Source organism: Melanotaenia boesemani, chromosome 8 (genome assembly GCF_017639745.1).
Source record: "Melanotaenia boesemani isolate fMelBoe1 chromosome 8, fMelBoe1.pri, whole genome shotgun sequence".
Taxonomy (NCBI): domain Eukaryota; kingdom Metazoa; phylum Chordata; class Actinopteri; order Atheriniformes; family Melanotaeniidae; genus Melanotaenia; species Melanotaenia boesemani.
The window spans coordinates 33,031,700-33,175,878 of NC_055689.1; the positions used below are offsets into that span (position 1 = coordinate 33,031,700).

At 39.8% G+C, this 144,179-nt stretch overlaps 1 protein-coding gene across 1 annotated transcript; it reads right to left on the reverse strand.

Moving 5' to 3' along the window:
- Positions 1-575: 575 nt before the first annotated feature.
- tmeff1a (transmembrane protein with EGF-like and two follistatin-like domains 1a) lies at positions 576-104,629 on the reverse strand. Its single transcript, XM_041993709.1, has 10 exons — positions 104,022-104,629; positions 50,519-50,628; positions 40,390-40,519; positions 31,979-32,008; positions 20,213-20,309; positions 19,154-19,302; positions 9,172-9,231; positions 4,786-4,909; positions 4,156-4,317; positions 576-2,559 (listed from the first exon to the last, which is right to left on the reverse strand). Exons 1-10 carry the CDS (start codon positions 104,161-104,163, stop codon positions 2,475-2,477), a joined length of 1,089 nt encoding a protein of 362 aa, XP_041849643.1. The 5' UTR covers positions 104,164-104,629; the 3' UTR covers positions 576-2,474.
- Positions 104,630-144,179: the final 39,550 nt, after the last annotated feature.

Below are 144,179 nucleotides of genomic sequence, written 5' to 3' on the forward strand. Positions count from 1 at the left end.
GTCAGCTTTGTTTTCTTGTAGAGGTGATAGGATATAGGAGCCATTTTTATGTTTAAATGATTCATCGGTCAGAGATAAGTGGCTGAAAAAAAGACTAAAACACATTCCTCTGTCTCAAAACTTGTGTACAAAGCTGTATATAAATATTAATGCAAACATCCACACTGCTGAGAAACTCACGGCCCACAATGGATTTTGATGTAGGTTGTACAAAATAACAAAAGTGACCATTTATGATTCATGAAATCCTTGTAACAGAGTTACTGCTTCTTCTCTTGGGAACAAATTTAGCTCATATTTTAGTAACATCAGTAAAATGATATCCTGACAACAAGCTTTAAACTTCAGCGTCTCCATCACGGCTAAACGGCTGTTTGTATGGACATCCACATGATGGGACATCATATAATTTGTAATGTAATTTGTTGGACATTTAATTTACTGTAAATGATTTAATGAGCATATAATCTCAACAGCAACAAGACAAATTATTAAAAGTCAGTTTGTGGTTTTATTAAACTATCTCACGACCCCCCATGTGAGTCCCGAAGAAATGACGAGGACCTCCTGACTTTGTTGAGCTTTGTTTATTGTCTGAACAACATGGAAAAGAAAACAGTGAGTGAAACAGCTTATCAACAACAGGACCGTAATTCTGAACACAGTACAAACATGAAATACAGACGGAGCACGAAACGAGCATCCAGCTTGCTCTCCTGGCACATGCACAGACCCCTCGCTGGCTGTGCGCACAGTCCACGTGATCTTCGGCAGGGCCACGTTTGGCTAGATGACAACATTTACGTCATGTGGACCCACACAGATGCTGAAAGGGGCTTTCACATAGGACGCTCGGCTTCCAGAGCCCTTTTATGTTTATGTGCTGCTTAACTTGAGAATAAATCTGCACTGAAGTTAAAATACTTCAAACTTAGGCAGAAACTAGCAGACATTGTACAGCGTGATGGCTGCATGAGACTCTCTCCATCAGGATGAATCCCTACTCAACCTGCAGGAGATCTGGAAGAGCTCGCTGTATGTGTTGCTTCAGTTAGACCTGAAGTTTTTATCATGGAGGGTCATTTACTAAAGAAAGGAAATGACTGTGTTCCTCTTTCTAACACACACTCACATCCACTCAGTCCAGCATGCCTCACCTCATGTGAAAGCCTCTTCATGGACAGACTTCAACACATTAATACGCTATAAGACTTTAATGACAGTGAATCAGCTGCACGCTACTTCTAACTTTAAGACATGTATCAAATCACATGTTCATACCAGAGGGACATGGAGTCTCTCTGTACGGTTAAGTGTGTTTTACGTGTTGTTCACAGGATTACGAATGTGTAGTTCGAGGGATCCCATGTGCTTGGAATGTGCCGGAGAGGAGAAACCCTGAAAGTAAAATCAGAAAAAGACTAAATGTTTTTTCTCACATTCAAAGAAAAGCTTCAACTACAGCCATCTCAGCAACGCAGACTTCCAAACAACTTCCAGTTTTCTCATGAAATTAAGAAGAATTGACGTCCATTTGCAGTTGGACTAAAGTCCTTCCTCTACAATCTTCAGATTTACCAACGGAGATGCAAAAACATTCCAGCCTCTAAGCCGTTAACAACATGTACAAATGTTTTTTTGTGGTTCCTCGAGCGGTTGATAGGCATCCGAATTTAGTCTGAAATTTGTCCAACGTTTTATTTTCCCACCGCTACAAAATGAGGATGGAGGACGTGTCGAGGCCAACAGCGTTTCCTTTTAAAAAGTTTAAACTACACCACAGTACACAGTTTTCACAAGTCATGCTAATATACAGGAACTAGAATTTGGGATAAAAGTTAACGTAAAAATATTATGTAAAAACTACTTTCAAAAAAAGAATGTTCAGTATCATAACAATAAATTATTAGCATGTTTTAACACAGTGAAACCTTGACATGGAGCTTTATACCAAAGAATTAATGTAAACTATCACACTGGCTGGTTCCCTCTCACCTCCTACAGAAAAAGACAAAAACATTAAAAACAAACTGCATTTGGTGATCAGCTGCACATTATTAGTAAAAGAGCAAAGCAGAGAGGGACAAAAGAAGGAAAAAAAATCCAATAAATAACATTCCAGAGGGGCAGACATTACTCTGTTAGCAAGTTTACAGAAAAGACTGTAAAGCATTCAACAAAAGCTTTAATAAAGCAGGCAGACATCACGTTGAGTCGCGTTCATTCAGCTCCTTGTTCCCGATTTGCATTAAAAAAAAACAAAAAATCACAATTGCTAAAAATGTTCCATCCAGAACCAAAAGGAGGGAAATAAGGCCCCTTAAATAAATATTTTCTAATTCCTCTTTTAGTGGTTTCCCAGGAGAGAGAGAGAGAGAAAAAAAAAAAAAAAAAAAATACTACACCTACTGTTAAAAATCGTTATTCCCACGCTGTAAGAAAAAACTTATCAAAAACAACCAGCAAGAAACAGGCTATACCATCCTGGAATTAGTGTCCGAGGAAAAGTGTCCCAGGTTTTGTTTTTGTCGACGACCTCTGTTGTTTTTTGGACATTTCCTGAAGAAAATAGAAAAAGTTATATTAAAATGAAAGGAAACAAGACTGAAAATAAAAAGGTCAATTTGATGTTTTTTTTTTTTTTTTTACATTTTAAATGTATTTAAAAATAAATATTAGAGAACATAATTATTTAATGGATTTAGCTATTTTTAAAGGAATCAATAAATAATACAATTTATTTAATACAAATGTTTAATTGAGAAAAAAAATTAGAAATCTGAATATTTTAATAAAGTACGTTTGACATGTCTCAAAACAAAAAAGCTAACAGATTAATTCAAATAATATGTAATTATCAGCCAGATATCTGTAATACTGTAACTCATAAATTATACAATGAATCATGTTTCTTCGAATGAAACCACTCCATTCTTTTCGGGCCACACTGGAAAAAATCTGAATCTGAAATAGAAAAATCCCTTAAAGGTCCAGTTTGTAAGAATTACTGACATCTAGTGGTAAAGATGGGTACAGCAGATTGTCCCAGACATAAAGATGTTTTCATCTGTGAGTGGATCCAGTGGCCTTAGGTGCGAAAATGACTGTTCTACAACTACTTCAACATGGTGTACACATGTACCCTTATCTTCTATGGTGCTTTAAAGCAGTGTTTCTCAATCCTGGTCCTCGGGGACCACTGCCTTACATATTTTAGAGGTGTCCATCTTTAACACACCTGACTCAAATGAATGGCTAGTTAGCAGGCTTGCAAAGACCTTAACAAGCAGTTCAATTAATCTGAATAAGTTGTACTGGAGTTGGAAAGAACTAAAACATGCAGGACAGTGGTCCCTCAGGACCAGGATTGAGAAACACTGCTTTAAAGGTACTATTTATCCCAAACGGTGCTCTAGCACCTATCAAACAAAGCCGGTGCTGCAGCCTTAAAGCGTCACACACAGTTGTTTGACCATTTAGAGACGTTGTTGTAGAAATAGTGACAAAGATGGCATGTATGTGGACTTAAATGTTTCCTTCTAAGAGAATAAACCCATTAGAACTATTAGTAAAGTCATTAGATACTAATAGAAACACAGTTTTTAACCTATTAAAATTTTCTTGTGATTGCCTTTGATTTAAATACAAGCTGCACCTTTAAGTGAATAGTTGGAACTAATTATATTTCAGTGTAAATAATAAATTAGTAATCAAATATGTTCTTGTCATGAAAGTCAACACAAAAATCTGAAAACATTTTTATAACTGAAAAGGAATTTGTCTTTTTTTTTGTAAATTAAGAGGAATATTTTATGACTTTAAATATTTAGCTGTTTTGATTGTGGACTTTTGGTTTTGCTTCATTAAGGTTTTTAACAACTTTTTCTTGGTTTTTCTGTCTTTATGGTAGTTTTGCTTCTTGTGTAATTTCAGTCAGTAGTTGCTTTATTTATTCATTGTTTTACTCCATTCTTTCTTTCTTTTAGTTTAATTTTAGTTAAATAAACAAATTTTTTTTTCTTCTCTTGCCTGTCTTTTTCGACATTTGTGTTCTGTTTAAAACCAACTACTGACCACAACTGTCAAATTGTCTTTGCTTATTCGTAAAGGGTTTAAAAGTTAAAATGTGACCTTTTTTTAACAAACATTGCCCACCTTGTGATGCACATCACCACGGCAACAATGATGGCAATCTGGACGGCACCAATGATGGCGGCGATGAGGACGTAGTGCAGCTTCTGTCCACTGGGAACCACGTAGAGGATGTTGAAGTCCTGAGGCTCATCACACTGAGGACCTTTGTAGCCTGCGTCGCACCTGGTTGACATACATCTTATGTCAACACAAAGTCCACACAGGTACCAAACCCTAACTCCAAGGATGCCATATTTGTTCAAAGCAGAACTTGGTAACCTTGAGAGGAGGCTGGATGTAAAGGGCTGGATCCCACCTTTGTGGGATGCTATTAATTATCACCCTTTCAGGTCATTAAAGACCAAAAACGTCCTCCTCCAAATACAACTATAAAAACATTAAAGAATAATAATATTTCCTCGTATTGTTCCTCAAATATTTTAAACAACTTTAGTCCAAATATGTAATTATTTGAATTATATTAACTCTTTCAATGCCATGACATGATGCTACTGCTGTGAAATAAAATATAAAAGTAATTTTCCAACAAAAATGGAGCTCTAGTTATTTATTTATTTATTTTTAAATCAGTCTAAAATGTACGAAAAATTAGTAAAAACATTAAAAACAGTAGTTCAGGTGGTCACAAACCTGCAGGTGGCCATGTTGTATTTGATCTCACACTTTCCATGCACACAGAAGCCGGCGTAGCTGTCGGCACAGGGGATCGGCATCCCAGCGTAGAATCCATCTCCATGATCCAGACCTTTGGTTTCTGAAAGGGTTCATGGACAGAATCAGTAAATAAGACATGAGGATGATCATCACCGCCACAGAGATAAATAGAAATAAATAGTTAAATGTTTTTGGTTTTGGAAAAAGCACCTGAAATACTCAGATACTGTACATGTGATTCATAAATCTAAGACCGTGTTTATCTTCTACTGCACTGACTCATTTATTTAATCTCCATTTTAATCTTTATCTTTTATACTCTGGTTGTATGCTGCTTTTTACAAATAATAATCATAATGTTAGTGAATGTATGGAAGGTAAAATCCTCAATGCTCAATTCTCTTAACTACATACACATAGGAATCTGAAATGTGGACAACTGGATCTTATAAACCAATAACAAGATTTGTTGTATTACAATTATTGTTCAGAGGAGAAAAAATAAAAGCGAAATGCCATCATCCTTATTGAGTTGCAGAACTATATGAGTGGGAAAATAAAAATTATTCTTTAGGCTGACAGAGCTCTTACTTTTCCCTCTTCAATTCACCAAAACATTAAAGTAAGAGCCTACAAAGTAAAATGTACTGCTCATTAAACTGACTGATATGTACTAAATCCACATGAACAAAGGTAAAAAGGTTCTTAATAAGCCCCTTGCACAAAGGTTCAAAATGCTGCTCTTTTGCATATAAATTTAAAGGATTTTCAAGCTTAAAAATCTGTACTGAGTCCTGTTCAATCAACCTCTTAAACATGTCAATTATTACAAAGAACTGAAGAGCTCAAACTCTCGGTTTACTTCAGGGTATTTTCAGTTCAGAGATTTTCTAACCTGTTTAAAATTTAAATCTGAGCAAAACTTTATAACCAAAAGTCCTCAACTTTTCCGTGGGATGATTTTCATTAAATTTCCTCATCAAGCTTGTTCAGTCTTGTTTTTGCCATATAAAAGATTTCATGACTCAACTAGCTCGTGGTTTAAAATGGGAGGATTTTCTCTGAGTCTTAACATGCCTGTGGGGAAAAAACTCAATTATAGCATGGTGATACTTACTGCTAGTTTGTGGGATGATTTCAAATTTGTTGTAATTGCTTTTTAAGTTCCTCAGATTGTATTTAATTAATATTCTGCCCCTGTAAGCCACAGCTACATTTATTTTCAAACGACTTGAAATGAACTTGTTGCATACATTTATAATCAACTTACTAACAGAAACCTGCATTAACGGTTGTAGTTGGGATGTTGCCCTCTTCATAGCTGAACTGAAACAGCATATAAGTCATCAGTGATCTGTGGGCGGCAACTGACTCTTATTTATTCATCACACGCCTCCTTTTTTGTCTGTTAACATTTTAGTATAAGGATGTTACAAGATTTAGTTTTTTTATATATATATGTTTTACAACACTTACAAAATATCAAGATAATATTGTTAACCGAGATAATTTGGTCACTATAATCGAGATATCAAATTTTCCATATCGTTACATCCCTACTCCGGAGTATCGATATGGCCATCCATAATACACAGTACCACTCTGGGAACTCAAAATGTTCAGTCATAATTCCCTGCAGTCATGAGTGGTGTTCCCCAGGGCTCAGTCTTGGGGCCCCGACTCTTTACAACTCCTCTACTTCTCCTTTGCTCTATTTTTAGGAAATACAGTATTTACTTTCATTGCCATGCAGGTGATATTAGGTTCTACCTTTCAATAAAACCCGCAATTATGATCTTAATTGGTTGGCGTATTTCTGATTTATGTACTATTGTTTGTGCCCATTTCCTAACCCAGCAGTACGGTCATCCTCATTTATGCTCTTGTCATGTCATGCTTTAATCATTGTAACTGCCTCCCATTTGGTTTACCTCACAAGTCAATGCATAAACTCCCATTAGTTGATGGGTTGACTTGCTGCCTGAATCATTATTAGACATTCAGCTACTGAACACATCACCCCTATCCTCAAACAACTCAAGTGGCTTCCTGATCAATATTGAATTGATCTCAAAATTCTTCTTCTTACTTTCAAAGCTCTCCACAGTCTTGCTCTACCATATGTTTCTTAACTTTTCCATCCTGAACTCTCACATTCTCTTCTTCTTTAGAGCTCTCCACTCCATCTAATATTTCCACAATGGGGTTAAAAGCTCTCTTCCACTATCCAGACATACCTTTGAGTCTTTTAAACCTCTTTAGATTGGCCAGTGCCACATAAATTCATGGTTTCTTTTATCTAATCCAGGGGATCTCAAACTTTTTCTGTCATGTACCACCTCAGAAAAAAGTGGGCTCTCCAAGTACCAAGCGTTGCTTCTGTGAACAGTCCTGTGATATGTGGATTAATAGACATTAGCTTTAGTCTCAGATTTGACACGGCATTCATCCCTCTGTTTCATTTTTGTGATAGCAAGAGAAGATTAGTCTTTCGCACTGAGATATGTCACCATAAACAGGAGAATAAAGCAGCATTAGTAAATTTGTTGATATCTGAAATTTAGTCAGTGTACAGTTAGAGGAAGCCTGAATAACACCAGTGGTCATATATTTACCACAGCTTGAGAGCTATAGATCAAATTCATATATTATGTTGCTTTTTTTTTTTCAATGAATTGTTTGTTTTATTGTAAAGTGTCCTTGACTATTTTAAAAGACTCCTGCAAGTAATGCATTATATTATTATTGTTCTCGTTGTTAGCTGAGGTCACACTTTTTCATGCAAAAACACGGGAATATCTGAAGAGTGCACTGAAATTTATGCCTGTACCATTTCTAAACTTGACCGATCAAAAGTAAACTTCTCCAGGTGAATTACAGCAAAAAGCAAGCTTTGGAAATAGTTTTGTTCATAGCAAATGGTTGACACAGGTACCTGTTTATCCCTACTTATTGATGAATGCCACTATTGTCACCTGAATGAACCAGAGAGAATCACAATGCTGGTGTGGGCCAGCATTTCTAAGCTCAAAGTAAAAGAACTGTCTGAGCTGCAGATGAATTTCTTCCCCAGAGATGTTTTAGTCATGATATCAATTTACAGAGTGCTGCAGATAATAACCCCTCTGGATTCTGTTTCATCTCCTCTCTGATCTCCAAACTCGACATTTACATCATGCAGCAGGACGGATAACTCTGCAAAATGCCCCACTCTGCTCCACTAATCTGTGTTTACTTAGAAGAAATGACAAAATCACACTGTGATCAGGCTTTAAAACTGTCTTCTCACTTTATTTTAGTATCAGCAGAGATTTACTGGTTTGTATGTGTGTGTGTGTGTGTGTGTGTGTGTGTGTGTGTGTGTGTGTGTGTGTGTGTGTGTGTGTGTGTGTGTGTGTGTGTGTGTAAAGGGGGGGGAGTTAACTTTGACAATTTACTGCCCCCTGCGAGGACATTGATGTGTATTAAAGAGGTATTTTATTAAGTTTTATTCTAGATTTATGGCTCCTCGGCAGATTAAGACTCAGTTTAACAGTCTGCTGAAAGGACAGGGAAAGTTTTACCATCAGCTGTACTGAAGGCATAGAAGTGGATTTACATTTTATCTCATCAAGAATAAACACGTAATCCCAGAAGCTATTAACATGTGGATGATCAGCTATGTAAGAATCAGACTAAGGAAAATGGAAAATCTTTATTATTTAATTTTAAGGAAATCTTCAGGAGAATTAAAGATGTTTTGTGCAACTAATTTTATTATGTCAAAATTTTAATTCTGCCATTCTGAGGTCAACTTTTTTTCTTTTTTACCCCTTAAACAGGATCAAAGGTGTCAGTTACTGAAAATGGTACATGCACAAATGCATATACCATCCCAAGAACTGGAAAAAGTGGGAGAATCTCCATTATCACACACATCTTACTGCCAGATTTTAAGGTTTAACTTGTGAGGTTCTCCTGTGTTAGTATTCAGCTGATCTGCTGCTCTGCACAAGAAAGCTAAAGAAAATTAAAGCAACAACTTCTGTGTATGCAAAATTTGATCTTTGTGTTTTTGTGTTTTTTTTGTTTTAGTCCTGGCTTGTCATCTGTAATTGTGTCTTGATACGACTTAAATCAGTGACTGCAGCTGAAATGGTCCTTTGGGTATTAAAGGCTAATTCTGATTCATTCACCTGTATTTTCCAATAATGTGTCACTGGTAGCCCTCAAAGCCAAATGTTCAGTGTGTGTCCAGATGGATGTAGTAAAGTAGTAGTAGTAATTGCAGCCAGTTTATCACAATTTATGTCTATCTGTGTTTTTGCAACAATAAGCAGAAGTGTGTTGGTAAAAGAAACAGAAACATTGAGATAATCTTACCTAAAATGTTGACTTTAAAAGGGCTGCTGTCGTCTTTCTTGCCCACCCGTTCTTTATCAGCTGTGAAGGAAAAACAGGGATGGAGTCAGTTTTTAATAAATATTAATATCTTTTGTTTTTTTTCCAACCTGGCAAAAAATACTTAACAGATTTTAGCTTTAACATTCAGGTGTGAGATGAATTCTATTAGATGCTGCTGTCATCTGACCGCTCGACTTCATGTCTGCTGTTTTATATTGTGTTTGTTTTTAACTCCATTTTGACTCAAAGTGTGTGACTTTGAGTGTGTGCTTTTTTTATTTTTTATCCTTTAGGACAGACTAAAAGAAGAGAGGATGTTGGGGTATGTTTACCAGCAGTCTGAGTCTGACTCTGCTCATCAGAGTAAAAGCGGCGAAGGGTCAATCTGAGCCTCTTTGTGTATGTGTGTGTGTGAGTGTGAGTGTGTGTGCATGTCAAGCAGTGATGGTTGCCGACAAAAGACAAACAAAGAAGGACCAGGCTTCTGTTTGGTGTGTTCTGTTTGGGTTATTTTTCTGTTGACAGGCATCATGTTTTCATGGTGTCTGCAGGAGGAGGTGCTAGAAATGGTAAATAGCACACACACATATTTGAAACACTGTTTTTGAGAGTATATCTAAATAATCCAGAGTCTGGCTCAGGTGGGTCTATCTTTGAGTGGATTTTATCCGTTCTGAAACAAAAATAACCCAAAATCAGTCCTAAAGCTCATTCACCCCTCAATCAGCCATCAGTGTCCTGACTTTGCACAAACAGTCTAGAAAGATTCACTTGGTCCTCACACAGGTAGATAAACAAGAATATCCACACACACAGACAGCCTCACAGTAAAATACACAAAAAACAAACACACTCATCCATTTTTAATGCTCCATCATTCCCGAAGAAATATTGACAGAGCTCTCGCTCTCATTCTCTGCCTCCTTTTGCCCTCCACCTTCACTCCTCCATCCTCACCTCCCTCTGCCTGCTTTCCATTTTCTCTCATTTCTTCTTTCTGTCTTTGTAACCCAAGAATGCAGAGATGACATGACCATGTTTTGGTTTACACTCATTCTGAAATAGACCTGTTTGGCTGTGCTTTTGTCACAAAAATATGCATCAAGCTCGTTTTTATTACTTGGTTTGGAGCGAATAAATAGATGTGTCGGAGGATTTTTGGCCTGTTTTTAATTCTTCTTATCAGTTCTTGAGTGCATACATACATAAAAAGCTATGTAAGGTCCGTAATTCTTTCCATGAGAGGTGCTTATATTGCTACAGCTTGCATGATTGCGAAGTGCATCAACTTAAAAAGCTAACAAATTACACGTGTTCCTATTAGGTGGTTTTCCACCAACCATTTCAGGAATCTTTAGTATCTGGAATTTATTTATCATGTTTAACTAGGTTTGTGTTTTCCCCGCACCACAACGTTCCGGGAAATTTAGTCTATGGCTGATCAAACTGTTGGTTCAGCGGTCAGACCCCCTTCAGTTGTTGTGGTCCTTTGGTTTTTTGTGTCAGTTTCGTTTACTTTTTTTTTTTTTGCTGTCTTTGGTATGTATACGCTCAGAAAAGCCTAACCTCGTTATTCATCACCTTCTCATAGCGCCATATTTGACTCAAAACACAGAGTTAAGTTTGTAAAAGTAAAATAAACATGTATGAAGCCGCACACTGGCTTAAACATACACTGAAAAGAATTGTAGACTTATGCATGTTCCACCTATCAGAATCCTTCAGGACAGCCCCACCTCTGAAGAATTCCAGGGAAACTGAAAATTCCTCCTCTCTACTATGTGCTTTTGTCACGGAAAGTTTGGAGGTTAGGAGAATTTTTTCTATGCAGGAAATGACAGTAAAAAGTTTTTTTTTTTATCCTGGGTAAATAAAAGAATCTCTGCAGTGGAATTAGGCTAATGTTAGAAAATGTCTAAACATTTTGAATTATATTTGTAAATATAAAACCTACAGGGACAACTGGACAAAGTATGTTAAAGGTGCATTCACATGTAGTTTGTTAGACTCGGTATGATTGGGGACTTGGTTCTGTTGGGGGTTTCAACCCAGATAGCAGACATTTATCTGGGCCTAATCCAGGCTACTTTTAACTCTTATGGCTTAGTTACGACATGGAAAAGTGTAGTGTGGGACAGATGTAAGTTAACAGCCTAGACGTTAGTTATGTGTCTGTGGGCCAGAAGAAAAGCTGAGATGAACAAATGAATGTGAGCTTTCGGTAGAGGAGTTGTTTGTTTGTGTTCATGCTGTTAGGTGGACACGGGGAGCCATAATTTGTGTTTACATATGTTTTTGGACTATGTGTATCTGGTTTTTAAAAAGTTTGTTATCTTAACTGTTTTTGGTGGTCATAGAAATGGTTTTACTGAGCTGTTAGCTGAGATTCTGGACTTTCTGTAGATACCACACATTTATGGTTACGTTTACAGACCTGACGTTACGCTAGTAAAACAGAATGTTAACCCCTTCACTCCCGGTAGAGGAGGGAGCGGGCGCAAGAGGTTAAGCTAAACAGTCAAGCTAAAGGCGGATTTATGGTCGCGCGGTGTCTGCGTAACCGCCGTAGGTGCTCCGTAGGTCCGCAGAGGCTCGCCGCGCACCTCTTCCAGACCTGACTTGCACCCCTGCTACGCAGACGGTTACGAAGAGGTACCCCCTTGTGATTGGTCAGTTTGGGATCACGTGTTGTCAGATATCTGGATCTTCTCATTGAATTTGTGTGGTAAACACCGTTTTTAAAAACAATAACCAATGGATCAAGTTGATGAGACGCTGATCGAATTATTTCTTCGTTTTCTTCCACAAGCTAATAGACACTGAACCATACTGGACGCCATTGTTGTTTTAAAACAGAAAATACCTATTGAACTGAAATGAACCATCAAAAGAACTCTGACCTGGTGAGTTTACCAGCCGATACCACCCTTGCTGCCACCTTCAGGTTAGGAGAAGAAACGGCAACACAACACCAAAACAACGCAAACCCCCTACGCTTGAGTGCGAGAGCAAACTCACCAGCGTCAGCTACGCCGCAATCAACCACACGCAGACACTGCAGGAGCATAAATCTGCCTTAAGAATGCAAAGTTAAGAATTTATAGGCAGGAAATCTGGATAATGAAGCAGTGAAGGTGCATGGATGGAAGTTATTGTGCATATTGTGAATATTTCTCTCTCCTCACCATCTAGAAGCTGTGAGATTTTAATCCTATTTTCTGTCTGTTCACCTGATGCTGATATTCATCACATATTGTTCCTTCTGTGTTTAGAAGGAAGCAGCTTCACAGCTTTAAATTCATCCTGCTGAGATTTTCCTTTATAGTTGGTAAATTTTATGTCATAAATATTTGATTTTATTTTTATTAAGAAATAATTTAACTTTGGAAAAATCTAAAATTTTACTTTTAGGCCATATCGCCCAGCCCTAAAACAGCCCATGGAGTTGTCAAGTTACACGTGATTTATTTTGGGTATCAGGAATCAGAAAAACTAGGTCTCATGAAGAGGTTAAATGACCATTAAAAAATGTGAAAATCATTTCCCATCCCTAAGTCCTTTCTATAGTGAGCTGTCCTAATACTGAGTTACATTTTCTGATGAATTAATGCTTATGCATGGAGGAGTTTTCAGCATAGACCTCTTAGTCTGGAGACAAAGCAGACATTTCAACTTATGTCTAATTGGAGGATAAAAGTTTTACCCCAGATTTAGTCTGGATACCACAGCAAAACAATGACTGTATGTATTTACTCTAATCTCAGTTCAAATCCTTTGAATTTGGCATCTTGAGTTTTGTGAGCCACAGCGTTGGACCTATGCCCTGAAATGACAGCAGATCAGGAGAGGGGGCAGGTGCTCTTCACCTCAGGGCGCGAGGCACCCACATACTCCCCCCTCCCGCCATCAACTGCCACCTCCCTGAGCCAATCAGAAGCTTGGTCACGGGCCACCTTCAAGTCATAACCACTGACAAGAAATCCATAAACCCTGGTGGGTTACGATGTCCTGCCAGCCCCCACAGAGAGTATGTCTCCAGCAAGACGACACATTGTGATTCAAGGTGAGTCTATCACCATATATCAGATCTGTGGAGAGACTCTGAGCTTTATGGAGGCTGGAGGAGCTCTGGGTGTTGGCTCAGACTTTGAACAACATCAGACAACATACTGTGACTGCAAATCAGGTTTACAATCCACCTCTTGCCTGCTCAGAGAGGAGAAATCATTCAGTGATGGATCAAAAGAGCTGTGATTCATCCTTAGTAAAATTTGCTCTGCATATCTGCAGCATGAAAAAAAATGTTTAAGACTGAAAAAGCATCAAATATAGAAGTAGGAGCGCCAAAAGCCTGATAGAGAGGTTATTCTTGTTTATGGTGAGGTTAATGGAAAAAAATGCCTAGAGTCTGTTTTTGCTCTGATTCAACAGACCATACTTCCTTCTGTTAAGTTCACAGTTTTCCAAACTGAAAATGTGACATTCTGAAGGATCTAATCCGTTTGTCCTGTCAGGGTTCACAGAGAGAATATGAATGCAGTGATAGTTCTGTAGGAATACTTTGATGAGTCGTCATCATTAATCCTGAATCTAACCTTTCTATCAGACACAGGACACATACAGTGATGTCTAAGAGAAAATACATCATCCTTTATTCTAAGGTTTTAAAGTCAGGACATAAAAGTTTAGGTCTTAAGATGAGGTAAATACAATGTCAGCTGAACAACACCGCATGATGTAACTGATGTAGCGGTTCTCTGGATGATGTTATCAGTTTCTCTCTTCGTTGTGGAGGAATCTTATTCCACTCTTCATCGAAGCTTCAGCTCATTGAGGTTTGCAGCATTGGTTTCTGCAGCTCTCTGAAGGTCCAACCGCAGCATCTGAACCAGATTGAGTCTGGACTGTGACATTTTCAGCCAAGCTTTAACTGTCAGACAGATGGACGCACATCTGACTCTAGAATACTTTGGTATCTAGAGGAATTCATGGTCCACTCAATGACTGCAAGGTGTCCAGGTCCTGTAGCTGCAGAACAAGCCCAGATCATCAGCCCTCCTCCTGTGAGGAGCAGAAGTTAGAAAAAGCAACACAGAACGTCTGGGGACACCACATGTGGGTGGTGCTGTTTCAGAGGTATACCCACCCACCCGGGGGCTTTCTCAGTTGCTGTCCCTACTCTCTGGAACTCACTTCCCAAAGACATCCATGATTGCTCTGACCTCATAGTGTTAAAAAAGAGAAAAACTCACCAACACATATCTTTTCAGAGCTGTCTTTAATGATTTTAGTGATCTAAGATGGTTTTCTGTGAGGAGGTACCCTATGAACTTAGAACATTTTTCATTTTGTTAATTGTTTTTTAATGTATTATTTTTTATTCTGGTTTTCCTGCTGTAAAATGTCTTTGAGTGTCCTGAAAAGCACTAAATAAATAAAATGTTTATTATTATTATTATTTTTATATAACCCTTCCCAGATTGATGGACAGCAGCAGTTGCTCCACCTGCTTGGCTTTGTTTTTATTTAATCAATAATGATTAGTTTAATTCCTTATTGTCATGACTGAGTACTTGTAAGGTTAACATTGCATCCATATGATAATGTTACATTAAAGTACCTTCTCATAAATTATGGCTGATGTCTTTTTATATTATATATTTATTTTTTGTTGTCTCATATAAAAGAAGTTGTTATGGCAGATTTGTTGTTAATTCCCAACAGTTAACATGACATCAGTATCAGTTTGGAGCTGTAAGCAGCTTTTTCTAATAATCTGTTTAACATTTAGCTGCTGATGCTCCAGATATTTACTTCAGTAAATGGCAGAGACCAATTAAAGACAAAGACAAAAAAAAATAAAGAAATAAAATGAAGCAAACGTGGACATTTGTTAGGAGGATTTAGAGCTCTAAATAAGTGATTGTGATGCTCTGAATCTAATAGATATGGAAACTGAAGCTTGTTAACTATCACATCTCAATAACGTCAACTCCTTCCAGCTGTAAGTGGCTTAATGTTTACATGTTTAAAGGAAAGGTTGCAAATCTTTGTTAGAGGTAACATTACGTCAAAGTTACAGCAAACAAGATAAAACCCAACAGACTTCAGCCTTACAGAACACTCCATGCATGTACCAGGACGTTAACAAGGTTTGGATTCATTTCTTCCCCTGCATGCTTGGTTTGCCTTGTAATTGAAAACTTTGGTGATTAGTGACATTAATTTGTCTGACATGGTTTCAGTTACATGGCTGATTTATTAATCGGTCACAGAGTTGCAGTCGGCAGCGTTCAGCAGCAGCAAAACAATCAGTTCTACGTTTTGCTGCATCAGCAAGTTAATGTGAAATAATGACCTGTGTCTCCAGGAGGTGAGACGACACCAACACAAGATTTAAACAGCAGCACAGAGGATTTAAGGAGAGGGTTAAAAGTCAAATTAAACTTCAGAGAGGAAAATAGACTGAAGGGAAATGAAGTGGAAAGAGTAAGAAAGGCTTAGCAGAAAAAAGTTGGAAGAGAAGAAAAGAAAAACAGAAGAATTAAGGTGGCTAAAATTAAACCAATGAATATAAAATACAGTCAAATATTTCCTGATAAAAAGCCAGAAAGTCAGATTTTTTTCCATTTACAGGTCAGGTTACTGTTGAAGATCGAGCCATGTTATGGGATTTTCCAGTTTGGGATCAACTGAATGCGATGAGTGGACGGATTTATTGCTGGAGCACAAACTGTGGCCGATAGCTGCTCTCAGGCAAGGTCAGAGGTTAAAGCAGAAATCAAACTTTTAACAAACAGTTCCATAAAAGTCTCTCTAGGCTACAGCAGGGTTATCCAGTTTGTTTCCTTCATGGATGCTGCCCAGCTTCATCTGTAATGTTTATTATTGTATAATTAGCACATAATGTGCAAAATAACTCCAGATAAGAAAAGATTAAAGCGGAAGAAGTCAGCTGCAGTGATGCCACATCTAGGAAACTTCCTTCTAAAACTGGACCACTAAAGTACTTTTATCACCGATACTTGATAAAACTTTAAAAAAGACATATAAGAGTAGTTGTGAGGAGAACATCAGGTCTAAGGGACTGAGCTTCATTTAGTATGATGTTTAAATGATGTAAACATCATACTATATACTAAAAACTATCTGTTATCTTCGAGGTGGTGATATTGCCAAAAAATGATATCACAAGACCAAATTTAGCTTATCATGTCAGGTCAACTTAAAAAATCCCCATAAGTGAAAAAAACAACCATTTTTCTTCCAGTTTTTATTGATCAATGTTACGGCCCTGCTTGTCATAGACAGCTGTGGCCGTTTGTGTGTGATTAGGGGCGGCAGAGCGCTGCCCGGAGTGGCTAAGGCCAGCGCCTTTGTCCCCACCCCTGTGTGACTGGCACCCCTCTGGACCAGTCAGGCTGCAGCCTACGGGGAAGCTCCATCTGAAAAGGCTGCAGCCGAGGCAGGTCTGGAGGGGGAGAAGCCAGAATGGCTCCGGCCGCTCTCCCCCTCATGTTGTGCACCGGGTGTGTGTGTGTCGCGACCACCTCCTTTACCACAATGGGTGCTTTAAGTGTTGTGTTAAGTTTACTTTGTGGTGATTGTTTTAGTGCTGGGCTAGGTTAGTGTTTTATTGTGTTGTGAGGACGGTCACTTTAGTTTATGGGCCTGCTGCTTTTGTTTGGTTATAGTTTCCTCACCGAGTTGCGGTCGTGTCTTTGTGTGCACTCGGTGAGTGTTTGGTATAGGTTTTGGTTTGTTTCTTTCTGCAGGTCCGCTAACCCCAGCTCATCTTTATTTTGTTTTACAGGCTGTCCATCACTTTTCACTTGAATTGTAAATAAATGTGCTTTCATTTTAATTTACCACCTGTCCACGCCGTATTCTTTGTTACGCCCTTCCATACACCTGAGTCGGGTCGTAACAATCAAAACAAAGCAGAAAACTGAAATATGAGATCAAGTTTTTTTCCATACACATTCACAGTGTAAAAAAAACAAAAACAAAAACAAACAAACCAACAACAACAACAACAACAACAACAACAACAACAAAAAAAAAAAAAAAAATACAAAAAAACCCCAAAACTGTCAAACTATTAATAACTCATCTGGTCAGAATCTGGTCCACTTGGTCCAATAACATTTGAACATACCTTATAAGACATATCTAAATCACCATAAAGGATGCAACTGGTATTCTAATTAAACATGTGCTATGAGAGCTTGTAGCATAGACTTGCTGTATAAACGTGTAAACTTGCTAGTTTGGCTGATTACTCTACACCAGTGTTCATTAGTTCATTGCTCTTCCCTCATCTCAGCACTGCTTCCAGTCTAGCTTTCCAGCTGTTTATTATTTGTGTCCTTGCTTTTTGTAACCTGTTCCTAGCTTTTGCTTTTTTACCAGGCCTGTCTTGGCCAATCTTGAGGTTGTTTGGCCCCTTCGCCTGCAACCTGTTTTGTTTGTTTGTTTGTTTGTTTTTTTTTGGTTATGTTTTGGTATCCTATGTTCATTAACAAGGTTGAAAAACATAGTTGAAAAAGTCCAAGAATTGGATTATTTTAACTTGAAGGTGCAATATTTCATTAAATGTCTGCAAGCAAACTGTAGTCTGATATTTATTATTAAAGGAATACAAATTCCATTCTGGTGCCTGGCATATTTATCTAGTATTTCCTGCATTTCTACCCTCACTTTTACCCAGCTCCATATCACATTTCATTCATTTGACATTCTTGGAGCAAACTCCCAGTTCCACCTGATGCCAAGCTTAAATTAAAATATATCTAATCTCTGGAAACGTGACCAAGCACTGAATCAGGATCCTGCTGATTCACTGCTGCACCTGCACACACTGACACCTACAGACTTCTCCCTTTTCTGTGGTTGCTTACTGAGGCATGAAAACTCTCTGCAGGGGGTCAGAATCAACAGTTTTTATCACTTAAACCTGAGCTAATGAATCATGGCTTAATAGGCAGCTTTTAAGTACCACAGCAGATCACTCAGAAGTGCATCAGAAGTGCATTTTCCCACGCTGCCGAGCAGTGGGATGCTGAGAAACCGCACTATACAACTTTTTCTTCTGGGACGCCACGTGACGTTGCAGCAGAGGTTTACTTTATGCACTGCATCACAAGACAGCACGTGGATATAAACACAACGTGCACCATGGCTGATTCAGCGAAAGAACACAAGAGGACGTTACTGAAGGAAGAGAGGAAAAGAAATAGAGAAAGAGATAATACAAGAGTCAAGATATGAACGTCATTTACTGGCTGGAGAGAGATCACAGTACAGGTAGGATGCAAGATGAAAGCTGAATAAGCCGTCGATGGGGGGCTGAAGTTCTGTAGTGCTTTAAAATGAAAATAAAAATTAAAAAGATATGATTATAAATCTGAAGGAATAAAGGAGTGTGGATATCTACTTGTTCTTCCAGGGGAGCATAATATACATTGACCAGGGGGTATAAGGGAGAAATCCTTCTGCAGTATAAGTCAGGTTAGCTAATAATGACCCTAGCCTTCTGGACTGCTCTCTTTTCCCAGAGCTCAGGTCTAATAATCTTAGAGCAGACCTTAACAAGTTATTTTTCTCCTTAACGAAAGCACTGATTAAAGTTTAATTAAATGATAGCAGACATCAAAGGTACTGAGTAAATTAATCTTAATTTGCTTTCTTAATCCATCCATCCATTTTCGGGTCAACTAAGTAAAAATAATTTAACTATATCTGAAATTGTGTTTTTCTACTGCTAGGTAACAGTGAGCGTATTTAGTCGATTTTAATAAATTGTTCCTTTAACCCCATTTACAAGTTGATATTTAGCATATCTTAAACATATTAAACTGTTATTATTAACAATTTAATATGTTTAAGCTGCCTAGCAGTAGGAAATAAAGACTACATGAATAAAACAGTCTGAGCCGTGTAACATTTGATTAGGGCTTACCGAGGCACCTGCCCAGGTGTTTGACGTCGATTTGCTCCTGCTTCATGCACGATGCCTCTCGGACCAGACAGGGGTTGTTGTAGGAGTTTCCATCAGTGCCGCACACCGGGTTTTCATTGTGACCACTGCAGTCGATGTTACATATGCACCTGAGGGGAAAACTCAAAGGTCAGGACAGTTTGTCTCAGAAAATGAAATGTTGTGTCTGCTGCCTGAAGCCTGAACACATTTCTGACACACAGCGCCCATCAGAGCTAAATCATTAGCTAAAGTACATCTAGAGAAATTACAGCTCATTAATCTTCCCCAGACTGTGTTTGCGGATAGAAAAAGCTTATTTTAATCTACCCTGCAGCACACGATTCATTTTTAACATTTATTCTCCAACTTATTTTACTCCGTTACGTTTAACTGAGTTTTATTCATACAACCCAACATCAACAGCTGCCCCAAAACGGTCAAACACATAAAGAAACACAAGGTCAATAACTTTTTTTCAACAAGTATTAATGGTGTCATTGGCTAATTACACCCTTGATCAGAATGTTGAAATGATCACCATCATTAAATATGAATCAGCTTTCACAGATTAGACTCTTGGACTGATACGCCTGCTGGGTGGAGAAGGTCCAGGACCGCTTGTCTCAGATTCTTTATCAAATTTTAATGAGTTAATATATCACCAACCAACTGTGCCTTTACAATTATTTTTACATATCTGAAGGAAGTCTCAGTGGTTAAAATACTAAATATAAAAATGAAGCTATTTTGCAGGAACATTGGATCCTAAGCTGATACTGAAGAGAATCTTTTTACTTCACCCTGTAACACCAGTGTTTGAAACTAATTCGATACCTCACCTCACCAGAAGCTATGGCCCCTGAACACTCGTTTTGGGCTCATTCCTGCTTCACATTAAACTCTTGCAGGAAAATTTGTTATTTTTTATCTGTCTGTAATTACTAATTTCTGCACACTCAACCCTCTGACCTTTTCTCTCAGCTTTAATGCAACTAGAATTTGAATTAAATAAATTGATTTAACCAATCCAGCACTCACCAGACATCCTCTGAGTCTTCATCACACTCTGCTCCATATTTACATGTGCTGCACTTGGTGAACTTCTTCCCGACTTCAGAGCCTGAACCTTCATCATCTGTCAAATGAACAAGAAGGAAACAGAAGCCTCTTTTAGTGTCAATTGGTTTCTTCACAGCTCTGCTCATTAGTAAGTGGTTACTGATAACTCCTGGCTGAAGCTGCAGCTAGTTTCAGGCTTAGCTCCGTTCACTTTACCCAGCAGTGGTGAAGCAGACACAGCTGGAACTAGAAGAGCGGTGTGGTGTTTATTGCTAAAGCTTGTAACAAAACATTCGCCGCTAAATAGGCAGTGAGTAAGCACCATTTACTGCCTGGGTGACCTGGTGGCAAGCTGTGTGGGCAGAGTTATCACTCTATTTAAAACCATGCGATCAGCCGAGGAATTAGCAGGATGACCCACTCAGATCCAATGGCTTGTTTGGTGAGAACGCCCCGTTTGACCACATAGGTAGAACAAAACAATCAGTGTCCATCTGCAGTTAAACATATAAAATGTCCCAACTTGATAAATAATGTTGATATTTAACTTTTAATTGTTCAATAGATAACTTTACATTGATATGATTCTTCAAACAATTTCTGCTGATTTTGTGATTTTTTCAGCTACACTCGGCAGCAAATTGTGTTTCAATCCAATTAATTTTCCTTATATGTTAAGAGACTTCCAATGGAAACTGTTACACTTTGCAGACTACAACCTGAAAGAAACGCGAACAAAATCATGGCTTTATTATTAACTTTATGTTATTTTTATGATGAATTTCGACCCTGAAATATGCATGCTGTTTTGTTGTAATAAAGCCTCTTTCCACCGGCAAACTCGTCCTTCGCCGCTCATCATCACTTCTCCCTGGATCATCGCTCAGCTGAGGGTAAAGGATATTCCCCATTCCCTGTGCATCTCTGCTCCTATCTGGACTATTCTTACTCTAACTAAACATCCCTAATTATATATAGATATAGACGCTCAACCTTTTTGATCTCAGTCAGCATGCAGACAGAATGTTTTCAGGACAACCTCAGTTTTATGAGGCTAAAATGATTTAAAATGAATAGATACAGCAGCATAAAGGCCAAACAGAAGAAGATAACAGAATTTAACGCACAGATCAACAGTGACTAAGCCTTTTCTCATCTGCACATCATTCTCTGGGCTTTCAGGAGCAAAAATATTGGCATTGAAACAAACACACAACAGAAATTATTTACATATTTACACCTTTTCCTCATTTCCTGTTATTCCTGCTTCTCTTTATCTCACTAAACCAACTCCAGCTCAGCTACTTTTTGGCCCCACCGTGCATCAGAAACGTCTTCTTGGCTGTATTCCAGCCATAGAGGGACGTAGTTTTTCTTCTTTCCAGACACACATAGAGCTTTCTGCTCACTTGTTGATCTGCCTGATTGGACATTAACACCAATTTAGGCTCTCTAACTGGTCTAGTCTAATCTGGCCTTAATAGTCTAGTCCTGTGTAGTGGAGTAGTGTGCTTTAGCCTGGTCTGGTCTGTTCTAGTCTAGTCTTGTATATTCTAATCTGGCCTAGCCAGTTTTTGTCTTTCAACTAAAATCAAACTAACATCTCCAGATGACTCAGGGACAGTTTGGACGTTAGGAGATGCTGTGACATGTCATATGATAGAGTTCATCTGATTGTTATAAATAATTTATTTTAAATAAAACCTTTATTTATTTATTTATTTATTTTGTTCTGGTATTTAAAACATTAGAATCCAAATATGTTCTTTTTTTATATGACTATAAACTGTAATGAAAGTGTTTTAAAAAGACAGGCAGTAAATATGAAGGCTTTAGATGTGTGATGTGTTTTGACAATGAAACTGCACTTAAACCATCAAACATTCTGAACTTTCTTAATAATATCAGAATGAAGATGAGGGCTTAAACTAAAAACTGTGGCAGTCTTCACCTGTGATACTGTCAAACATGTGAAGAAAGCTCTTTCACATTTGTTTCTGTAGGCTGGGAAACTAATTTTCAGATCTTCATCCTTGAACGACATAATCAGCTTTTATCATTACTGTTTCCAGAACAGCGACTTGATTTCATTTCCAAAACAACCTCCAGCTCACATCCATTTTTGTTCTGCTGAGCAGCATTATGCCGTTAACATCAACAGTGGCCTTTCTACCATCAACATGCGACACGGCTCATGCACTTTTCTATCAGACACAGCTGAGTGTGTGACGAGACTCCTGAAGCTTATCGGCCAAATGGAAACAGAGACGACACATTATCATCTTATGATATTATTATTATCATTACAGGGGATGCGTTTAATACCATCTCGCATGATGACGTCCATTCTCCAGCAGAGTTCAGAGCAGATGAGCCGCTAAGAGCCACAACATCAAATATCAAAGAGCCGCAGGGATTATTCAAGGCTTCCTTTCATCAGAGGAGCCATTTTCATGATTCATCAAGTGCAATTTGTCGTAAAATAGAGGAAAAGCTCATCCCCTCAGGGGAATGGAAATGAATCCACATGAAATGCAACGACCACCTGAAAGTTGCCTGAAGCCATTAAAACTTCAAATCAACCTCAAAATCCAGGTTTGTTTTCTTGAAATTTCTTGAAGTAAAATCTGATGGAAAGTTCAAAGTTAAGTGGAGGTGGAGGTATGAAGTCCTGTAATTCACCTAACAGCTCATACTAGCAAAAATCTCTTAGACATTTTATCTTCTCTAAAATCATTTGAATCATTAAATATTTAACCCCATAAAAACTAAACAAAAGTGGGATTGTTGTGAAACGATTAACAATGTTCATTACATAACCATAAATATTGGTCAAAGGGATTTTGGCACAGATAAAGGCCTAAAATAAAAATATTTAGCACTCGGGGAGAGGTTACGTTCTTGTAGTAAGAGGCTACATCCCAAAGCCTGGGACTGATCTGATCAATGATAAGCCTGTACTGATAACTGAGTGGTCAGCAGTGGGAAATAAGAAGGGCACTACTTCTTTTACCTTGGCCGTAATTCCTGTATCGAATGCAGTTACTCACAGGATCATCTCTTGTCTCAGATGTGTGGAAAGGCTAACAATTAGCTTCTCTAGTCTGATGATACACTGGATTAGAGACTTCCTCTGGTGTTAGCATTGGAGAGGCTAACATCAAGCTTATTTAGGCTGGTGAACAGCTGGATTAAATACTTCCTCTGCTGTCTATTTGCAAGGAGATGCGGGTGTTGGCATTAAAGAGGCTAACAACTAGCTTCTATAGGCTAGTGATCTACTGGATTCTACTTTTAACATATATTAGCAAGATAACTCTGACATTAGCATCAAGCAGGCTAATGAAAAGCATCTCTAGTGTGGTGACCCACTGGATTAGATACTTCCTGTTCTGTCTACTAGCAAGAGGACGCTGGTGTTACTACTGGAGAGGCTAAAAACTTACTTTGCTAGGCTAGTTACCTTTGGGATTAGATTCTTTTAGTGTCTATAAAGTAATAGTGACATTAGCTTTGAAGAAGCTAATGTCACTATGACAAGCTCCTCTAGCATGATGATACAGTAGATTGGATACTTCCTGTAATATCTACTAGCAAAGCAGTGCTGGTGTTAGCATTAAAAAGGCTAACAACTGGCTTCTCTAGGATGGTGATTTACTGGATTATACTTCTTCTGGTGTTCATCAACAAGGAGATGCTGACATTAGCATTGGAGAAAATAAGGACTAGCATGCCTAAATTGGTGACCCACTGGATTAGACACTACCTTGGCTGGCTATAAGTTTGGATAGGCTGGTCATTAGTTTAGACTGGGCAGGGTTGCCATGGTTGACAGCCTCTCAATGTAAAGGTACAGGGTTAGGGTTGTACAGTTATGATACGATATTTTACAACCACATACATGGTTTTCACTTACTGTAAACTTGATTAACTATTAAGTACACGTGGACCAAATTTTTTTTGTGCACCACCAACATTTGATTAAAAAAACACAAGTGGTTGTGAAATATAAAACTTAAAGGTACCTTAAACTCTACATCATGAAAAACAGAGCCTGGTTTTACCCTGTAGGGAGCCATTTTTGCTAAATTTGTATTTTTCCTAAAAATAAACTAAAAAAATACAAATTTTATCAACAGTATAGGTGGTTTTAATCACAGTGCTGTGTTGTTTACTGCTCAAAACACATATTTTTGGGTATTTTATACTTTGAAAGTTTTATATTCAGTGTGTAATTGTTTTTTAAAAGCACAAAGCATCGAATCAAACTAATGACACTGTGTTGGCTGAATGATTATGAGTGCCTGAAGATCTGTTGGAGTCAGTAATCTAGTGGCTGTCAGTAGTATAACATTTTAAATCTTGGTACACATAAAGATTAACAGGCTGTTGTCCTGATTTTGCCCCTTCTTGACCAAGGACGGCAAACGCCTGATTATCTTAAGTCTTATAAGATTTTCCTATAAAATTATCATTTGGTCATTACATTAACATCAGGAACATTAGGAGCCTGAAAAAATTAACCAAGACAACAGCAACAAGATGTATCACAAAAACAACTAACCACAAAAAAAAAAGAAAAAAGAAAAACGCAAACAAAAATAGCTTGTGTATTAATCCACTGGACAGCTCAGTGACTGTGTCAGCATACAGAGTATGAGGAATGAGGAGAGATCAGAGATGAGTGAGATAGTGTGACCACACCTCTATGGAGGCTAGAGGCAGACTGGTGTGGCCTAGAGACCTGGGTGCTCAGCCACAATCCCAGAGCACAAACCCGAGCCACCTCACCACGAAGACAACCCCGGACCTACCCCGAGGGCAGCAGAGAAAGGCCCCAGCCAGAGCCCCCCGCTGTCATGGGGCACTGGTTCTGGCGGGCCAAGCTTGGCAGCCGTCTACCCTGCCAGGCACCGGCCATCCGGGGTCGACCAGAGCAAAGGGCTCTGAGCCCCAAGAGCACAGAGGCAGCCTTCCCCTCAAGTCATAGGTCCCGCACCATGTCCAGGAGGACTAGGCCCCCCCAGACAGCCACCATGGGCCAGAACCCACCTCAGTGTTTCAGCCGCACACCCTGGGAACTAGGTCATAATCTACCACCATCCCATCCTGAGTTGTGACTCTGTGGATGTGATGTGAAATGGAACATAGCCAATCAGAGAGTGAGCTGACTGGGGAGCATGGAAGGATATAAAGTCCATGTTCATGCTGTCTCTACTCAGTTATGTTTTCAATTCTGGATTTTTCTGTTAACAATAGTCCCAACACCACCATTATTCCCTCATCTTGTACATCCTCTTCCATGCTGGGTGTTGTGTTTTCAAACTGTTGCCACGCCAGATTTCGGGCTTGGAGGACAAGATTATAGATTGGTTGCTGGACAGCATCGCTATGTGTGTGTTGTTCTGTGCCGAGATTATTGGACCACACCACACACAGTACGATCAAAACTGCTAAATGCCGGATTTTTTGTCTTCATGTGTTGGGTCTTGAACAGATAAAAAAAAATCTCTTCAGACTTAGAAAATCCTTATGAGTGTACCAGGCTTTAGGGATTTCTGCACTAACATCCATTTTTATTTCAATGTGCAGCTGTTTACAATATGAGCAAAGAAGCTGCAGGTTGATGTTGCAGGAAGATGTATAGTGTATCTTCCATGCTGCATCTAGAGCTTTAAACGCCAACAAACGTCTGGCTGGATCAAAACAAAAAGCCCAATATTTAATTAAGGAACCATTAACTCAGCAGAAATCCTCCAAGTTCCTCCTGTAATATGTGACCCAGTACAACATACAGATCGACATGATGGATGATGCACAGAAACTCAGCTGAGTGTTCATTTGAAAGAGATAAATTAGCCTGGGAGATGAAGAAGAGGAAGAAACCCTTCATCAAGTGACACTGCAGATCTAAAATATTTATTTTTCGTGAGCTGAGACATTTTTATTTGACATTTTCTTTTCTTCTAATATCACAACATGAAAAATAAAGCTAAACCACTGAAATAAAAACAGTCAAATTCACACCTCCCTGAAAAACTGAGGAGGTGTTTTCACACATAGCTGCTTTATAGAGAGGAATTAAGAGGTTTCACTCTGGTTATTTTGCATTCATTGCTCGAAAAAGCTGACTTGAGAGGCGGAATGTGATTAAAATGGGTGGCGAGGACTGGTTTAGAGTGGGTGTGTTTGTGTGTGTGTGTGTGTGTTTGTGCGCCTGCTGCCTGACAGATTGGCCTGCTGTGTGTGGATGTATTGAACATAGAGGGCTCAGTTGGGGCTCAGAAGCTGCTGATCGATTGACGAGGATCTGCAGCAGAGAGGCGGCTTTGTTTCTGCTAGACTCTGCTGACAGCAGGATGCTCCTGCTCCATCCACCCCCACACACACACACCCACACCCACACACACACACACACCCACACACCCACACACCTAATAACATGTTATCATTAATATCTGAACAGTTTTTAGACATGCACACAATTTCACGTTTTTCACCTTTAGTTGTTTGCAGGAAGTCCTTGTGGATAAAAAGCATGCATTCATGCATATGTTTGAATGAACAGACATATTCTCTGCCTTGTATTTACATTTTCTGTTTGTCCAGAAAACATGGAAATGGGAACCAGTTTGCTCTTCAGTGATTCTTTGTTAAATTAAAACTTTTGTAAATATTGTATGAAAATGATAATTTTACTGTCAAAAAGTAGAAGAAATATGAACTAAAATTAGTTAAGCTTCACGGTGGAGGTATTGTTTTTAATGAAACTTTGAATTAATAAATAATTGCTTTATTTTGACATGTTAAGACACAAATAAATATATAAATAAACAATTCTCGCTCAAAAAGGAGAAGGAAGAGGCACAAGCTTATCTTCTCCACTAGTAATAAACAATCATCACTATTTCTTCCTGTTTAGATTTCTATTTATATGAACCTAGTAAACTTTCAAAATCTAAACATAATTACAAATAAATTAGGACAAACTGTATATATACATATCCATATATACATATATAAAAAGTAATGAATTAGTGATGGCATCTTCTTCCTCATCTTCCTCGTCTCTTGCGAAACCCATTTTGTTTAACCTCTTTTTTAACCATTCTTTTTAAAAATGTGATCATGTTTGGACATTGCTTTAGATCCTCACACAGTCGGTTCACCACCTCACTCCACAGCTTAACTCCACAGCTCCAGTCCACAGCTTTAGTCCACCGCTTCAATCCACCGCTTCAGTCCACCACTTCAGTCCACCACTTCACTCCAGAGCTTTGATTCACAGCTTCTGTCCACCGCCTAAATCCACAGCTTCGGTCTACCACTTCAATCCATTGCTTCACTCCACAGCTTCAATCCATTGCTTCAGTCCACTGCTTCAATCCAGTGCTTCAGTCCACCGCTTCAGTCCACCACTTCACTCTACAGCTTCAATCCATTGCTTCAGTCCACCGCTTCAGTCCACCACTTCACTCCAGAGCTTCGATTCACAGCTTCAGTCCACCGCTTAAATCCACCGCTTTGGTCTACCACTTCAATCCATTGCTTCACTCCACAGCTTCAATCCATTGCTTCAGTCCACTGCTTCAATCCATTGCTTCAGTCCACCGCTATAATCAATTGCTTCGGTCCACCACTTCAATCCATTGCTTCACTCCACAGCTTCAATCCATTGCTTCACTCCACAGCTTCAATCCATTGCTTCACTCCACAGCTTCAATCCATTGCTTCACTCCACAGCTTCAATCCACAGCTTCACTCCACCACTTCACTCTACAGATTCACTCTACAGATTCAGTCCGCAGCTTCAGTCCACAGCTTTAGTCCACCGCTTATAACATTAAAGAAGATGGTAGTTTTGTAATTTCCTGGCTTCTGTGAATGTAACACGGGTACAACAATATGACCAATCATAGAGGAATTTTATGGAAACGGGGAATCCTCCGTGTTTTATTGCCTGACAACCCAGTGTTTTAGCCCTAATCTGAACTCTGGTGTTATTCGTGTGGTCATCATCAGCAGTCAAAAACGGACATCAGACAGTTTTTATTGAAAGAAGAGAGACAACTCTTCAGTTGTGGTCCCTGTCAATGGGCAGGAAGACTCTGGGCCAACACACAAAACAGGTAAACAGACAAGTAATTTAAACCCTGTATGTCTTAAAAATTAAACATTCGGCAGATTATTTGAGACAGTAAGGTTTAGCTAGCTGTACTAAACCGTTAGTTACTAACCCTTTTCTGTTACACACATTTGTGTTAAATCCAGTGGTGAAGTCTACGTGAGTCGCTGGTATACCCGCTGCTGAGTGTGTGTGTGTGTGTGCACGCGTGCACGTGTTTGTTTGTAGTAGATGAAAACGGCTTTCCCAATGGTGTTGGAGGTTTGGTTTCTACATTATTATCTATTTGTTCTGCTTTAGTTCAACTATAGATAGAAAAAGAACATCTTTATTATAATGTTATTTACTGGTGTTTTTGTTTACCTCCAGGTCACTGGTTGGTCAATAGTTTTAAAGAGTGTTTTACATTTATGTTGCTCACAATACATTTATGTTTGAAATGCAAAACCAGTCTTTCATGGTCTCACCTTTGTGTGGGTGTATACTTTATGTATTAATGAGGTTGGTGGTTCTTGTGTGTGTGTGTTGCTCCAGGACAGGGGTGTTCGAGACTTACCACTAGTTTAAACTCGGCTATTCAACTGAAAAAGTAGTAATGGTAAAGATGGAAAACAGCAAGTGAAAGAAGGAAAGAAGGGAAATGATGGAAGGAAAACAAGTGATGAAGCCTGTAGGGAAAGAAGGAAGAGACAGATGAGATGATAGAGAGGTACAGTAAATACTACAGCATGATCTATATTCTAAAAATTGCAAGTGACTGAAAACAGTTCACGTTCATCCTTTTGTTGTAGAAGATGTGCACTAAACAGCAAGTTGTGGATATAAACAGAAGATGTCTGGAAAAGTAAAAGTTTAATACTGATTTTAGAGATTTTGTTTACATTGTCACATTTAAGCTTGAAAATAAATACATATTGAAGCACATATAGCAGTATTTGGCTTTAAACAAGGTGACACAATGCTCAAGAAAGTTAAAATAAAAAGCCGTTTTTACTGCGTTGGTTCACCGAGATTCCTCTACGAGGGTGTGGGCTCAGCCCCTAATGTTCCCAGTCCAGGAAACACCCCGGATGGCATCGTTTTTTCCCCCATGGACACCAGCTGTTAAACATTAATGTCTGTCCATCTGTATTCATAATAAAAAACAACAACTCATATTTATTATATTTTTATTGTATTATCACAGACAGAACAAACAGAAATTGAGTGTTTTACGCATCTGAAAATGTCTTAAACTTTAGAAGCGCAGCATCAGATGGATATAAACTCATGTTTCCTTGTGCGCACCTGATAGCTTATCCTGCAGTTCGTCTTTATCTCTGCCTGGTCTATTTTTTATTGATGCATGTGGGTCGTTCTAACCTTCCGCTCTCCATTTAGAGATTTTGGAAAAAGATGAAATTGTCAGAGAAAATCTTCCAACACACTCCCAGCTGCTGGTAAGTGGTTAGGAGGTGCTAATTTAAGCAATTTTTGATAGCTTTTTGAGTGAGTGTGCTTTAGGAAGCCCCAGTTCAGATGGACTTTACCATGAGACAACACCATGACACACAAGACTGTTGGGAAAACACACACACATTCACACACACACAAACGTCACATTTCAGAGGCAGGAAGAGGCTAATTAGACATCAGCTGAAAAGGTTAACGGATGGAGGCTGAGATGAATCAGCATGGAGGTCTGCACATTTAATCCTCACCCATCCAGCCTCCTCAGACATCTGAACAGTGTTTTATCACGAAGCTGTTCCATGTGCACACATCTGCTTTGGAAGGTAGAAGCAGGACTTTAGTAAAGATGCTGAAATGAATGAAACCAGCCACTTTTAAAATGCAGACGGTTTTCAGTGGATGAATTATTCACGGCCTGCACGGCTGATTTGTTTGTTGTTTTTGAACGTCAGGCCTCATTTTATCTGAACCAAACAGATGCACCTCGTCCCCATTTGATGCTGTTCACACTGCGGTGACCTGCCAGGTGTTTCATAATAAACTGGATTTGTTTTTCTCCCAACCTCCTTCTTGGAAATTCTCCCCATATTTTGTGCAAAATAACATAATACATTTATTAAATATGTCCACAGATATTTTGGGGGGATTCATCAGTCAGACAGGTGCAGCAGAAACAGACATTAAAATTTGGAGGACAGCAGAAAAGATACTTGCTAGTCCCGGTGGGACCTCTTTTTTCCTCTAGAACTAATTTAATTCCTGGTGTGATGGACTGAACAAGGTGTTGGAAACATTCCCCAGAGGTTTTGCTCCATATTGACATGATAAAATCACACTGTTGCTGTCGATTTGTTGGCTGCATCAATGATGAAAAAAAAACATTTTTAGATTTTAGACGTGGATGACTCAGAATATGAATGTTAATAAACTGATTTTTAGCTGTTAATTAATAACACAATGTTGATTAATGCAAAAGGTGGAGGCCTAACTTGCTTCCCTGAGCGAGAAATCCTCTGCGTTAAAAGGCAGCATGTGGAAGTACTTCTACTTCTGTGGGTGAATTCCCACACCAGCAGCCTGAAACATTGATCCAAGGCAGGATGGATCCATGTTTTCATTACATTTCTACCAAATTCTAAGCCTAGCATCTAAATGTGGAGCTGAAATGGAGACTCATCAGACCAGCAACTTTCCTCCATCTTCTATTGTCCAGTGTTGGTGAGTGTGTGTGAATTGTAGCCTCAGTTTCCTGTTCTCAGCTGACAGGAGGCACCCGGTGTGGTCTTCCGCTGCTGGAGCCCATCTGCTTTAACGTTGGACCACTAAATCTCCATTCTTACGCACAGTTTTAACTTCAACAAGTTATCTTCACCATGTCTACGTGACTAAATGCGAGTTTCTGCCATGTGATTGCCTGATTTGATATTTGTGTTAACAGGACGTTGAAGAGGTGGACCTGATGAGGTGTGTATTCCTAATAAAAGATTCAAGTTTATCATTCTTGATTTGAAATAAATAAATACGATCTGCCCTTTAAATCTTGTGTGAAATAATGATTTGGAAGAAGTTGAACAGGATGAACGTTGACAGGTTTGATAATGTTTGAGAAGACAGACAGATCAGACCCGGAGTCTTAATTTCAGTCTTAATAAGTTTTAATTCATCTCGGAGGCTCCTCCTCCTCCACCTGCAGCGCCTGCTGAACTCCACCCACATGCAGATGGTAGTGATGCCGTCTTTCCAACCGCCTCCAATTAAAACCCCTTCAGCAGCCAAATTAAACAACAAACCCTGTGGTCGTGCTCACAGATGGTCGTTAAAATGTCTCTGTTGCCAAATTTGGCAACAACTCGACTCCTGGCTCGGCTCCGGTGGGACTGGAAATCTGAGCATTCCTGAGGGAGGAGCTGATGAAAACCTCCTCACAGCCTTCATTAGAGGAGCTAATATGCAGCGAGGGGGTTTGGAGGCTGGAGGAAAGATGCTGACATGCTGCAGTCAGGCTTGTTTCGGCCCGGTTCTGACCCGAGCGCAGCGTGAGCAGGACTGTTTGTGCAGGGCAGATGAAGACTCAGCTGTAATTGATTTCTGTTTGACTTTCACTGGCTGCAGATGTGAGGCAGGAAATGAAAATCTTTAAATAGCCCAAAGATAAAACACACACTCACCTTCTCCATCTCCAGAACCAGAACCTGGATCTGTGGAGACACAAGAGACAAAACAAAACACCATCAGGGTTAATGGTTCTGATTCTGGGTGGGGGGGGTCAAATTCATTTTAGTTCAGGGACCACATGCAGCACGATCTGGTCTGCAGCGAGCTGGACCAGTAAAATAAGAGCATAACAACCTGCAACATACTAAACTCCATGTTCCCTGTGTTTTAGTCCGAATTACTACAAAAACTTTATAAGGATGTTTACATTTAATAAACTCTCAGCGTAGAAAATATAAACAAACAACATGAAATTTCTGGAGAAAAATAAGTGAATTTTAACATATTTTGCCTCAATTACACATTTTTCTTTTCTTTCTTTTTCATAATTTTTTATTATTTATTTTATTTACTTGCACATTAACATAATTTTGTTATTTTGTTTATTTACATTTATTTTTATTTATTAATTTATTTTATATACATTCACACCACTTCGCACGTTAATGCAAATTCTCTTTTATCTTGTTTTTTTTTATAACGCACAGTTGACGCCGGCACTGCTTATGTAGTTTCAGAAAGAGGTTGTGTCTATTCAGAAATGGACACAGAATGGGTCTTCACATGGACAGTTTAGCTTTAAAACTCTGCAAGATGGTCCTCTGGACAAGGCTGAGGTACATTTTATCTACTGTGGACTGAGTTTCCACCGTAGTACCTTGTGTCTAACATTCCACCTGCTGTACAGTAAACAGCAGATTTAAAGAGCCCTCGTCCTCCTCTGAAGATGATCCATGGACAGCTTCCAGCGGAGACGTCCTGGTAAGTCTACAAGCAGGAACAGCTGATCTATATAACTGAGAAATTATGGATGGATTTCTGTAAAATTTTCAGGAAATCTCAGGAATAGAATAAGTGATTAGATGTTGGGGGTGATCTGAATAATAATAATAATAATAATAATATATATATATATATATATATATGTATGTATATTAGATCTGACCCCTGGGCTGTATGTTTGACAGCCCTGAGTTAGACCTTTTTATTTAAACATAACAATAATGTGATACTGAATCAGAGCAGAGTTAGTGCATGGAGCAGCAGCAGGTCCAGATGACGGCCATCTCGTTGGCTCACATCGACTCCATCAGGAAATGGACTGACTGGCGCTGAAGCCTGGAATTAAGTGTTTGGAGCTCCTGGCACGCCACTGCTGCATTAAGAAATGGACACCAGCTGCTCGCTTCGATTAAATTTCACCTTTAGCAGCAGCACTTCTTCACAAAGTCGTGAAGTGACTGTTTTTCACAAAAAAGGAGGCAGAAATGGTCAGAAAGTGAGTAGAGATATTAATGGTTCTGTCAGCATGTTACTAACAGCTAAGGGCTCCTCTTTGAGCAGCCAGTGGAGCTTTGCTTTAACCTCTTTATAAGAAAAAAACAAAACATCTTAGATTTGATTATGAAATATGGTTGAGTTGTATTGATCCTTCTGGAGGAAAACTCATCATGCACAAGGTTGGTGGCCACTCCAATAGAAAGATGGAGCAGGAAAAAAAAAAAAGACTCAAAATGTCCAACACATTAATATTTTCTATCCAGAGCAGTATACAATAGGAAAAGCTCAGGAAGCAAAGCGTGTGTCAGTGTTTTTGTTTTAAGAGTCAGTCCAGGAGCCTCCCACCAACATTAGCATATCTCAGCATGGAGGCAGAAACTGGACACGTGGAGGACAAATAAAGAAGAGTCAGAACTAAAAGATCTGAAAGTGATGGCCTGAAGAAACAGGAACAAATCCAGTAAAGACCTGAACCAGGACCTGAGAGATGCATCTGGACCTTCAGTTGATCCATCTACTGTTGGCCGAAGCCTCATCCTTCAACCACTCTTATCAGGTAAAGAGTTTTAATGGATCCACAAATAATCCCTAAAGAGGTTTGTGTAGAGATGAAGAAACTTAAATAATAATTTATCTGGCTTATGGGTGCTCTAAACAAATTAAACTTAAAAAATTGAGTCCAGGTTGGCAGGTAAAGGGAAAAAGGGAAAGCTACAGGCGGAGATGCTTTCTAACTAATGAACTGGATCCTATGGATAAAATGAATCAGTGACCAGCTGGACTGCAGATCTGTGGCACAAACTCCTTCTCATCAATAAACTTCAAAAGCTCTGATTCATCTTTGGAAGGGAGAAAATCATCTGAACACCAACACCTGCAGCAGGCCTCTGTCTCTGTTACATGTTCATCACCAGGATGCAGATGGTGGGAAAATGATCTTGATGAGAACAAACTGTTCATTAACTGCGTGGATACATTAATTCCTGCTTTTGTTGCAGCCCAGAGCTGATAAAAGCTTCTGAGGAAATTAAAGGTGGTTAATGAAGCATGCAGAGGTTTTTACTGCAGCACCCGGCTTCCTGTGCTGAGGCCACATCTGTAAATCACTTCACTCTCAATATCCTGAAAACAGTGTGCAAAAGGGTCAACCCAAGCTCTGACTGGATGCAGAAAAGTTGACCGTCTGCCTCTTCTGTACATCTTTATGCACACTTATAACTGCTGGGTTAAAAATAACCCAGTTTGGGTCGTTGTGCAACCCAGCTGCTGGGTCAAATATGGACCGACCCAGCCATGGGTTATGTTACGGCCACCGCTTATTGCTGGCAGTTGCGGCTCATTCTGCCGCTGATTGTCTGGAGTGGCTGGAGCCAGCACACCTCCGTCCCCGCCCCTCTGACTGGCTTCACTATGGACCAATCAGGCTGCAGCTTGTTAGAGGCCGAGGCTGAAAAGGCTGCAGCTGAAGCCAGTCAAGGGGGGGAAGCCGTGAATGGCACAGGCCGCTTCCCCTCACTTTAGTTACTGTGTGTTTGTTCGTATTGTAGGAGTGAGGCTGGTCAGCGCAGGTGGCCTCGGCTCCGAGTTTGGCAGAAGTTTTGGTGGCATTGCTTACTGGGTGTTCGCTGTGCTATATTTATACACTCAGTTCAAGCTTTGCTACGCTTCGGTTTGTGTTCTGCCATTGTGGTTATCTTTTGTTTAGTTTGGTGTTGGGCTGGTTTAGTGTTTTGTTTGTGACGACGGTCACATTAGTTTATGGAACTGCTGCTCTTTTGTTTGGTTTTCACACCGAGTTCTGTACATTCTTTTGGTTTCACTCGGTGGGTTTATACAGGATTTTGTTATTTCCTTTGTATTTATTTCAGCAGTTTCTCTAACTCCAACACTTGGTTATTTCTTTTACAGTTTTCTGTTTCAGTCTTTTATTGAAAAAAGGGCAAAGCATCTTAGTTTGTAAAAAGTGTACTATGTGATGCTCCGTCCCAGTTCCATCAGCTGTTGGGATGACAGTTCTTGAAGCAGGTCTGTCTGAGGGATCAGAGACCATGGAGTCCAGCTTAGAATTCCTTCCTTGTCCTCCACACACTGACATTCCTCCAGATTTAATGGTTTGATGATATTCTGATTAGAGATAGAAATATGGAAATCCTTTACAATCTTTCATTTAGGAAAATTGTTTTTAAACTGATGATTTTCTCACACACTCGTTGACAAACTGAAGCTTCTCTTTGCTTGTCAAAGACTTTCATGGATGCTGCTTTTGGATTTCATAAAGGACCAAAACACTTTATGAATGTTGGCTTCAGGCACAAACTGTGAGGTGTGGAATTAGATGTAATTCCTGGGAATACAGTTGTGGTCATAGAAGGCTTTCCAGCTCCAACCAAACCCTCGTGTTCATAAAGATATAAATGAAAACATTTGTCTGTGTTTGTCTTGGCAAACATTTCATAGAGTACAATTACAATAAATTAATCTGACAGATCAAAGTTTGTGGAAAATAAAGTTCAGCTTCAAAAGGTTATTGTAAGTCCAAGTTAGAAGAGTCTGAAGGTCTGTAATGTCACATCTTCTTCTAATCTCTCACAGCAAAGCCAAAAAGCCAACAAGAAGAGATTTAAAGAGTAATAACTCTGGCCTGAGGCTGGTGTGAAGCTTTAGTCAGAGATCAGATCCCAGCAAGGAGACTTTGTCCCACCTCACATAACCTCTCTGAGAAAGGAGCTGAAAGCTTTGTATTTCCTCCTCTTCAGCTCTGGGAAATAAACTCAAGCTCCACTCACAGCTGCACAATTCTCTGATTACAGGAAGCATAAATCTCGGGGAAAAGAAACTGCAGGGGGACAAGAAGGAGGAGATGGAAGCAGAGGGCATACAATGCTGCCAGATCCCTGGTGTAACGGGTAATAAGAGCAGAGCGCTGGGGGGTGCGTCCGGGGAAATCAGGATGCTGCCCCTGAAGATGGGGTTGACCGCCAGCGTCAGCAGCGCCAGCAGTGATGTTACAATAAGTTTCCCCAACTCAAGCCAAGGCTGCAGGGATGTCTGAATCCAGAGTTACCCAGAGGGAGGGGTTTGATGAGGAAAATGCAAACCTGTTAGCACTTTAGCCTCATTCTTAGTCATAGCGGCTGATCGTTCAACAGCTTAATAGACTCATTTGTCACCCTAGTATTCCATAAACAGTAAACAGGTGCATTATACAATAAAAAGAAATACAGTATATGAGGCGGAAACAGTTTGTCCAGTTCTAAGGAGCTTAAAAGTGAATATTTGACCTCAGCAGATTCTTCAACACACCTTCAACCCTCTTAAGTCTCATTTCTGCCCTCAAACCCACATGGATACAAACTGTCTGTCTTCCTTTACATGCTGATTTTGATAGATTTTCAGAGAGCTTGCTAATGCGGAACCATGAAAACGGAGCAGTACCACCGGCAACTGTGAGGGCAGTGCTGAACAGTAGAGCAGGAGAGCATTTCTAATGAGGCTTCGGCCAACAGTATATGGATCAACTGAAGGTCCAGATGCATCTCTCAGATTCTGGTTCAGGTCTTTGCTGTATTTGTTCCTCTTTCTTCAGGACATCGCTTTCAGATCCTGTTCATCTGCTGTAGATAATTTTTAGTCCTGACTCTTCTTCTTTTGTCCAGTGTCTGCCTCCATGCTGAGTTTCCGGCTAACAGCTGTTTGGGAATCACCTTGTTGCTGCTAGAATCTTGTTTTTTGTCTGTCAGACTGTCTGATCTTTGCTGGTTTTCACAGATGAAACTAAAGAAATGAAAACAAATGATGAGTCTTTGTAGCCTAAAGATCTGTTATTGATAACGCAGGGTGATCATGTTGGTGGGAGGTTCCTGGACTGACTCTTAACTTCCTCGGTTTAAAGGAGCTTTGAGGTAAAATCACTGCTTTGCTTCTGTGAAAAAAAAGAAAAAAACAAACAAAAAACCCCCAAATCTGCTAATCAATCACCACAAATAAAAAATTGTTCAGCTTTTTTTATACCCATAAATAACTTAAACAACTTCAAACATGCTCAAAACTACAAGACGTGCAATAGTTTTTTTTTTTTTTTAGGATTTTAACCCTTTAAATTCCAGTTTGATCATTGGAATTATTAAAAACATACAAAACATTAAGTATTTTTGACATAATCAATATCAGGGTATGGAGCTTTTGTGGGGACTGAAGTTTTGGATATGTCTTCATTGGTAGGAAAATAATCTTGATTGCATTAATATCTTTTATGTAGAATCAGAAAGTCCCTCTGGTGACCTTCGTGGCCAAAAATGTCCCATTGACTTCTATTACAACTACATATTTTAATCTCACAGTCATAAAACCAAAACCAGTGTAAAACCAATCATTCTTTAGCGTCAGCATTTCATTTGTCATGATATTTGACGTTTTTATTGGATTCTACCAGATTCAGCTGTTTTCCTGTTGAGGTCAGATGCAGGAAATCCTGGTTTTATTGCCACTTATAGTAGCTGTGAGACAACCAGGTGGCTCCTAAAATGACTGAATGTTTTGAGCAGGAAGTTCAAGTGCAAAAAAGAAATAAAAACAGATTACAACAAAGTCTGACTGTTGGAAGAGAAATATAAAGAAATGTAGGGTGGATGAAGAGTTTTAGACAGTTCAGCAGTGTTGGGATGAACTGAAGTATTGATTGTGAACCAGTTGCTAACAGCAGCTCTAATGGGAGTAAATCTTTGCAGCAGCTTCAACATCTGAAAACAGCTGCAGCAGAGTGGAATGAATGTGGTCTGTACATAACTTTTCAGGGATGTTCTGGGATAGTTTTACCACCGGGGATACCATATGGCTCAAATCTGTTGCACAGAAGGAACACCGCAAAGTTCTGAGGAATCTTATTATCTTTTTAAGAAAGTATGAACCATCTGCAGTAAACTCCATATGTTTGTTATCCTAAGTAGCTTAAGACCACTTAAAACTTCAGCAATCAGTTTATTTTCAGTAATCTGATTTCTTAACATATTGCATGGTGGCCTTAAGTCTTAATAGGCTCAAGAAGAGGTCTGAGCTTTTTAATGTAAAAGTCTGCAGAGAAGGTGTGTTACAGAGGGGAAACTTATGGAGGAAGCCCAGTCTGAGTAGTTCAAACAGAGGAAGTTTAAAAACTTTTCTATAAAGAAGGCTAACTGAACCGTTATTAAATATGAGATCTCTACGGAAAGCTGGTGTAACACACAAACATGTTTCTGAAACGCCACCACTTATTTATTAAAAACAACTAAATGAAACAGCTGCATGTAAAGATACTTTAAATGTTTCAGTTAATTGTAAATGGACTGCAGCCCATCTTAGGCCAGGGTTTAATCTTCCACCTTCCTGTCCTCAGAGTGAGCTGATATAAGTCTGAACAGAGTTTTTACCGGTGAGACAGATTACCTCCAGTCCTGACTACCTGTTGAGGAAGGATTTATTAAATCACAGACTGTTTCTCGGCCTCTGATGGATTAAAGAGCCGCTGAGTGAAATCATTTCAATCCTCACTTCACCACAGTCCATCTGTAAAACCCTGAAAGGCCTCTGAGGAGACCGTGAACTCCGGCTTTAGAAACACTCAGCTTAAGGCGGGTGTTAATGACTCTCATCCACGGCTCCTAATTAAAATTGATCGGTGGTTGATTAACTGGCTCATTCTCAGAAATCAATGTGACTGATGACGCGCTGCAGAGTTCAGAGGATGGAGGACGAGCTCTCTACGTTTGATGTTCAGTCAATTAGAAATATAATGATACAGAACTTAAATGCTGCTAAAACTCTGTAATGAAGCCGACTGCACGTGTAATTAAAAATATACGGCATGTGAAGAAGACTCAGTCTGATTAGAAGGCGCTGCTTTACATTTCGGACACATACTGGTTTAATTTTACCTGAAAATAACCTGTAATCTTTGACGTTTTTATGTCTTTGTGTTTATAGTGAACATCTTTAAACACAAATATCAGACAAGCACATCTATCTATCTATCTATCTATCTATCTATCTATCTATCTATCTATCTATCTATCTATCTATCTATCTATCTATCTATCCATCCATCCATCCATCCATCCATCCATCCATCCATCCATCTCTGTATATATATATATATACATACATATATATATATATATGATAAGTATTTCTATTCTATATATATGTATGTGTGTGTGAGTGTGTGTGTGTGTCATTATGTAAATAGTATACCACTATACCATTTATAGTATATATAAATATTTGCTCAATTTATAAATAATAATATTTTCATTTAAATATTTTATTTTATTTCTTTATTTGAAATAAACAAATGAAATTATATTGTGGGTTAATAAATAGAAATATATTTTATTTCAATATTTTTTATTTAATATGCTTATTATTTTTCTTCCTTAAAGCTCCCTACAAGACAGACAGGTAAGAGAGATTATTCCTGCTAGCAGCCATTACACTCAGGAATAAATACTTCACTTAGTAATTAATTATTATTATTTCTTAAAAATTTAATTTAATTTAATTTAATTTAATTTAATTTAATTTAATTTAATTTAACTTTTCTCTAAAAGTGGTGTGGAAGTCATTTTAATACTTCCACAGTGGCTTCCCTGTTGTGATGGTTTGGCTCGCTGAGCTCATGACCTTCTATAGGTCACATCGTTACTCGTGCCATTTCTAGCAAGAATTTTTCTTGCTCTGCCTTTTCACTCAATTCAAAGCCCTGAATTAGTCTTTTTAAGTCCATCAGACCTGAAAAACAGGGTGAGTCCCTAGCCTCTGCTCTGAGTAGTTTCACCTCATAATTCTCTCTTTGCCAATTTAAAAAAGTCATTACATGACCGATGGAGCAAAATGAAGACAAGTTGTGTCTCATTGTATGAGGCAGCAGCTAAATTATTTCCCTAGAGGACAGTTTAAATGTCTGAAGCCTTTAAACTCTGACTGATGTCTTCACATCTGCCGTTCAGTATTAATAAATGAAGCGTTATTCGCTGCTCTGATAAACCCCGCCCTCAATCGATCAGATTTTCCAGGCCTTCATTCCGTGGTGTAATTCCTGGCACAGACTCACCGGCGGAGCAGGGCCCGTCGGACACCCGGGAGATGAGTCTCTGCTGCTTGCAGGACGCCTGTCGCCTGTAGCACTCGTTCTGGTAGGTGTCTCCGTTCGAGCCGCACACCGGGACGTAGTTTTTGTGGCACTGCAAATCAAACACAGTCAGTTTAAGTTTCAGGATAATAAAAGAGTCAAATGTACAGAAATATGTACGTCTTTGTATGTCCTCTTTGCCCTTGTGGGGTCAGAGGACATAAAAGTCCTGTTTCAAAATCTGTAATTAAAAAAATTTTAAAAATAATATTTTTTCCACTGTTTTTCAAAATTATCCATATAACCAATTTTCGGTGGCAGGGGATTTTTTTTTTTATCAGTCTTGAATACTTTTAATATATATGACAAAGATTTTGATGTAAAGTTAAAGTAAAAAATTTAATTATTAGGATATTTTTGCAGTGTCCGATTTATAATTTACAATGATTTCAGGCCATCAGAGGACAAAAAGGTCATTTCCTCTAAACTTCTATTAAAAGAAAAAGAAAAAAAAATAGATCTTTATCTTCTTTTTCTCACTAAATCAGCTTCAGTCCTAATCTATAATATCGAATATGTAATTATCCAAATTATTTTATTCCTATAAATACCAGCTTCATGACACAATGTCAATTTTAATGAAACAAAAAACAAACAAACAAACAAACAAAAAACTAACTAACTTTTAAAGGAATAAAATAATTGGAATAATAATGGATTTAAGCTTATTTAGTAATTTGAGCAAAAAAAGAGGGAATAAAGTGAATTAGTATTTCATTTATAGCAGTTTTTGTCCACTAATGAGCTGAAAGGGTATAAAATGTGTCCCTGATAACCTTTAAGAAAAACTGAAATTGGAATTTCAAAGTTCTTCAAGAGAAACACAAAAACAACTTTACATATGAGCTAAAAACCATTATGGGAGCCAGAAATTGAGGGAAAAATGACCTGAAAAGGACAAAAGAAATGACCTACAAGGGTTAAATCAGCTGTGTTTTCATGACTTCAAGTTAAAGCACAAAAACAAGAGTCTGCTCTCAGTAATCATGTCATTTAAATACACGCAACATGTCCACCTGAGGCCTGTATGACAAAGTGTGAACAACACACCTCAGATATCTCTCTGATACCTGGCTTTACTTACCCAGACTTTCAGGATAAGCAGCATAACAAAGCTGGTTATTAACTTGGTAATTCCACCCAGGGTTTTCTAACTTGATCAGTGCACACTCACATTAAAGGGGCGGAGTATACAGTATACAGTATATATGGACAATTATGTTTTCATTTGGAAGAGGAAGAGGAGGGTGAATGTGCCTCTGAATCTGATGTACGGGGACACTTTATATTTTTTATTTAAAACAGTATGTAGGTATGTGGAGATTCCTCGAGCTTTATATCTGACGGTACATCACGCCAACATTCAAACCACTTCCTGACCCGTTTCATGCAGCAAGGCTTCAATCATCAGAGCAACATCCTTTTCTCTAACAACTACACAAGCCTTGAGCCTCGCTTTACTAAACACTTCCAGGATTTCTTGTTACTGCTTTGAAACATTGGCGCTGTACGTCCCATCCCTACTGATAATATCTGGACTCAGTCAGTCTTTAGGCAGCAGCAGTGACTTGAACTTTAATCAGCGGCCATGAGAAGAAGTCAGCGTGTGGAGGAGTGACATGTGACCTTTATGTTAGATGGAGCAGGAGACATGTTGCCATCTTGCTGCTGTTTCACTGTGCACATTGCATTAATTCATTATTATGCACAATTAGGAAACAAATAAAACACAATAACTTCTATGAAGGGATGAGGTCTATGGAGTGGTTTTTACTCTTGAACAAAACAAGTCGTAAAAACTGCTGACAGGGTTTTCTTTGCTGAGCGGACTAGAAATGAATAAAAGCTACAGCACTGGCCAGAAGTTCTATTAAAGCACATCAACCTGGATTTTAAACTCTCTGGTCCGGAAAACTTAGTTTCTAAAACACATTAGACTTGAAGTTAATTAGCTGACTCTGTTGGAGGGATCCATCCTTCATGTTGGGGGAACCAGCGTTCTGTTTACAGCAGTTCATTTACGTCGTTCAGAATTTCTTTTCATCTTTTTTCTGGGTTGTGTCTTCAGCTGCAGCAGCAGATTTTCATCCTGTTTCCGTCTAGAAGGCAGAGAAAAACACGCCCCTGCAGAAACTTCTCCAGCTGATGTGCTTCTGGCTGACAGTGGGTTGGATACAAAGGACAGTTCGGGCTTTATGTGAGCAGAAATAAAGATGGCTGCATTTACAAGGTGTCAGTTAGATGAGCAGGATGATGAGAGAGCAGGTGAGGTGGTACACCTGAGAATCCAGGTAGAAAGGGTTGCTGGCTGCAGGATTTTATATGAAACAGTATTTGCCCTTATAGAATAATCAGCTACACATGTGGCCACATGTGATTAACATGCAACCACACATTTAACAGGTGAACCACATGTGAAAAACATATAAATCCCATGTGAAACACATGTGATTCACATGTGATCCCACATGTAGTTCACATGTTTCACATGCTTTTCTTATGTGGTACGCATGTGAATCAAATGTGTTTTACAAATGTGGTTTCATTTGTGAATCACATGTGATTGACATGTAGTTTACATGTGGTTAACGTGATTCACACTAGGGCTGCAACGATTAGTTAATGTTGTTGACAATAGCCGACAATAAAAATAGTCGACAACGAATTTAGACGTTGACTATTGTTGGCAAAAAAAAAAAAAAAAAAAAAAAGACAGAGTGAGACATCATCTTCTAATCCTATCTCTGCTGGGAGTTGCACAATGCACATGAACAAAGAGCGGGAAAAAAATCCAGAGTGAGACATCGTCTTCTTTTTTTTCTTTAATCTCTGCTGAGAGTTGCACATGTGCAAGAAAGTCCGCCAGGGGAACAATATGGTGGCGGATTAGGGAACAAAACGGCAGCAGAGAACGTTAAAAGTCTGGGATAACTTCACGTTAAACTTACAAAATAAATTAAATAAATGTGAGATTTGTAAAGTGGACCTTGTGTTCCATGGAAGTACGTCTGCAATGCTCGAACATTTAAAGAGGAGGCACGTCAGACTTACTTAACAACCTCATGCAAAATTTCAAAGCTGAAAGTGAAATAAGATCCATTTATAATAATCATGAGATACATAATCCGATTGGTCGACTAGTCGTTTTAATAGTCATGACTAATCGACCATCAGAATAGTCATTAGTTGCAGCCCTAATTCACACATAAACCAGATATACATGACGTGAAGAGTACGTGGAAGATATACCATGTAAAATACATATTTATTTGTAATGTCCTGCAAACGGGATATGTAGAACCAATGGGTTAAGAAAAAATGATCCCGCAGACTTGTATCATAGTTTAATGTAGGTATTGTGGAGAGAGACGTCCAACTGGACCAAAAACAGCAAACCTGGTAGGAACATCAGCTGTAGCATCTAGCCTGCTAACGTTTGTTTGTGTAACACATTACTGTGAATGTCCAGCACATAATGAAGGAGCTGGCATTCATGTAGTGTCCAAAACGCATTAGCACTTGGCTGCCCTGATTCCCCTGAGGATCTCTATACAGTTAACAGCATATAGTGGTTGAGTGAGAGGATTAATGAGTGGCCAATCTGAAAACAGCCTGAGTATGTAAACAGCTTTGAAGCTGTCTTGCTTAGAGTCACTTTGATAGATGCATAAATTTGGGACTGACCTGCAAACCTTGTGGTTGGAAGATGACCACTACCAATTGTGGGACACAAATATAGCTTTACCTGTTGAACAGGATCCTTTTTTTTTTATCTTAATGTTCTGTACAGGTACTTTTCCACATGTTTAACCCTCCTCAGTGTTAGCTTTTGACCAAATCTTTACAAACCAAACATTTGTCCCTGAATGCAGAGCATGCAGAGCTGTTATCATTACCATGTTATCATTACCATTCCTGGTAAATTTACTGTAAAAAAATAAAATAAAATAGTTTTCAGTCACTAAATATGAAGAAAGTAGTTGAGCGTTTATAGCTTTTTGTTAAGAGTGTTAGCTTGGACCACATTTTCTCTGCTGTCAGAGTCAAACTCCAGCTGCAGGTGCACATTTCAATGTTCAGCAGTCCATATTCTATTAACTTATATCCATCAATCACTCGGCGGGAATGCCCTGCAGGTCTGACCTCTAGCACTGCCTGCAACAGCTCAGGCTGTCATTGGACAGAAGGGACCTTCTCTGACATCTGCAGCGAGAGACCAAACTGTGCTGTCACCAGCCGGAGAATCCATATCTGGGTTTGAGTTAAGAAAGAATCGGGATGTAATCAAGCTCTAAGAAGAATTTGTCTCCTTCACATCCAAACTCCAGCTGAGCTTGAGGACAACCTCCATTTCTGTCCCGTCTTTATTAGCTTTCTTCATCAGCCGAACAGACGTGTGGTTAATTTCAGCTGAGGCAACATGTTTTTATCAGCTCAGGAGCTCATTAGCAGCACTTAGCAGGACGTTTGGGTCTCTCTGTGATGACAGCAACTCTTTTCTGTTTATACAAGCAAATGCAAAAGTTTTAATGATCTTGAGGAAGACAGAACCTGCTGCTTCCAACAGACGGGGGGTAGCAGAGGTGTGATGAGCTGAAGCTTAAAGTGTTTGATATTGTGACTGTGTGCCCCCCACCCTCAATGATTTACAGTCGAGCACACAAACACCAGCTAAGTAATTATACAGTTTACCTTGTCTGAAGATAATTCAATCATAAGAGGAGATAAATCTACAGAAATGAGAGTGAGACCTCAGTTCTTAGCTGCCTTCTGCTATTACTTGTTCCTAAAACTGCAACAAGGACAACCTCCATCTCTATAGAGAAGTAGGGAGTGGGAATCTTTAGGCACATCACAATTTAACTACGATTCAGAAGGCTATGATGCATTTACAAAACTATTCATGGATCTATCTTTTATCACTGTGTGGCTACTTGTTACTTTTAAAAGTATTTCTTATTTTCTATTATAGTCCAATTAAAGGCCCAGGTATTACAATCCCATGAACACCTGCAGCCTGTTGATGGAGTGGTTTTTAAATGACCATGCAGTGACCAATGCGGCATGAGAATGAGAGGGCAAGGTTTTCTTCTTTTCACGTCTTCGACCATCGGATGTTAAATAGTAGATAGTTGGTTGCATGTTTGGAGAAATGACATTGGCTGAGATTCTATTGTGCTCCAGCCCTGAAGCCAAACTCCTCAGTACCTGAATTTACTTCCAATATCTATCAATAATTAAAACAATGGAAGGAATTTGGTAATTCACCTTGAAGGTTGAATATGCCAGGATACATCCCAGCATCGGGGAAATATGCCTGTTACTGTAGTAAATTGATGTGATGTTTGTTTGGAGCACCAAGACACTGTCTGCCATTCATCGGTGATAAGATGATAACTTAGGGTGACGTAGGATTCTATCGCAACACTAGACTTACCTCCCGGGAGTCCGACTGGCTCTGCTCCACCAGTGAGTCTGTGCCAGGAAATTCTATAGTAACTATCTGCTAGTGGCTTGGCAGTCAGCTGCACGCAGGTGTGAGCTCTGAGTAGTCAGAGATATGTTTAACTGATGGGTCATTTGCCATTTTCTGCGCTACACATGTGCATTAACCAAGCGTATGGCATATCGATGGGTCTGTCAAACCGTCACAACTCTGGTTGGTTTTAGGTTCAGCCATTGTTTTATGTGCACACCACAGACAGTCTGGACACTACGCATCCACAATTTCTAGTTCCACCTTTTGCATTCCTCAAAGTTGTGTTTTTAAGTAATAGTTAAAAAACAAATTATTTAACGTTGCACACCTGAATCGTCCACATTCGCATCATGATGCATCTAAAAAACAGCTTTTCTCCAACCTTCTGAGGAAGGGATTTAAAAACGCTTTACGTAACTTTCAGACCTTAAAACTCTGCATTCATGAGGCTGAGAAACCATCTCACAACTTTTTCTTCCAGGACGCTTCGTGATGTTGCAGCTGAGTTTTGCTTTACACACCACGTCACACACTAGCAAGCGGATATAAACACACACAGTGGCTGATTTAGCAAAGAAACACGCAACAGAGGAAACGAAAGAGAGAAAGAGACAGAACAAGAGATAAGACAAGATTCAACACCAGATGGACTTTAACTGACTTGAGGTCAGTAAAAATACAGGGAGGATGCAAGATGATGCTGGATTAGCTGCAGTGCTTCTGTGCTATGTCTTGTGTTGAGGACAATAGAAGAAGAACCAGGATTAAAGAAACTATCTACAGCAGATGAACAGGATCTGACAGCGATGTCCTGGAGAAAAAGGAAAAAATCCAGCAAAAACCTGAACTAGGATCTGAGTGTGCATCTGGGCCACTTGTTCAAAAGTCACATTTATCGAGCATCAGCAGGAGGTGATCGGGGTGGATTGTGGACGTATAGAGCTTCATGTTGTGCTTCATGTTGCTGTAAACTGGTAAACTTATGGATGTTCCTGCTCTAGTATAAAACATCTGCCTCTCTCAGGCTGTGGTGAAACTCCTCTGATGTGTCGTACTATCTCTTTGCTCAGTACTGTCGGTGCTGTTTTGCTTCACATCACAGAGCGAGACGGCCAGTTTTTAACAGTTTCCGAGTGTTGTGTTGTTGCACTTAAGTTGCAGCTCGGGGTGAATTAGTCTTCCTGACACTGCCTTTCACACTACAGCTGTTTTCAGTCTGTGGTGTTGTTTGGTCAGATGGAGTAACTGTCTTTTGTTATATGTCAGAGAAACACACAGCAGGCAGGCGGGTTGCACTGTCTTTGTTATTGTCTTGTTTTAACTGAAGGGAAGAGTTGAGAGTCATGGCCACTGTCAGTGTTTCATACGATTGCTGTATTCACAGTAGAAGCACAGCTTAACGGGGAACAAGAACATGACATTGTCTTGTTCTTTTGGTGTGCGGTTCTGTTATGTCATAATAATATCAATAATCACAGGAAAAAAACATTTAATCTTTGATTTTCTGTGGTTTTATGTATCAGAACATAAAAACATAATCTGATCCAGGACGAGTCTCAAAATGAGGCAAATCCAGCCTCAGACAAAGAACTAACCATAAAATATCAAATTTTAAAACATAGTCTGTGAGAACTTACGTCCACCTGCTGATCCAGCAGCTCATAGAAGCTCTTTGAGCAGCAGAAAGCTGAAGTAAAAGTTTTCTGAATCATGTTATCAGTCTGTCGCAGCGTTGTGGAGGAACTTTTCTCCACTCGTCTTTCCATCGTTGCTTCCATTCACTCAGATTTGCAGCTTTGCTTTCTGCAGCTCTCTGAAGGTCCCACCACAGCATCTCAGTCAGTTTCAGGTCTGGACTTTGACTGGATCATGTCAACAGTTTGATTCTTTTCTTTTACAGTCATTCTGTATAAATCTGCTGCATGAGACAGTGTCTGCCAAGCGTTAGTTGTCAGACAGATGGACTCACATTAACTCTGGAATACTGTGGTATCCAGAGGAGTTCTTGGTCAAGGTGTCCAGATCATCATCCCTCCACCACCGTGCTGACAGCTGCTATGACGTGTTTGTGATGACATGCTGTTACTTGGTTTTTTGTTCTGACCCAACATGTCCACTTTTGTCTGGTCTGAAGTCTTGTGGTTTGTTCAGATGGAGCTTTGACAACCTAAGCTGCATTGCCATGTTTGTTTTAGAGAGAAGAGTCTTTCTCCTGCAACCCTTCCAAACAAGTCATATTAATTTAGTCTTTTTTTAACTGGACTATCATGAACTTTAACAATTAACATGCTAACAGAGGCCTGGAGAGTCTGAGATGTAGTTCTGGGGTTTTTTTCCAGTTTCTCTGAGAACCACATGGTCTGATCTTGGACTGAACTTGCTGGAACGTCCACCCCTGGGAAGATTAGCAGCTGTCTTGAATTTTTTGTGAATAAACTTATTCTCTGTAGGACGATGAGGTCCAGATAGTTGGAAATGACATGATAACCTTCCCACATTGATGGGCAGAAACAACTGCTTCTCTAAGATCGTTGCTGATGTCTTTCCTCCTTGGCATCGCGTTTACACATCTGTTGCTACTCAGAGGCAGATTGCTCATATAATGCTGTGCATGTAATTATGTAAATGTAACGAGGAACTATCTAACCATAGTAACAGGTGTAGTAGGTGGAGCTACTTATTAATGGATGTCAGGCTGATTATCAATTCACCGACTGTCAATCAATCACGTGAAAAAATGATTTCATATTATAATTTCTGAGCCCATAAAGAGCCCATCACAATGTGTGCAATAAAAACATCATGAAAGATGTTAAAATAGAGAAAAATGTTGACATTTTATACACACACAAGTTTTAATTTAAAACAGTTTCTCATAAGATGAAATAAAAACACATGCCTGCTTCTCTCCAAGATTTAATCTTGATCAAGCTGAAGAATATTTCATAAACTCTGTCCGTTTTTTATGAAAAATCGTATTTCAAAATTAAATTTCATAACTAAAGAGGTCAGATAAATGGAAAAGCTAGAGTGCAATATGTAATCTCTGACATACAGAAGATTTGAAGACATTACGGTAAATTACAGGTATCTCATTTATTGCAATTTGTCAGTTTGTTTCCCTAAAATTCAACAGAAATCACTATTTCAGACCTTTGAAGAAAAAAGTTTTTGTAGACTGCTACTGCTGACCTTCTTGGTAATTTTTCATAAACAAAAAAAAGAAATGTAATATGCCAGGTTTGTTGTGCATCTTGGATTTGATCTAATTTTAAGAACCTAAAGTCAATAAAAAATAATAAAAAAAAACCTTTAAGAAAAAATAAGTTTCATGTGTGCTCCACGTTGTTCTGCACAAACACATTTGAGACATTAGAGAAACACATGTGTATGTTAATAACATGTAAGTTCTAATTATAAAAAAATTGTATGTATATCTTATATATCACGTGTGAAAGCCATGTAAAATTCCACACGAAACCAACATTTCACATGTAAAAAACCATGTAATTTTAATGTAAAACCAATTTATCATGTGATTTACATCAAATTGCATGTGAAATGGGTTTTACATGTTGTCATGAAAATATTCTAAAACCAGATGTTTCCCATTTGCAAAATGTTTTTCACAGGCAAGGCAAGTTCATTTGTATAACACATTTCATATACAAGATCATTCAAGGTGCTTTACATGAAATATTAATAGCTTTAAAACGGGTGCAGGAAGCAATAAAAAGTACATAAAAAAACTTTAAAAACAAAATACAAGGAATTAAAAACAGAAAAAGCTAAAATAAAATAGATCAAATGCAAGAAATAAAGCTCCAGTTTGGGGAATTAACAGTTGTTTTGATAAAAAGCAGCAAATAGAAAAATTTTTCACCCTGAAAACTGCTGAGTCAGCAGACCTGCAGGTCCTGGGAGTTTGTTCCACATGTGAGGAGCATAAAAGCTGAACGCTGCCTCTCCACGTTTAGTTCTGACTCTGGGAACAGAAAGTAGACCTGACCCTGATGACCTGAGGGATCTGGTTGGTTCATAACGTTTGAATATATTTCACATGTTTCCACATGGGTTCAGTTGTGAATCACATACTTTTGTTTTTTATTTTTTTCTGGAAGGAGTTTTTTTTTTCCTGATACAAAACACCCCGGAATTAAAGGAGGATGTGCTGTTTAGTTTCTATTTCACTTTAACTTACTGTGACTCCTCACAGGAAACTTTTCCACAAAGGTACAAGAAACAGATCTGATTATGTAATCTACCAATTGTCATATTGTATCCTGGAAATGTGGGATAATTTCCCTCCTTATGCTAATACACACTGATGTGTTTGAGCTCCTTCAGGAGGCCAATGCTGGCTTGACTTCTTCAAAGTGTTTCATTTCAAATATTCCTTAGTGACACACATTTCAAGCTAAAAACTAGCAAATTTTAAGGAAAAACACTGAACATCTTGAACAATTTCCCATAAAACTGATCGTTAATGGGGTCTCTCTTCATTGGTTTGGAGCTGAGCACTGACTGAGCATACACAGACCAGAGAGGAAGAAAACAAAGATCTCATCTAACCTGGAACTGGCAGACACATTTGAGCTGAGCTCCATCGTCTCTGCAGACGCCTCCGAATCGGCATGTGGAGTCATCGCAGACCCTCAGGTCGCTCTTCTTCTCTGATAGATCTACAACAGAGAGAGGAACAAAAAGAGAGGGTTAAGAAGAAGGATGGAGGGTGGATCAATTAGGTGAATCAGACCTATAGAGCCTCCACAAGCACCGGCGGTAAATCCTAACGTTTCCACCCTGATCGTACGCTCACTCTGAATGACAGTTTTAAGAGTTCACCAACAGTAAAAGCAGTCAGAGAGCATGACATTCCCCAACAGAGCATGGGTCAGATTGTTTATCTGACAGAGACAAAAGGCTTTTTGTCACCGCAGACACCTGGTGTTTACTCCAGGGACTCTCAAGACAGAAAACTGGGGCTGAAGTCCTCGGAGGGACAATTGCTTGGTTGAATTATTTTTAAAAAGTGAAGCAGAAGTCAGTTTTCAGCTTCATGGAGTCCAAATTATCACAGCTTAGGTTCTGAATTACAGTTTTTCTATCAGAAAATAGACCACCCGCTGAACCAGCACCAACAAGCTGAACCAAGCTCGCAAATCCACCAGGTCAGAGCTGAACTGTCTGTTTTTTTCCTGGAAAGACAAGGTCAGAGAAAAACAAGTAGGAGACAGTCACCATAGCTCCTCTACACGTGACACCGCCATTACAAGCTGTAATAATGGCATGAAGTGGCCTAATAACTGGTTGATTTAACCAGTATTCATAAGTAGATGCTACTAGGTTGTGAGCACCATCATTTTTCTTTGCTAGCTGCTTGCTAGGTTACCAGATCTGATGAGATAGTTACTAATACAAACAGGCTTCTAATATTTTCTCCTCATTTGTTGCTCTGAAAATATCACTTTCTGCAATATAAACTGTCAGATTCTAACGCCCCATTATGACAGGGTGGGCTCCTTGTTGGAAAAAACTTGTCCATTCATTTATCTTCAGGAAACTACTATAACTTGTTTTTTCATCTTGAATAAAAGAAAATATGGTCCTCAAGAAAAACCAGTCTTTTTCTAAACTTCTTGACCCTGCTGAAAATATGAAGTAGTTCTAGTCAAAACCAGGATAAATCCAGGTCTCCACAGGTGTGAACATCCACATTTGTCTAATTATCGACATTCACATCCACTTTAGTGGTAAAACTCTAAAATGAATGGTACCTCTGACGGATTCTGAGCATCTTAAGGATGTTACACTTTTACATCTGATACAGTACAGTTGTAGCTAAAATAAATGCTTTTATGATTATTTACAGATAAAGATTCACCTCAGAGGAGCCAGAAATCGGATGTATGTCATGTAAAATCCCGGTGTAAAAGTGGTGACAACTGATCTTGCAGTGACGTGAGGAAGAGAAAATATCCAGTGAGCAGCAGTTGTCTGGACCAGAACGTCTTGTTGATGTTAAAGGTCAGAGGAGAATGGGCAGACTGGTTGGAGATGATAGAAAAACAACAGGAAGCCACATAAGCACTGGTTCCAACCAAGGTCTGCAGAATGGCATCTCTGAACACACAACATGTCCAACCATGAAGCAGATGGGCTACAGCAGCAGAAGACCACACCGGGTGCCTCCTGTCAGCTAAGAACAGGAAACTGAAGCTCACACACACTCACCAACACTGGACAATAGAAGATGGAGAAACGTTGCTGGTCTGATGAGTCTCAGTTTCAGCTCCACATTCAGATGCTAGGCTCAGAATTTGGTGGAAACATCACGAAAACATGGATCCATCCTGCCTTGGATGCTGGTGGTGTAATGTTGGGGGGATAATTTCTTGTCCCACTTTGGGCCCCTTAGTACCAACGTGGCCTGGTTTAACCACCACAGCCTATCTGAGTATTGTTATTGACCATGTCCATCCTTTTATGACCACAGTGGAGCATCTTCTGATGCTACTTCCAGCAGGATAATGCACCATGTCACAAAGCTCAGATCATCTCCACCTGTTTTCTAGAACATGACGATGAGTTCACTTGACTCCAACGGCCTCCACAGTCACCAGATCTCAGTCCAGTAGAGCAGCTTTGGGATGTGGTGGAACGGGAGATTCTCATCATGGATGCAGCCGAAAAACCTGCAGCAACTGTGTGATGCTGTCATGTCAATATGGAGAAAACCTCTGAGGAAGGTTTCCACCACCTTGTTCAATCTATCACACCAAAATTAAAAAGGAGGTCTAACCTGGTAGTGGAAGGTGGACCTAAAGTGGAGGGTGAGTGAAGTTTGAAGTTTCTGTTTTTACTGGAAATACTGTTACTTTTATTCTTTCAAAACCAAAAAGCTTCAGTTCATTAATTATGCCAAAGTATATGAGGTGATGCAAAGTCATTAGGCTGATATCCATCAGACCGCCGCTAACAAACACATTTCCCAAAATGTCAGAGCATTCTTTTAAGGTCAGAGCCTGCTGGTATTTTATAAACTCTGAGAAGTTCCTCCTCAAACTTGTTGCTTATCCTGAATCAGTCTTGCCCTTTAAAATTTTATGTCTAATCAGTTAATAAAATATCACGGTGTGACTCCTCGATGGTCATTTTCTTACCTGTAGGCCTGAAAAGCAGATTGGAGCTAGATAAAATGTGATGAAACCGCACATAGCATGTGGTTGGTGGAGAGAGTCCTGCCTTGTTAGATAATAACAGGCCTTCATCATTTAGAAATATCCAGTATTTTATTTTTTTTACATAAAAGCCACAGATTCCAGCCTGTGAGTGAGTCTGAACGCAGCTGAATTGGCCTTAAAGCCACATAATGGCCTGTAATTACTGAGCAACTCCTAAAAATGGCCGTTGCTGCCCAAAGTAACAAGCCACGCAAACCCTGCAGCTCAGCAGCTGAAGGAAAGATGTGAACATCCAGCTGCAGCCTTTGAACATAAAAACTAACCTTTAGATTCTGAGAACAAGAAAAAGCAGCACTAAAAGGACCAGTCCATCCATTAATAAGTCAGAGAAGCAACAGTTCTACTTCCAAGAGAGCTTTAAATCATTGTGCAGGAGCAAAGGTTAGCGGTCAAACCCTGCAGAACTGGAGGTTATTCCAGTTTGGAAGAAACATTTGTGGTTTAATCTAAGGCCATTAATTCATGTGCTTGACTGTAAAAATGGGCATTGTAGCATTTAAGACTGATGGAAAGACAGTTTAGATATTTAAAATTAAATAAGTTCAGTTTTGATAAACATTTTAGGTCAGATTTACCTCTGAAACAATCAGCTAACTTCAGCAAAGCACACAAAGATCTGCATTTTAACAGTGAAGTGGTTCTATCAGACTTTCCAGGTTTTGGGAACCTCACTTAATAACATTTAACTACCCTAAACTAGTGTTGCTCAAGTCCAGTCCTTGAGAGCTACTATCCTGCAACTTTTGGATGCAGGCATTTCCTGTTTTAGAACAATAATAGTGGCTGACATGGTGCAGTGTCTTCACAAGCAAACACAGAAATAATTCTTCTGCTAAAAAATTTACACCCTAAAAAATCCTGGGTTAAAAACAGCCCAAGTTGAGTCTTTTTAACCCAATGCCTGGTTAACTATTGGACCAACCCAACAGTAGTTAATTTGACCCAATTAATTAACCCAACTAGGTGGGCCACACATTTAATTCAAATGATGGGTCAAATTAATTGCACACTTTGGTACATTCTAACATATGAATTGGTTAAATATTATGCAAATTTTACTTTATATTCCACAACCCAACCAACCACCAACCACAACCCATCAGGAACAATTAGGGGTTCAGTGTTTTGCTCAGAGACACTTCGACATGAGCTCTCTATGCGGGGATCAAACTGGCAATTTTTGGGCTACAAGACAACCACTCTGCCCACTGAGCCATGCCACCCTCATGAGTTAACAAGGTAGAGCTCAACTCTCAGCAGGAGAAAAAAGAAAAAAAGTCACATTCACAGTCTACTTGCTAGTATTGCTGCACGGAATAACTTAGCAGGCTTTGACTCATCTCCTTCCATTCCGTACACTTCATTTTGGAGGAACTCCCAAACTGGTGCACACTGCTTTGGGTACTCGATGTCAAATATGTAAAATCCCTTAAAACAGACATCGACTCTTTTGCTCCAAAGCCTCCCCAGCGACAATGACAAAGGCCTGAGACGAGTACCATATGTACCTTAGCACTTCGTTCGCCACGTCAAAGATGATTGGCTGGATTGCCGCCCAGAGCTTCGTGGTGGCTGCGGGGAGAAGTTGATGTGATGATGTCTGACGTGTTGACGTTCAAAGCATAAACAGCCCAGGTGCTGGGTTAACTGATGTTCGTTGGGTTGATGGATTTTAACCATAGACTGTATATAACTCAACTGTGTTTAGCCCAATGCATGGGTTCACAAAAACAACCCAGTAACCCAAAACCCATATACAACACTACTAGGTTACACATTTAATAACCTGGCATTTTTTAGGGTGTACTGCTCATAAAAATAAAAATGTTGGTTAACGAAAAAATTCAGCAAAAAGATCCAGAAATCTAGAAACATGTAATAACAAACTGACCACTAACAAGGGCGTACTTGTTCCGTCTGCGTAACAGGATGCACGTCAGGTCTGGAGGAGGTGCGCGTCAAGCCTCCGCAGACCTACGCAGCGCCCACGGTGGTGACGCCGTAACCAGCCTCATGCAGACGCTGCATGAGTATAAATAGTTATGATGCTTGTTGACCCCTCTGTCCTGTCCTCCACCCCCAGTGGGTTCAGGCAGATGGCTGTTCTTCCTGGTTCTGATCTAGGTTTTCTCTCTACTGTCTCCTCCTTCAGTTGAGGATGAAGGACTAAATCAAAGAGAAGATTTGCTGGATCCTAAATCAGTCACACTGAAATGTCATCATAGCAGAATTTATGATATTGTGATAAATCTTGTGATTTATTCTCCAGATGTCCCTGTAGTGTCTTATAATCCATACACCAGCATCCATGTAGATATTTTAGAAAGGACCAGGATTTGGCTTCCACCATGTTAACAGATGTTAAGACACTGCAGTTACATGTTGGGGGGTGGGGTTGGTGGGTGCAAATAAAGGAATAGTAATTCAGATCCTCCTCATACTTTTCCTTTTTGCCTCTTCACAAGTCTGAGTGCTTTTCTATTGATTGATTTTAATTTATCACCAAATCTCAGGTATTAACACAACTCCAGCATCATCATTACAGAGGATGGACAAAGCCATATGAGCAGGACTAGAGGAGCCTGTTCAGCAGTCTTGTGCAGGTCTGCAGCCGTTCATGGCTAATTAAGTCCATGCAGCAGCCACATCCATCAGCAGGCAGACAAACACTGCCCATTGCTTGTCTGTGTGTTTGTGTGAAGCTGAGAAGTGAGTCAGTGCTGCTTCCTGCCTACAGGTTTCTACATTCTTAATACTCAGACAATTTGGGATTATGTTGAACGACAGGAGTCTTTAAACCTCCGACTGGGGATGAACACAAATGCAAATGAAGGCGGCTCCACTGTGTTCACAGAGGAGCTGCAGACCAGTCTAAAATGTGTGTCCATGCTGGGTTAGCAGGCGCGAGAGACGCTGCTGCTGCTGATGACATATTCCTGTGTGTCTGTAGTCCACCACGGCCGTGCTGTGTTCAGGTTCCTCACCTTCATACATTTTACAACAAAGACAGAGATTTTAAATGCAAATAATTCCCTCCTTTGGATCCGAGCAGAACTAAAGAAGCTGGCGGAGCGTGGCAGCAGCCGCCGCCGGGAGGCACATCCACCTCCCAAATCCCCCGAGCCAGGCCCAGTCGTCATGGCCACCTAGGCACCGGCTTGTTATCTAACCTCCCCCTCCTCCACTGCAGCCCTGACTCCAGGAGATGGACATCAATACCTCATCTTCTGTCTGTTGTTCTGAAGCCTTTACCTCTTTAGCCCTTCCAGCAGGATCACAAACATATTTCAACATTTAATTCCTCCTTCATTTGACTCCAACATAGAGATTTAGAATAAGGTGTTAAAAATATGCTTTCTAAAGACATCCAGTCAATCAGAGGGCTTTATAGGCTGCCCTGACTCCTCCATTTAAACCCCTCTTGTTAAAAACAAGGTGTTAAATTAGATGCAGTTTCTTTATTAAATAAAAAAAAATCCTTTCTTTCTACAGAGAACTCAGACACTGATTACGCTTTTATTAAACCCCTCATTAAATGCAAGGGAAAAAACCCACAAACCACCAACTGTAGCTGCCTGCTTTAACCTTTTAGACCATTGAAGATTTAAAATGTTAATCGTGCTCCCTAACAAGCTTCAAGGCAGCCTTTATCAGGGCTAAAGCTTCATAAAGGCACTTTCTCAGACTGCCATTCAACTAAATTTATTTTTGTTCATTTTGTTGGTCTGTGTTGGCCCTGTGATGGACTGGTGACTTCTCAAGGGTTTACTTCAGAGCCCTGAATTAGATTAAGCAATGAGAAAATGGATGGATGGATTTTTCTTCTCCTTTTGGTAGAGTTGTGTTTTACTTGTTTGAACTGTTTCTTCATATCTTGCTTGATTGCCATTTTTCTTTGATACTGAGAATATTTACACATGCACCATATATGGTCATCAGAAGAATCAGACCGATGTAAGCTATTTTAAGTTGTTATTAACATAAATTCATTTTTATGTGAATCAAAACTAGTAGTGGAAACCTGGCTAGTGTTTGCATTACAAGAGACATGTAAGGATTGTTAAGCCCCTGGGCTGCACAGGGATGTGGTGGTTGGCACTGTGGCCTCACAGCAAGAAGGTTCGAACCTTGGCTGGGAAGGCTGGATCGGTGGCCTTTCTGTGTGGAGTTTGCATGTTCTCCCTGTGTATGCGTGGGTTCTCTCTGGGTTCTCTGGCTTCCTCCCACCCTCCAAAGACATGCATGTTAGGTTAATTAGTCACCCTAAATTCTCGCTAGGAGTAAGTGTGTGGTTGTTTGTCTCTCTGTGTTGGCCCTGCGATGGACTGGCGACCTGTCCAGGTGCACCTGCCTCTCACCTGCTAATTACTGGGATGGGCTCCAGCTTTCCTGCAACCCTGAATTGGACAAGCGGTACAGAAAATGGATGGATGGATTGTTAACCCAGCCACTGAGTTCATAGGAAACATAAAAAGCTGGGTTATGCTTTCTGATTCTCATTTACATTTAACTTGCCACTGATTCATTGAGTACCCGTTAGGGGCATAGCAGGGGTTAATTTGACCAGATGTAAGGCTACAAGGTCAACAGTGATAAAAACTGCATGTTGTGTGAAATCAGTAAACTGAGCAAATCATCAAAACATTAGAAAATGCTAACTTCCTTCATTGCTGCCACATTTGTCATTTTGTTTCCCTGTCCAGTCCAGTAACAGGCCTAGTGCACAAGCAGGTAAGTGAACAATGGTTCCCATGATGGAGCCTGCTATCTATGCACACATGAGGTGAAACAGCAGGAAAGTTCTCAGCTTTAAGGTCCAGTGTGTAAGAATTACTGACAACTAGTTGTAAAGATGGGCATAACATGACTGTAAATACCAAGCACAGTTGTAAATCTACAGTAGCCGTCAGTGGCCAGAATTCTTCCACTGTGAGCGGTTTCAACATTGTGTACATATGTACTGTCTTCTTCTATGGTCCTTCTAAGGCGTAACTTATCTTAAACGGTTCTCTAGCTCCTGTTAAACAAAGCCGCTACCGCAGTTTTACAGTGCAGCGGATTCTTAATTCATACACAGAGTTTTTTGTCCATTCAGAGACACCATAGCAAAAACGGTAGGACAAATATGGCAGCTGCCATGTATGCAGACCCACAGCAAGCAGATATAAATGGCTCATTTTAAGCTGTTATAGAAACGTGTTTAGATATATTAAAGTTTTCTTTCGTTGACCTTTGGTTTTGTTACTCACTACAGCTTTAAGGTGTCCTGTTGCATAGCGCAGACCATCCAGTTGAGTCCCCTCTGGGACTGATTTATCCAACAAGCCTTGACAAAATGTGATCAATAATTTGGCTCATGTGGAGGTGCATTTGGTTTTTACCCCCAACACTCGCTATGAAAGACCAGTGTTCACTTCACTTATAATTAACTCAAGTTTTCTGACGTGTCTGCTTTGAGATGATCTGCTTGTATATTCGTGTGCAGTTTTGCTTCCTGATGCAGATAACAGCATTCTCTACAGCATCATCAGTGGAAACATTCCTCCACTCTGCCCCATCCTTTCATCCTCTGACAACAAACCATTTCAAAGAAATAGGACCTTGATAGTTTGAGATTAACTGAAAATTTTGGATGAACACATGCTGCAGCACGCACACACACATGCACAATAATATCTCTGGAGTGAGGTTCTCATTTCATAGAGAAGTGAAACCTTCTCAAGGACAGCTGTGGTGTATTGATTTAGTTTTCTAAAAGCGGAGAATTTATCCTCAGCAGAGATGTGAAACAGGAGAGGGAGGCAGTGTGACATTCAAAATACCAACACCAGCGATGCATGATGGGACCTCACATCTCTGTCACGCTTATAGACACAAACGTTCCAGTTTTGGTGCCATTAGAGGACATTAAGGACTGACTGAATATCCAAAAATTACTGTTTGTGTTTGTTGTTTTGTGGTTTCAAACTACTAATGATACTAATAAGTAACTTCCAAGTAACCTGTCATAGTATGCGAGACAGCATGAAAAAATATATTTTTGTAGCACATTAACAAAGTAAAGAAGAAACATTTCAGAGCTAATTGCCATTTTAGACTTTTTTTGTTCTTTCCAAAAGCAAAAAGGAGGAAGATGATGGCATTGAAGATGAAGCAAACATCACAGATGCTCACAAACACTTTCCTTTTGTATCTTGACAGTTTCTCTGGCAAAACAACATGAAACACAACAGGATGAGTGAAGGATGTGGGTAAACATTACGACATGAACCAGTGCTTAAAAAGCAGCATCAAGTTGATTTTTTAGGCACTTATTATGCACTAAATCCATTGTGACAAATCCAAAAAAATCCCACTTTAATTCCATATTCAGCGTGCAACATTTATTTTTTCTAAAGAGCAGTGACACCGCACCAGTGACGTTAGAAACCTCTCATTTTTTGTTTTTACAGCCAACACTAGAGTGGACTTATCTGAGGAAATGATCAGCTGATTATAGATCCTTCAGTGCAGCTGAGTCCCCATTTGTAGGCAGCAACTCAATATTTGAAGCTCATTCAATTCAGAACATGGCCTCTAAATTATAGATTATATGGCCTGTAGAAAATGAAGGCAGGTCTGTTTGTTTCATCTGTCAATCATTATGTCAATATCACAGCAATATTTCAGGTTTCCTCCAGTAACCTCACTTTCACTTTCATCGAAGATTAAAACTGAATTTTTGACACATCTATAAAGTGTGTTAATGTTTGGTAAGTGGATTTAATTTTGGATTTAAAATGCTGAATGGAAACAACCTGAACACAGCTGCCATTTTACTTCAGCAAACAGGTAAATAGTGAGCAGAGACGATGAACAGTCGTTTACAACGAGGATGCAACCAACATGGCGATCGCCAGCAGCTATCCCGAGTGTGACGTCAGCTGACACAGACCGATTGCACCATTGACGCTTAGAGGAAAAGAAACACATGAATAAAAGCATGTTTGTTTGTGTCTTTATGACTGATTAAAACACGGAGAAACCAAATCTTAACCAGACACCCCATCCAATCAGAAAAATGTTTAGCAGAAACAGAAATGTGTCTGAAAAAGCAATTTATTTGTTAATTTGAAGTTTAAAGAAGCAACAACTTTCAGATTGTCTTGAAATAAAATATTAAAATGCAGAAAATCATATTAGAGATTAATGTCTCTAAACACATTATTTTTCCTGGGTAAAAATCTGATTTTGGTTTGCAGAACATTCTTGAAAAAGCAGCGCTACACTAATGCTGTAACAATGAATATAAAATGCATGCAGCATTTTATATGGATATGAATTGAAAGTATGAAAATGTAAATCCCATAAAGGGGCAGTGGTATTGAAACATGATGATAAATGTGAGCTCTGTCCAGATGTATGTAGCGTAAATGCTGGGAGCTGTTCTGTTATCTATGAAACCTCATGACTGCAGCAGCAGTATGAAAGGCTCTTTTCTCTTCTTCTATTCTTTGAATTAAACATGAAACCTTGACTGCACCGTCCATCTCCACCCTGTTCCCATGAGCGACACATGGATGCTGAGGTCTTGACATTGAATATTCACCATTTTTCTTAACATTTTGTCACTCTTATGTAAAATGAATGTAAAATCACTGCTTTTTTCAAAGTCTCTTAACATGTTTATCATTGAAAATCTATAAATCCAAATAGCCTTTAAAGCTGTTGATGAAGATGAGAGCTGATCCCATAACAGATAAACTGAAACCATTCATCGGTTTACCATTAATAAGGATCATTCTCTGTATTGTGTATTTTTTATTTTTCCTTTCAATTTATTTTGGATGGTATTTAGTTTAAGGTTGCTAAACAAACACCGGCTTCCCAAATTCTTTTTCTGCTTTTATGTTATTCTCTTAAAAGTGTCAGACAAACCTTTGGTTAAAACATAATTTGGTGCGCTACTAAAAGTGGTAAATTTCTGGAGGCACAGCTTTAAACTCCCCAAAAAATATTATTTTGTTTAACTGAATAACTAAAATCTTAAAAATATTCTTACAATTGACAACAAATAATCAAAATATTGGATAATAAACCACAACAATATCACCACTGCACATTTTTAAAGATGGAAAATCTCTTAAATTGTTGTGTCTAATATACAAAATACAACCAGTCTGTAAACATGAAAGAAAATATGCATTCGGTCAGTGTGCATGTCCAGTAACAGTTGCACAGGAGTGGATATTTCTCCCAGTGAAAATAAAAATTGGCCTCATGCAAACAAAAAGCATTTAAACTGGTTTGTCAACAGCCAGACTTTTCACTATGCAACACCTGTTCTGACCTTAGCCCCACGTTCTAATCTCATTACATGGTCAGATGTTTGAACACTTGTAACTAATTTGGAGTTTTTAACATTGTTGTTTATTGTATTTTAGACTATGTTCACTGCGATAGTCATTAGTATTTTGTGTATACTTTTACCTTCACTGTTTGTATATGTATATTTTTCAGCTGCCTGTTTGTTGCTTTTGGTTTGTGCCTGACTCTGTCCGGGGACTGCAGATGAAACATAGCCGCTGGGTAACTCTAGTGCATTTATAGTAATGTTTATTAATGTACCAAGTCCTTGTAAAAATAAACCAATAACCACATTGCAGGGCCATCAGTAAATTTATGTGGAACAGTTGAAAAAATAAGCTGGTATTTCTTCATCTGCAAAAGTTACTTAGGACTTGTAGACTGAGAAAAATCCTTCCTCTTTACCCTCATATTTGCATATTCATCTGGCTCTGCTGTATGCTTATTACTGGAGGATTCCTCTAGGGGCTGCATTAGAGAACACAGACCAGACAGAGTTGCTGAATTTGGGGGGTCTAAACACATAAATAAACATGGTGACTATAGAGTAGGTTAGTGTTTGGTTCATTTTGAGTTAATGGTAGAAAAATGAATATAAGGTCACTAAAACAAGCACGGTGCATCATATTTACTTACTTAAACTGGTCCATACACTACCCCTAGTGGTTACTCGTCTATTGCAGGTTTCGAACAAGTTTTAATTTCTGAGGACAAAAAAAGGCAGCCATAATAAACACGTGTATGCATTTTTTTGTCAAACATGTGAACAAAATAAGCTGTAAAGTCATTTGTGAAAAGGAAAAAACATTAATTAGCGCATAATTAAAAGCAAGTATATTTTCGGTCTTGTACATCTAACTGAAATTACCAGCATCTGACCAGATAAAACATCATAAACAGAACGCAAAGATGCCTTCCAGCTGTTGATAGGAGAGGGTGTGAAGGTGTAAAGGTTTATTTATGCCCCCTTTATGTCCCTCCGTTTCAAACGTCACAGCTTTATAATTTCATTCATCCTTTTTCTTGGCACGGCAACAATTCAGAGTTCACCTCCTAGCTCCAACGTCGGTTTCTGATAACAGCAAACATGGTGACGATGGAGGAGATCGCGATATTTCACATGCTCGGAAAGGGACATGAAAGGATGCAGCGAAGTAGTTGGCGGTGGTCTGTGCAGCCATTAAATACGTCACAACCATTTCTTCTTCTTTGTTCCTTTCATGGGCCACACATCACCTATACTACTCAACACTGCCCCCGTAGTTTGTGGTAGTACTCCTCTGATTGCTCCATCAAGGTACAGATCTGCAAGGGCCCTGAAACCGGACCAAAAAATAAAAACAAAAACAAAAACAAAAAAAAACAGAACACAGTTTTATTATCTATCTACCAAGTTTTATCACCACTGCCAACTGCCCTCTTCTGTATTCATCTGCCACATTGAACCAGAGCAAGTTGCCAATCACACCGATCACTCACCAACTGATAAGACATATACAAGTTAAATCGGCCAAGAAAAAGAGGATGACAGCCTCTGATGATGGTGACTGGGCATACACGCCGATTGTTGGCTTGGTCTATTAGAGGTCCTACTTCCTGTATTGGATTAAACGAAGGGTACAAATAAACAACAACTGTATTGCATTTGTCTTTTGAAGAGCTGAAATTAGAAAACACAGACACGAAAGATGCCAAAAAACAACAGCAGCGAAGAAGGTAAACATTTTAAAGAAATGGAGGTGCAGCGATTTGATCCTTTGGCTTCTGAAGCAACTCTGTGCAGATGCTGCAAAGCCTTGGTGTCTAATTATGACTCTCACTTCCTACTATTCTTCCTCCTCCCTAACTGCAATTAATTTGACCAGTTTTGTGTCTTTATTTGGTCTGAAGCAGAGCGAGCATCTGATTGCGAGTGGCCTGGAGGGATGGCAGACGCTTAGCTTGCAGGGTTTCTTCAGCTGCTTCTGCACACTAATCTTCACCTGGGAAGCAAAGAGTGCAGCATGAAGATAACAGCTTTGATGTTTTATTCATGTTGAACAGATTCAAACGACACCAAGACTCCTTCCAGGTTCATTTCAGAGTCTGACAGAGACGCAAAGCAGGAAGTAATTGACCTCCAGGGAAGTCTTTCTAACAAGTTGGGTCAATAGGGCCTGTTGGTTTGTTACTAACAAGACAATTAAGCCTTAGATCGCCTAAAAAAATAGCTTAAAGTTAATAGTTTTCACCCTGATACCTGATACCCTGATCAGTGCATTCTGGGACTGAAGAACCTGGAAAAGTTAAAAGCTTACTTCTTGTCATATCCCATAAAACCACCACTGCAGCCTGACGCTGATGTTTGGAAGAGAATCTATGATTTCCGTACCTCCTCCTATAGTGCCATCGCTATATAATTGGCAAGAATTCACAGAGTTTGAGAAAAACATTTAACCTGACCCAAGAGGAGTGTCTCTCTAGTCTGTTAATGACAGTTGACAGATTCCTTGATGTTTGCTTACAACAACCTTTGACGAAGGGAGGGCCTCTAGTGAGATGAGCAGAAGCACAGCAGAGAGAGAGGAGGACGGTTCTGAGTTGTTTTCATTTAAATTTTCAGGTAAAGTCCACTTTGACAGGTTACCAAGTTCTGATCTAATAAATGCGTAATTTAAAAATTACAAATTCATTCTTGATATCCGTTGTTATACAAAAACAAAAAATCTTATCACATTGAGTTTTGTCATCTCAAGTGTTAAATTTGCTTTGTAGTTTGTGGAAAACATTTCTTGTATGTACAACACATTTCTAGGCTGCATGTGGGAGATTTCCAGATTTAACTACAGCTCTGCTTGAAGTTGTGAACTCAGCAGCCAAACAAGAAGCAACCTCCTGCTGCTTTAAAAGCACATTTCTCAAAGGACAACACTAGAAGAGACACTTCGAAGCTGCCAAACGTCTTTTTTCATTGTACAGTTTACACCCAAGAGATTGTAGCTGCTGAAGATACCAGATAACGATAAGATAGGAGGAAACATCCAACATATAAAAACAGACAAAAGATGCTCACAATTTAAGCTAAAACAATTAGATTTCATTGATAATTTCAAATGAATAAAAAGCTTAAATTGATACAAAGGACAATTTAACCCTTTGAGCCCTGTGACACTTCTATAGGCCTCTGCTAAAACATGTCATACCCATCATGAAATGAGTATATCTCTGCAACCATGAGATCTATTTTGAATACTTTTGGGGTCATAGTAAAGGTTGTGAGGTTTTCGGAGATTATGATTATCTTATCTCAAGCCAAGCGGCAACCCCTGCTCTACAAAGAAGTTTATATTAATCCTTTCTTCTCTATACTGCGGGTGGTGATCCGCCATCAACAATTGGCCATTGCTGTGAACAAGTGGCCATCGCCACCATCAACCAACCCCCCCACAATGCCAAAAACCTAGAGGAATACTGAGATTTGTGTTTCTGGTGAAGAATAAATGAAAATGGCACATAGCACAAATTAAAAACATTTCAGGTTTGCCTAAAACTAAAATAAAGCCTTTCAGGATAAATATGATTTTCCGTGTGGAATGATGCAGGTGTAGCTCTTAACTTCTATCAGATCATAGGACGGAAAAGCAGAAGCAGAAAAGACATACATTTAATATTATTTTTCTGTTCTTCAGTCTTCATAACCCCACTGTAAGATCTTTCCTTCATGTTTTTCCAAGCCTCACAGTTTTAAACTCTGCAGCTGTAGCCATTTTAACGCCACTTAAGAGCTCATTATTCCTCTAAAAGTCCTACATGGAGGTAAAAATGCTCAAGCAAGGGTTTCCTCTGAAGAGAGTTGAACAAAACAACTGAGAAACACTTACAGCAAAGAGATGCTAACAAAGAAACAAGGGATTCTGTTGCCATGGATACATCGTGCCACAATGATCTCAACCAATCAGAAGGTTGGTGGTTCGATCCACAGTTCACATGGCGAAGCATCTTTGTGTGAACACCACATTGTGTTTGATGTGTGAGGGGAAATCCATTCAATACAGAGAATAAAATGTACAAATGACCTTATGAATGCATGTGTGAATGAGCGATGGTCTCTGAACTGGTTAGAGTGCTTAACTTGACTAGAAAGACTTAATATAAGTTCTCTAACTTTATCACAATTTTACCTGAATGAGCTCATCTACAGTAACAAGTCAACAGTCCGAAACTTAATCAGAATGAATTCTAATGGAGGAACTGACATTATTGGGACACAAACAAATGAGAAAACCCTAAATCTAAACCTTAAAAAGCATATCAAAACTTTAAGTATTTTCTGTAATATAGCTAAAATAGTAATCATACATGTTCCCTGAGCCAGCCTAAGCCTTTATGGGCTCTAAGCAGAATTTGATTTGGGGCCACCTGACCACCACATCCCTGCTGGACCCTAACGATTAGTGGTGCCTACTCATTTCATACACTGTAAATGTAATATGCTTTATTTATTTGTTGTTGGCTTTAATCATACTGCTGCCACTCTGGCTGTGTTTTAAAACTTACTGGGTAGCAAATTCAGAAAAGTGCTGTGGTATTATACATGACACATTTAGACAAGTTAACTAGTTTAACTAGTGGAAAACATGCAATCTTCCAACACAGAACAACCTAAAACCATAACCAACTTGTCCTTCTTATGTTAATAATGAGTTTTTTGTAAATTTCCTTTCTTATTAAATAATTCTGTGATATATATTTGTATGAGATCTTGACTTTTCAACCGGACTTAGGAGGCCCAAGCATCCGCTTGGATTTGTTGTGACTTGGACTGACTCTGCATGTTCCAGCTAGACAGGGGGCTGGTTTGTCAGGATGTTTATCCTGTGGGAAGAAGGGTTAAAAAAAGACCTTGGTGTTTGGTTTACCTGTTTGTGTGTTCAAAGGTCTGAATAATGTTTGATTTCATATGAAGTTGCATTTAACCATAAGGTAAAGTATGCATTCATATTTAGTTATGGTCTGAAATAATTACAGTGAGTAACTCTGAGTGAAAAAGTGAATGCAGGGCCCTGAATAACAAAACAACTTCTCTGAATGAGAAACAACATGAAAACCAGGTGTGTCCTGTCTTTAGAGACAGAAAGTCAATAAATGAGCAAAGGTTTGTTTAGAAAAGTCAAAGTGATCTGGAACAAGTTCGGTTCATGCCGGAAAGTAAGTAATGACTCACTAAGTTCAGTTCAGAACAAAGTTCAGCATCATCCCTTCCAGCCTCCAGCCCAACTGATCACATTTCCTCCATGAGTCCACTCTCATCTGGACCAGTGAGGCAGCACTTTGATGTTCTTCGATTTCTCAAGTGCTTTTAATACAATTCAGCTGCTCTGTTGTGTGAGAAGCTCCATAAATTCCAGGTGGGTACCTCCAACGCCACCTGGATTTATGACTGGCTAACAGAGGGAGTTTTGAGACTGAAAGGTTGTGTGTGTGAGATGGTGGTCAGCAGCACTGGAGCACCACAAGGCACTGTACTCTCACCATGTCTCTTTACACTTTACACCTCAGACTAACAATACAACTCTGAGTTCTGTCATCCACAGAAATACTCTGATTACTCTGCAGTGAGAAGATGAGTACAGAGAACTGTTCAGTCAGTTTATGAGATGGTGCAGAAACTATCGCCTTATCTTGAACACACACACACACACAAAAAACAAAAAAACAAAAGAGATGACTGTTGACTTCACAGGCCTGTAAGATGAAGTGTGATTAACATACCACGGATAGACTGTGTTTTTCACAAAGCCGGGTAGTGCACAGTCTTTTTTTTTCTTCTTGTTTTTCATGTGCATCAGCGCACCTTTAATGAAAAATGTATTTTGAGCCCCGTCTGCAACATCAGAAGTTATTAAACGCTGTGAGAATGTGTGACATTATGTTCTCTTGCCTGAGAGCCTTGGTGGGATGCATTGCTATTAATAAACTTGATGACTTGGGACCAATATCCAAAAGCTGAGTTTTGCCTTCTTGAAGACAGAGAACGGGTAATATTTCTTGTAATTTAATTTAACACACTGAGGTTAGTTACAAAAGAAAAAAAAAAGAAAACAACCTCAACTTCACATTACATGCTTGTTGCTGGATTTCTTTGTCTCGTTCCAATTCTACTTACTGAGATTTAACAGCTTTTCCTCTCATGTTTGCTGGCATATAATTGAATTTCTTGTTTGCAGCATTAGTAATGAGGATTATACTCCTGTTTTACACATACCCATCACACCTACTTCTTGTATGGCAGGCCGGATGTGATCAAAGTCTATTTTGATTTTCAGTTAGTGGTAAAAACTCGTTAACCAGCAGAATAGAGGCTGGAGTTTGTGGAGTTCAACCATCGGTCACTCTTAGACCAAAAACTAACCGCGCTATGGTCACAGAGTGGACAGTTCAGATGAGATGAGGTATTTTTCAGAGGAAATATCCTCTCTTCTGGGTGTTTTGTGTCTCTAAAGCCATGTGCGGGCTCTGTTGAATGAGTTGAGCTGTGACTGTAACCTGCAGCGGCGTGAAACAGCTGCTGAGCTGTGACAGACTTCAGACCGAGGCGTTAAACGGGCCCGCCGGACCGACTCATTATCCAGCTTCGGGCGCTCATGGAAGAAAACTCCATGAAATCTGCAGCTGCTGTCTGTTTGCTGAGATTTCTGCTATATATTCTGACCAGACTTTAGTCATGCTTCGATGAAACCTTCCCTCTTTATAAAAGCCTGCACCGTTTTATTTATAAATTTAACGATGATCATCATCGCAACTAATGCAGAGACAGTAAACAGTTCCTCCTTCATCCTAGAAAAGATGAGGATGCTGCTGGTTTTTCCAGTTTTCATTTCATCAGATGTTTAATGCCTGAAGCCACAGAGAGAACAAGTCAAATGGCTTCTATTCAATTCACTTTCATTTAAGCCATTTTCTCAAAATCCATTTATTACTTTTAGGGCTTCATTTGAAAATCCTGCGCTCGGAGAAAGTGCAGAGGGAAATGAAGTGAGATGTCCTTAAAGCAGCCAAATGCTGTTGATGTTCTTTCGCTGATTCATTGCTCTCAATATTTTTGTTGTTACTGCTAATGGAAAAGCTATTTGCAGACATATAGCTCTTTGAGCTACAGGATAAATCTGGCTATGCTTTATTTGCAGGCACGGTTCTGTTATGCCTGACTTACGGTGCCATTATACAGGCTCATATAATGTGCAGTCAAAGCTGCAGGATAGCGAGCACTTTTCAGCCTATTTGACTTCACCCACAGTGAGGACCTGCAGCTGGGGATCAGGCTCAGATTGGGCTTAAATACCAAGAATTCAAGGCTCTTTTTCCACTGATTGATGGAGCTTCTAAGTATATTATGTGTTTCTTTATCCGAGGAAGTGGCAGAAGTTTAAAACTTCAGAAGGTTTGTTGGTTTTAAGTCACAATATTTAGTATTTATAAGCCATAAACAAACATTTTGTATCCCTCTCTTATGTATCTATGAGCATTATCAACAACTATAACCTCTGCTCTAAAAACAGATTTTCTATAAACTAATCTGGGTAAACATCAGAAGACGACCCTCTGCCTTTGCTGAGGTGAGATATGTGTAAGTAGAACACACATTAACTACAATTGGAATAGATAAAATCAACCTACTCACTCTGTAAGTAAAACAGATTAAAATCTTAAGGAAATCTGGAAGGACTTGTGCATTTATTGGCTGTTCAAACGTGCAATGCATCGTGGGTAATGTGAAGTCGGTATAGCACTGGGTAAATATAGGCAGTGACTGTCGTGGGACCTCAAATAATTGGAACGAGTTCATGTTCAAGTTCTTTGCTTTTAATACATTTTGTTCAGTTAAACATTAACAGAAAAACAAATGTTTCAAAAGTTCTCCAAAAACTGTGGTTACATGTGAATGAAACATCCAAATTAAATGAATACACTTGAAATTGTCTGTGTGGGCATGACAATAAATTTAATCACACTGACTCTGAAAAGTCAAAGCCTCAGGGTCCCTCTGTGCTCTTTGGGGGTCCCAGGTTAAACAAACGCTGTAATTCCAGTCCAGCTCAGTAAGAAGACAAAGTCTGACTCATCTTCAGACAGACTGCAGGTTTCCATTAATGTTCTCTGGCTGAAACTAAACATTTAGATGATTGTGTTGCATTTGATCAGAAGTGGAGGTGGTTTTCTGTCCGGCTGGGACCCTGACATATAATCAGCCGTGTGTTTTCACTCGTCCTTCAGCCTCTGCTGCTCTCTCTGCTGTTTGAGTGGCTGCTGATGTGACTGAGCTGCAGAGTCTCCAGAAGTTTCCCTACAGATTCACCTGCATCCTCTGATGCAGCCCGCCTCCTCTCAGCCAAACTCTGTCATCAAAGCACTCAGGTCCACAAAAGGAGTTTTCATTCTGTGTGTCTGCAGACAGCTTTTATGCAGCTTGCCATTTTCTTCTCTGCTGTCAGGCTGAAAAGAGGTTTTTACTGAGGACAGGCTGGAAACCTCCATTCCACCATCAAACCAGTCAAAATAACAAACAGTGTGACACTTAGAGAATTAAAAAGGCAGCATAAAGCTTTTTCATGACGACTCAGTGAGATTCATTCCAAAAATATGAAATAACTTAATAACTTAATGTATTTTTCATTACACTGCACCAGCATCCAGTTAATGAGTAAAACTATATTTTTATGCATATAACAGAGAATAAAAAGGGACTTTGGAAATAAAAAAGGTAGAGAGATGCACCCATCTACTTTTTTTCTTGGGTTCCAATCTAAAACCTAGAATTGGATATCGGCCGATACCGATATTTTACGATACCAAATCAGTTTATGTGAACATTATTGTGATTATTGTTGTTGTTATTGAGTCAGGTTTCATTAAGCTGTAATTAATCACACATCCCTTCTTAATAAGAGAGCAACTAATAAACAAAATTAATGCAGTTTTTACGATATATACATGAGTTCTAATGGATATATTGCATGTCTGTATCAACATATTTTGGTAGGACCTGCATAATACTTGTAATTTGTGAACAGGGAACCAGAAAGGTCCCTCTTTGGACCGGTGAGGTGGATCAGGCAATTCAGTCCAATACCCAATTCATGAATCAAGTCAGTATCGGAGTGTACTACCGATGTTGGATCAGATCGGTCTCAACTCTAAAATATGAGACATTCAACGCACAAGAGAAGTGGAAAGAAGTTAGAAACGGAGCCTGCTTATTGTTAAAAGACAGTTTCAGATTGAAGGATGGTTTCAGATTGAAGGATGGTTTGGATTGCAGGAGGATCAAACCACATGTTGCTGCGGGAAAAACACACCGTGGTTACATCCTGAGTGGGTGAGCGCTGAGGCGGCTGCAGTCAGTCGTTGCATCACCAAAGTTAAGCAGCAGCACTCAGACTGACTGTTTAACCCAGGCTCCAAAGCCGACTCCGACTCCACTAATCAGAGGTTTAGTTAGTGACATTCATCATCAGAGGCTCCTGCTTGTCCTTCAGATTTCATAATGTGGTATTTTTAAACCTCAATGGCTCCAACAAAGAAAAAATGTTTCTTTCGTCTGATTCTTTGACTTCAGATGCTCAAACACAGAAGCATAAACATAAATATTTACGTCCTTTTTAATGAATCATTAGTTTAACTTTCAAACTATAGAGCAAAAGAGCCATAAAAACCATTAAAACCAGGAAAAAGACAAATCTGTTAACATGAATCACTCGCTGGTTTCTTTTCAGGAAAAGCAACTAATTTAAAGCAACGCTACAAAACTGCCGAGCATAAAACCCTGTGTTTCTGACTCACTGAGAAGCAATTATGTACATTCCTGGTGTTGTTGTTGCCCTGAAGCGTCCAGAGGTTGATGCCTGGAGCATCACTTTACAGCAGCATTTCGCTTTATGGCATAGACTCCAACATCTGCATATCAACACACAATGTGCACCATGGCAGATTCAGCAAAGAAATACAAGAGGACATTATCAGAGGAAGAGAGGAAAAGAAAGTGAAGAAGAGGCAGAGCAAGAGAAAAGACAAGAGCCAACATCAGACAGACTTTTACTGACTAGTGAGATCTCAGAGAAGAGACAGGATGAAGGTGGATGCTGAACTGGCCGTCGTTAGGGGGCGTCGCAGTGAGTAAATCTGCCAGTTCAGTCGTGTTAAAGACATTTCTTTTATTTCTTTATTTAAAAAAAAAAACAAAAATCTCTGAAAACAAAAAATTAAAATGATGTTACCAAAAGGTAAAACTAAGTAAATGAATTAAAAATGAATAAAAACAGCCTAAATGGAAAGTTTTCTTCCATTTTTCTTAAGAAATCACCACAATTAACAGCAGTTATGTGGTCAAAAACTTTTACAATTACAATCTTAATAGTAGTTCTTTACATTTGTTTCCTCCCAATATGAAACATTTTTCACCATTTAACACCAGTCAGCTTTATCAGCCCTGTGTTTTGAGTTTTAATGTAAAATGACTGTAAATGGTAAGTACTTATACAGCGCTTTTATCCAAAGCGCTTTACATGTACGTCACATTTACCCATTCACACACACATTAACGCACTGATGGCGGAAGCTGCCATGCAAGGCGCTCAACCATAACCCATCAGGAGCAATTAGTTGTTCGGTGTCTTGCTCAGGGACACCTAGGCACGGACTCTCCAGGCCAGGATCAAACCACTGACCTCTGGGTTACAGGACGACCGCTCTACCCACTGAGCCATGCCGCCCCAGCATGCTCTGGTGGGCAGATCAACGTAAATAAGGAGCTTTCTAAACTGGTAATGGCTCCAGCGTGTTACATTTTCCTGAGGAGGACGGCTGAGCTGGTGTTCAACCGTGAATCCAGCCACGAGTCCTCTGGCACCAACTTAACATATCAATGTTTAAAAATAGCAAACGTTTGAATACAGACTCAGAAGTGCACTTAACCAGCTGGACACTTATGGGGACTACTTTCTGCAGCGGATTAACCTGAATCTGCTGTTCTGGCCTGTACATCAGTGGCTCACTGATGTCTTTCTAATGAGCATAGTACTTTGACTGGAACATGCTATAACAGCACATTTATTTTCAGTGTTGGTGGTTTCATGACAAAGATCTGCCATCTTTCTGTTTATCAGGAGGGAAGCAGAAGGTCTTCTTCACCTCTGGTATCATCACCACCTCCAGATGTTTCCATCCTGGAGCTGCATCCAGCAGTCAGAGCAACCCGCTTCATCACCACCTCGCTGCTGGCTGTGAATCAGCTCCCCAGCCGGCCTCTTCAACTCTTCCCACCCCCGCAAACTGCTGTGTAATTTGCATAATTGCAGCCCCATAACTTCATACAGTGTAATTTCTTTCAGTACAATGACGGCTGGTGAATTAACACAGCAGCGAGTGCAGATTAGTGTATGTTGGTGTGTTTATTGTTGGATTGTGGCTGTTTCTGGCAGGGAGGAGTCGCTTTGTAGCTTTCTTTTGTGGTAAAGAGCCACTTTGTCCTGAAATCCCAACAAGCTTCATTTACGTCTCTCAGCTGTGAACAAAACACTTTCATTTATACAATCTCCAATAAGCAGCCGACTGTTTTGCATTTTCTTTCTCTGTGTCAAGCTGAGACACCGTGAAGTGACCGACTGCACTAATTTCCCACAGAAGGCCGTTTTGGCCTCAGTGATAACTAAGGGGACATAAAACACAGGATATAAAGAAATCATATTTCACTTTTTGGTACGAGCAGAAGGAGGAAAGATGAATCTCAAACAGTCGCCGTGTTTAAAAGCAAATATTAAAGCGTGTGTGGCTCTGAGAGACATAAGAGGATTATGGTTGCATAATCAGATACTAACAGGGTGTAAAATGTGTGACATAAAACTCTGATACTGTCACACTGAGTGTCTGGGGTTGTTGCATTAAAACGCTTAAACAAGAAATCCTCCAGTTTACATCATGGAAATGGATAACATCTGTCTTCCAGTGGAGTCATGTTTGTCCTTAAAAGCCTTAAACTACAGCTCGAGTCAGCAAAAAAATCCTTTCAGTAGAAGAAATGTAGTAAACTAAGGATTTAAAGATTATTTAATGCAAATAAGAAACATTTTTCTACATTGAAGATGTAATTCCAGCAGTACATGGACCCTCACCATTAAATAAACTGTGTAACATCGCAGTGGAAAGCTGGATTCTGATATTAACACATGGTTGAAAAAAGATTTTACTCCAGATTCTGCACAGTCAACTGAAGATTTCTCTGTCAATGTTTAGGAAAAGTTCTGTGGCTCTTCATCAAAACACAGTAAGCTGCAGATGAGTGCATGCCAAAGCTCAGATATAAGAGTAAAAGTGATGTTTAAACTGTTCACCCACCTGTTCAACTGCTTGTTAACACAAATATCTAATCGGCCAGTCACATGGCAGAAACTCAGTTGATTCGGTGGTGTACACACGGTCAAACGCAACCATCTCTAGGGTTTACAGAGAATGGTCTGAAGAAGAGAAAAAACCCAGTTAGCAGCAGTTATCAAGACCAAAATGCCATGTTCATGTCAGAGGTCAGAGGAGAATGGGCAGACTGGTTGGAGATGTTCCAACCAAAGTCTGCCACTGTCCATCCCTTTATGGCCACAGTGTCATTATCTTCTGATGCTACTTCCAGCAGGATAATACACCATGTCACGAAGCTCAAATAATCTCCACCTGCTTTCTAGAATATAACAATGAGTTCACTGGACTCCAACGGCCTCCACAGCCTCCAGATCTCAGTCCAGTAGAGCAGCTTTGGGATGTGGTGGAACGGGAGATTCTCATCATGGATGCAGCCGACAAACCTGCAGCAACTGTGTGATGCTGTCATTGAATGTAGCATCCAGTGTCACTTGCAAGGTAAACACTAAAATAAACCAGTGGTTAAAATAAGATAAACAAATTGGAGAATAAAAGCTAACATCCATAAAGATTAGCTGAAATACAACGACTCCATGCCTTCGATTAAATATATTGATGTGACTTGAACTAACGTCTATTCTAAATAAATCTTACGTGTTTCTGACTATTGAATGGATAGGGTTATGGATGTATCATTCTTGTTTAGCATAAGGGAGGGAGATCAAAGGGAGATACACAACTCTGGTATCTAAAAAACTACTGGTTGAAGCTCCCATAAGGGGAGTAATAATGGAGAGAATTTCTCCCAGTAGCGACTTTCTCTGTACTTTGGGTTCAGTGTTAGCATCATGTAACAAAGAGGCTAAACGCTATCAGCTTTAACACAACAAAAAGCTCAGAAATGTCTTTGCTTACCTCTGTATGTAGATAAAAACCTGTTCTTTACCAAAATATTTGAGTTCTTGAGTCTGTGAGATTTGCCAGCAATAAATCTGCTTTGTTTTTGTGATGAAGTGCTGCTATTGCTGTGGAAAGCTCTTCAGAGAGTCAGCACACAGAGCCAAGCTCAGGCTGAGGGGGCTTTTGTCTTCCTCCGGGCGTTTTCTCACAGACTGTTTACTGCTACTCTGCATGTTGGGACTGTTTATGAGCCTTGTGGACGCTGCTGTCAGGGCGCCACGAGTTCCCAACCAACCCGAAATCTGTCACAAACTCCTGTTGCTCCCGAGATGCCTGAAATCTGAACAAAGAGGCATTCAGCCTCGCGGCGGGAACAATACATTTAGAAACCTTGATTATAAAAGTGGTTCCTTCAAAGTCAAAGAAACCTGACAGCTAAACAGAGGGCCGTCTTGGTTTTCTAGATCGTCTTGAATTTGCATTTTCAATTTCCAGCTCTCAGCTTGTTTTATCCTCCAGTTTTGCCCTTTTAAACCGCCTGTCAGGATCCCTCTTCTTTCCTGCCTTGCAGTCTGTAACCTCGACCTCTTCTAACCCAACCAATCACATAAATCTCACAGTCGGCACGTTAACGGCCCTGCAGAGACAGAAAATTTCTCACCCCGCTATTGATTCAGAGGAGGCATCATACGACAGGATGTGAGCTTTGCTTTGAGACATTCCTGTCTCCCCCTGAAGCCAAAAGAGAGATTTAGCTTGTGAGATGCTGAACATAGAAACTCTGCAGTCAGAGCCCCGCTGCATGAAAAGAAATGGAGTTACTGCGACAAAGAAGCAACAAGATAGAAACCAAAAAAGCACCAAAACCCCGAAAATGGGAGCTCCATCAACCAGAGTCAGATGGTGTGAAGATTTAGGTCATTAAAGAGATTTATTTGCATTAATTTGATGGATTTCTCAATCTCCAGAAACCTGTTGGTTTCTGCTCTTTTACAGCAAAAAAAACAAAAAAAAAAACAAGTTAAAATAATACAAGACAAATTTATTTATACAGCACATTTCATACATAAGTTAACCCCATGTGCTGTTCATAACAGAAAGAAGCAGGAAACTGATCACATACAGGGAGTTACAGTTGTCATCGCCATCATCACCACCATGTTATAAAGTATTCATCATCAGTTCTCCAGCTATTTTTGACATTTTTAATCATTTTCAGTGCAGTTCTTGTACCTGAGCATTTACAGAGGAACTTAACTCTGAGTCATTCAGGCATAAAAAAGGCTCCGAACTCGAGGGATGAACCAGTGTTGTGTCGACACATAACACATCACTCTACAGAACCAGTTTTTAAATGGGATCGTAACACTGTTACTACACAGATAATGTCCCGGCAGAAAATTACCAGGACACTTTGTGGGAGGATTGATCCAAATATCAGTGACATGATCATACTAGTGCGATAACATCCATACTTTAATGGAAGGTTTGAAAACTGTCAGAAACTTCATAAACAAGGAGATTTTTGGTGGACTTGGTTCACCTCAAATCAGCTTCTCTCACCAACATGATGCCAAATTCAGATTTCTTTGTTGTGAAAAACAACTTTGTTGTTTCTGTCACCATTAAAAAAGAGAGAAAATTCATTTAATTTACAGACTTTTCTTATTGACAACTTCCTGTTGCAAATATTGACTTTGGAGTCTCTTAAAATTATATATACAGTATATAAATAAATAAGTGAGCTTGTGTTCTGTAATCCAGCACCTACAATTCAGATAAGGTTCATGAAAAATTGTACTTTTGGTTGAATAAAATAAACATATTCAGTTTTAATTCACTGTGGCAGAAAAATGTTGTGGTGAAAATATTACTGAATAAAATTCTAGTCAAAGAACATTTGCAGGATAAAAAGCTGCTTTTTACTGTATAATCTACAGTTTTTTATGAGATTCAGTTTTAAATATGATGGAGACACAGAGCTTCAGATTTCTCCTAACTGTGTCTTATCCTCTGAGATCAGAGTTACAGATGTAGAGCAGAGACTGAATTTAGATTTGTTTTCCAAAAGGAAACAACAAAAAAGACTCCCAAATCACTGTGGTTTTCCTTAGAAGAAGAAAAACACTCCTAACGTCATGTTTTCCTTTAAAGGAGCAGCTCTGGAGCGTCATCAGACCGATCAGCTCCCGGATCCCAAGCTGCGAGCCAACCCGTTGACAGATTTATAATGTGAGGTGCTTTTTCAGCCTCCCAGCAGCTCCCTCACCCACTCCTCCCCCTCTTTTCTGCAGCGAATGGATTCGCGCAAAGAGTCGGTGATGCGAGACTAATCAGGTCCCATTCCAGTTCCGGACACAGTGGAGGACACCAGACCCCCGGTCCCCGAGCTCAAACACTAAACCAGCAGGTGATTTGCACTTGATGCATTTTAATTAGAGCACAAAAAGATCCAGAGCTGTGTGTGTTTTGGGCTGTGAAATGCATCCCCTCCCCAGTCCCCTGACTCTGAGGTAACAGGAGCCTTTAGACGCTGCTCTGGGCTTACAGATGCCCAGCCCGAGCTGGCGGCTCTGTGTGCATCCACGATCAATGGCAGGGGAAGCTAACCCCAAGCGTTGCAGCAGCTAATGGCTTCACTACAGACCCTGCAGAGAATCTGAGGTCCAGGGATAAAAGGCTGAGGAAAATGAAAGAAGGGCCGGATAGCTGCACACATGCATACCAACAAAGCAGAGTGAGGATGATGTATGGCGGCTGCAGAATGCAAAACAAAGCGCTGAATTATGAATACCCCCTGCTGCAGAAACATTGGTCCATTAAACTCCTGCAAAATGTACAGATGTGTGGACAAGCGTTTGTGGGTTATCGTGTCACACAGAGTTCATCATCAGCAGAAGGCTGCTCTTTATTATCAAGCTAAAGGACAGAAGAGTCAAGCTGGAAACTTGCAATGAATCGATCCTCATTTCAGACTACAATATGTTAAATATGTTCACTCAACAAAGTTAACAAACGCAGATGTCAAATTCTATGTTTAGATCATGATATTTAATATGGAAATCAAGATGGGACAAACAACAGAGAAAATTGTGATGAACAAAAATACATTAGTCATGATTTTAAGAGGAAGAAAGGACAAAACCAATCCACCAATCCAAACCACCACATAAGTCATTTCTTCATATCCTCAAATACGACCTATAGGAGCATCTTCCAAACGTGTGCCCCCTGAAGGCGAAGCGGGCAAATACAGATCAGCATTTCTATCAGAGCTAGTGCTTTCTACTGTTTCCTTTAGGCCTGTACACACAACAATTTTGTCCCGATTTTGCCTCTTCCCGACCTCGGACAGCAAACGCCCGATCATCGTGAGATTTCCCTGTCCAACCATCATTCGGTCTGTGGTGTGTTACGAGCCAATTTGTCCCAATAATCCACTCTGAAACGGGTCGTAGTCGACAGTTGGGAACACTGAACATGTTTAATATTTCAGAGCCGACGACTCATGCATTGCGACCGTGTGGATGGTGACGTGACACGGCTTGTAGCCAATCAGAGAGCAAGCTGGCTGGGGAACAAGGAAGTAAATAAAGTCCGTGTTCACGCCGTCTCCAGTCTGTTATTTTTTTTCCGTTCTGGCTTTTTCTGTTAACAAGACCACCATCATTCCCTTGTCCTATATATCCCCTTCCATGCTGTATGTTGTGTTTTCCAATTTGTACTATGTTTCTTCCTCGTTATTTCCTGGTTGTAGCTATGGTTCTTCTTCTACGTTTCGACATTTGTCCGGCTTGGACGACTAGATTGTAGATGAGTTGCGGGACTGCATCGTCGTGTGTGTTCTTCTGTGATTACATTTTCGGAGCCCACCATACACAGTACGATCAAAACTGATTTTTTATCTTCACGTGTGAGGTCTCGGCCAGATAAAAAATGTCTTAAGATTAAAAAAGCGTTATGTGTGTACCACGTCTTAGTCACAAGGACCATTTTTGTGCATCACTTTCAACCATGAGACACAATTTCAACACCCAGATTTTGCATTTATTAACATGTAAAAAACACAACAAAACCTTACTGAAACACTTAATCACTTCCTGGTTGAGTTTAGGCAGAAACATCACTTGATCAGGGTTAGAAAAGAATCACAATCGAGGCTGAAATACATTCTTTCTACAAAGCCACCATCACCTAAACTGATATTTTTCTAATTGCTTTGGTGACATAAACACAAATTATGACATTGTGTTTTCTCTTCCTTGTTGGATTTACGCAATAACATCACTTGGTTAGGATTAAAAACACCGTGGTTGGAATTAAAATTCTTCTTTCTACAATGCCACCTTAATGGACGCCATTTTGACACAAGATAATGGGTCAGTTCCTTTATGGCTGTAGCACACATTCAGCATGGATAATTTTGATTTTAGGACGGAAACGATTCCTTGAATAATTCAAGTAATTCGACAGCTAAAATTACTCGAGGCAAAATATCCTCATAAGTAATCATTAAATTTACTATTACTCGTTTGTGCATCTGCCTGGATGGGTTACACAACACAGTCACTTAAGCTAGCATACGCTGCTAAACTAACTAAAATGTGCAAATATGGCCGACGGAGAGGAAAGCAGTGAGGAACGTAAACAATCAGCAGCGCCACAGAAACGCCAAAAAAACATGAGAACACGACAAGCTAAACCGACAAAAATAAACACAGTACAGTGTTTTCATTGTTAAACTGAATTAGCGTCGCACAGCAGCACATCCTCGATGATGCAACATCTCAACAGGAAGCATCCACTGGACACTGCGGCTTCGTCAGCAGTTTACTGGCTCTAACCGACAGGTAATATTCAACTATTAACGTCAAGCTTGACAAATTCTTAAAGGTATAACTGCTGTCTTACTGGGTAGTCTGGAAAACATGATGTAGAAACATTTTAAAGAAATATAAAGGAGAAATTGTAATGAGTTTTTTTTAAGCCATTAAAACCAAAACTGAATGTAAAGGATAATTAAAAATCAAAGCTCTTGTAGAACAAACTTAGTGGCTTTTATGCTAAATGCCAAAGTTTAATGGGGTTTTAGAAAATGAAAAAAAGAAAGAAAAAAATGACATAAATGCAAGTCAACCAAAAAATAAACCAGTTTCCACAGACTGATTTTCACAGAATAACTGATTAATGAATCCATTATTCCATCCCACAGATGAATAATATTTCATTAAATGGTGTTATTTTTTTGTAGAAAATGTTATTTTCCCTTTATGGTTTAGATCCCATTATAGAAACAGCTCTTTCAGCTGCAGTAAAGTGACATTAAGACGCCGGTCCATTTCTCAGACACAGATTAAAGCCTGACTCTTTGTCTTCTGGCGACAGAAAGCCCTTTCACAGCTTGATTTGGGAGGAATGGCTTCACAAAGTAAAGAAAATGTGCTGAGCAGCGGAGGAGGCGGCGTGGCTAAACTAGGCAGAATGTGGTTAACTGAATGTGTGGTCATGGTTTTGTGAGACTGGGAGGCTGGAAAAACAAAGAGAACGAGCTGGTCTGATGACTGCATGACACTGTAAAAGCGACGGCTGGTGAGGTTTCAGGCATCGCCTGTTGCCATGACGTGTTTCTCAATGCTGAACTATAGCAAAGAGACATGGCATCAACAAAAGGTTAGCGTCTCACGCATTAATTCACTGTGAAAAATGTTTTGTTGGGTCTTTTTGCCTTTTTTTTGTTCCAAACACCAGCAGACATGCAGACAGAGAATAACGTCATAGAACATTTCCACGATATTTATTTATTTTTTTGTTACACTACACACACATGGTAGCAAATAAATTTAGTAAATATTCTTAATGATATTTTAGAGATTCTCTGGGATGTTATCTTTGTTTAACTGGAGTTTGGTGTCCTGAAATCCTAGGCTGGGTTACTTTAAAACAAGAGAAATAAAAGTGTATTTTTAAGTGCTTTGATTATGGAAGTTTAATTGTGATTGACATCAGAGATAATGACATCCTTGGGAAGGAGGATTTGCCCATGAGGGTAGAAATAAATGAGTGTGGCAGTACTGAAAGGCTGAAAGAAAGAAACACTTGTTTTTCATAGTTTGAAGATGGAGAAGCTGCCGTCTGTGTAAAGACTGGATGCACCAGTAAAAGGTGAACAGAAGGAACTCCAGCAGATGAAAAACACCTCATGTAAATAACACAAACGCAGATGTTTTCTGCAGTAAATACATTCAGAGCTGTAAACCTCCTGCAGGGATATGGAGGTCTGAGAGCAAACAGAGCAGCACATCAGCTGGTAAGATGGTAGAACACCATCTCCTCCTCCACAGACTCCCATCTGCCTTTAAGTGAAAGCACTAATCTTTAGAGACCATTCATTAAACACTTGCTGCTTCCCTGTTCTGCTCTACCAGGATATCAGCTCAGAAATGAACATTTACTGCACCACATGCACATTTTAGTAAATTATGTGTAAAGCATATTTAAATCAAGTAGGTCTGAAGCCTTCGCAAGTTTGAGTGTCACATTTGGAAGTGCTCAAATCTCCATAATTAGTTAAATTTGCCTCATCTTCATGACTCATTACACAATTTTTAAGTTTAGGTTGTAAAGCTTCAACGTTTCAGGATCTTCTTAGAAACAAACTGTTCCTTTGCGATGGGGAGGAGAAATCTGGCCTGCTCTCAGGAAGAATACTTCTAACATACAGTACATACCAGCAATGTTGGCCGTGACTTTAACAGTTCTCTGAAAGTACTTGACAAACATTGAGTTTGATTAGAAAACAATAATAAATAAAAATAGGGCAGCATATCTGACAGCTGATTTTAAAATCAGCCTCACTTGAGGCCAATCTGTAGATGTTAAGCTTCACATCTTTAGGTTAGAAAGAAGATGAAATTGTGAGCTATCCACCAGGCATTTGTAAATAAACAGAAACCAGCGGCTTCATCTCATACACAGAACAAGTCCCCTGCCTGAAGACTGATAGTCAACATGCATGTCGATCTCATTTATATAACTCAGAATGGAGAAAAGCATGTTATTACAACATCCATTAAAAGTAATAAAGGTCTTTAAATCAGAGCAAATTCTGAATCTTAACATGATATAGTGGTGCAATCAGAGGGTGAAACCACTTCCACTGTGTGTTTGGAAAACAAGCTCTGACAGCATGTCCGGCCAACACACGCATGTTAGTGCATTTACCGATAAGTTCCTGCCAACAAATACAGAGTTAGCAAACTAAAGGTTTTCTTCCACTGAACAAGCCACATTCTGCAGCAAAAAAGCCAAAGAGATGGATAAAACCAGGGCTCCATATTGATCTTATTAAGTTTGTTCACATCTTTAAATTGTGGCACTGCCTCAGTCAGTGGTTAGTGAGGAAGCAACTCCTCTCTACTATGTTGTAAAAGGGTATCATTACAGCTCTTGCAACACATTTATACATTTGTCTCTACGCCACCTCAGACCTCCCCTGGTCACTGGTTCTGAGAGTTCTTGCCTCCCACCACATCCCCTTATTTAGTCCACTCTGTTACCTTCCTTGCACTATTCCAGCTGCCCTTAAAGCCTCTATATTTTGTCTTACTACATACTGAAGCCAAATTAAAATCTAAACTTAATATCAAAACAGCAGTGGATAAAATGGATTTAATGGACTTTCTTAACTCTGGTGTCCTCTACAAATTTACCCCACTCTGGTGACATTTGTGGCCAGAAATGTTCATACAATATATTCATCAAACATTTCTAACTCTAATTTATTTTTTCCTCAAAGTTAAACAACTTCAGATCCTATAAAAAACTACCATTCAATCATTTATAAGCGTTAACCAGCGATTTAACCAAGATTTATAGGAATTTAAATGCCATTTTATATTATGGAGTCCCACGGCTTCATTATATAGTTGGCAAAAATACAAGAATTTCCTGCATTTGCCTCCAGTGGGAAAACAGTTGAATCTGGGGGCATCCAGTAAAAATGTTGACTATCATGACTTTTCTTCTGAATGAAATGCTCAAAGTAAAGGGTGAATGTGTTAAAACTGGAATGACTGTGAGATTAAAATATGTAGTTTTAATGTAAGTCAATGGAGCATTTTTGGCCATGAAGGTTCCAACAGGAAGTATCTGATACTACATGAAAAATACTTATGCCATCAAATCAGTTTTACTGCAAATCTTTGATGTACCTAAGACTCTAATCACTATTAAAGCCCCACCCCTGATATCAAACAGAAAATAATTAATATTTTGTGTGTTTTTTTTTTAATGAATAATAATTCAAATAATTATATTGGCACTTAAAGGACGAACAGTCTTAACCTGAATGATTGGTTGATTTGAGCAGGTCTGAAGTTGTTTATGTGATTTATGTAAAAAGAAAGGTTGTAAAATTTAATTCTGATGATTTTATACCAGTTCTGTGTGCATGAACATGTATGGCCATGAAGGAAAGGAAATATCTGACATTGCAAATAAAATATGAATGAAATCAAATCAGTTTCGTTGTTCTTCTTTGACATATCTAAGAGTCTAATCGCCACCAAAGATCCACCTCCCTGTAAATTTATAATACGAAAAAAATTCAGTTTTTATGGGTTTTTATGATAAATACTGCAATAATTCAAAAAGTATTTAAAGGGTTAAAATCCTACAAATTAATAATTGTTTGTTAGTTTTAAGAAGGTTTGAACTTGTTTAAGTGATTTATGAAAAAAGGGAAAAATATTCATGTTTGATTATTTTATAGCAGTTTTTAGTGCTTGGACATTTTTGGCTCAAAGGTCACAAAAAGGAAAAAAATGCAGCAACAGAAAATAAGACATTTGAGGGAAAAATATTAATATAAAACAGTACTAAAAAAAAAAAGAGTTATTGGAAAAAAAATCATGCAACTAGTCATAAAGCAGTTAAAATGACCAGAAAATAATACAAAGGTTCAGATACACTATACTTATTCACTGCTCCCTCTGAAACTTCCCACCACACAAATCTCATTGTTTTCCTCACTGGGCGTAGTTTTAAATGACCTGAAACACAAAGTTTTATTACTTAATCAATATGTGAATTATTAAGCACCAAAAGACAAAATGTTCCTGCTGCTGCAGCCTCTGTGGGACTCTGTGTCGACTGGAGAAAAATAAAATTCTGAACTTTGATGACGGACACAACACATCTGATTTAAATGTCACTCAGCTTGAAGTGTAGAGAAAAATACACGAGATGTGTAGCGATGAGGAAACTGTGACCTTCAGCACATTAATACATAAAGCTGACAGAAATGTCAGATTGTGTTTTTTAATGTTTTTCTTTAGTTCAGCTTTGACTTGAGCTCTTTCTGCTGTCTCCTCTGTTTTCCAGTATGCTGTATATTGACTGTTGGATCATCTGCCTCAGTGCGACTAAGACAAATGCCTGTCCTGTCACTGTGCTCCAAAGTGAGTCTGGCTTTAACAGCTTGGAAACATACATTTGTGTTGAATCTGTCTTCTCAGTCAGACCGGAACTAAATCTCTACCTCTGTATTTAGCATTTGGAGGACGTTTATTTTCTTAATCAAGCTGCATCTCACAGAAGGAAACAGCAGAGTGAAGGCCGAGCTGCAATAAATCTAATAAATGAGGGCTCTGCAATTCCACTTTACTTCATAAAACTGTCATTCGCACCTAATCTACAGAGCCGTCGGCTCGTGCAGTATTACTCTGCATAACTGACAGCACACATATTAAAAGCAATGTCACAGAATCATTTTCTAGGTGAGGAGAGAGGAGGTTGTCACCTAATTTTAATTGTTCTTTTGGTTTGACGCCCACACGTTGAGCTGGACAAAGATGAATTGGTGACTAACATGAATCTGTAAGAGACATTGAAGGCATTTGTGCTGCTGGTTTTGTTTCAGCAGTCTGCAACAGATTAAAGGACTTCACTTCTAGTCTAAGACTTCACATGGTCTAGACTCAGTCTGGGATAACACGAAGAGACAGGGTCCTCAGAAAATCTCTGCCGAGTTCTGATTTAGATGTCAAGCAACCTTCTTGCCAAATACCTTAAAGGTACAGTGTGTAACAAAATCGAAATGTTGAATTTAATGTTTTTATCCTCTAAAAATATGCCATTTTTATTAAAATACCATTTGGGATAAGTAACACCTTAAACTCACCATTGAAGAAGACAGTACACATGTACACAATGTTAAAGTAGTTACCTGTAATGGAGTCATCGCTGCACCTGAAGCCACTGGATCCAGTCACACATGAAAACATCTTTATATCTGGAAGATTTTTGGCTACTTGTGGCCACCATACATTCACAGCTGTGACTGGTATTTAGACTAATTGCTATACCCGCCTTCACCACTACATGGCAGTAATTCTCACACACTGTACCTTTAAACAACCTTTGTTAGAAAGCTTGAAGCTTTTTTAAAGGCACAAACAGATGTGAATTTGGCTCTTTGATTTAAATAAAACAGTAAATATGATTAGTTTGATTCATAAATTGGTGGCTGGAGGCAACATCCTGGAGAATGGAATTACCAGAGGATTGTCTCAGGGTTCAGGTTGTGTTGAAGAATAAGGTGCTCAGAGCAAATATTCACTCTATTGAAATTTCATTAAAGTTGTACAAACTGTTTTTGATTTATGTTAGCTCGTTTCAATAAACTGCTGCACTCATTTCCTGGTTTCCAGTAATTAAATGTGATCACCAAACTTATGCACAGCCCTGCAGTTTGCTTATAAATTGACTAAAAATTTTCTTTAATATTTATGCAACATGACTCCATGATACAATAATTTTTACCATTTTGTCTCCTTTATTTACCTTTGCCTTTATTTAATTTTAAATTATTCTAGTCATGCTTAAGTCCTAACCCCTAATGTCAAGTACTAACCTTTAATGTATGTATGCATATGCTACTGGATGCTTAAATTTGCCTCAGGATCAATAAAGTATCTATCTATCTATCTATCTATCTATCTATCTATCTATCTATCTATCTATCTATCTATCTATCTATCTATGATTTTCCTTTATGAAGAAAACTAACAAACTAGAAGTAAATATTAACAGATTTTCCTCATTTTTTTTTTCAATAGCTGCTTTGTGGGAGTACAAAGCAAAGCAAGTGTAGGAGTAATAAAGAGCTCAGGTTATAAACTGTGGGAAAATGACAACTCAGCTCTGTACTTTAACTCTAACCATTTTAGCATGTTAACTATGTTAAATGACTGCGAAAGTTGACAATGTGTAAACATGACATGAAAAAAGTGATGCTGAAAATGAAGGTCCTGAAACTACAGCCTTCTGTTTGTTTGGTAAGCTAGCTTCATTTTGTGGTACTTTATTGTGAATGCACAAATTTTGATTCGAATCAAAGAAGCATACTCGGTCCACCTACAAAAGCAGGTCTCACATACAGGAAGCGCACTACAAAAAAAAGTGCATTGTGGGTTTGGTGCATGGCATTGTGGGTAAACACAACCAAAACATAAGGGTGTGTGTGGGCAGCTCTGGACGGGAGAAACAACTCACAGTCAGAATTTGGAAGAATTCGGTAAAAGTTATAATACATTTATGACCAACCCGAGATCGGTAGGATGTGATGCAGCTTCACGTTTAGCTTTTATGTGTTAGAAACCAAAGTTGTTCTGCATTAATCAATAGATGAACGAGTTTTTCTTCTTCACTGGTTTCCTCGTCTTCTCCTTCAGTAATTCTTGGTGCAGCGCCGTCTCTGGCGTCATTTAAAAGATCCGGTTTGTTAGAGGAGTGCTGCGTGAATGTAATCTCAGCCTGGAAGAATAATGCAGCGCCTCAACTGAACAGACCGAGTCTAGCGGACTATCCTGGTGTGAATGTGTAATCCCAGCTGCTTCCACCTATCCACACATCAAGGACTTCTAGACTTCCAAGATTTTCAGCTGCAGATTCAGAGCTTATTCCCTCAGGCATGTCATTCAGCTCTGCAGAGGCCTGGTGATGAGCATTCATTTTATTCAGGTGTGTTTGAGAAGGGATGCATCTAAAAGTTGCAGGATAGTAGCTCTCGAGGACTGGACTGGGCACCCCTGCTTTTTGACATAAGTAGACTTTCTTTAGGTGTTTAGTGCTAGAAATTTAAACTTAAAATAAAAGACAACATCTGGTATCTTTCTTTGCACAACATGCAACATTTTGGTTTCTTTGACTACCATTTATTCATCTGATGAACATGAGCCTGCAAAAGTCACATACAAGCTAATCAACTCAGAAGTTATAAACAAAGTTCATCATTGTTTGTTATGTGGCTAAATGAGCATATATTAACTCCTACTCTATGTGTTTATATCCTGAAGTAATAAATGATAATGATTTACATGGAAAGTGGTCATGTCTGACCTGGAAAACGTATTAAACATAAAAGCATCTTTAAAGTTGAATGTTGGAGGTGATACTGACTCCTCATCTGCAGTAGTGAAGGTGTGAAAAAAATAAATAAATAAATAAAATAATACAGGAAAGGAAGTATCACGTTCCTGCAGCAGAATCAGCCTGAAAATAATCAGAGCTAACGAGAGTGGGATCAAAGCGGTGGATCAATCAAGAGCTCGCTGCTCCAAATGTCCAAACCTGCGGTCAGCCGCCATTAAGATTCACATGTTGCTGGTGAACTTGATCTGAGGCTGCGGCTGAGGTGAGATTTATCCCGTTTGATGTGCAGACATCACCGTTTGGTGCTGCAGTTAAAGAGTGACGTGGGTTCCCGATAGCCCGATGGCTTCACCCGCAGAGCCGAGGGATCCCCTTACTGAGCAGCATCAAACACATCGCCTGGCGTGTCTGTGAACACACCAGGCGAATTACACCAGGTGGATTACACACACACACACACACTTTACCACAGAAAGCATGTCAACATTTGTTCTCAGAGACTACTTGTCACCATGGTAACTGCACAGCTGACAAATATCAGTGACACCAAGAAATAAAAGCTCTCACTTCTGTGCATGTTGCCAAAATGATGGATTTGAGAAAAGTGTATTCTGTCCTGAACAACACCAAGACTAAACCTTGAGCCACTGCTGAGGTGTGAGTGATTTCTGGGACAGCAGCGGACCACCAGCGGTCCAGACTGAAGCATCTCAGCTCACCAATGTCTTCTATGTTCATGCTTTTCAGACATTAGTCCACCTAAATTAATAATTCCTGGACTGATGTTGTTAAAAGCACCAATAGATTAACTGGCTGATTGCTGTAATATGTTTTCCTAATTTGAAAATGTTGCCATGGTAACCAGTGATTAAACTGGGATTTGCTATGTTGGGGGCTCTGATTAAGTGTGGATTGGGGAGGGGCCTTCAAATGAACAGTAACTACAATTTACAGACTATTTCATATGATAACAATTTGGCTTCAGTAACCACACTGAAGATGAGGAAAACTTGAATATTTCTAGTTAATGTTTATTTTCTGTGACTGAACTTTACCTGGTAAACTTCAGTTTCCGGAGTGAAAGTGAATGCATTGTGTAATGTAGTTGTTCTGTGTCGACTACCATGTTCTTGATCATAATGCAGCATTAATACAGCATCATTTCAGCAACAGCCTACTTGGTGATAATACTCTTTATATGCCACCCTTTTTGCCATTTGTGCCCCTGCATGCCCCCCCCCATGAAAAAATTTCTAGACCCGCTCCTGCTTTGAGCTGGTAAGACAAAAGCTGGTTGGTTTTCAGTGTCAGTGGTCCAGAGCCTCATGTAATGTTGATTTTTATGTAACCTATAGGGTGGTTAGTGTTTGACAGATTGGGTATTTATTATTTGCATAAAGGAAAACATCTTCCAGAGAGACGATCAGTCCACTTTGTGCACAAATGTGGATAAATGAGAAATATGGTTTAATGAATGTGCACTAGACTCTCTCAAATCACACTCAGCTGTTCACCCCTCGCTTGACTTCATAGTTCTTGATCTTTGGCATTTCACAACAGAAAAAGAACCACAAAGGAGTTTGATTGTCTTAATTGTTAAGATTTATTGAGAACTGAAAATCATGAAAAAGTTTTATTGCCCATGATTTATGTATCCAGGTTATATGTTGTGTCTAAGTCAGTTTAAGCCCTTATGGTAACCCATCCTAATAAACTGGTAAAGCACTCTTGAGATCTTGAGAAACCTTAAAGCCCACAAGCCCGGGACATCACGTTTAAGCTGCGTTTTGTTTTACTACATTGTGTCACACCCTAGCAACTGGATATCAACATACTGGCCGTTTTGGATGCGCACCGTGGCTGATTCAGCATAGAAACAGAAGAGTACATTATTAGTAGAAGAGAGGGAAAGAAAGAGAGAAAGTGGCAGAGCAACAAAAAGACAAGATATCCAGTTGCTAGCTTGTAATGCTTTTGATAGTTTATAGTCTGAACCCCAGGAAGAACCTTACGTCTTGGCATCAGCTAATGCGGATCCTTTAAAATAAACAAATAAACAAAAGTCAACATCAGACTGACTTACTGGCTGGGGAGATCTCAGAGAAAAGACAGGATGATGATGGATACTGAATTAGCCATTGTTAGGGGATGCCACAAACTTTTCAGAAAAGTTAAGTAGTGTTGCTTTAACTGAGCCAGGGAACTGTGTGTTTAACAAAAATTAGCTTAAAAAGTTATTGTGCAACTAAATTTCAGATATAATACAAGCCAGGCCAGAGCACTTTTGTATTACTAAGTATGTTGGGACCAAACCTGCTAAAAATCCACACATTTACATTTATTTCATTTTAAACACGTTAGCATCTGATGTTAGCGTTTAGCCTAAGACAAGCTGTGCCTTATCCCCACAGACAAGCTCAGCTGCTGGTGCTTTGTCATATTTAAAAAACTAGATAAGGATAATAAACTAAAAAAATCTTCCCACAAGTCAGTTTGATCTCATTAGCTTAATTCACCTTTTCAATGTCCTCGTTATCCTTTGGAAAATAATACAATGATGATGATTAAACAGTTATTGGGACTAAATCTTGCTTAGTTTCAGCTAGAAAAGTTTAATCCAAAGAACATCAAAATGTGGTAATCTCTGGTTTAAAGACAGAACCAGCCCAGGTTGAGGCTTTGAAAAGATGCTATTGCAGGCCGCCTTGTACTTACATTTTATTCCTTCATTAACATTTGAGATAAAGTCTACAAAAAATGTTTTACCACAGTCCTCTAAACTTTCTTATCTGGGTCTCCTTTTAGCAGCTGTTTGGTTCTGCTTATTGAACACTATTAATATTAAATGAAACAGGCAAAAACACCCTTTGGTCGTATTTCTAACAAGTACACCAGAGAGAGATACAAGCGGTGAGGGGTTAGGCTTTCACATCCCCAAGATAAAACAACATCCTCAGATTAACCTGCAGAATCAGGTCCCCACAGTATAAATAAATACTGAGACTTTTCACCCTGCTTGGGTATATAAAATTGTGTTTATAACTATAATCCAGATATTTTTCTAAGTTCATTAAACAGAAACGACAAAGTACAATTTCCTTAATATAACGTGACTAAGAAAATTAAATAAAACAAATGAAAACGTGAATTAAACTTTGATTTTCATGGCACAAAATGTGGCCCCTGATAGTCTGAAAATCTCAGTTTTCATGATGACGATCGACCACAAACTGCTGCAGTGACAGTTTGACATGTGCATGCTCCTTCCTGACAGACAACTGTGGTTTCAGCCAAAGAGCACCTTGACTTTATGGCGCTTTTATCCTCCAGGCTTAATTAAACTCCGAAAGCCACAACAGATTTAGAAAGTCCTCATCCAGCCAGTTGACAAACACCTTTTATTGCCTCATGAAAGACAATTAAAAGCGTCTGTCACCCCGTAACGCTGCAGATAATTGCTTTGCCCTAAAGTCAACTGGAATAATGTATCAGTGGATAATTTCTCATCGGCTGGAGAGGATCCACGTCAGGAGAAAGTGAACGGACACCAAAGAGGAAGCATTAAACTTCTGTCCTGGGATTCTATTTTTAAGCAAGCAAGCTGCCACAACATTTTTCGCAATAAAACCTTGATTTCAGGTCACATTTTATTCATATGACTCAACTAAATGTCAAGATTCAGGAGAGGATTTATTACTTCATAATCAATCTGGTGAAACTTATGTTTTCTACAAAGAAAACCCCCCAAATCTTGACATCTTCCAGGTCAGTGACTTCAGTCTTCAGATCTCTGAGCTGGGGTTTGAACCTCATTTCCACAAACAATAAAATGATTTTGAAATAAACACTAAAATTTTGGAAGTGATATTAAATTGACCAAACTCCATCAAATAGAGGCCAAAACATTCAAACATAGCAGAAAAAGATGCACACGAGCCAAAAATGTCGAACTAGTTTTACAAATAACTCATTATTAAGACAATTATTAAGTAATTTAATCAGAAATACTGTAGTATCTTGGTTTCCAGGACTTAAAGAGGACTTGGATGATGATGTAAAGAATTCTTTACAAAAGAAAAAAAGTTAATTACGCCTTTATTGACAATTATCTTATATTGATGAGTGCATACTTAGTTTTAGCATATTAGCATGTTAACACACAAAACAAATTGGTTCTGTCTCCATGTGGTTGTAGCCTCATATTGGTATAAGGAGAAAAGTTGGGACACCTCAGACATTACAGCCTGGTTTCCACCAATAGGTCTGGATTAGTGGGGGATGGGATGCGATTTTTTGGGGAGTTTCCACTGGCTAAATCTGGGAATGGTGGCAGAATATCCGATCCAGCCAGTCCTACCTTTTGGAACCTAATCTTACTTGTCTGACTCAAAAGGGTGGAGCTTGACACTCTTCAAGCCACTGATTGGTCAAATAAATAATTACTTCCTGTGCGACTCAGCAATAAGAATAAAGCAGGAACAGCTCCATGTTTAAATAGACAGTGGATTTTCGGTTGTTTAAATCCACAGGCTGAGAAGAAATAAGACATCCTGCTAGATGTCCACCATCCTCTTTCTTTGTTTCTAGCTCATGTTTTTCTTCATTATATTTCACACTGTTTTGACGTCACCCTAGTATGCAGCTGACGCAGCTATCGCTATCCAGCTGATACCCTGCATACTGGGTAATGGTACAGTTGCTTTATAAATGTAACAGAGATCAGGGTTCATCGAATCAAACTGTTTCTGAGTCAGACCGCTTGGTTGAAAAAGGGATTTAGGTTGCATTAACTCCTTATATATAGACTCGGTTCAGTTGGGGGTTGCAACATTCCTCCATCCAAGTTTGCTTTCACATTGCACTTGCTCAAATGGACCAAACCTTTTAAATAACGTCTCCCCCTCCTCACCAGAGGTGGCGCTTCATCATAAAATTACTGAAGGAGAAGACGAGACAAATAATAAGAAGACTCACTAATCTGTTGGTTAATGCTGGACAACTTCTGTTTCTGCCACGCAAGTTTGAAATGAGCCAAGACCTTTGTTTGATCAGTTGCGCATTCACACCTACCCAAACAAATTGGACTTCACCAGGAAACGAACAAGAATAGATTCAGAAGAGCTGGTGTGAATGAACTCTAGGGTGCAATCACATCTGCAATGATTGGTCCGCTTCCACAGATAGTACAGTTCATTTGGAGCAGTGTGAATGAGCATTCGAACTCTGGTGCTGACCAAATGGAATGGGCCTTGGTTCACTTCCGAATGAATTCTGGTGTGGCTTGCTGACAGTTTGAAAGCAAACAGACCATTCAGTGAACCAAAGAGCAAACTTGACGCAGGATGCAGCTAAGACGCTACATGTCCGACATCCCGCTGCCTCTCCTACTTCTCAACCTGGACAGATTCTGATGAAAACCGTATCAGGTTTGAACACCAAAGTAAAAACAGAAATAAGACTGAATAAATTTATTGTTGCTCCACTGTTTACTTCCGGTGACCAAGCTGGTTTTTGTCCTGGCCAATCAATGAGTCAGATTTTCTTCTTCTTTCTTGTTGGTCAGTGGTCTTTTCGGGGAATGGCAGTTGCAGTTTCTGTAACTGCATGACGTTATCCAGGTGGTTTGGTTTGCTTGACCAAAGTCCAGTGTGAAAGAAAACCAAAATTTTGAGAATTCCTCACCCAAGTCAAAGCAAGTCCTCCAGACTATCCTGCCATGAATGCACCCTAAAGCCTGGTACACACATAAAGATTATCGGGCAATTTTTGACTCCTCCTGACCTAGGACGGCAAACGCCCGATTATCTTGAGTCTTATGAGATTTTCCTATAAAATAATCATTTGGTCTGAGATGTGTCCTCTGTAATCGGCTCCGAAACGGGTTGTGGCCAACAATTGGAAACATTAAACATGTTCAATATTTACAACAATCTTCACATATGTGTGTAAAGCCGGCGATTCCTGAGTTGTGACTCTGTGCATTGTGACGTGAAACGGAACGTAGCCCATCAGAGAGCGAGCTGACTGGGGGACTGTTATTGAGAGAGTGAGTTATTAAGAGTCTGATATTTTTTTCAGTTCTGGCCTTTTCTGTTAACAGTAGTCTCAAAACCACCCTCATTCCCTCATCCTATCCTCTTCCATTTTGGGTGTTGTGTTTTCTTGTTGTTGTTTTCTTCTTCTATGTTTTTGTTACATCACGTTTGGTCACTCGAGATTTCTGGCTCGGAGGACTAGATTGTAGATCAGTTGCGGGACAGCATCGTTATGTGTGTGTTGTTCTGTGATGAGATTATCGGACCACACCACACACAGTATGATCAACACTGTTACATGCCTGATTTTTTCTGCTCACGTGTGTGGTCCCAACCAAATAAAAAAATCTCATCAGATTAACAAAACTTTATGCGTGTACCAGGCCTAAGACTCGTCCTCTGGGAAAGTTGAACTTCCATCTCCTTCTATGGATTCCTTCTGCACACCATAATCATTAATGTGAGGAACTAACAGCCTCTTTTCCTCTGGTTTCTGTCTAATATTGCCAAAAATGCCACTGAGGTGTATGATGGTGCGTTCATTACAGATAAGAAGCAGAAATAAGGAAAAACAATCCAAGAACTAAAGTCATGCAACTTGTTAAACTCTCCAATTACTGCTGCTATGATCATTTGGGAAAAGTAGGACCCTCAGATTATAAACTGACAGTGGACGTGTTAAAACATATTCAAAATAAACCTCAGAAAATAATGTCCCTAAAGTTTGTGGATTTAGAAAGTGATTTAACAGGAAGATGATAAAGAATCTGTTATAAACAAATGAGTCAGTCAGTCAGAAGTGTTTTTATGAGGCACAGAAACAACAAAACAACAAATCCTGAGTGGAATAATCTCAGAAACTCCCACTGCCGCCTGTCGCTGTATTTAAGAAACAGCAGATGTGTCATCAATCAGCAGGTTCTGCATGGAAACACCTAAAATTGCCTGAAATGTAAAACTGTGGAGGTGGAGAAGTGTCAGAGCCAAAACCATGATTAATGTTGTTTCCCCTACCGTGCTGTGAATAGATTGATATTTTGGTTGTTTTCATATAAGGAGACAGAAAGCAGAGGGAACATCTTGTCATTTATCATGTTTTTTTCCGCTTCATTATAACAAATTAAATGCTTGTTAAACAGGAAAAACAAACAGTTTTACCCAGAAGTCAGAGCTGTGTTTGTTTCCACATCACTCATCTTCTAAAGCCCAACCTGAGCTAAAGAAACAGAAACTAAATCACACCATATGGTTCACTGACAAGTTGGACTCTTTTTACAAAGTTTTTACTTTTACAAATAACTTTGGATGATGTGAGAGGATGTAAAAGTTACACCAGGGGTGCCCAAGTTCGGTCCTCGAGATCTACCATCCTGCAACTTTTAGATGCAACGCTTCTCCAACACGCTTGAATCAGATGTCATCTGCAGAGGCCTGGTAACGAACCAGTCATATGATTCAGGTGTGTTAGAGAAGGGTTGAATCTAAAGGTTGCAGGGTGGTAGATCTCGAAGACAGGGTTAGGCACCCCTGAGTTACACCAATGCAGGACTGGTGAAGTAAGTCGGATAAGCCACACTGATAGTGAACATCTCCATCTCATCCATGAACAGGACAAAAAATGATCATCTGGGGTTAAACACAGATGCAATACTACTAGAAAATACACCTTGTGATTTCAATTTGATAAAATCATAAATATCTCACTGCAAATACAAAAACCTACAGACTTAAAACAACTTAATAAGAAGAATTAAGGTGTGGCAAAAAGGAACACAAACCATGAGAAAGAGGACCAAAAGAAATCACAAAAATGACGTACAAATAAAAAAGCAGAAAACTGCTGATTACAAAGTGAAGCAAAGACTGAAACAACACAGAAACTAGAAACGAACACAAAAAAAAAAACTAACAAAAGACACAAAATGCCCATAAGATAACAAAAACAGACAACTAGTGTCCAAATGTTACAAAAACACACACTAAATAATTTGAAAAGGCCACAAAGAGAAAATAAATGGCCATAAATTAACACAGAGATCAGACAACCACAAACATGCAAAATTAGCACATACTAACAAAAACAGAGATAAAATAACAATAAAGTAATGCAAACAGCAACAAACCAACTACAGAGACTCTAAATGACCTTAAATTAAACAGATAAATTATGGTTGGGCTTTACTAAAAAGCAAAATATTTCACTAAATCCCACATGAGGGGAAGAGGAAACTAAGAGAATACAAGGCAGGACTAAGAAAGAGAGAAAATTCAAAATTCAAATTGCTCTCTTCCAACCTTGAACCTAGCGAACTACTAACAAGGATACAGAAGGAATAGAGAGAAAGCAGTGTAGCATTCAGACATGCGTCTGCTTTGTTTTATTTTTGTTTCTTTTGTTTCTGATCATTTTTAAGCACTTTGGTCAACTTCAGTTGTGTTTTTAAATATGCTATTTAAATAAATTTGATTTTATTTGCTTTAAGACTTTATGAGCAGATTGAGACAACAAAGTGAGCAAACAGTTGATTGTGAATTAATGATCAACCAATATTCATCACCAACAAATTAATATATAAATGCACAAGAATAAAAACATTTCAGAAGTTCATTTAGCCTGCGGTCTGTTATTTTAACAATTGCAGGGCTCTCATGGACCTGTAAATACCAGCTGTGCTACAGTTAGCATTAGCATTAACCAATGCTAGCTCTTCTTTTCTGAAACTAAACAGTGTTCACTCTGAGCCTCAGAGCAGATGCTAAACTCATGATCAATTCATGATATTTTATAAGTGAACGGTAACAATTATTTTTACATTGTTGTTTTTAATGACGAAACATCCCTGCGACACCTCGGCCTCCTCCTGTTCCATCCCTCCAGCCTAGCAGCAGCATTGCTGAGGAGCGGCAGTCATCAGCTGCTCTGGGTGAGAGCTCCATCTAAACGGTCTGGGTGTAAACCATAAACAACATCGACAGAACATCAATATTCATCTGCAGTCTAGTTAATGTAAGAGCGGCTGCTGAAAATTTAATCACGCCTGTTTCACTTCACCCAAGTATATTTGTCATGTAGCGGTTCCTGGCCAACATGTACAGTATGAGCGACTGAGCGTGCTCTGCCAGGCGAGGCAGAAGACTTTGAAAGGATCTCCCAGGAGGGGGGTGTTTAAAAGCCTTGCAGAGGGCCAAATTATACAGTATGATTTCATTTATCTTGGCAAGGGTGAGTTAGCTGCCTCCCAACTGTCCTGGAAGAAAACCTGACTCAGCTCAGAAGAAGCTCGGCAGCGTGAAGAGACTTCAGACCAACCTAAATACAAACTGCAACCAACTGACGGCCATAAATTACCAATTATCTCTGCTGTCATGTCCCCCTAACATACAAAAGCAGATATACTTTTATACTACCAATATGCTTTCAGGTGGCACTGCAGCAAAATACCACTGATGGTTTATGACTTCTTTGACTTCATTTCTGTTCCTGCTCAGTCCAGCACTCAGCCAACCAGACACTCAGCCAATCAGACTTTCAGCTAACCAGACACTCAGCCAACCAGACACTCAGTCAACCAGACACTCAGCCAATCAGACTTTCAGCTAACCAGACACTCAGCCAACCAGACACTCAGCCAACCAGACACTCAGCCAATCAGACTTTCAGCTAACCAGTTCTGCCATATTATAAGAATTACTGCAGAAACCGCAGCTGTGTTACTTCATGACTGAGCAGCGAGAGAGGAAAAATCTATTGAAATGAACTTGTTTTATTATCAAATTTGTTATTTTGTACAAGAAACAAGAGTGCTTTTGATACAACTTGCAGGAATCCCTTCATGCCTGAGCAAAAGTGACAGATCAGAAGAAATGAGCCTATGTATACGACAGCCTCCTCTGCAGCGAGGGGCTTTCAAGGTAGAGCTGAAGCACAGCAGAGAGGGAGGAGGAGGAGCCAAAGAAGTCCACCTTCATCTCAAGGTCCCAAAACGTAAAATTGATAAAAAAAATTTAAAAAAAACAACATAAAAATCATTAAAAGGCTTGCTTAAATAAATTGGTTTTAAGCTGCTTTTTAAAGTGTCCTCAGAAAACAAAATCTTAAATTTAATGGGAGAGAATTTCATACATGAAACACAGTCACCTTATGTTCAAACTCTCTTTAATGCTATAACCAGCAAACCCTGATCAGAGATCTCAGTCCTGGTAGTAAGGCTGCAGAGCTGTGGCGTAAATAGAGGACTGGCCATGCAGGGCTCTGTATGCAAGAACTAAGATTTTAAAATGAATCATAGATCTGATAGGAAGCCAAAATAGAGAAAGCAAGATAAGCTAATCCTTTGTCGTTATACCAACACACAACATGCAGTTGTACAACAAAATTAGTCTACTAACCCACAAAAGCTGCAATGAGAAACACTTTATGAAAATCTATGTACAGAAAAAGATAATGATGCATAATAAATAGTGCAGCCATAAAAGAGAAAATGAAAAATTGCATTCATTATATTGCACATAGTCCACTTCAAGGAAGCAAAGCATTGATCAGAGTTATTCAATGTAGTAAAACCTGTCCCTGAGTGTGTTATCTACAACCTGAGAGCAGCAGCTCAAACACCCGGTGTCCTGGGTGTGTACAGTCCCTCACAATGCTGCATGCCCTCTGACTTCTGAAGAGGTCCTTCAGGAAGGGAAAATTGGTGGCCAATGATCTTCTGGGTGATGTTAATGACCCCTCTGTAATACTTTTTATGTGCTACGCTGCAACTTGGTACCACACAGTAATGCAGTAACTCAGCACACTCTCAATGGAGCATAAGTAGAAGACGATCAGCAGCTCCCGCCTCAGGTTGAGCCTTCTGAGGATCCTCAGAAAGTGGAGATGTTGTTGGGCCTCCTTCACAATCACCGAGGTGTTAGCGCTCCATCTGCATCGTGATGAGCTGCAGGTCAGACTTCCTCCTACTGAAGTCAACCATCACCTCCTTGGTCTTAGAGATGAAGATCTTAGTAGTTGGACTAAATGATTATCATGGCCAAAATCAATCATGATGACAGAATTAGAAAACGTGTCGTAGTGTCACAGTCTATGGTTGGAAATCATGAGACTCGATTAACATTCGGTGACAGAAGTTAAACCTTCTTGATGGGCCAATTGCTGCATTTCACCCCCACTCTCTGAACCCCTTTCTTAAAAGAAAAACATGCTTGTGAGGCTGGAGAACATGCATTATACAATCTCCCGCTAAGGGTAAATAAAGTCTTTTTCATGTCATTAATGATGATGTCATGAGTAATCAACTAATCTATTTTAACTGGCCTGATTAGTTGACTTCAGAAATCATTTACAATGCTCATCCCGTGTTTGCATGGACTTTAGCACCTGAAAGAATGGAAGCCTGTTGAGCAGGATGTTTAAACCTGTTCCCACCGTCCTGCTCAAACACACCTGCTTCAAATAAAATGGATCCTGTTAATGACTTGTCAGGTGTGCTGAAGCAGGAAACATCTAAAACCTGCAGGGCGGTGGACCTAGAGGACCAGAATCAAACATTCCTGCTGTAGAGGTTTTGATTTCAAGAGCATGACATATGTTCCAGCCTAAAGAGAGACTTAAGAAAATCTAGAAGATCTAATCTTAGCATGCATCTAAATCAGTAAAGTCTCCATAAGTCTTAGATTACTTCAAATAAGCTGGGCAAAGAAATCAAAGCTAAAAAAAAAAAAAGAAAAACTCTGAACCCCATAAACCCATCTTCACAAATCAGCTGCTAATGTGATCATTAAACTGCCAGAGGAAGTCGTTATAATCTTTAAGATCATTAATAGTTAACGTATCAGACAAACCACATCCTCATGCAGAGGGGAAGGCTGGGGGGTGGGCTGCTGACCATATGTGGCTTCAGAAAAACAAGCCTCCCTAATGAAAAGCCCCACATACCACAAAGTTACACCATCCAAACATATGGTGGACAGAACTGATGCTCAACATTTAAAGCTGACTTCAAACTTAGAGCAGCACAGTCATCGATCTCATTTGTTCTCACAACGTTCTGTCGAGGATGGAGGGGACAGAATGTCAATAAGGTCCGTTTCAAACCACAGACGTCTTCAGCCTAAAGGCCTCGGGGGTAATATGGCAAGTTTACTTCTACAAACCTAACTCCGTTTGTTTCAATTTGTTTGTAAAATGGAGCTGTGAGAAGTGGATGAATGACCAGGTTCAGGATCTTTGAGCACATTTACAGAGGATGAAATTCAGGAAACTGGAAACAACAGTGGCTGGAAGAATATCCGACCAGCTGAATGTAGGACACGAAACATGTAAACTAGAAAAGTTGAAGAAACTGAAACATGATTAAGGAAGCCGGAGTCGGACCGACCTTGCCATAGAATGAATTTAGAACTTTGTGGCGCAAATTTAAACCACTCAGATTACCAGGAATCCGTTTAAGTTGGTAAATAAATTCTAAGAGTTCCTGGAAATGTTGGTGAAAAACCCAAAGTCCCTCCCACCACAGAACCTCTCCATGATTGGCCCACATAAACCACCACTTCCTGCCTGAAAATACAATAAAACAGGTTGTTCTGCAAACTATAAAACCCAAATCAAACCATTTTAACTTAACAGTTAAAAAGGAATAAAATATCCCATATTACATTTTTAGTTTTCATTTTAAAATGAAAATTAAACAAACACTCGAAGAGACACACACCCCATCGTGATTACATTTTACAGCACTTTAGGTATTTTAAATATATGCACTGTCTAAAGTTGAGCCAAAGTTAAGTCACTAAATCAGAAAGTGGAATAAATGGCCACTGAAAGCAGATTTTATAACTCATGCATCATTTCTGCAGAACCCTTTTTATGTCAGTGTTTTTAAAGATGTATGACTTCAGCAGGAAGCAGTGGAGGAATATCTAACACAGCCATCCCTCGCCTTCATGTCCAACACATTCATGCCCGAATCTGAATTTCTATCACTGAAAAACTTGGCAGCAAGAGAAAAAACAAACTCCAGGCTTCACATCTCACCCCTGCAGGAGCTCAGAGTCTCACGTCAGCAATGCAACCTTTCTCCACGTTTCATAGCTCCAACACAAAAACGGTGAGCAGCAACAAATGCTTGATGCTTCCCCAGGTCTGTATTTGCCCTTTAGACCCTGAACACAGCATCTGGCTGCATCCAACAAAGTACCAAAAGCCTTTTTTTCTCTATTTGTCGTTTCAGAAAGCCTTCCTGTCCTCTGTTCTGAACAAACAACACTTGTGAAAGCTGTGCAGTCAGTTATCATCTGCCATCGGCAGCGAGTAGTTATTGCCGTGCACAGAGCGGTGCGGGTGTGAATGAGACTTCCTCTGCTGAGAATCAAGGTGTTTGCTTTGCCTACTGACTCGGAACATTTTCATTTGCCTCGGCAGGATGTGACATTACGTCGTGATGAGCATGGCGGTCGTTTCCTGTCATGGAAAAAAAGAAACGTTTAATTTCAGTGCAAACACAAGCAGCAGCAACTCAGCGGGTCATTAATAAAACATGAGCGAGGCGGGTTTTTCCAGACGCTCCAGAGTGACAGCTAACACTCATTTACATGACTGCTCCTCTTTTCCTTTAAATATTTAATAAAAGAGGATGGAGAGTATAACAGTGTAATGAACGTATGAATATTAGATGGTGATGCAGCAGGATGCAAACATGACTGCAAATAGATTTGGCTTCAGTCCCTGTCAGGACATTTCACATTTAGTGGGAGAGATGGGACGTTATCAGTTTTAGGAGCATGAAGTTTGCTTCATGATTCAAAGGTGCAGATAATGAATGTTCAGTATTTTTAACAAATGGAAGAAGATTTGATGAGGCTCTATAAAATGAAAATAAAAAAGAATTTATTTAGAAATCATTCACTGTGGACGGTGGAATCTTCAAAGTCTTTGATTACCAGGAACATTTTTCTGAAATTGTTCTACAATTTTTGAGCCAGTTTGGCTCAAATTGGTAAACCTCTGCCCATCTTACCATCTGAGAGACTCTGCCTCTCTGAAATGCTCCTTACTGGTTGCTAACTAGCCTAATTAGTTGTCCAATGCTCCTCCAGATGTTTTTGAGTCGCCTTTTGTTGCTCCCATTCACACCTTTCATAGATGTGTTGCTGCCTTCACAGACTACGTTCGCACTGCAGGTCTTAATGCTTAAATCTTTGCAGTAATCAGATTTTTTGCTTGCTTGTTCACATGATCATGTAAACACAACGTCCATCAGACTTCAGAGTGAACTGTGCACGGCCCTGAAGTGACACGCATGTGCAGAGGAACATGTGATGTCACGCCCTGAGTTTACAGAGCCAAGAAAAATGATGATATAACATTGTCCATCACTGCCCCCTAAATATTTTATAAATAATAAGCTTAAAGAGGTATCATTTAACATTTTACATAAATTTTACCCAAACGAAGTCCACAGTGACGGGCTAGCTGTTTTGGTTGCAGGTAAACTAGCATGTTGTGTGTGTGCAGGGACCACGTTGTGTGTGTGCAGGGACCATACACCTTTTAGATGCACAGAGGGTTGACATGGTGCTTGTCTGGTCTGCAGACAGCAGAGTTGCTTTTGCTAGTTACACGAATTGTTCACAATGTGTCGGTTTTAAAGGGAAAAAAGAGGTGTGTCCCCAGGACGCGTCGATGGTGAGTTTACTGCATCCTTTTGGATTTGAATGTGCCAGGAGGCGTACCTAGCAACATCACTGCATATGGACAGAGACGTCAGATATGAGTGACCTTGGCTGCAGTGTGAACAGAACCGATTTCAAAATAAGCTCATATTTTCCATTTAATGATATAATGTCTCAGTTTCATCATCTGATATGTTGTTTACATTCTATTGGGAACAAAATATGGATTGATGATGGAAATCATTGCCTTTGTTTTTATTTACATTTTACAGCATCCAGACTTTTTATGAGTTGAGGTTGAGAAGAAAAAGCCCAGGTGGAAGGATTATTTACGAACACGGCTGAATTCAGAAATAACTACAGTCATCTACGGAGCAGCAGAAATGAAGGTACAATCACAGTCAAGCCGACCTGATCATAATCATGAGCTGATCTTTTCCACACACACAAACAGACCAGAAGCCTGACAGTGACCCAGAGTCACAGAGTCAATGAAAAGGTTTCAGCTGATTGTTTCCATCAAAATATGATGGAACCTGCTTTCAGTTTGGTGTCGTTAGCTTTCAGCCAGCAGGTTAACTGCGTTCACACCTCTGGTATTTCATGGCTCAGCACCATGGACAGCACACCAGACTGAGATGATAAGAGCAGCCTCTACTAAAACTCTATCAATATGTTGGTTTATTAGGTATCAAACATCTTATATTAGTATTTAGAACTGTTTTACTACGTGTTTTCTTCACTGATTTTTCTTCTTTTGTCCCTCACGTGTCCAGTTTCTGCTGCCATGCTGAGATAAGCCAAGTTTCCAGCTAACAGCTGTTTGGGAATCACCTTGTTGCTGCTAAAATCCTGTTTTCTGTCTGTCAGACCATCTGATCTTTGCTGGTTTTCACACATGAAACTAAAGAAATGGGAAGTAATGATGCATCTTTGTGACAAATAACCTAAAGATCCCATTTAAAATGGGTTCTTATAAGTTCTCTGTTTTGTTTCAACACAAAACTGAAGAAGCAGCGAATATCTGAAAAACTCTGAAAGACCTTCAGAATGATGATGAACCCACATTATTGAGAAATAAGGAGTATTATTATTTGAACCAAGTAGATCTCAGATCAGCATGTTAATGTTAAAACCAGAGCAGGAAGCACCTGGACGTCCTCGGTCTGCTCTGTCCATTCTCTGCTGCTTGTTTTTCTTTGAATGCGTTTGTCTCAGCATCTCCAGGAACTATGGCTTACACTATATACATTACATTTAAAAATAAAAAATAACATTATCACATCTAAGTCCCTGTTTTCTGTCACATTTCTGCTCCTTCTTGTATCTACTGTGCTGCTGCCTCTAAACACTGGAAGCTAGACATTGATCAGTTATGAAAAGAAGCTTGTAACATATTTAAAAACATTCCCATCAGAGAAACCGGAGCTTGGACCACTTCAGGGTTTTACTTGATAAAAACCGTAATGATGATGAATCTCCCCCTGATCCCTATAAGCTTTTGATCCTTGTAAAGTTACCACAGAGGATCATGAAACCATCAGAAGCTCTCAAAGGAGCACAAGATAACATCACATCCTAACACGGTGCAGATGCAAAGCGATAAAAAACTTAATGCTCAGTCCTTACAAGGAGCTGCTTTCCAGCAACATGCAGGATTCTTAAGGAAATTCTTAGTCTTCCAGTCAGCTGATAGAGCACAAACAGGCCAATAAAGGCGCAGACACTTGATTGCATACAAAAACCGCTATAATTGGACTCCTATGATTCCTCATGACATGAAAAGGTCAGAAACTGAAGCACGAGCTGGTGCAGAGGCAGGAAAAGTGATATCAGAATAAGCATCGGGAGTCCCGGAGGGAATATTCTACTCATCATGCTGATTTCTGCTGCAGCGCCACGGGAGCGGCGCGCTGATCCGATAACGTCTGAAGATTGTATCAAACTGCATGTTTTACACACACACACACACACACACACACACACACACACACACACACACACACACACACACACGCACACACACACACACACACACACGCAGCCGCAGCAGCATCTTACCTGTGCAGTCCTTCCCTTTGCCTTTGCACTCTCCGCTCTGAGGGGGGTAAGAAGCCCGAGCCTCCGGCAGGTCCAGCACCAGGGACAGCAGGCAGGCGGACACCAGGTACCGGACAGCCCCCCCGGGACCCGACAGCACCATGATGATGACGATTCAACGTTAACACACCGGTGCACAAACCACTCGTGTTTAGGGGGAAAAACAAGACCCGAGACTTTGTCGTAATCCCGAACTGAGTCGAGAAAACAGTCCGACTGCCTCGCGCTGTGTCCCGCAGAGGGTGAGCTCAGAGCCGGGAGAGAGGGGAGCAGACGGAGCGCCGCGTGCGGACTGCCGTGTTCAGGAAGCCTGGCAGGCGGTCCGGTTGGTCCAGGGTGGAAGCAGCGGCAGCATCCTCGCCATCCGTCCGTCCTCCGCACGCAAACTCCGCGTCTTCTTTCTCCGCAACCGCAGCTGGAATCTGTCGCACACCTACAGATCCTCCTCCGTCCTGAGTCCCAGGCACGCGGTACCACTGGGGCGCTTTTCCGCGCGGTAAGGAAGCGGATTCAACGCGAGAAGCGGCGCGCGGAGATCTGCAGCTGCAACCACAACAAAGAGATCCGGACTGAGGAGGAGAGCAGACAGGACAGACAGGCTGGTCACGTGGGGGATGTAACACTCCCCTCCACGCCCCTTAAGCGCGCGCGCGCGCACGCAAACCTTTTCTACACAAACGCAACCAACCGCAAAAAAAAAAAAAAAAAAAAAGAACGCAGGAAATAAATTCTGATAAGCAACAGCACAGGAACGTGAGCGAGGGAGAAAAGTTAGAAATAATCTAGGACGCATCAGCAGACCTGACATTAATGCGACCAAAGTGACTCACATGAGCTCATATTTCTGTTTTAAACCGAGAGGAGGGAAGATGTCCATCATACCTCCACTTTACTCATTACTTTGTCTTCATGCCACTTCACCAGCTTATATTAGGAGCTCATTATAAATCAGATGTGTTTAAAATAAGATGGAGAAAATGAAAAACTCCAACAGGGTGCAGTAATGAAAGTTCTTTCAATAATTTATCCAGTTAAATTATACCGGTGACAGACTTTCTTAACTCTATTTTTTAAAAATTTCTATTTTTTGTCTAATTTGACAATAACCTAATTGAGTTAAAAGTTTAAAACAGCATTTTTCTCTGTTTTCTCAGACATAGATCTAGTGAACCGGGTGTGCAGGAAGAGCAGAAATTAAGACAAACTCTAATATTCCAAAAAGACCAAAGTCATGAATCATAAATACAAGACATGAAAATGAAAGAGAAACAAACATGAACTTTACAAGGCCAAATAAAATAAACAAATCAATACAAAACAATAAATGACCCTTCAGACATTACATCACCTTTTTGTTGTCCTGTCCAGCAGCATGACACGCAGCAGGGGGGGTGGCCGGTGAAAGGTCTGGACTGCAGGCAGGCCAGTCCAGCAGCTGGACTCTTCTCCTGTGAAGCCATGCTGTTGTGGTGGATGCAGGATGTGGTTCAGCATTGTCTTGCTGAAATCTGCAAGGCCTTCCCTGAAAGAGACGTTGTCTGGATGGGAGCAGATGTTGCTCTAAACCCTCCATCTTTTCAGCATTGATGGAGCTTCACAGATGTGGAAGCTGCCCACGCCATAGGCACTAATGCAGCCCCATCCTATCAGAGATGCAGCTTTTCACCTGTCCACTGATAACAAGCTGGATGCGCCCTCTTCTCTTTAGTCTGCAGGACACGCCGTCCATGCTTTCCACAAACTAGTTCACATTTTTATCCAGGTTTCCACTTTGCCTCAGACCATTTTAACCCCTTATCAAGCGGGGTCATTTTGGCAAAAACGCCTGTAATATGACCTCCAAATTAGAATTACTGCTGTCATTGAACCCTCTGGATTGTAAGTACAGGCTTGGGCTCTTTGTAAAGGTAACACTCTCTAGTTTCACCCACAGCAATCAGAATCACTGTAAGTATTACTGATAAAAAGTTATACACTTTAGAACACACAGAAAAAAATATTTTTTTGTCCTCGCCTTACCTGAGACCAATCTTGATGGGAAATATTGATGTTTGACCTATAGAGAGCCCTCAAAGGTAAGGAAAGTCAACATTTAAACTTTCTGCTTTTCTGTAAAAAAGGCTTTAGTGTTAGCGCTGTGGTTAAAATCAAAATGGCTTAGATCATCGGAAAGCTGAGACTTTGAGCTTTCATTTTATGTGTATACTGTGGGCATTCATGACGGAGGGGCTTGCACACATGGCTGCAATATTGTTGATTAGTATGTACCGGGACCGGCACGTCTGCACCGTAAGGGGTTAAACGAGCTTTGGTCCAGAGAAGATGGAGCTGTTTCTGGATCCTGTTCACATCTGGCTTCTTCTTTGCACGACAGAGCTTTAACCTGCATTTGTAGCTTTCAGGGTGAACTGTGTTCACAGACAGTGGTTTCTGGAAGTCTTCCTGAGTCCATGCAGTGGTTTCCAGTAGAGAATCAAGTCTGCTTTTAATTTAGAAGATCACCAGCATCCAGCCTTGTCAAATGCACACAGAAATTCCTCCTGGTTCTCTCAACGTTTTATTACACACTGTAGATGGGTGCAATTTTACTGAAATTGTTCCAAAATGTGTAGACTCAGATTGGTGAATCTCTATCTGTCTTTACGTCTGAGTATCAGGATGTGTGGAGGACGAGGGCCCAAATGCAGGGTGAAGAGGGAGGAAGCCGACAGATGTAAATATTGGTTTAATGACGATAACTGAAAGCAGGATAACTAAAAGAAACAGTATTTTGAGAAACAGATCAATACAAACCAAAAAGCACAAAGAGGACACTGAGGAAACAACAACAATCTGCCTAAGGGGAACACACACTGACGTGAACTAGATAAACGAGGAACAGGTGAAGCAAATAAACAAATGGAACCAGGTGTGGTGAACAGAAAAGGGCTCCTGACCCCGTCATGTTACTAACCTGTTGCTAATTAACCCAATTACTTATCAAATGCTCCTCCAGTTGTTTTTGATGAGCTTATATTTTCCATGAAATGGTAAAATTTCTCACTTTCAACACCTGATATGTTGTTTTTCTTTACATTGTACACATCCCAACGTACAGTTTGAATCTGTTGTTCAAACTCAACACTGACTGCAGGACGTTCAGATCAGAGACGTTTGTGATGGGACAGAAACCACATCTGCATCCCTGTTTGGTTGAAGCCGCAGCTGCGACTTTACAGAGCAGATTCAACACCATCATTAAGCCTGTTATTCTCCTCTGATTTACAGTTTCACAGATTAAGCTGCTTCTCAGATCCTCCGGAGGCCTGCTGATGGAGACAGTCAGTTTCTGGATTCCTAAATTGAGCTGCCTTCAGATCTGATTCTTTCTTCAGCTGGATGAGATTTTCTAATGTTTCCTTCCACAGAGAAATTTCTCTCTGAATCAGTTTCTTGCTGATTTACAGAAATGATGAAGCAGTATCTTAGACCCTTTTCATGAGCACAGTGTCATCATGATGCAGTCGATACCTGAGCTGGCTGCATGAACAGGACCCAACACGACTCATTAAACCCTCCGTGTTGACTGGATTAATATTTACACAGCTCAGATTGGCCTGCAGCTCCATTCTGGCCGCTGCTGGCACTCCACCAAGACCGACCAGTAGACTCATTTGGCACGCTGCCTTGCATCCAGCTGCAGTTGATGTGCTGTCTCTCTGATCCTCAGATTCTCCTGACATGGTGAAGGCAGCAGCAGCAGCAGCAGAGAGCCCTCTGCGGTGCTGTTGGACATGACTGGTTCCACGCCGACAGCTCTAACAGCCCTCCCGGGCGCTATCACCGCCCACCAGACGGCAGAGAGGAGCCAACCTTCTCTAAATCACTCACAACACTGATGATTAGCTTCCTGGTCCAGGTTAAAGACCTTCCAGAAGGTGTGCAAGGAGAGACCAGAGCAGAGATAAAGGAGGTTTCTGTGATTTATTTCACATCAGACTGACACACTTTCAGACAAAAGGGCCAGAGGTTTGAAGCTAACCCTCATTATAGTGACCGTGTACTCTGAGCAAGGCAGCTGCCCTGCAGGAAGTGATGAAGAGGATGTGCTTACTGGGTGACAAGACAGATGCCTCAATCTTTCATCGTCCTGAAGTCTCCCTGTGAGAGAAAAGAGACTCATCACTCCTTCTGTTCCTGCTGTTTCACAGCATCAGACAGCAGCTGCAGGTTTACAAGGACACGAGTCTCCTGTGGTTGAACTACCAACCAGTCTGAACACATTCTGGACCCTCATCAGCACACACATCTGTGTGTAGGAACATTTCTACAAAGTTTAGAATTCACCAATTTGTTCTTCTTCTTAGAAAATGTGTGTAAGTATAACCTGAACTCTGACCTGCTGCACAGTAAAATTAATTATACCTTAAAAAACATGCAAACTCGTTGCCTCAGAAACTGAAGCTTTTCTTCATTTGGGTGAATGAATACAAATTAACTGAAATGGTTTTAATGAACTTAATCAATTAAACTTTGCTGTCAGTACACCAGGTTGTGGAACAAACTTGATTTGATCAATTTCACATAAATTATGTAAGCATGGAAGTCCAGTTTATTTGTACGTCACATTTCATGTACAAAACAATTCAAAGTGCAGATGGTGCAAAGAAAGCAAAAGTTGTAAAAGGCAGCAACAAATAGCAAAAAACCAACAAAATAACAATAAAATCATAAATTACATTAAAATAATTAAAAGCGAGATGAGTTAAAAAGTTAACATGCAGATTTTATGCACGAGAAAAATGTTTTTAACCTGGATTTAAAAATGTCTACATTTGGTGAAAGTTTAATCTCCACTGGCAGTTTGTTCCACTTGTTTGCAGCATAACAGCTAAATGCTGCTTCTCCATGTTTAGTCTGGACTCTGGTCTGGACTAGTTGACCAGAGTCTTTGGATCTAAGAGCTCTGCTAGGTTTATATTCTCTGAACATATCACAGATGTATTCTGGGCCTAAACCATTCTGGGATGTGTAAACAATCAGAAGCGTTTTGGAAAAACCACTGTAAAGATTTTAAAACTGGTGTGATGTGTTCAGATCTCTTAGTCCTGGTTAAAACTCTAGCAGCAGCATCTGGATGAGCTGCAGATGTTTAATGCTCTTTGTAGGAAGTCCTGTTAAAAGACCATTACAGTAATCCAGCCTACTGGAGATGAATGAATGGGAGACTTTCTGGGAGACTAAACTTTTAACTCTATTGATGTTTCTGAGCTGGTAAAAAGCTTCTTAGTGAAGCTTTGATGTGGCTGCTGAAAGTCAGATCTGAGTCTATCAACACTCCACGGTTACGAACTTGGTTGGTGATTTTAAGAGCCCGGGTCTCCAGGTGTTTGCCAATGCTGACCCTCTTCTCTTTGCTACCAAACAGAATAATCTCAGTTTTGTCTTCATTTAATTATAGAAATTAGAAGAGATGCTTCACAGAAAGTTGCTTTTTGTCTCAACACACATGATGATTTTAAGTCCATCTTACTTAAAGTAATAGATGAAATCATAATTGTTCCAGCTTTGCAGCACGAAGTTGGTGTGGACGGGTTTCTGCTCCAACATGGGGACATGGGATAATGTTGTCTTTCTTTCTTTCTTTCTTTCTTTCTTTCTTTCTTTCTTTCTTTCTTTCTTTCTTTCTTTCTTTGGTAAAGTGAAAGTAAATAAAACAAAAAAATTACAGAAAAGAAGATGGAAAAACCAAAGGGTGTAGGCAGAAGCTAGCAGCTTATGAAACACCTACCCATTACCATAAAGATGTTACCACATTATCATTACCAACAAAATTAACATTAAATAATAAGATTGTGTTGGTTCACAATATATATTTTTTACAAATGATATATATGGCCTTCACGGTGGTGTGGTAGTTAGCACCGCAGCCTTTCTGTGTGGAGTTTGCATGTTCTCCCCGTGTATGCGTGGGTTCTCTCCGGCTTCCTCCCACCGTCCAAAGACATGCATGATAGGTTAATTGGTTATTCTAAATTCTCCCTAGGAGAGAGTGTGCGTGTGAATGGTTGTTTGTCTATCTGTGTTGGCCCTGCGACAGACTGGTGACCTGTCCATGGCACCTGCCTCTCACCTGTTAAAATGCCTGGATAGGCTCCAGTTCACCTGCGACCCGTAATGGAATAAGCGGTCAAGATAATGAATGAATGAATGAATATATGGCCTTCTCTTGAAGTAAGAAACTGAAATTGTGTTTGTGTGATAAGTGTTTCCCCAAATCCACACACAATAGGTCATATATGGAACAATCAATGAGTTATAAAAAGTGATTTTTGACACAGTCCTTTACTTTGTACAATATTGTAATTGATTTTGGTTTTGAAATAATTTCTATGTGATGTCCAGTTTAGACTCTGGTCTACATTAACTCCCAAAAACTTCATTTCTGTAAATTTGACAACTATTTTAATTTCTGACAGCTTCAGAGGGATTTACATTTTATAATTCCTAAATAATACAAAACAACAAGACAAAGGAAAACTAAACATGAGCTCAGATGATTGGAAAATGGACATGACAGTTTGTTTCAGATTTTTCAGTCAAAACCTTTTTTGATTAATTTATCAAACAAATGAATAAAAATATAAACAAAGTTTTTTAAAAAAAAGTGTGTAATTTTAGCTATTACTAATCTGCTACAGTAAAAGTGCAACGTTTCATACAGGGAATTATTGGTTGTTAATAGAAGTGAACTGCATTGTGGGAAACCACCCCCACCTTGTTCTTGTGTACTTATAATTACACCAATTCAACATTTTTCCCTCCATAGTTCATTTAACTTATTTAAGATCAGTTTTACTAATAACTAGATTAAAGTTAAATCCACCAGATACATTCTGTTAAAACCAGTGTTACATTTTACAGTGTGACAGAAAGACGGAAACCTCCACATGTTCTTTATCATCAGTCATTATCTGTAGTTAGAAACTGTTGCCTGTGACAGACTCCGTACGCTCGTCTTCAGACAGCTGATCTGCTTGCTGAGATCAGAGGGATTTCTAAATCAGATGCTACTTCCCCATAAAAATCCTGTCAGGTTTATGCTGTGACTTGGGGGCTGTTAAATATAGTAAGAAATTCAGTTTTCTTCTTCTGGTCAGCCTTTATGCTGCTATATCTATTGATACATTAATTTTACATCATTTTAGCCTCATAATCTGACAGCTTAGGCTGGAAACAGCATGATGCTGACTGGGATTGCAAGGGTTCAGCTTCTACATGCAGTTTTGCATAAAAAATAAATAATGTAGACCAAAAATAGCAAGAAACAGCTTTTAGTTTTAGACAAACAGTTTTCTCCTCCATTTATTAGTGACAGCAGTAGAATAATGAGTGTTTCATTTTGTGTTCTTGCTGACTTGGCTCCTAATTTCTCATTAAGCTTCAGCTTTGTTCGCCTGTTCAGGCTTTAAAATGAATCCCGACAATCATCAGATTATTCCTCCCACCATATGTCCCCCATCTCACAACAATCCCACCTCAACGAGCAGCTTACCTGCTGCTGATGAGGCCTCCTTCATATTCAGATCTTCTGCAGGTCTGTAACTAACAGGATTAGTTTCATAAAACATTAACAGTATGAAAACAGTCTGAATATGTTCAACCTGAGAGTGGATGTTTAAAAAAGTTTGTAAAAAATATATACAGTGATATGTGTTAACAATGGAACAGTCATTTCTGAGTATTGTGACATCATTATAACAAATCTGAGAACTTATCCATCCATCTTCATCCAGTTATCTCATCCTCATCCAGTTATCTCATCTTCATCCAGTTATCTCATCCTCATCCAGTTATCTCATCTTCATCCAGTTATGTAATTTTCATCCAGTTATCTCATCCTCATCCATTTTTCTCATCTTCATCCAGTTATCTCATCTTCATCCATTTATCTCATCTTCATCCAGTTATCTCATCTTCATCCAGTTATCTCATCTTCATCCATTTATCTTATCTTCATCCAGTTATCTCATCCTCATCCAGTTATGTCATCTTCATCCAGTTATCTCATCTTCATCCATTTATCTTATCTTCATCCAGTTATCTCATCCTCATCCAGTTATGTCATCTTCATCCAGTTATCTCATCTTCATCCAGTTAGCTCCTCTTCATCCAGTTATGTCATCTTCATCCAGTTATCTCATCTTCATCCAGTTATGTCATTTTCATCCAGTTATCTCATCTTCATCCAGTTATCTCATCCTCATCCAGTTATCTCATCCTCATCCATTTATCTCATCTTCATCCAGTTATCTCATCTTCATCCAGTTATCTCATCCTCATCCATTTATCTCATCTTCATCCAGTTATCTCATCTTCATCCAGTTATCTCATCCTCATCCAGTTATCTCATCCTCATCCATTTATCTCATCTTCATCCAGTTATCTCATCTTCATCCATTTATCTTATCTTCATCCAGTTATCTAATCCTCATCCAGTTATGTCATCTTCATCCAGTTATCTCATCTTCATCCATTTATCTCATCTTCATCCAGTTAGCTCATCCTCATCCAGTTATCTCATCTTCATCCAGTTATCTCATCTTCATCCAGCTAGCTCATCTTCATCCAGTTAGCTCATCCTCATCCAGTTATCTCATCTTCATCCAGTTATCTCATCTTCATCCAGCTAGCTCATCTTCATCCAGTTAGCTCATCTTCATCCAGTTATCTCATCTTCATCCAGTTAGCTCATCTTCATCCAGTTAGCTCATCTTCAGGTGCCATGTGAACTGGGTGGTGGTCGAAATTGGGGATCTTAACGGCCCAATTCTCGGCTTCGGAAGCTCTGAATTTTCTTGAATCCCAGATGTCTGGTTTACATGTAACTGAGCTGCTTTGTCCCAGAAATGAAGGGAAGGAATTTGTTGGTGAAGCTTCTCAGTCGTCCAGGAAGCTGTGAGGATGCAGGATTACTGACTCAGACATAACTTCAGGTTTTACTCTGGTTGTCTGGCATCACCATGGCAACTGATGCTGGAACCCAACCTGTTCCGGAATGTTCCTACAGTCCTAAACCTGAATTGATGGGGTGAAAAAGGAGGATTATATCAAAACACATTCCTTTAAATCTGTGAAAACTCCCCAGAAATGTACTTTAGCAGCTTGTTTACATAGTTTTACAGTTTCCTGTTTTTCAGATTAACACAAAATGTCATTTTCTCTCTTTTTAGACCTCACAACATCCTTCATTTGAGCACAAACATTTCTGGAACAGTAAATCTTCCACAAACTTCAGTTTCTTGTTGTTTTCACTTGCACGTCACACACCCCCTGCTAACACTTTGCTGCCTGGCTGCAGTAATGGAGTGTGGATGGGAGGGCTGAGTGGGTTGCAGAGTCTAAATGGAAAGAGATGAATGGCAAATAAGCAATACTAATTTGATTAGGTTCCATGATAGTTATCTCTAATTGGCTTACTGCGTTTGCTGTGGATTGGCAGACTCTGGGAGTCTGCTGTCTCACTGTGGCGTCGCTGTAAGGATGTCTCATTAAGATAATGTAAGAGCAGGAAACACTCAGAGCTGATACTCTGGGACGATTAGAATTGCCACAGGTCCGGACGTTAAGCTTCACTCCAACACAAACTCTGTCGTATGAGGATGAGTGAAAGGAAATAAAATCTATTTAAGTTTTTACTGAACAGAATCAACCTCGATGAGGTGAAAGGAACCTGGACAGTTTTTTTTTTCTTTGTTTTTGTGGGAGGGTGGATACCTCTGATCCTGAAGGAAGCATGTAAACTTTAATTTCTTCCACCATCTGTGGCTCCAGCTCTTAAACAGGGGAGGGCTGACCCCTCTGCTGCTGTTAACAGGAGGAGCAGGGATAATCCAAACCATCCTGCGGGGCCAGAGAGGAGGTTTAGAGTTTAACCCCTCTCTAATCACCATGCAAACCTTCAGGAACCAGATCTTAGCAAGCCATTTAATCTGTGTGCTGCTCTTCTGTAAACTGATGCAACTGAAACGGGGAAGGCAGAGGCCACAGAGATGAAACGACCTCTGGTAGGCGCCTTCACAGCTGCAGCACAAACATCCAGAAGTCTAAGGAAAAGAGACAGAAGGAAAGGATTTTCTGTGTATTCAATGGCATTGTCACTTAGAAATGATTCAATCTGATGCAGCAAAACACTCAAATACATATCAGAAAGAGACATTTCTTCCCATTGTGTTCCATCATCTGCTTTTTAACGAGTTCTTGGTGAGAAAATCAGGATCCAAAGCCTGGACTTAGTATGTATGATGCAAGCAGACGTCTGAACCAACACTTTAATCCACAGAAAACAAAATGTTCTGCAGGAGAGAAGAACAAGAAGAACTCAGGATGATGCAAAGATGAAACTAATGCAAACTCAGACAACTTACACGAGGATCTGACTGAAGCCAGGAGTATTTATACTGAGGGAGCCATGACTTCCTGCAGAGCGGGTGAGGTATTCAGAAACAGAAACCTGGTCAATGACAGGTGGGACTTTCTGGAACGAAACAATGGATAATAAAATAATGCGTAGAATATAGATGTGTAATTCTGGTCCTCAAGGGCCACTGTCCTGCAGGTTTTATATGTTTCCCTGCTTCAACACTCCTGACTTAAATTAATGGCTCATTAACAGGTCTGTTCAAAAGTTGACAGCAAGCTGTTGGAAACATCCATTCATTTAATTCATGTGTGCAGCAGGAAAACATGTAAAACCTGCACGAGGTCCATGACCACCATGAGGACTGGAGTTTGACATCCCTGATACAGAATACATGGAAAAAGACTAACCTGATTATTATCAGAGCACGATATACAGACCCCTGACCAGTGTGTGTCCATTCCTGCTGAATCCAGAATCTCAGTGGCTCAGCAGTCTGTAGGTGTTGGTGTCTGGGTGTCCTCTTCATGATGCTACAACAGTTTTAGTAGGAGACAAACATAGACTGCAGGCAGGGCAGTCAAACACATGAATCCATGTATGAACTCTGACATCATCCTGCTAAAAGAACCACAAACCTCCCAGTAAAAACATCATCCTGATGGGAGCATTGTCTCCACCAATGTCTCTGCATCCATGGTTCCTTCACAAATATGAAGTCTTCCATGGACACTGATATCCCCCAAACCATCACAGCTATATCTGATAACATCTGGATGAACATCTGGAACATGAACTCATCTGACCACAGAACACCTTTAGAGAAGCTGCGTGATGCAAACCTATTAGCCTGTTCTTTTTTATTTAATCTAAACATGTTTTATTGATTGCCTGAATTTATTGATATTGTAAAGCTCACCATGTATTCTTTGTTATCCTATATATATATATATATGTATATATATATATATATTTATCCATCAACATATTTTCTGCAAAGCTAAACATGCATGAGTCTTTTCAGGCCTAACCCTGATCAGTGATGGCTTACCATCACAGAAGAAAGGTGAGACTTTGCTGGACAACACATGGTTTTCTTCAGTCCAGAACAACTTTCACCCTTCATATGTTTTTTTAAGCATGTTTGAACACAAATCTGTGCATCATCATATCATATAAGACAGTTTCATGCAGTAAACATGTAAGTTGTAAAAGAAAATGTAGACATTAACTGCTTTTAGAGGACACATGTAGACAAAGACCAGAAGATGTTGTAAATTTACCATTTTTGTGACTTTATTATGAAACGGTTCCATTTTTTATTGTGGAAAACATAATTATTTCACATTGTAGTATGAGACCGCGTTAACATGGTGGGTCTGATGCAGGATTAAAACTTGTACTGATCACAAACAAGATGGACCGACTTTCTGTTGATGACATCCGACCAGGAACATGATGATCTTGGTAAGTTCTGCAGCTCCAACATTCATGTCAATGCTGCTCAGGTCTTCGACTGAACTTCAGTCTGAACTATGAAGAAGACACAGTCAATGACTCAGGCCTCAGCTGCTGCTTTAAGGCATGGAGGAAAATTGATAAAGTTGTAGAGAAGCATCATTTCTAAGACTGAGGGAAATGTGTGTTATAAATAAAAGCTGCATTTATAATCAGGCTTCACTGCGGTAAATGAAGAGATAGAGCTGTGGAAAAGACTTTTCCATCAATGTGACTATAAGATGTAGAAATTCTTATTCCAGTTTTCCCTCATGTGCATTAAAACGAGCTTTCCTGTGCCGCTTCCTGTGCAGGAGGGTCTGATTTTACATATTACTGCTATAATATCATAATAAGCTGAGCCGTCTTCATATAAAGACCATAAACCGAGTCTCTACATAAAACTATATTGTCATAAAAGTTCATGAATGGGCTCAGAATAAATCAGCTTTTATGTGTCAGGAACTCAAAGTGACTTATAAGGCTTTTGGAGAAATGAAGCTCAGTGGAGAAGAACGTGCTTCAGTCCAGCCTTTTCAGATTTTCTTCTCATACAGAAATTCTCTGCTTTTCCTCCCATTCATATGATGGACGTGGTTACTTCTGTACTTATTTTTTCTTATGAATATGTCTCAGAAAGCTTCAGAAATGTATGTGATTGTGAGTGCATCCAAAATAAGTTGGGTGTTTTACAAATGCAACCATGTCCCCAAGATCCAGGTGACCAGCAGCCATCTTGGAGCGTGGAACCTAGCCAGTCCTTGCAGGGAAAACCACACACCCACCAAGAAGACAGCAGAGGAAGGCTCCAGCCAGAATCCCAACAGCTATGGAGTAAAAGTCGCAGAAAGCCATGGACAAAAGCCAGCTAGTCAGCCAGCACCATCTACTGAAGCATTTTGTGAGTACAAACCCTGCAAGCCACCCACGCCCTTGGCAGAGGCCCCACTCGACACCCTGGAAGACTGGATGATGACCAAGGTGTTTGATAACTGGAGAACGTAATCATGTCCTAAATAAGCCATTTGTCTGATCCACACAGTTGCCAGATTAAAAGAGAACCATGGTAATGAGTCATGGTGTTACATGAGGTTTACCCTGCAGGGAGGTCTGGGTGAAAATATTTTTCTGTAGTTTTACTTCAGATCATCGAGTGTTTGGTCGGCCTGCTACAGGGTGATCAAGTCTGAGTTTGTGTCCCTTGTCCAGTGAGATGGAAAAGGTGGAAGTTGTGGATATGGCACAGCCGGGGAGTTTCTGCTTGAGTCGTATCTTTTAGCTACTTCATTTGAATGCCTTTGTTTGTGCCTTGATGGTCTGTCACAGATCCTGCCTATGGCTTCCAATAACCTCCAGTTTTCTGGTGGGAGAGGACACTGTTCCCCACCTCTACAAGCCAGATCTTAAAGCTTTAAGATCTGCCTACTTTTCAGATGAAGACCGAGGGACCTCACATGTACAATAAGTGGACTAACAGGAGTCTCCTCAGTATGGTTTAAGGATTTAAAACCATGAAAACAGATGTAAATTAAAGCTGTTGGACATGCAGTTCGGCCTGAGACTAAAACCCTTCCACACGAGCATCCAACCCTCTGAGCCTGCCTCGGGATTTCCTTCCAGATAATTCATGTTCTCCATCACCTCGTTCCTCTTTCGCTCACATCAGAGCTTGAAGAGAAAATCACTTTTTCCTCTCTCTGTCACAGCACCGCCTTGCTAATTGAAAGTGTGAATCTGTTCAAAAGAAACCACTTTTCCGTTTCCACAAGACCTGCTGGATCACAATGGTCGACGGATCTCATCTGAGAAATGAAATCAAGGTGAGTCACAGCTGCCGTTCACGCTCAGGAGGCTCGCTGGTGGCTTTATCTCTCATTTCATTCTGATGTTGGTTATTAAAGCGCGAGATGACGAACAAATTAAACTTCCTCCGAACATCCAGACTTTAATGACGCTGATTACTCTCAGCAGGATTGAAGAATACTGGAGAGAATCTGTGAAGCATCCAGAAGCTAAATGTTAAAGAGAAATACGACTGAGATGACGTCTACAGCTGCTTCCTCTACCAATTATCATTTCAAAGGCTTTCATACATTACAAAACCAGACTGTGCATGCGGATTAAATTACACCAGTTGGTTCATGAGAACATCATCTATTTCATCAGACCCAGTGAATTTAATTTAAAGGAGAATATCATGCGAAACTTAATTTATTTCAGTAATTCAACTTAAAAAGGGGAAACTAACATATTATATAGGCTCATGACAGACAGTGAGATATTTCAAGCATTTATTTGTTATAACTTTGATGATTATGGCTACAGCTTATAGAAACCCAAAAATGAAAATCTCAGAAAGTTAGAATATTACATTAAATAATAATAATAAATAAATAAAAAAAATTTTTAAAAAAAGGATATTGACCATCTGAACAGTATTAACTCAGTACTTGGTCTGAGCCCCTTTTGCATGAATTCCTGCCTTCATGTGGCGTGGCGTGGATGTTATCAGCCAGTGGTCCTGCTGGGGTGGAATGAAGACCAGGATGCTTCAAAAGCGACCTTCAGCTCTTCTGCATTGTTCAGTCTCATGTGTCTCTTCTTTCTCTTTGAAATGCTCCATAGATTTTCTACAGGGTTCAGGTCAGGAAAGTTTGCTGGCCAATCCAGCACAGTAACCTGACTGCCTTTAGGTACCAAGATGAGATCCTCAGACCCCTTGTGAGAAACATATGCTGGTGTGGTTGCACCTGGGTTCTTCCTAATGCAAGACATTGCTAGACCTCATGTGGCTGGAGTGTGTCAGCAGTTCCTGCAAGACGAAGGCATTGATGCTATGGACTGGCCCGCCCGTTCCCCAGACCTGAATCCAATCGAGCACATCTGGGACATCATGTCTCGCTCCATCCACCAACGCCACGGTGCACCACAGACTGTCCAGGAGTTGGTGGATGCTTTAGTCCAGGTCTGGGAGGAGATCCCTCAGGAGACCATCCGCCACCAACATCAGGAGCAGGCCCAGGCGTTGTAGGGAGGTCCTACAGGCACGTGGAGGCCACACACACTACTGAGCCTCATTTTGACTTGTTTTAAGGACATTACAGCCTGTAGTGTGTTTTTCCACTTTCTTATTGAGTGTGACTCCAAATCCAGACGTCCATGGGTTAATAATTTTGATTTCCATTCATAATTTTTGTGTGAGTTTGTTGTCAGCACAGCACGTAAAGAACAAAGTTTTTAATAAGAATATTTCATTCATTCAGATCTAGGATGTGTTTTTTTAGTGTTCCCTTTATTTTTTTTTGAGCAGTGTATATTTTATTATTATTGTTTATTATGGACTACCCTTTAGCCAGAAACTTTTAGCTTGAGGTTTTATAATATGCTGAACCCAGAGTGAAATAACCAGACTGGTGGCAGAGATCCAGTAAAAAAGATTCATCTTCCACTAAAATAAAGCTTCACTGAGGAGGTGTGAAGGTTCAGTGCAGCTGGATGTATCCCAGAATGCATCAGCCACAAAATTGATTTCTTTCCACACTTTGACCCAAAAATCATTCATGAGAGTGCAGCCAGCCATTGATAAAAATCTTAATTAATTAGATATAGAGAATTAATCTTCTAATTCAAAGCACATGAACAACTTTAAATTACAGCTTGCTTTCCTGGTTTGGAAACAGACAGCCTAGAGAACTTGGTCAGACCCAAGATAACTCACCACTCTGGATGTTATCTCTAAAATCCGCTTTCTAAAGGCACTCGACACCAACTACACCATCATTAATACTCCGCCTGTAAAACAGTGCAATGAGTTTTCTGGTGTGAGGTTTTTTGGTGGAGAACAGTCCTCTGGGTTCATCCTCCTGCTGCCGGGGATAAAACTACATGGTGAGTTGCAAGCACAAACGACAGAGTTGAACCAAGGGGGCAGAGTCTATAAAAGGGGGCGGAGCCTCAGGTCTTTCTCCTTGATGGAGAACATGCAGCAGATGCCTTTGTGTGGTAGAGTTTAATGTTCAAGATAAAATCTTGAATGGTGGCTTCACCAGAAGAGTCAGGACACAAGTTTTCAGTCACCTGCATGAGAGGACGGAGTGTGCTTCTTTTACCAGCTCTTTTATGAGGACCGACATCGAGGTGCTGAACATTAATTTCTCCACTCTTAGTTCCCTTCAGTATTATTTCAGTTGATCCATTCAATGGCTGCTTTAGTTTTTGTTTAGACATTGGACTGTATTAAAGGCAGGGGTTCAAAGCGAGAGTGGTTTTTGCATGTGTTTTGTTTTTAATGAAGTTAGGACTCAGTTAAAAAATGAATCTAATTAATTACATGCTTTGTAATTAATCTTGTTTAATCACATTTTAATATTTGCCTCAAAAAGCAACATTTTTAATTTAAATGTATTTTAGTGGATGGCTGAAACAAATATTAGTCTCAGACATTAATATTGTAAACTCAAGTTCTAGTAAATGTCTGGAAAATGCTTTTAACTGCATTTCAATTCAAAACAGTAGAACAAGAAATAGAAAATATCCCTGGCCCAACAGAACAGACCTAAAGCTGAAGTGTCATTTTAAGTACTTTAACTAGCAGGGTTAGTACTTTTAACTTTTTAAATGTTTTTCTCTGAATTTCATCAGTGTACCAGAAACCGTGCAAACACAAACATTCCACGTTGTTTGGAAAGCAAACAGAACCGTAAATAATCTTTTATTTACAACCATCATGATCTTCTCTGTCAGATCTCCTGTCAGTTCTTCAGACGCAACACTGGTGTAAGGTCACACACACGCAGACACGTCCTCATGCACAGTCACAAGTGTCCTTGTCAAAAACAACTCAGGTGAGCACACCTGTTGCTGCAGCACCTTTAGTTGTAATGTTTGGGTATAAAAACTTCATAAATAGGCAAATCAGAGCAGAAAAATCAACGTATTTGGTAAAAACATCCAGGATTCTGGATCCACCACATCCACCTTCATCCACATAAAAACACACCTGGAGGGGTCAGTCACTGTAAAATGAAAGCTAACGTTAGCATCTATGTTAGCAACAAGACTAGCATCACGTAAACATTAGCTTTTAACTACCTTTTTACTAAGATTAGTTACCTCTTCATTGGCTCCACTGAATGTGTTCAGAAGAAGAATGAGACATTTGCTGAACACACCGAGTTAAACTGGGACCAGTAAACTATCAAACTGGTAAACAAAAAACTGGCTCTGCTAATAAAGTTAAAGCTGTAGCTGTTTTTTATATTTTTTTTTTTCAGTTTTAAAAAGTTTAATATTCACATTTTCTGTGCTCATCTCATACAAAACTGCTTCAAGCTTTTATTTATTTTTTTCTTTTTTTTTTTTTTTCCAAACTCTCACGTTTTTGTGATGCACTCGCTCAGGGATCACCACCTCCAGACCTCTTGGCCCAGAGTCGTGCAGGTTTTAGATGTTTCCTGCTGCAACACACCTGACTCTAATTAATGGATCATTCAGAGGTTTGTGCAGAACTTAACAAGCTGTCTGTGAACCATTTAATCTGAATCAGGTGTGTTGCAGCAGGGAAACATCTAAAACATGCAGGACAGCATTCAACCATCCTCTGCATCCAGAAAAAATTGCCATGAACTGCAGTTTAGTTTAGAAAAGTTGTCAGTGGGTCCAGATAGATTTTAGTACACATTAAAAAGTTGTTAAAAATTAGTAAATGGTTAATTTGTATGTTAAGAGCATATTTACTATTCTGAAATGTCCGTGTTCATCTACAGGTTTTCCTAATTCAGTAAAGCAAAGAACTGTACAGATTACTCATCACAATGACTTGCTAGACTTGTGAACATCTCTAAAGTAAAGTCTACAGCTACAGTTTTTTTCTATTCTTAACCAAATTGTCTGTATTCCTTAAAGTGTTTGCTTTGGCCGTACTATTACAGATTGTTTCTGGATTTCAGAATTGTGCAGTTTGCCTCCTGAACTGATTGTATGACCTTCAGCTTGGTGGATTTTACTTGTCAGGTGACCTGCATTTGGGTCCTCAATCCATCATCTATTAAAAACAACTATCAACTGGGCCAGTCGGATGTCAGATGGGACAGATGATGAATGCTTTCCTGTGGACACTCGGGAAGAAACTTCTGAGCGACTGTTTCACAGTTAAAACAGTTAATGTTGCACCCACAGTGATGGGAGATGCCACAAAGAAAAGAGGAGATCCCTTGAAGACACACTACAGGACTTTTGCAGATTGTCTCAGTGAGGCGCCCCTATCTACACCTAATCCAGCATCCATCTTCATCCCACCTGTACTGAGGTCTCTCGAGTCAGTAAAAGACAGTCTCATGTTGACTCATGTTATCTCTTGCTCTGTCCCTGTCTCTCTCCTTTTTTTCCTCTCTTCTTCAGATAATGTCTTCTTGTGTTTTTTCGGCTCTGGAAAATAAACAAATAGATGGCACTGTGCCATCAACAAGCTCAGAACCTGGAGTTTTAGGGCTGGATGCTTAATTTAGTTTATTTATTTGAACAAAAGTTAATGAATATTTCATGAGATCTGAATGTAAACATGGGGATTATACCAGACTGTTTGCCATCTGTTACGTAGTGTGTTTTTACGGCTTCCAAACAAGTATTGAGTGGGACTTGATAATTGTTTGGATCCCGGTGCGTAAAGCTTGACTTACTGAAATCCACTATTGATCAGAAAAGCAGTGAGGTTTGATCAGGAGCAGACTGGCTGTCAGTGGTTGATAAGGACACTTGTCTGTGTTTGGTTACGTTTAGAAAGATGTGAACTGTTTTCCTCCACACATTAAAAATAAATCCAATATGTGATATTAACTGACTGAAGGAGTAACGGACATCCTGAGGCTGGTCAGAGAGACATGACAGGACGGGAACTACTTTACAGGATGAAGTTAATGGAGAAGGATCCTGCAGATTTCCATGGAAAAATAAGTAATTCTAACACATTAAATGCTTCATTTCACAGATTTCTGAGAGACCAGGTTGTGCAGCAGAGCGGAGAACAGACTGGATTTCCCTCCTCGTAGATCCTTACATCTGCCTTCTGCAGCATGAAGAGAAAAAATCTATACGACTGATGATTAGTGAAGAGAGAAATATTTCTTTTGTTTTTAATGCAGTTTTTTTCTCTCTCCTCTTTAGTTTGTGATACTTGTGATGATATTTCCCATCAGCCCCTGCTCTGCCTCTCTGTGGCCGTACAGTACTTGTCTCTTCACTTCATTGATCATCATTCGGGCTCGATCAGGCTGTCGATCTGTTAATTAAGTGGATCTCTTGGAGACCTGCAGCTTTAAACCATCGATACAGCTGGAAGGCTATAGATAGACTTCTCATCACACAAGGACCATGCAGCTTTTTAAGTGGTGATGGTGGGGGGGTTGTCATATGTCTCCACCTCCTCCACCCCTCCTCCCAGCAGCTCCTTCTGATTCCTCCTCCTGTTGGCGATCGATTGAGCCGAGCCATGGATCAGAGGTTGAGCTTAACCCAGCAACTAATATTGATTTGACCCCCCTGACATGTTATGAAGTCAACTCAATCTTGACCTATAAGAAACAAATCGGCCACAGAGAAATCATGGATCAGAGACACAGATAAAGAAAGGTAATAATATGGTTGGAGAGTTGCATCAAAGGCTCAGAGAAACTCAGAGAGCTGCAGCTCCACGATAAGGACTCCAGAAAATAGGAATCCAGTTTCTCGGTCCAGCTGTTCAGCTTTGGTAAACCAGTCACTTTGGGATTAAACAAGCATGGTCATGTACTTTTATCTACCTCATATTTTATTGATTATTACTCCAGTGTACGGATAAATGTTCACAGGTTCTTTTTGTTAGACATAAATAACGTTTGTCAGTGTGCCAGCAATGACTGAACTACTTATTGATGATCTTCAGCCCTTTTTGCAAATAAAGTGGACATAAGTTGCCAAATTTAATGTTCAATAGCACAAAATATAACAGCAGAGTTGACTCTGTATCATTTGGATCACATATCACGTGATACAGCAAAAAAGAAATACTCACATTATCCATCTGTTTTATTAAGTTTAAGAGACTTTGTTGTAACTCACAACAGAGCCACAGAGAGTAGACGTTTTTCCAGGCCAGTGGGACTTTGTAACGCCTCCCTGAAGGTATCAGACTGAAAGGAGGTGGGTGGGAGGGGTCCTCTGTCATCATAGTGGCTTTCCTGGTCACAGAGCGGCTGTACCGTTCAGGCAGAGACGTTTGGGGTGAGTTGATTATTTTACTGGCCTGATTGATTACACGGCTGACTTTTGTGTTTGATGGCTGAACCAGGAGGAAATATTGAAGGTGAGTACAGATTCGTACACCACAGTTAAAATGTCTTTACTGACACAGAAAACCCTGAGTTTTCTGAGCAGGTAGAGACCCTGCTGGACTTTTTTGTAGACTTTCTTAGTGTGTTGTTTGAAGGACAGGCATGAGTCATTTTCAGTTCCAAGATATTTAAAACCCGTAACCTGTTCCACCTGTTGGCCATGGATGCTGATGGGTGTGAACAGAGGTGATGGAGAGCTGTCTCTGCCGCCACAGCACAGCTCCTTGGTCTTGGCAACATTGAGCTCCAGATACTAGTCAGAGAAGGTCTGGACCAGAGCCTGGGTGTCAGTCAGGTTATGTTCCTCCTCTGCTACAGGTGATGTTGTTGGTGTAGGCAGAGGACAGGAGACAGAACACAGCCCTGGGGCAGTCCTGTGTTTAAAACGGATGTTCCAGATTTAAAATCATTAAATAAAAACCCGTTGAGACCTGTCCTTTAAAAAGTTCCCAATCCATAAAATCAATGTGGGGTGGACCTGCAGGTCAGAGAGGCAGTGCAGCAGAGTGTCTGTGTGGACGGTGTCAAAGGCAGAAGTCCATGAATAAAATCCTAGTCTGTGGATGTGCAGAATCCAGTTGTTTGGCGACAGTGTGAGACCTGCATCCTCTACACCACGTTTTTCCCTGCAGGCAAACTAAAATGGATCAGTTTTGTCCGACAGCATATTTAAAAGCTAATGACACACACCTCTCTCTGTGCATTTACACAAGACAGATGTGAAGGCAACTGGGATAATGGTGGACTTCTTCCACTGGATGGGGACTGAGCCAGAGTCCAGAAGGTGCTGAAATAGCCTGGTGAGGACTCCATATAGCTGGAGACGTTCTTGAGCACCCTGCCTCTCAGCCTCTCAGGGTCAGAGACCTTATGTGAGTTCAGCTTAGATAGAATGGTGGCCTCAAGCTGTTCATCAACATTGATGGTATGGTAAGAGGGGATAGGGTTAGGCTGGTTGATGTGTTGTGGCTGAAACGGGTAAAAAAAAAAGTTTTAGTGCTCAGGGAAGGAGGCAGAGTGGTTGAAAACTGTCGGTTTGGGGGTTCTGTACATCATGATGCTTAACCCCTGCCAGGCCTCTCTCACATTTCCACATCTTGATTTCTGCTACACTCTGTAGTTGACCTTAGCCACCCTGGCCTTCCTTCTGAACTCCTTTCCCAGTTCTTTTGAACAAGGCAGATTTTTCCGTCTTTTCAAATCCATTTTTTATTATTTGGTTGAATAGTTATTTGCTTGGTAGTTGTGACAATGTCCTCACAAAATAGATTATATGAGGTCAGCACATCCATTACCCTGTTAAAATAGATATATCTATATATCTATATCTATATACACTGTATATTTATAGGGCTGGGCATGTTTACGCATTGGTATCACGTTAACACATTAATTGATTAACGACATTAGTTTTTTAACACGAGTTAACGCTCAGGGGTTTTATTTTGGGTTTTGTTTTGTTTATTTTTTTCAAAGTTCTTGCTCACTGGCTCTGAACACAGACAAAGCACATGCAGAGGCTGCATGTCTCTTCGTCCATGTCTGTTTTGCGTTTTACAAACGTGAAGCATTAAATCCTAAGCCATAATTTGCCTCTGGTTCAGAGAATCTTGGTGATAGCAACATGAAACTGAGAATTGTGGAATCTCTAGAATTGCACAAAACCTAAATATTGCAATAAAAAATGGTAATAGAAACACCTACATTTTGAAAAAGCTCTCAAATATCCCTAAAAGGTTTTTATACTCTCATGATGGGGTTTTTCAAATGTGTCGATATAGAAGTTGCAAAAGTGTAAAGGAAACATTATTTTAGCATTTACACAATAAGTGCACATAAAATAAGGAGATAATAGAAATTAAAATAAAATTGTGATCCTGTCTTTGAAGGTGTCACATTTATAGTTAGATTTACAGACCTGACGTTACACCCGTAAAACCAGATGTTAACCTCTTAATTCCTGGTACCGGAGGGTGCAGGCGCAAGAGGTGAAGCTAAACAGTCAAGCTATGAATGCAGATTTAGAGAATTTATAGGCCAGAAATCTGGATAATGAAGCATTAAAGGTGCATGGATGGAAGTTATTGTTCATATTCATTAAATTCAATGTAAAAATTCAATTTACCTTTTAGTTAGTAAATTGTGAACATTTCATTCTTCTTTCTCATAAATATTTGATTGCATATATATTAAGAAATAACTGTTTCTGTTTAAAGAGAACACACACACACACACACACACACATATATATATATATATATATATATATATATACAAGATTCTGGCTGATTTCAAGCTTTACATTTAGAGGATTAAATGAATGATCATATTTGCTTAAAGGCACATTGTGGGGGTTCAGTGACATCTAGTGGTGAAGTTGCAGATTGCGACAAACAGAACATTTGATTTAGAGCTGTAGTGGGGAATCCTGGTCCTCGAGGCCCACAGTCCTGCACGGTTTAGATGTATCCCTGCTCCAACACACGTGATTCAAGAAAAGGAAGCAGATTCCTCATCAGACGAAACATCTTTAGAAAGTTTTTATCCTTTAAAAAGCCTCAACGTCCTCATTAGGAGGATGTGGAGACTGGGACAGCTCCATTACTCTCAGGACCTTTGATGGGACATGAGTTTGACACGCTGTGGTTCAACAACACCACAGCACTCCCTAAAGGAAAGGGAGGAAGACAATGTGACCCTGCTTCTGTACTTCATCAGTAATGATATGAATCCCCATGAGGAGAACAAAAACACTTCACTGAGCAGGGTTAGTCGAGCTGGATGAGTTGGGATACTTGGATCAGACAGCTGGCAGGGTGAAGGTGCCTTCAGGGACCTCTCTCACAGGTGGTTTCTATCAGCACTGTCTCAGAATTGATAGAATGACAGATTAGATTTAACACTTGTCCCTAAAAGAAACATGCAATGACATGTAAAGGCACAGAAACGTTGCTGGAGGTCGTCCCTGATGACAAGACAGAGGCAATAAAAACACAACCTGTGGCATCTGATAACATGTCGCTTCACATTACGTCCCATTGCTGCAGCGGTGACGTGCTGGAGGATAAAGATGGAGCATGGAAGTGTCTCATTAAGGCCCAGCTTTGCCCTGATTTAATAAACGTACACAAAATGCCTCCCCTCCCCAGGCTCAGCTTCTGATGGCCACTGGGGAGTTTGATGGGAATCTATTCACGTCAGTCGTCCTCACACCAAACGATAAAGACAGCTGCTGTGTCACCGCTCATCAGCCGCTCAAGGACGTGGCGTCGGCGGGTGACCGCTGGCTCTCTGTTTGCATATCACAGCAGAAAAACAGGGCGGAAATATCCCATCAGCTCAGGACGGTCTGGCTGTTCAGCAGCTGTTCGTCCATTCACTCAGATAAAAATACTCATTTATCATCTTTCAGTCCGGAGACAAACTGAAAGTGAGACACAGCTGGTCAATATTCACTGATGCAGCCTGCCATTTACACTGGACGTTCATCTGATTTATGTTGTACTTGTTACACACTGACTTTTACAGGCGCTTGACTGAAGGTGGTGTAGAAATGAGTGTGTGGAACAAACAAAAAACAAGAGGTCATTATCAGTATTTTTAACAATCACCCAGTTCATTCTTTACTCAAACAACAAAAACTTCAACTGTGACTGAAAGATGTGGAAAGTTTTTAAAAATACTTTTTAGTGTTTTTAAAAACTTTTAGGGTTTTAACAGAAACCCAAACCACAACAAACTAATGTGCAAACTTTCCAATCACCACTGAAGTAAATCAGGTGTCAATAAAAAAAGATAAAATTACACTTTAAAAATATTATTAAGTTCCATAATTCCTTTAAAGAGGCATTACGTAACTTTCCAACCTCAAAATTCTGCATTCTGGACTAGTTTAATAACGTGCATCTCTGGAGCGTGTACACAACTTTTTCTTCTGGGAAACTGCTTCATGTTGCAGCCGAGTTTCGCTTTATGCACCACGTCGCTCGCTAGCAACATGAACTAGTGTTGGTATTGATATATTGGCACTTGGATTGATCCACCCACCACTAGCAGCTCCTGCTGAGTGCTCAGTAGTACAATTCTAAGAAGCACAGTGTCCGTGCATGTTGGTAAATGTTCTTAAAACAACTCCTGCATCACATTTACCGGGTGGAAAGTCTGCACATGGAGGTCGGAGGGTGCTGCATACACGACTGTTATGCTTCACACATCACAAACTGCTTGGTTAATGTTGTGCTTGCATTTTAGAGATACTGTTTTAACAAATCACTTAAAAGTCTTTTATGATTGCTGGTTAAGTCCTAGCCTCTCAGCCAAACACATAAAGCTCCAAACCTGCAAACTTTGGAGTCACTGACGAGTCCAATAAACAAAGAGCCTCAGAGTTTTTAGTCTTTTTTTTAGTAAACGGAGTGAGGAAAATGTTTATGGGTTAAGATTATTGCTTTAAACTTTATTGCTTCTGTATTAAGATGCACACAGACTCCCTGTTGGGATAATGAAGATGAATTAGTCTCAAAGCTGTCAGAACATCGATTACAGTGATCAGTACAAGCAAATTGATTCAAAACCAGGAGTGATAAACCAAAGTGGGCTGGTGCATGCTGCTACATGCTACAAACCTGCAGCATGTGTTAATGCTGCCATGGAAACAACGGAAATGATGCTGTTAGTGAAGATCTCTGCGGGGTCCCAGCCACCGATGTTGTTTTCTGTCACTGTCTTGTGCTTCAAAAATGACTATCTGGTCATTAAAAACTACCTGGTTAACGTAAAGAAAACATGATAGATGTCCTTAAAACAGACCGCAGCACAGATGTGACACATCCTGAAGCTGTCATCTGCTGACTGTCTCCTGAGAGGCTGCTGGTGTCGGTGCTGTGTTACAGCATCACACCAGATGACCTCTCTCCTCTCTTGAGGGCATTCACAATGTTCGCTGCCTCAGAAGGGGCCAGAGCATCCGCAGAGACTCCTCCCATCCTGGTTCACCATCTGTTCGAACTTTTGCCTCCATGAAGGCGCTTGAGGGTCATCAAAGCCAAAATCAACAGATTAAAATCCAGTTTCTATCTAAGAGCTGCTACGACACCGAACACTGATTAATTCTAATACTTCATCACTCACTTATGCAACATACTGCTTATTTACACTGATGTTATAGTTCTTTTTTTTTATTTGTCTTAACAACATCCATCTACTTTGTACTTTGTACTTAAACAATGTAAATAAAGATATTCAGATTAATATTCTGGGGGATGAATATGTACATGAGCATGAAAACAGAAACATACAGGGATACAGTCTCATAGTAGTTTTATTAAACTGTCATGAAAGGAGGAATTAGTGGTTTAACCTTTTACTGCCTGATCCAAGAAATAATGGTCAGATTTTCTTTTAAATCCAATGTCTTCATTTGGGTTTTTAAGAAAATGTATTAAAAAAAACAAAAACAACAACAAAAAAACACATGTCCCATTTATTACCATGTGAGGCGTTAGAATTATTGTAGTGCAGAAGGAATCCTCTAGAGGGCAGAAGACAAGTATCAGGCTGCAAAGACAAATGACGGCCATTTTGTGGGTTTGCTTCATCTTGGGGTGGAGCCATTTTTGTGGTGGCAGCCTGGTGTCTGCTGCCGTTTGCCAACACCGACTGCTGAATGGATATCTGGACTGACAACGTTAGGCAGTGGCCTGCAGTTAATAATAACGTCTTTTTAACTGTCAGTCTTGAAGTTATTTTATTTTTCGTGTTTCTTAGGCTTGGTTACGTCAACAGCCAGAATAAAGGAAAGAAAAACAGGGGAAAACAGTCCACTAGATAGTCCATTCCATCTCGGTACTGTAATACTTTACAGTACTAGCTAGATTGTTTATTTGTAGTCAGTCACTTCAGACCAATGATCCTAATAAATCTGATTTATTGTTATAAATACAGCAACGTGGGACAGTTATGAGCGACTCGGAACGTGCAGGCATTGAAACGATGCATGCTCATGTGTATTACTCTTCAGCATGTACCAGTGGTTACACTGATTTCATAGCTGTTCTCTGAAAACTAGAAGGAAATTATTTATCTGAACCGCAGGGAGAATAAAGTTACCAACATGTCTGATTTAAGGCTCCAACGCCAACATGATTACTGTATCATCCAAAGTGTAACAGCAGGATGTGTCACGTTCTAACAATAAAACGTACCACGCAAATTTCACGCTCTTACAATAATCTCTGAAGTTAGAACTAGAGCCCAAATGTTTTCTCCTTGCATGGCAGGTCTACGCTTAGTAACATTTCACATTGTCTCCCAAATATGAAGTATCAAGCAAAAAATGACCCGATTCTCTTCAGAAGCACTTCTGACAGAAACAAGTGCCACCTTAAAAATGGTGGATGGTCTCCTTTCAGCATTTACTCAGATTAGTCTACACAGAAGAGGTTTTACTACAAAGTGATGCAATAGAACTCACCCCCAATTTCGACCGAGTGCGTGTGCACTGTGTAATGGTTGCGCTGCGGCCTCTGCAGCTATTTGGGGCCAGTTTAGTTAATGGTTTGATTCCCACTGGGCCCTGCGGTGCGTGTCAGAAGCATCCCAGCAGCGTCTTGTCGCAGCTCTTTGTTAAACTTACGCAGAGAGTCTATTTTTGATGGAACAAGCATCCAGAATGCATCAAACTCAGCAGTTTAGGTAGGGGCAGACAGGAAATCAGACATGGGAGCAGTGTAAAAGCTTCCAGTAATTTTCAAAATAAAAGCCCCAATGCAGATTTGTGCTGCTGAAACATGTAAACATTACGTCATTAATCGGTCAGGATGTCTCATCATAGACGAGACGTTATTCTAGAACTGGAGAATCACAAGATTCTCCAGTTCTCCTGTGATTTTGTGATCTCGCGGATCCAGCTAGACGGACAGCTGCTTAGGGCGCTCCACACCTGACACGCTACCAGTGTGGATTAACGTGCAACAGAGGTTGGAACAAACTGCAGTACAGCCCTAACACAGCAGTGGAAAAGAGGGATCAGAAACTGCATGCATTAAATCTGATATGCACTTCGTTAAGAGGTAAAGGGGACAAACAGACCTACTGGGAACTTGTGAGGTTTTTGGTAGTAAAATTACAGACATAACTATCAGCCAGGAGGTGTGTGACATTGTAGCTCTTTAATTTGAACATATTCTTTTACTCCATTTGGCTTCAGGCATTCAAGCCTTGTGGTTAGTGTTAGGAGGACTTGCTCTAAAACTGACCCCCTCCCAATGTTAATCTGAACAAACCTGCTTTTTCTGCTTTACTGTGGGATGAGTCCTGCTTCATCTGTGAATCATGTCTTCTTAGGAAAGAAACTTCTGTACTTGGAGCATAAACAATGACTTTTCCTGCACAAACTTGTAGCTTGAAGCTGAAGCTGATCTAAAAACTGAAATGAACTGTCAGCTGTTACATCCTCACCTGTTTCAAGCTGTTGTAAAATCATATTTGTATTTGTGTTTATTGATTCTGCAGAATAACCTCCTAACTGGCACCCCTCATTACACAAAGACAGAAAGTGTAACTCTTCTCTAATGAATTTCCTCACTTCACCACCTAAAATCAGAGCCAACATGTGAATGAGAGCGAATTTGACGTTTAATGCCTCGACATTTCACTGCTCTCCTCTGACTCACTGAGTTGAATAATTGTTTGAGTGTCAGACTCTTTTACATATCGAGTGCATTTCTCGGGAACACGGGAGGAAAAAATATCAGAAACGGCGTGCGTGGGCGGACAGTTTGTGCTGAAAGCCATTGTGCTGTCTCTCACATGCATAATGAGTGCACTTCTTTTTAAAGTCTGAGCAAACAGCACCGGTGTCAGCACACAAAGCTCACAGTGATGAGGAAGAGTTTCAGCAGCTCTGAGAGGAGGCCGTCAGCTCACTCACTGTGATCAGAGGTGCAGAGCAATACCGACTGTCCGTGTGTGTTAAAGTCAGCTGTTTCCAGAACAGAGTTGGGTCAACCAGTCATAAAATTGTCCTGCTGGACACAAACTGGTCCTGTCAGTTTGCTGAGCAGCACACAGCGCTGAGGAGAGGATCATGTCATGGCTGATGGGTTCAGTGACTGAGCTCTGCAGCTAAATGATGGTTTATCTCAGGGATCACCAACTCCGGACGTCTTGGGTCAGTGTCCTGCAGGTTTTAGATTTTTCTTGCTGCAACCAGTGTTGTGCAAGTTCAAAGTTCAGTTCATTCAGTTTAAAATGAATAGTTCACGTTCATAGTTCACTATTTCAATTTTGAACAAGTCCATAGTTCAGTTCATTTCAGTTGTTAAAACCATCTAAGGTCACAGAACTGAAACAATCACCAGAGCATGTCTCCAGAAAGAGAGCTTAAACCTGTTACCACTTCCCACCACTAGATGGCAGACACATAAATCAGGCGCTTCCAACCTGCCATTATAAACAGAAAGATCCAGTGCTTACAAATACTCAATGTTAACTGACCTTCCCTTTGGTTTTTCTTCACTGTTTTACATTTGATGATCACTTCAGTTGTTATAATCAGTTCAATATTTCACTAAATCAAGACCATATGAAAATATCTCCTTTGTGCCCCTCTTTTTCTGGTCAGTGCCCCTCCCTGGCCCCACCCCCATCAAAACTTTTCTAGACTCGCCCCTGCGTGGCTGAAGGATAAATCTTTTCTACCACCTGTCGGATACTTTAAGTAGAATCTCAGAATCTGTTCATAATTCCTCTCTTCACATTCATGGCCCCTAAATGATCAGACCAGTCTCCAACATCTGCACAGCAACAATGATTTAGAGAAGATGTCCCCTTGTTTCCTTTGCTGTTTCACTCCCACGAGACATCTGAACCTGATCTACCTTCATAGATGTGTGCATGGCTGTCTGATGGCTAGTAGATTTTACAGCTGTGTTTGTTGCAAACCTCATTAAAAATGACAAGTTATATGAAATAAATGCAAACAACATCTTAATAAAATAGACTGTTACCAACATTTTTCATTCTTCAGCTTCATGACATGGATCTGACTGACATTTATGTAGCTTACTATTGCTAGTTTGTAGAATAACAATACTTTAAGATAAATATGTGATGGTGTGAACCATGAACTGCTAGTTTCCTGCTTCTCAGCTGAATGATAAACAAATGCAGCAAGAGAAAAACCGATCAGCTGATCATCGACAGGTGGTGTCATGAGAGGGAGGAGGAAAAGGTAGCCCAGACAGAGATGTGGCAGCAGCAACAACATTTTACAGAACTGCAGGAAAAGTTTTTTCTTTTTTTTAATGCAGCAGTGCGGGTGTTGAACCCTCGCCCCAGGAAAAGTGTAGGGGATGAAGAGGCATTAATTCTTTCTTAAAAAATTTAACGCAATTAAATATGTAAATTAGTTACTGCTGTTAACCTGTTATTTTTAGTAATAACATATACAAAGTCATAGTTTATAGTGAAAGTCATAGTGTGTGTTGGCGGAGGTGAGGACCCAAACGCATGCAGGAGGCAGGTCAGTGCAGGTAAAAGGGTTTATTGGACATAAACTCAGGAGCAGGGGATGAACCACAAGGACATGACAAGAGCAAACTGAAAACCATTAGACCAGGTGAACTAACGAGCCAGAAGCAAACACCACAGGAACACAAGAGGGAAAACAAGAAAACTGAACTAAACGTGACAAAACCCAGAAGTAAAAACCAAAACTCAAGACAAAAACTAAAACATGACAAACGATGATCCTAACAGAAAACTAGACACAAAAACTAGAACTAGAAACCAAGACCAAAACAGAACATGACAAACCAAAACCACAAACCATGATCAAAATCTAACACAAACCAAAGAACACACCAAAACCCAGGAGCCATGACACATAGAATCTAATACTACAGCCAACAATAAGTCATTTTACTGCCATCATAAACTCTTGTTCATAAACATTTTCTTTTTCTTTTTTTTCTTGCACTTATTGTTTTTTACAGAACCATTTCTGGACTTAACAGTAACGTCTCTGATTTCCACGAGGTTGTTTAAGAAATAAGAAGCTATTTATTCCATCAGTTGGGGTTGAATAACTTGTTGCAGCTGAAGCATGATCTCCCATTCATTCAAGCCCCTACCTCTTTGCTTAGGTAAATCCAGCTGGTGACTTTTTGTTTGGCTAGGAAGGCTATATGCTTATGTGTGTGTGTGTAAAATAAATGGTGGTAACTAATTTGCGTTAAATTTTTAAATGCAATTAACGCATATGCGGCATAACAAGCTCCATACATACGTCATTTCTCTTTTATGATGGCGGGACGTGGAGAGGCTCGATGGAAAAGATGAGCCAGGTGGCTCTATGGATGAAATGAATTATTTTTTATTTTTTTGTATTTATTAATTTTTTTTTGTTGTTTTTCTGTTTTAAGAACCAGCATAAGTAATCCTCTGTGGTTTGGATGTATTTATTCGATACTTCTAAGAAGAGTGACAGAGAAAGAAAGTTGTATCGTTGTAACTGGCTGTGGGTTAAAGATGGAGTATTCAGGTAAACATGAACACGGTTTTATCCTGTATAAGTGGGGGACAATAGACATGCCCACTGGGTAAAGAACATGAAGAATCATGACTATTTGAGAAGACTTTTGTATTATGAACTGTGGTATTGATGTTTTTACATCTATAAAAATACCTTCCGAACACTAATTTTTAAAAAGTTGAAATAAAGTTTATCAGAAACCCACATAAAATAGAAAAGGTGGCCTCACGATGCAGAAATGGAAAAACTGCTCTGATGCCATCTGCAGACAGAAATAAGCCGTCTACCTACAGAAAGACCTTCCTAGTTATAAAAAATGAATCCAGAGCTCTCTGTCTGGAGAAATCTCAGCACGCTGGGCATCAGGAACAGGACACACTGCAACACTCAGAAACTCATCCATTCTCATTACATTCAGGTTTCACCTCATTAAGTAGCACAAAGGAGGCTGTTTCAGAGTCAATGAGCTGAACGGAAGCTCAAAAAGCATGTTTACAGTAAAAAGAGCTGATGTGTAATCAAAATCAACAGGTGGAGAAAATAGCTTTTGTTTTACAAATTAAAAGTAAAGCTATAAATCAACAAGACGAGGTCTGGATCTGAAGTGTTGTCCTGTTTGCTCCGTCAAAGCAAAAGTCACTATTTAACAACATTTTATTTGATTTAACTAGAATATTTAGCATCATCCTTTATTATCTATAACTACAATATTTCATATTTGAGGTGATAAATGTAAGAGAGCAGCTTTTATTTGCATTAAGAAGAAAGAAACATGACAGAAATAAAACACGACTCATTAAGCTGAAAATGGATAAATAAGGACAGTTTAACAGAAGCAGGGTGATGTTTGGATGTGGACGTGTTGTTATAGTGTGAGGATGATAAACAAATATAATCTTCACCAGCAAAAGAAACTTTTGTCATAACTTTATTCAGAATGATAAAGACACAAGTAAAATATATATGGAAATTAGATGAATATAATCATAATCCTAACATTATAAATATGAGGAAAGCTGGTTTCTGAACTCGTTAACGTTCGTTCAGCTGCAGTGACTTCACTAACGAGCTGAAACTGTGTGACGTCACAGTTAAAGCAGAACCAGCTCACTGAGCATGCTCAGAACAGGCTTATCTTCATTCTCACATCTTAATGTAGACACGACCACCTACTGGCTGGTTGTGAACACTTTTGTTTCCTGTTTTTTGTAACAAGCAGAGGGAGAGACCATTTTAAAAAATCCTCCTTACTGGCACAGCTTAACTGGAACCACATCTCAACTTCGCTGAGCACAGAAACCAGCATCACGCCATCCTGCATCAGTCCGTAGGTCCAGGATGATGAGCTGAGTCGATGATGGATATTTTCTACCATCATACGTGGTCTCTACTAAATGTTTCCTCTGTGTTTATCTGGAGCTTGTTAATTAACTTTATACATTAGAAAATGCAGCCCAATCCAAACTGAGCCGCAGCTTCCACCCGAACCTGGAGAACCCCCCCACCCCCCACCACCACCAGTGTGGAGAGGCAACCAGCAGGAGAAAAAGCAGCTCTGCAAACAATATGTGCCACTTAACTTAAAAGCTGAGCCCCACTGAGACGGAGATTGCAGGGATAAAAAACAGAAGGGGGATTTCTTCTGAATCTTCTTAGTAAAATCTTCATCGTAAAGCCATTTATTTTCACTGCCCTTCCTCCTCCTCTTTACTTTATCTTACCTAAATAGTCCCTGAAATGATGCTTTCATGGTGGCTTCAGATGAAACTCAGGAGGATTTAACTGATTTTAAATAAAATAAAATCAACTTGCAGCTGACTTTCCTCTGATATAATTCTACCTGTTTGTTCTGTTTCCAGCAGAACTTTGCTGAATAAGCAGCCTGATGACGATGGACAACATTAAGACCGGGTCCTAGAGGACAGATTATCATTAGTAGCAGAGATGGGCTTCATCAGTCCTGGTAAAGGTTCTGAGAGAAGTGATGCAAACAACTCTGTAGAACGTTCTGGAGACCGGATCAGATTTATCTGCAACAGGATGAGGCAGAACAACTGTGTTTTAGTCAGGGATGCCCAAGTCCAAGGAGAGGATTTAGCCATTTGATTAAATGGTCAGTACATCTAACCCTGGATTCACCATGGCAACCACTGACAAAATGCTAGTTATTTTACCCGTTTGGAGGGAGAAGTTTTTTTCAAGCATAGGAGCAGTAAGAAGAGGTGTTTAGTAAAGAAGGGAAGACTGTTGCTGCTGCTAAGGAGAGAGATGCATCATGGGAGGAAATGTCTACCTGAGTCAGTGAGGAAGATGGAATCCATCGGTCCACTGACTGGATGTTTAACTTTATTAAAACTGCAGCATGCAGGTTAAAATATGGGTGGATAGAATAAAATTTTGATTTTATTTAGATTCAGTCCCCCTGGTGAGAAACACACATGTAGGGGACTAAAAGTTAAATATAAAGACATCTTTTAGAAAGAAAATGTGTTGTCAGAGACCATGACTGGACATGTTTTATTTTTATTTCATATTTATTTCATACTGGTTGATGTACAAATGAAATACTCAGTAGCTGTTTCTACATCTAGAGATTTAAACTCCAGCAAATTCATTGGGAGTAGAGATTTATATCTTACAGATTTATGTACAATCCCCTCAGTTAAGGTTTGTGTCCTGTGAGCCTCCAGCCACAGTAGAAAACTCTGCTGTTCTAAGGGACTGATCTTCTTCATCACAGGAGGAGGAAGAGGATGGTGAGGATACACTGTCTGCTGGGATCCAGAGAGGCCCACACAGGAACTAACATGAGGACTTTTCTCGTGGCTCAACACATCGTTGACTTTCTAAAATGCACGTATGTTAGAGGTCTGATAAATCCTCCCTGCATGGTGCATGAATGGTGTCTGACAGCTGCTTCAGGTGGGAGGAGACAGGGAGAAACTCAGGGTTTCTTATCTACCTGCCAGTATGGATGGGGCCGATCTGATCCAGTATCCGTATCGGGTTCCGATACCAACTTAATTAATGGATCGGAAACTTCCGATCCAACCTGGCAAAATTTCCGATCCAGTAATTATGTCTTCAAGGAGGCGTCGTATATGCAGCCCAATGAGACACGCCTCCATTCAGGAAGTCCGTCCTGCAGTTTGCAGCAGGTGAGCATTGAGCAGCACTCAGGTTAACAAACTTTTCCACTCAGCATGTTCGCAGTGTGCAAATATTTTTCAGGCAAAACCCTCCAAAGCAAGAAAGCAACATGCAATGTTTGTTCTGAGAGGTGGACCCTCCGTTGCGACGTACAAAACACCACTAATTTAATAAAAACAATAATAGAACTCTGGTATCGGAATAGTATTGGTATTGACAGATATCCAAATTCAAGTATCGGAATCGGATCGGAAGTAAAAAAAAATGTGGATCGGTGCATCCTGACCTGCCAGTGGTTTACTTTACATAGTCAGTTACCATGGTAACAGAATTAACTCTCTTTCTGGAAAACTTTCAGGGTTAACATACTCAGAGTTTCTGTGTAACCTGCTTGCAACTTTGATCTTGTCACATATTTCAGCTTTTTGTTTGATATATGGTGTTTCTTTTAAAAAATTTACAGTTGTTGGCTCTAAACTTTTGTCTCTTTGGCATTTCAAGGTGAGTCGGAAAAGGACTTTAAATCTGAGCAAATGAATAAAACCTAAAAAAATATATCTTAACAGTGTCAACAGTGTTGATTGAAGCAGGAATTGTCCATGAATTTATTATGGTCATAGAAAAAAGCCTTTCTGGTCTCTTTGATCTCAGCAGAAGTAATGAGGAGCATCGTTTGAAGTGCTGTGAGGATGTTCTGTTTGTTATTCATGTAAAGCAGCCATGAGTTAAACCAGAGCTGCCAGAGTAAAGAAACAGACAGAACCAATGTCAGCAGCAGAAAGTGGTTTCAGCATTTCCTGTCACACACATTTCATCACATCCATCAAATTAAAGAAGTTAAAGAGAAAGTTGATGAAACTCTCAGACACCCTGTAAACTTCGTCCATGCAGTCGCTCCAGTTTGGACTGAAACTGGGTCATTCTGCATCCACACCAACCAGGAGGAGCAGTTACAGGACAAAGACAGTTTTTACTTCATGTATATGAAGTTTTCTCTCCAACACTTGGTTTCACTTTATTATTTTTTTTATTACACAGATGCATTTTTGAGGTGCAGAAATCTTTTTTTTTCATGCTGTTCTCGTTCCAGTGAAATATTTGTGTTTCCCAGCAGGATTTGACAGAAATCTGCTCCATGTCAAGTTTCATACCGATAAAGATTTTAAAAATGAATGAAAAAAGCTCCACTCATTTAGACTGAAAGGATCATCAAATCCTCATTTTTCTAATGAAAAACTGAGGAGAACAAACTAGCAGAGGCAGACGTGTTCCTGCGCTGGATAGAGTCGCCCTCCTGTGGAAAGTTAAGGAAATACTCTGATTGAGCCACAGAAAACCGTTGACTCTACTGTTTGACAGAAACCTGAACTGGATGGGTCTACTGTGTTAACTGGTAAAAAAAAAAAACAAAAAAAAACAGCTTGAGCATCTTACGTTTTTTTTTTTGCAGCTGAAATTCAACAACTAAACAAACTCACAGCATGAATAATCAGGCTGTATGAACAGGAAGTTAAACTCATGTCAGCTCATATTCAACCCTGAAACTGTATTTTTAGAATAAACACCAACTTTGTCTCCAGATAATGTGTCTCTGTGGGTTTAAACTAATTTTATGACCTTTATTTCTAGAGATTCAAAGAAAACGAATCACATTAAATACTGCATTGTGTTCAAACTTTTACGCTATTTATATTAATTTTTCCTAAATAATTCATGCAGATGACAGTGAATAGGATATTTATTTAAAAAAAATCATATTAGGATATATAATAACCTGGATTTTAATAAACGAAACCACCAATGATGAAAACAGCATTTTATTTATTTATTTTTTTTTATGTTAACATGGAGTCCTTCTCTGATATCAACTTAACAACTCCTTCACTATTGAACCTGGAAGTCCAGGGATAGTTTCTGTCTGGATCTGGATTACAGGTCTCTGAAAAATGTATAAAAGCTGCAGTTTGACTAATAATTTATAGACATCAGGCAAGAAGTTGCATCTACTAGCCTGATATATGGTACAGAGTCGCCCTCTGGTGGACATTTAAAGTAAAACTCAAACTCCCAGGTTGTATTTAGGAGACATGAAGCAGGTGGATTTGTTAACTCACTGCTTCAACATACTTAGGTTTTACAGATTTATCAAACTTTGATCAGCTTCAGAGACACAAAACAGGAAATCTATAAAACCAATTGCAGGATTAAAAAATCTAATTCTCCTTCTAGATATTGGAAAATTAGATCCACCTGTTCAACTTACTGTTAACACAAATATTTAATCAGCCAATTACATGGCAGGAACTCAACACATTTAGTCATGCAGACATGATGAAGACGACTTGAAGTTCAAACTGAGCATCAGAATGAGGAAGAACGGGGATTTAAGAGACTTTGAACGTGTCATGGTTGTTGGTCTGAGTATTTACTAAGATTTTCACACACAACCATCTCCAGGGTTTACAGAGATGGTCTGAAGAAGAGAAAATATCCAGTGAGCAGCAGCTGTCTGGACCAGAATGTCTTGTTGATGTCAGAGGTCAGAGGTAATGGGCAGACTGGTTGGAGATGATAGAAAGACAACAGGAAGTCTAATAAGCACTGGTTCCAACCAAAGTCTGCAGAACAGCATCTCTGAACAATCTGACCATGTCCATCCCTTTATGACCACAGTGTCATTATCTTCTGATGCTACTTCCAGCAGGATAATGCACCATATCACAAAGCTCAGATCATCTCCACCTGCTTTCTAGAACATGACAATGAGTTCACTGGACTCCAACGGCCTCCACAGCCACCAGATCTCAGTCCAGTAGAGCAGCTTTGGGATGTGGTGGAACGGGAGATTCTCATCATGGATGCAGCCGACAAACCTGCAGCAACTGTGTGATGCTGTTATGTCAATATGGAGAAAACCTCTGAGGAATGTTTTTTTTAACACCTTGCTGAATCTATCACACTAAGAATTAAGGCGGTTCTGGAGGGAAAAGAGGTCGGACCCGGCACTAGAAGGTGGACCTGGTGAAGTGGCTGGTGACTGTATGTAAACTAATAGAAGTATTAATTTAAATCACATGAACTACTTTTAATCAGATTAATTTAGATTCATTTGGAAAAACATCCACATTGTCTGACATGATGATATTAAACTACATCTGAAAGTCTGCAGGTTTAATATGTGAGTGAGGCTGATCTCCTCTAAAGTGTCAGTGAGGAGGAAATCAGAGGGAATTTCCCAGGAGTTGAACTTGTTTCATGGTTTTAAACCCGTCTGCTGCACATTAACGGTAGATAAAGCCAGTGGTTGACCTCGCTTCACCTCATTTCATCTACTGTTAAACAATCATTTTAATGGTTTTGAGGAATTTAGAGGATGACGTAGTTTTACTGTGATAAAACTGAACCTGATCAACATGGTGTGTGAAGATTCTTCAGTCTGCAGAGTAACTGCCGCTCACACTGTCCAAAAGCAGAAACACACCCACACAGCAGCTTCAGATGAGGCTAACACTAATATTGTTGTTGTGGGTGGAAGAGAAGGAGCTTTACATGTTTGCCTCTGACTCCAGGAAGTTTTCTTCTTCAGTCTATGATGCAGAATGAAAAGAAAAGTTCTGGGAGAGTAAAAATTAAAGTATCCAATTCAATTCAACTTTATTTAAACAGCACCAATGAACAACAGAAGCATCTCCAGACACTTTTACAGACACAGTCCAATTCAGTCCAAGTCATTGTGGTCCAACTATAATCCAATAAAAAACATCCATTATATGATCCATGTTAACCCAGCTTATAATAACTGAGTTCATAGAAACCAGTTTATAAAAAACTAACTAAAAAACCAGGAGACTGAATCACGTCTTCTCTTTCATTCAATCCTCCATCCTGAGCTGCACCAGGAGACAGTGGAGAGGAAAACCTCTACCAGAACCAGGACCAGGAAGGAAAGCCTCCACCAGAACCAGGACCAGGAAGAAAACCCTCTACCAGAACCAGGACCAGGAAGGAAAGCCTCCACCAGAACCAGGACCAGAAAGGAAAACCTCCATCAGAACCAGAACCAGGACCAGGAAGGAAAGCCTCCACCAGAACCAGGACCAGGAAGGAAAGCCTCCATCAGAACCAGGACCAGAAAGGAAAACCTCCATCAGAACCAGAATCAGGACCAGGAAGGAAAGCCTCCACCAGAACCGGGACCAGAAAGGAAAACCTCCACCGGAACCAGGACCAGGAAGGAAAGCCTCCATCAGAACCAGGACCAGGAAGGAAAGCCTCCATCAGAACCAGGACCAGGAAGGAAAACCTCTACCAGAACCAGGACCAGGAAGGAAAGCCTCCACCAGAACCAGGACCAGAAAGGAAAACCTCCATCAGAACCAGAATCAGGACCAGGAAGGAAAGCCTCCACCAGAACCAGGAAGTAAAACCTCCACCAGAACCAGGACCAGAAAGAAAACCCTCTACCAGAACCAGGACCAGAAAGTAAAACCTCCATGGTTTGTCCATTAGTGAAAGGACTAATGGACAAACGATGATGATGAGCAACAGAAATTTCATCAGTACTGTTGCAGATGAAAAGGGCCCCTGCAGAGTAAATGAAATGAAATGCAGCGTATGAAATATAAACCTTCACCTATAAGCAACACTTGTCACTCAGTATGATTCAGGTTTTTTCTTCTACTCTGACTGGTTTCTCAGGCCCTGTTACAGGTCAATGCTGGATGATGCTACCATCACCATGTTGGACTGCAGCGAAGAAGTTAATGATGCTCAGGTCTGGTTTTCCTACCCTACCCTGGTTCTCATGGTTTGAGACTCATCAGAGTGTAAACCTACCCAGCAGACTGAAATGTGCCTTTGAGAAATGTCTTCTAGCATAAAGTTCCTGAGGTTATTCACCAGTGGTTTGCAGGTTCTTTCCACCTCATGTTTTTGTTTACAGTCTGACATACTGTTGCCTGTAACTCTTCTTGTGAACAGATGTCAGCTTTCTTAAAGGAAAATGTGGGGATTTTTTTAGCCTTTCACTGTATTGTGGTGTAAAACATTGACAGGCACAAATTATGTTACTTGGCGTAACATAATTTTCATACCATCCTCACCCCTCATCAGAGGTGGAGACGATAAATACCTGTTTCTCCTGCAGAATCATCCAACAATAGAAACACAAAACTTAAGAAAACAGCCTAAATGTGTCTTCAGAATAATAAAAAGCTTTTCTTTTCTTCCTGCATCACATCCAATAATCCAGCCAGCTCCTCAGAAAAGAAAGAAAAAACAAAGATCAGATGTAGTTAGACTTCTTCTGAGCACATCTGGTCTTCCTCATTGTTTATGTTGAAGGAGGTTTTGTTGACAGACTTGGGAGGTAACTGTGTGCCGGAATTCATCTGGGATCAGCTCTCAGCTCGGTGGGCTGTTGTTTATACGTGGAGTTTCTACCAGCTGATCCATGTTATCTCTGAGCAGTTCACAACACTGTGAACCAGGAAGGTTTTACAGAACCAGAAACTACACTTTACTCTTTAAACGGAGCCCCTTGCACAATTACATCTTATTGGGTTTGTAAAGAAAAACTGAATGTGTGAGAAAAAGTATCGGACAGGAGTGTTTGTTGCATCAGATGCTGAAGGGAACAGGCCAACAGGATGGGAAGACTGAACTTAAGCCACCATTAAATTAACTGAAGAGCTGAAAAACCACAAATAATGAAAAAAAGAACTGTAAAGATACAGAAAATGACAACTAAGATAAAAGCAACCCAGACTCAAAGCAAGCTCACAGTAAACAGTGACATTTCCAGAAAACAAACCAACATAACCAGATGTTCAAAGATTAATGAAACAGCTGTTTTATTGGTGGATAAACTACTTATCAGGCAGAAGATTTAACTTATGTGGTGTCAACGATTCTGTTCATAACTTTTATGGACAGAATTTCTGGGCTCAGCCGAGGTGTTGAGGGGATCCGGTTTAGGGGCCTCAGGATTGGGTTTCTGCTCTTTGCGGATGATGTGGTTCTGTTGGCTTCATCAGGCCGTGATCTTCAGCTCTCACTGGAGTGATTCACAGCCAAGTGTGAAGCAGCTGGGATGAAAATCAGCTCTTCCAAATCCGAGACCATGGTCCTCAGCCGGAAAAGGGTGGAGTGCTCTCTCCAGGTCTGCAATAGGG

Coding starts and splice junctions, on each gene's coding strand:
- tmeff1a (XM_041993709.1), bottom strand. CDS start 104,163: ATGGTGCTGTCGGGTCCCGGGGGGGCTGTCCGGTACCTGGTGTCCGCC. Junction 32,009..40,389: donor CGACGGGCCCTGCTCCGCCG/GTGAGTCTGTGC, acceptor GTGTCTCCACAG/ATCCAGGTTCTGGTTCTGGA. Junction 2,560..4,155: donor GTGGTGATGTGCATCACAAG/GTGGGCAATGTT, acceptor TATTTTCTTCAG/GAAATGTCCAAAAAACAACA.